The sequence below is a fragment of the Erythranthe guttata genome, chromosome 9 (genome assembly GCF_056151865.1).
Source record: "Erythranthe guttata isolate IM_541 chromosome 9, IM_541, whole genome shotgun sequence".
Lineage (NCBI taxonomy): Eukaryota > Viridiplantae > Streptophyta > Magnoliopsida > Lamiales > Phrymaceae > Erythranthe > Erythranthe guttata.
The window spans coordinates 3,561,112-3,667,673 of record NC_142541.1 but is presented as its reverse complement, the minus strand read 5'-3'; the positions used below and the strand labels follow the sequence as shown (position 1 = coordinate 3,667,673).

Here is a 106,562-nt window from a genome sequence, read left to right as displayed (position 1 = left end):
TAAAATAAGCTTAGTCAAACGAACCCTTAGACAACAGTCCCTACACTAATAAATCGATAGAAACAATGAGAGTCATATATACAAAGTGTCTACAGTCCAAAAGTGGCCTGTTAATTATATACTCCATCCGTTTCATATTAATTACCCTTTAGATTATTGTGATCGTAATTAATGGAGAAAAAAATATTAGAGAAATAAATAATAAGAAAGGGTAATTTAGTCGATGAAGTACATATTTCCTAAATTTTGTACGTATTTATTATTCCTTCGTTCCTTTAACTGACATTTTTCAGTTTTACGCAAATATTAAGGATTTTAATAAATATGACTTGATTTTAGAAATAAAAAAAACACATAAAAAAAACTAAAACAAAATTATTATTTAATGATGTGATAAAGAGAAAGTTGATACTTAGTAAAATTGAAGTAATAAGGATTTAAGAGAAGAAAAAAATCATTTAATGCAGTACTGAAACTCTAAAGTGACAGATGATGTGGAACAACAATATTTTTATAAAGTGAAATTATTATGACATCGGATATAGTAGTTTTATTAATACGTGTGACGCAATCATGAACGACGTACAATTAAATTTCTATAAATTAATACAGCCGAGACTAACAAAATCTATTAATTTGACGAAATATTAACTTATCGAACTAACTTAATACATATTTATCGAGTTAGGCCAGAAGAAACTATTAATTAAGCGAGTTTGTTAATTTATCAAGTATTAATATATAGAGACTCCACTGTATAATTGAACTGATGTAGTATATCAAAATGATAGCATATGATTTAAAAAAAAAAAAAATCTCTTTAGTAATATATGATAATATCTGAAATGAAATTACTCCCTTCATTCTGCATTTACTGCTGCCGTTTGCTGCATATGAAATTTAGAAAACGGTTTAAAAGAGAGAAAAAATGATTTTTGTACACTATTCACCTTAAAAGTTTGCCTAAGTGATAATATTGTTATATCCATATGTTAAACTAATAAGGCCCCGTTTGGTTGCCAAGATAAGCCATGATTAACTAAATAGTTGGACTTAATTTGATGTTTGGTATCCTCAATAACTTGCCGGGTCGACCCGCCAAAATTATATAATCATGGCTTATCTTGGCTTATCTTGCCTTTTAATGAGTTTTTTTTGTTGCACCTTTCAAGCTCCAATAAAATAATTGGGTCTCATTAGATTATTTAATCTTATCTTGGCTAATCTTATCTTGCCAACCAAACGAGGCCTAAGAAGAAAAACATTGACTTTAAAATCTAAGGTTTATTTTAAAATCTAAGGCCCCGTTTGGTTGGCAAGATAAGATTAAATAATCTAAAGAAACCCAATTATTTAATTGGAGCTTGAAACGTCAAACAAAAAAAAACTCATTAGAAGGCAAGATAAGCCAAGATAAGCCATGATTATATAATTTTGGCGGGTCGACCCGACAATTTATTGAGAATACCAAACATCAAATTAAGTCCAATTATTTAGTTAATTATAACTTATCTTGGCAACCAAACGTGGCCTAAAAAGAATAGAGCTTATAATTTTTTTTTTTGCTATATTAAAAACTGTTAAAAAAGATAGTTTTTACTACTGTGACAATTTGGGGAATACAATAAATGCTAGGACCATAGCCAAAAAATATTCGATACGATTGTTTGCTATAGTAAAACTTTTGTCACGCATGTATTCACTAAATTCATAGTAAAATTGTGGCAATTTTTTTTTACTACAAACTTAGTATCTCAAGCTACGAACTTATTTGATGGTAAAAACCCCTTGCACCTCTTGACAAAAAAAAAAAGAAAAAAAAAAAAGTCCTTGCACCTATGAGTCACTCGAATGGGAATGGATGAACTAGCTAAAAAAATTGTTGTTTGTTTTCCACCCGAATAAAATATTATTATTAATATTTCTTGTTTCAGTGGGAATGGAATAAGGATAATAATATAAATTTTGTGTTATGTAGTCACCATGTATAGTAATGCCAATAACTATTATTATTATTATTGCTTTTTTTTTTTAAGTATTAATTGATTAAGGGTTATTTTACATACCCTTAGCCACCAAATAAACTAGGGATTCCAAATCGTCATTTGACATTCCCCTGGAGAAACGAAACGACAATACAACTCTTATATGCAATTTTCGGTCAAACTGTATTCAGCATTTATGATCCTGCATTTATCATTTTCGCTGATTTATTTATTTATTATTATTATTATTATTATTATTATTATTATTATTATTATTATTTTTTTTTTTTCTTTTTTTCTAATAAACCTGTTTGTTAAATTAATATATATATATATATATATATATATATATATATATATATATATATATATATATATATATATATATATATATATATATATATATATATATATTAATTTTTTTTATTTTTTTTATTTTTTTTTAATTTTCAAAACAATATGTTTACTGTACTGAAAATAACTACATGTAAATATAATACCTACAGTAATTCGTAGTTATGTTCGTTTTTTTACCCCATATTTTTAGTCGATCAATTGTATATATACACACACGAATACTGGATTATACAAAAGAAATTCATAAACCCCAATAAAAATTTACAAATTTCAATATCTTTATTATAAATCACCTCAGATACAATAAAATACAAATCGAAAATACACAAATGTATGCATATGTAAATACATGTTACTATATGTATAGTAATGTATAGTGATGTATAGTAATGTATACAATTTGTTGAACACTATAACTTGAAGCAGATGTATCTTCAACCAAATTTTTGACACCTTCAAGGAGAGGATAAATGACTTTCATTAAGCAGTAATTGCAAAATCAAAACAAAAAAAATTATTTTAGTGCGAATCAACAAAATTTGAAGAAACATCAAAACACTCATAAATCGACAAACATTAAGAGATCGAGAGATAGATAGAAAGGTTATTGCTGGGAAATGCTATAGATTTTAAATCAAACAGACAGTGACTCCTTACCCCGCTCGCCTCCTATCAAAACCCTAGCCGCCGCTAATAACCACCCACGGTTCAGCGCGCCCATAAATGCAAAAAATATAAAATAAATCTGAAAATATAAAAATAAACGAAATTACCATCAAAATATAGATATCGACGAGAGGAATCCAACGGTGGGTAGCCCGTCAAATTTCGACTGGTGGAACACAAAATACACCTCCGGCAAAACCACCGTTGTCGAATGAAAAAAAATTGCAGAAACAGATCAGCGCTCCAAACTGAATGAAATCACCACCAAAATAAAGAGCTCGGCGAGAGTAAACCATCGAATTCCGACCACCGGAGAGAGAGTTATGACTCCGGGAAGCAATTTCGACCATTGAAGATATATGGAGCCGGGATTTTGAATTTGGGAGAAGAAGAGAGAGACGATTGTGAGTGGCTAGGGTTTAAAACTGATTTTAAAAGGGTATTATAGGGACTTCAGGGTGGCCGAGGAGGGTATGTCAAAATATTTTTGAAATGAGGGGGGTTTCACCTAAAGTGTAATCCACTTGATAGTTAGTTCTATATAATTTGAAAATGAGGAGGTCTACCAAGTAATCCCATTGATTAAATATTCCCTAGATGGAAATAAAAAAGAAAAAAGAGAAAAAAAAAAAAGAAAAAAAATTAAACCAAATAAAAGTGAACAATCATTTGTTTTATAGGTAACTTGAGAAAAATGATTAGCATGTTTACAAATTCGAGATGTGTGCAAATTGTGTAGGCAGCGTGCAACAATTCTCATTCTGGGGGCTGCCTTTTTCTATTTCTAAGCCACACACACTACGCTAATCCAATCACACAATGCCTCACAGCCTTTTCTCTTTTCTTCTTTTTCTTTTGGGAATTTGCCTCTAGTACCTCGTATTTAATTTCTTTAAGAACAAAAAAAAAAAAAATAATAATAATACGCCCATCGTTTATTTTGATAAAACAAAAAAACTCTCTCTCTCTCTCTCTCTCTCTAATGCATATTATTGAAATAAATATAAATGAATAAAATACATAATTAATAGCAACAAATCAACATCTCATATGTTTGTTAGTCTAATAACAATGAATAGATTAATTAGGAACTATGTTTTATTAGTTTAGGAACAAACGAAAACAAAATACAAATTCCATGAAACAATAATCCATTTCAAGTGAGAATTTCCATGATTGCAAAAAAAATGAATCAATTTGCTAATTAATTACAGTGCATATATAGTAACTGGCCAATTATTCCTACCCAATGATGAACTCATCATCATCCAATAAATAAACTAAGAGGTTACAATTAAAATTACAAGCCATAAATAAATATAATTACAATTTAACGTACAGCTATTAATTATAACGTAGCGTTCATTGGTGTCACTAAATCATGGGTTTTGTATTATTACCTCTTATTAAATACCCCACTCCATAAATTACAGATTTTCGTTACAGGACAACTCTCAGTTGTATAAGGGGCAATAAGTGATGGGCTTATTTTATAGGGGTAATATGCTATGAGCCTCTCAAACGAAACCTAATTTGAACTAAATGACAAGTTCAAATTCATTTTTTTTAATTAAATCCTTATTTTGAAATAATATATGAGCCACATTCCTAATTTTTTTTTAATCCATATCTTGCCCTTATACCCTAAATTATATAACCTACATATTCACGTTTCTCCAATTCAGATTTATTTCGTCTTTTGGTTTCTCTCATGTTCTCTCTCTCCCTCCCTCTCTCACACGTTCTCTTCTCTTTTTTCACTCTCGTTTTTTTCTTCATCTCTCTCATCTCTATATCTCCATACCTCTCTCTTGCTAATTAATTCAGTAATAGCCGAAGCCAAGGGTTGTGATGGAGGAGGAGGAGGAGGCGGCTGCGGGGGCTGTGGTGGAGGAGACGGCGGCGGCGGACTATGGTGGTTGAGATGGCGGCGAGGTGTTGTGGGCGGCGGCGGGGGCTGGGGTGAAGGAGGCGGCGGCGACGGGCTGTGGTGGTTGAGATGGGGGCGAGGTGTTGTGGGCGGCGGCGGGGCTGTGGTGGTTGAGATGGCGGCGAGGTGTTGTGGGCGAGCGCGATGTCACGGCCCGCAAGTTTTGACCCAACCCCTTGCCAATTTCCCTTGGGTTGGGGAGGTTAAAGAGTCCAAGATGTAGCCCAAATAGGGTTAGGCCCAAGTTGGCCCAATTGTATAGTGGTAGGTAGGGATTCTTTGGTAGGTAGAGGTAGGTGGTGGTAGGTAGAGACATTTTAGGGATTCTTTGAGTGCTCCACTCCCAACCGTTAGATCATATCGATCTCCACCGTCCATTGATGAGGTGGCCTTGTATAAATAGAGGTAGGGTCCTCATTTGTAATCATCCAATATTCCAACAAACACTCTAGCAATAAAGTACTTCTCCTACCAACTCTCTTGTCTTCTTACCTTCTTTCTTCGTTTCCATCACTTAAGTATTCGCAACACAATTTGGGAGAGACTGACTTAGCTATCGCGAGGGGCGAGAAGGAGCTAAGGCCGCACGGTTCTTTGTTAAGGGAACAAGTCCGTGACAAGTGGTATCAGAGCCCGGCTAAGGGCTTTGTGTTGATCGAATCCTCAACGATGGCGAACGTTGAAGATATTTCGTACGTAACCGAGGGACGTGGCAGGGAGGCCCACGTAAACAACAAGAAGAAGATGGACCACAACAAGGCTCGTGGGGAGAGTACCGTTAACGAGGCCGCGCTAACGGATCATGGCGAAAGACTCGAGAGGCTCGAGAATAACAGCGCCATAGCGGAGCTTAGCGAACGATTCGAGAAGCTCGAGCACGATATGGGAGTGTTGGAGAATCACGTCGCCGAGCAACTCGATTTTTCTAGAGACAATGAAGCGTTGCGGGAGGAACGGTTGGATCAATTGGAGGCCATCATCCAATCCCTCCAAGAGAGCATCGAGGGGATGCGCGACGACTTGGTCTTGTGCAAAAAGGCCGCCGCTAACGGTAGCGTTGGCGCTACTTCAAGTCCACGGGTGGACTGCCCGAAGCCAACGGGATTCAACGGCGTAAGGGACGCCAAGGAAGTTGAGAACTTCCTATGGAGGATGGAGCAATACTTCGAGGGTATCGGTCTAGTCGACGAGACGATCAAGGTAAGAACTTCTTCCCTTTATCTTTCCGATACGGCAATGTTGTGGTGGCGTAGAAAGCACGCCGATATCGAGAAAGGCATTTGCCGAATCGATACTTGGGAAGAGTTCAAGAGGGAACTCAAGCGACACTTCTACCCGGAGAACGTCGTCTATGAGGCTCGAAGGAAGTTGAGGGAACTCAAGCAACGAAGTTCAATCCGCGAGTACGTGAAGGAGTTCACCACCCTCACCCTTCAAATTCCCAATCTCTCCGAGGAGGACCTTCTTTTCCACTTCACCGATGGGTTACAAGGCTAGGCCAAGCAAGAACTCCACCGACGAGACATCAAATCCGTCGATGAAGCGATTGCCACCGCCGGGTCTTTAACCGAGTATCAACCGAGAGAGCCGTTGCGAAAAGAGAAGTGGAACCCGACTAAAGGCGGAGGAGAGAGATGGGACAATCATGGTCGGGACCATCGAGACAACCGAGACCCAAGGCGAGCGTCAACCTCGAGGGGAGGAGACAAGCCATCCTCACACCAACAACTTGAAGAGAAAAAGAGGTCGTTTGTGCCTAAGGGAGGATGCTTCGTGTGCAAGGGGCCGCATGCGATGAGTCAATGTCCCAAGATGGGGTCATTGTCGGCACTTTTACAACAAGAGGCCGAGCAAGACACAAACGATGGGCTAGGCAACATGGGATCGCTCCAACTTCTCAACGCCTTAAAGGCTAATCCGATGCCGGCAACATCAAGCAAGGGACTGATGTACGTGGAGGCCCGCATCAACGATACCCCAGCAAAGGTGATGGTGGACACGGGAGCGACCCACAACTTCATCACCGAAGACGAGGCCAAGAGGGTTGGCCTACGGTGGACTAGACGAGACGGTTGGCTCAAGGTCGTTAACGCTAACGCACAACCGGTCAACGGTGTAGCACGAGACGCGGAGCTACACTTAGGCACTTGGAAGGGCCAAGTGGATTTTTCGGTAGCACCGATGGATGATTTCAAAGTGGTGCTAGGCATGGACTTCTTCCGCAAGGTAATGGCTATCCCGATGCCTTGTTTTAATGCGGTTTGCATCTTAGAGAAAGGGACACCTTGCATGGTGCCGGCCATCAACGGCACCACTAAGGAAGAAAACACACAACCAAGGCAACTGTCGGCCATGCAAGTTGCCAAGGGAGTTCGACGGGGCGAGCCGACATTCTTAGCCACTTAAAAGGAGGAAAGCCCGCCCGTGAACAAAGAGGAGGACGCGCCACCGATCATCCAAACCGTCTTAGAGGCCAACCAAGACGTGATGCCACCAAATTTGCCCAACAAGCTTCCACCTAGGAGGGAGGTGGATCATGCCATCGAGTTGGAGCCGGGAGCCAAGCCACCCGCCATGGCTCCCTATCGCAAATCACCGCCGGAGCTCGAGGAACTCCGAAAGCAACTTAACGAGTTGGTCGAGACGGGGAAGACCCGACCATCGAAGGGAAGCGTTGTGGCCGACGCATTGAGTAGAAAGGCCGAACTCGCAGCCATTAGCTCGACAAGGGGGAACTTGGCCGACATGATCCGAGAAGGGCTCGAACATGATCCCATGGCCAAGGAGCTAATCCGACTCGTCAATGAGGGCAAGACGAGGCAATTTTGGGTAGAGAACGGTCTACTCTACACGAAGGGACAGTGACTCTTCGTTCCGAAGTGGGGCAGCTTGAGGAAGGACCTCATAAGGGAATGCCACGACACCAAGTGGGCGGGGCATCCGGGCCAAAGACGGACAATGGCGTTGCTCGAGACGGCCTACTTTTGGCCTCACATGCGGAACGGTGTCGATGCATGTGTGAAGACTTGTCTTGTTTGCCGACAAGACAAGGTGGAGAATAAACAGCCGGCTGGGTTACTAGAGCCTCATGGAAAGGATTACCCGAGTCCGAGGCAACATGGGAGACGAAGGAAGACTTGTGGCAATTTCGAGATCGTCTCCACTTGTTCGAGGCAACGAGGACGTCGGCGGGGGAGGATGTCATGGCCCGCGAGTTTTGACCCAACTCCTTGCCAATTTCCCTTGGGTTGGGGAGGTTAAATAGTCCAAGATGTAGCCCAAATAGGGTTAGGCCCAAGTTGGCCCAATTGTATAGTGGTAGGTAGGGATTCTTTGGTAGGTAGAGGTAGGTGGTGGTAGGTAGAGACATTTTAGGGATTCTTTGGAGTGTTCCACTCCCAACCGTTAGATCATATCGATCTCCACCGTCCATTGAGGAGGTGGTCTTGTATAAATAGAGGTAGGGTCCTCATTTGTAATCATCCAATATTCCAAAAAACACTCTAGCAATAAAGTATTTTTCCTACCAACTCTCTTGTCTTCTTACTTTCTTTCTTCGTTTCCATCACTTAAGTATTCGCAACACAATTTGGGAGAGGCTGGCTTAGCTATCGCGAGGGGCGAGAAGGAGCTAAGGCCGCACGGTTCTTTGTTAAGGGAACAAGTCCGTGACAGCGGGCTGTGTTGGTCGAGATGGCGGCCGGCTTTGGTGGTTGAGATGGCGGGGTGGATGTGGTTATGGTGGAGATTTGATCTTGATCTTCAAGAGATTTTGCTTGATTTGGGTTCAAAATCGTAAATCTAGGTTTTCCCAAAGTTGGTAGGTTACGGTTGCGACGGCTGCAGATGTTGGCTGCTAGGGTTTGACATTGACGGCTAGAGTTGGCGAGGGTTGTGTGTTGTTGGCGGCTAGGGTTTGGTAGTATACCGCAGTAGACATAGTGCACCGTAGTATACCATAGTCTACTATAGTATTACAACAAATAAAATATTAAAACGTAAAACGAAATCTGCTCCATAAGAAAACGAAATCTGCAGAATAAAATATTAAAACAAAAAACGAAATATTAACAAAAACGAAAAAACAAGTTTTGTTTTGTAATTTTTAATAATATTGTAGAAAAAAAATATTTTTTTAATAATAGTGTAAAAACGATAGTACACCATAGTATAACATAGTACACTATAGTATACCAATGAAATCTGCTGAATTATTTAACAAAAACAAGAAAAAAATCGTAATTTTCAGAAAAATGTTATAAATAAGAAAAAAAATGTTTATAATTATATAAAAAATGCAGAGTGTAAATTGAAAAAATAAAAATTAGTGAAAGGGCATTTTTGGAATGAATTTAATAAATGATGTGAAGCAAATGTTTAGTTGAACTTGTCATTTAGTTCTAATTAGTTTTGTCACTAGGGACCTATATCTTAAGACCCCTATTTTATATACATCACTGGTTACTAAATAAATTTTGCATAAACTCAAGTCAAAATCATCATTTGACATATTATACTGGAGAGGCAAAAATACTACACTACCCCTATATGTAATTTTCGGCCAAACTGCATTCAGCATTTCTGGTCCTGCATTTAGCATTGTCGCTGATTTATTATATTATTATTAATATTATTATTATTATTATTATTATTATTATTATTATTATTATTATTATTATTATTATTATTATTATTATTATTATTATTATTATTATTATTATTATTATTATTATTATTATTATTATTATTATTATTATTATTATTATTATTATTATTATTATTATTATTATTATTATTTAACCTGTTTGTTTAATTTATATATTTTTTTAATTATTATTTTTTTTTTATTTTTTTTAATCAATATGTTCACTGTACTGAAAATTACAACATGTAACTGTAGTAAACTATAGTCATTCGTAGTTATGTTCGTTTTTTTGACCCCATATTTTAGTCGACCAATTGTGTACAAACACAAATATTGGTTTATACAAATGGAATTCATAAATCCCAACAACAAAATTTTACAATTTCAATATTTATATTATAAATCACCTCATAACCAACAAATACAAATCGGAAATACACATGTATAGGCATATGTAACTACATTTACTATATGGAACTAGTAATGTATATGTATACAGTCTGGAAAACACTATAACTTGAAGCATATATAACTTCAACCAAATGTTTTGATACTTTCAAGTAGAGGATCAATGGCTTCCATTACGCTGCAATTGCAAAATCAAAATAAAAAGAAATATTTTAATTCAAATCACCAAAATTGAAGAAACATCAAAACACTAAAAAATCAACAACCACTAGAGAGAGAGAGAGAGAGAGAGAGAGAGAGAGAGAGAGAGAGAGAGAGAGAGAGAGAGAGAGAGAGAGAGAGAGAGAAAGAGAGGCCATAGCTACAAAATGCTACGAATTTTAGGTCAAACCGCCACTAGGGTGTAATCTCATTGGTGGTTAGTTATATATAATTTGTATATGAGGGGTTCTCTAAAATAATCCCATAAGATATAGCTCCTCGTACCGTTTTATTTTTCTTCAAATTATAAAAATGTTCAAATCCAATATTTTTCAATCCTTGGGCATTCCCCTTATTTCAACTATTCCAAAATTGCTTATATGCCCTTATAGTATTTTTGCAATCTGCATCTATGTAGCACATACACGAAAATGATGATACGACGAAACGGGGAAATGTCATGTCCCGTAAATAGGGAAATGAGAACTTGAGGGAAACGTGTAAATATTAAAAGTATAAGGGTATATCAATAAATATGATATAAACATATATAAAACTTTTATTTATATATAAACACTTTTTATATATTTTGATACATATGTAATCAAAATAAATTTTACTAACAACTATCAACTTGCAATAGATCATTATAAATAAATAGATCATTATAAATAATGTAAATAATTAGGGAAGCAACAAAAATACTTAAAATTTTGTTATTCACACATATTTCGAACTTGTTCTTCTGCACGTAGCACTTTTGATTATGTACTTAGCACTTAGAGCATCTCCGATCGGTCACTATATCGCCATTTTTTCATACAATTAGGTGTTTTAGCCTCCCACCAGAAATTCCTATATCACCATTACACCTAAAACTATAGAGATTTGGCTTTAGCCTCTCACTGTGGTCAACCCCCATATCACCGTATACCCAAACCCTATTTTTCCACCAAATGTTTTGGTTTAGAAATTTCATCTCCCACTCATCCACCATTTTCCTATTTTTTTTTTATCAAATCCTATTTTTCCTACCAAATATAGAGGTGAAAATAGGATTTAGTGTAATTAACACCATTTTATTAATTAATATATAGATGATGATTTTAACTAATTGCACCTGATTACCGACTTATTACATATTTATTGTAAATACATTAGTGTTAATTACTAAATTAGTTTCTAAAATATAAATACATTTTTTATTATAAATAAAAATATTAATTCCAATAATATAAATATGCCAATTTTTAATTAATTTGTATATTTTTTTGTTGTAAATGTTGATTAATTCATTTCTTTACTTAACTAATAATTTGAGTTCATGTTATTTCATGTTTTGATAGTTTTTCAAAATTGATAATATAATTTTTAAATTATATAGATAATTTTTTTTACTTATCTACAATTAATATTTAGGAAATGAAATATAATAAAATTACGATTAACATTAGATTTACAGTTTTGGGGCATATATGGTGAAATGCCATGGGAGATCAATCCAAATCCCATTTCCTATAAATGATGAAATATTATTATTATAATATTTGATCTAAATTTTGGTGAAATCCATTGTAGACCAAAAACACCGTTTTTCTACCAACAATGGTGGAAGGGTAAAATGGTATACTACCGGTGGGAGATGAACCCATTTTTTCTCCACAAAAAATAGAATTTGGTAAAAAACAGTGGTGATTTTTTCATCTAATTTAGGTGTTTTTAGCATTCCGCCTAAAATTTTTGTATCACCAATACACCTAAAATTATGGAGATTTTGTTTTAGCCTTCCACTGTGGTCAACCCCCATATGACCATATACCCAAATTCTATTTTTCCACCAATTTTTTTGGTGAAGAAATTTTCATCTCCCACTCATCCACCATTTTCTTATTTTTTCCACCAAATCCTATTTTTCCTAACAAATATAGAGGTGAAAATAAGATTTGGTGTAATTAACATCATTTTATTAGTTAGCATATAAAATGATGATTTTAACTAATTGCACATAATTATGGAATTATTAGCATGTTTATTGTAAACACACCAGTGTCAATTACTAAATTAGTTTCTAAAATATAAATAGATTTTTTTCTATTATTAATAAAAATATTAATTCTAATAATAGTATATTTGTTTTTATTAATATTGATTGATTCATTTCTTTACTTAACTAATAAGCTAATTGCTATTAATAAAATATAATAAGCAATAATAAAATATCCTGCCAGTTGAGTTTTTGAGAGATTTTAATAATGCGGCATATGTTAGTATTCTTGGTCGACATCGAAATATGATAAATCAACGAAAACACAATGAACTAAGAAAGAGACTGGTAGCACACTTGTAGGAAAAACGTGCTCAAATCCATGATGTTGAAGATTATGATGGTGATGATGATGATAGTAATGGTGAATGAGATATTTTTTTATGATTTTAAATTAATTTATATTGTAATATTTCTATTTATGCAATAATTTATGAGATTATTGTTTATGTATGCTTTTATTGTAAGATAAATAATTTGAGTTAATGTTATTTCATGTTTAAATATTTTTTTTAAAATTGGTAACATATTTTTTAAATTATATAGTTAAAAAAAATTATTATTTATAATTGGATCTATAATTAGTATTTACGAAATAAAATATACTAAGTTTACGATAAATATTAGATTTACAGTTTTGGGGCATATATAGTGAAATGCCATGGGAGACCAAATCAAATCTTTATTTCGTATAAGCGGTGAAATGGTGAAATATTGTTGTTTTAATATTTGGTCTAAATGGTGAAATACATGGGAGACCAAAAACACCATTTTTCCACCAAAAATGGTTGAAGGGTAAAATAGTGTGCTACCGATAAGAGATGAATCCATTTTTTCAACACAAAGAATGGGATTCGATGAAGAAAATGGTGAAACCGGTTGTAGATGCTCTTAGCTTTTTTGCTGATTTCTTTTTTAATTAATTAACTTTTTTATCGTCATACATGAAAATCTTATTTTTTAATAGAGGATTTTTTTTTTCCGCCGCCGTTGACCGGCAATCTAAGTAGGTTTCTGTTGGTGTTCTCTTTTTTTTTTGGATTTTATTTTTCTGTTTGTCGCGGACCGTTGACAATTATATTATTGAGTCAACCACATCAATATTATATTTTTTTGATATTTTTTTTATCTTGTTTGCTTTGTTGAAAGATCAACGACATACTATTACTGTTCCGAATCTTATATATAAAAGAAAGAAATGCTGGGCAACCCTAAAAAACCTTAATAGTAATTCTGTAATTATTTATTTGTAATATTTTTTTCTCTACAAATTTCTAACTATAATTTTCAACAATTATCAAAATTGAAAGTAAACTGTGAAGAATCCTACCCTAATGACACATCTATAATTATTTACTTTTTAATTTTTTTCTCTATCAGTCAATATTTTCAAAATTATCATTCTCCTATTTTTTATCAATATATAATAAATCTTAAGAGATAAAGATAGAAATTCGATGTGTTAAGTTTTAATTTATATATTCGGATTGTAAATCTTAATATGTAACTTTAAAATTAAAAACTATTGTAATATAAAATATGAATAATACTACATTATTATATTTTACTATGTTAGTGTACTATATTTTCTTATTATATATTAAATTGATTGTTTTTTTTTCACTTTTGAAATATGTTGGTTGGAATACCTACACGCAAGTGCACGTATAATACAAGTAATATAGTGGACAATTAAGTCCGGATATCGATCCCACGAGAAATATTCAACTATCTAATTCTAAGCGCTAGATTATCCCAATTATGTTCAAGCTCACCCTACACAGTCTAATTTGGAGAATATTACTAAATTAAACTAATATTAAACGCAAATTAAATAGCAAGAAAAATAAATAAACACGAAGATTATCAAGGTAAAAAGTCCTAGGATTTTATCTCCCCCTATGTGATTATTGATCCCCCAATTCCCTCAATTATGCTAGCAAATAATTCAGATTACTAACCTGAGATGCTTGCATTACCTCGAAGGCTTCTGCAAAAGGGATGTTGATTCGAATTTGTTTGATCTTTTCGATGAACTTTTTCAATTGATCCTTGAACTTCTTCTTCTTCTGTCTTTCTAGAAAATGAATAGGAGTTATCATAAGAGGAGGATTATCAGAAAAGGAGATGTTATTGGGCTTACTAGCCTCTTTTGTACTACTCCCTGAAATGGTGATTTCCGGCTCGACCGGGGTCGGTTGTACAGCTGGCCTTGGTGACTCGTCTGTCGGATAAGGAGGATCGGTCATTTGCAAACCACTTTGGGTGGTTATGGCTTGACAACTCTCTTTTGCCCTATTTGATTTTCCATGTTCTTCATTGTTGACTCAGGCCCTCCATCTCCTGTTATTATCGGTGAAGACGCTCGTCATAAGTCGGCCCTCATTGCTCTCTTTGATGGTTGAAATCGGAAGGTGGTTGTAGAGTATTCTTTGGATTGGCGTAGGAGAAGTTCTCGTGATTCCGAATTCCCGGATAGTAGTGAGTAGGGTTTTGGTTCTGATTATTGTTTTCCCGGAAATTGTTGAATCGATGGTTCATAAAGTGTGCATGTTCCCAATCGTCGTTTGTGGCTTGCGAAGTACTTGCTGCTGCTACTCTTTCAGTCTGTGGCACCCAGACTGATAGTTGGGCGACCTGATTCGATAGGGTCGCTAACTGTGCTGATACTGAGGCTAAAGGATCGAGTTGGTGGACTCCGGCCACCTTTTATATACCACTTCGTTCGGACTGCCAATGGTAATCATTCTCACATATTCGCTCGACAATGTCTCGAGTTTCTGTGGGAGTCTTGTTTTGCAATGGTCCACCTAAGGCAGCATCGACTAGAGATCGGGCAGGTTGATCGAGCCCATTGTAGAATAACTCCATTTGATCCCACGGGTTGATCCGTGTTGAGGGCATTGTCGTAATAAGTCCTTGAACCTCTCCCATGACTCGTGCATCGGCTCTTGGCTCATCTGTCTGAAGTTGCCTACATCTCTTCATAGTTGTGCGGTCTTCGAGGGTGGAAATAATCGTGCCAGAAAGGCTTGTGATAATTCTTCCCAATAGGTGAGTGATCCGGGATTAAGACTCAGAAGCCAACTCTTAGCTTTGTCTCTGACAGAAAATGAGAATAGCATCAACCGAATGGCATCATCAGAAACACCGTTAACTTTGATTTTGTCACAGATCTCCAAGAAATTGGCAAGATGGAGATTCGGATCTGCAGTGGCTGATCCGGAGAATTGGTTCGCCATAACCATATTGATGAGCCCCGTCTTTAGCTCAAAGTTGTTTGCGGCTATCGTTGGTTTCCTTATTCCAGAATAGTTCTCATTCACAGATGGCGTTCGGTATGCTCGCATTGTTTGCTCGGGTGGTAGGTTCGGTCTTGTTTGCTCTGGATTTCCTTGATCGTCGGCCATTGGTTCACTTTGTTGGTTGTGCGTGGCCCTTCGTCTTCGAAATGTCCTTTTAATCTCGGGATCGTAATGTATGATTTCCAAATTTCGACGCCTAGGCATAAACAAAGTGATCGGTTAGAATCAAGGTAAAAATTGAAAATAAAATAGGTAAATAGCTAAAGTAATAATCAGATAATTGGTAACACTATCAACAAAGATAAAATCAAATTGGTCCCAGGCAACGGTGCCAAAAACTTGATACGCGTTTTCCTCATGTATAAATTACCGCAAGTATACAGTATCGCATTTTGCAGAACAGCAGTTCCGGATATCGATCCACAGGGATCTTGCAGATTCACATGCTGAGTAGTGTAATTATATTGGCCTTATATTATCTAGCCGATCGTAAATAATTGGAATGGTGATAAAACCTAATTTAAAAGCATGCAAGATCGTAAACATGCAAATATAGAATGTACGTAAATAAAGTAGCGACAACTCAACACGGGAGGGCTTCAATTTAAAAGGGACTTCTAGGGCCAAATCCACATATGTATAATCAACAACGATCTACAAATCCGTTATCTAAAGTTACATTCCTATTCGTTAACCCAGACGCTAAAGTACTCTAATCCCCGTATCTAGTGTAGTTAGAGTCTACCCACAGGTCCGACGTCTCCGTTCAGAACTTGCTATTAGGAGAGCATTTAGGTCAAGTCCTTAAGGGCTACCCAAAGTGCATCACGTCTCCGTTTCAACACCCCAAGCTATATTTTCCTAACTTGAAACAAGAAATCCTCTCTCGAGTTCATTCCTATTTAATATCAATCCGAGAGCTGATCAACCAATCAAAAGCATTTAATACAGGAAAACATAAACGAAATCGAAACACGACAATTAGATAACAGAAATGACGATCGAAATCAATATATACAAGGTTTCATTACCCTAGAAGAAAATGTTCTTAATTCATAACAAACATAGTGTCAAAAGAATGTACACAATAAATAAAGAACAAAACGTAAAGAAATTGCGTAAGAAAAATCCAAGTCGAAACCCCCGTTGATGATTCCCGCGAAGAACTGTCGAAAACCGTTAAAATTCGAAGAAGAACGAAGAGTGAGGGTTTGCTTCTATTTATAGTAAATGCAAAGCTTCCTCAAGAAGCTTTGCATTTAAAATATTTGCCCTCGAAAATAGTGCCAGATCGCGATCCAATAAAGTCAGATCGCGATCTGGCTTCTCGTAAAAAAGTTGAACCGCCTTCCCAGATCGCGATCCAGGAAGTGCGGATCGCGATCTACCCAAAATTCTCAATGCTACTGGAATTTGCCACAGATCGCGATCCGACTTTCCTGGATCGCGATCTGGGTCTTAATTTGCTGCTCACTGGAATTTGCATCCAGATCGCGATCCGAAGTTCCTGGATCTCGATATGGGTCTTAATGGCCACTTTCTTGGCTTGAAAAACTGGTTTCGCTTCTAAATGGCTGCGACTCGGCAAAAATAGCTAACAAAATCTAAAAAAAGAAATAAAACAAGAAATGCACTATTATATACAAATAAAGCCAAAACTCGGACGAACGAAGACCAAAACTCGAAGATTCGATAAGAAAAAATCGTGCAAAACGAACACTTATCACTAGGCGAGATAAAAGGTGCAGTTGTTTTGCACATATTCGGGAAAAACGACGTTCCTCAGTTGGAGGCCTATCTGAAGAAGCACTTCAAGGAGTTTCACCATAGGTACTGTAATGTGGTCCAGAGGTATATTACTAAGTAATACATGTTTTATTATAATTAATTTCTAAATTTGTACTAATTTTGCATTTTTATGATTTGTGTGGTCCCAAAGGTATATTACTAAGTAATACATGTTTTATTATAATTAATTTCTAAATTTGTACTAATTTTGCATTGTTATGATATGTGCAGGTTATACATTCCATTACGCTGTGCGTTCGTTCGTTCTATTATATAGTGAATATTTTATTTTATTTTTTCCTGATTTCAGTATATCGTCGCTTGGTGCTTGTTTTGTTTGCTTTTGCTGTCTGCCACGCTTACGGTGTTCATTCTTTGTGTAAATGTCATGAATATAGAATTATTTACTTGGCGGAATTATGTTGATTTTTTTGGAACTCAACATAATTTTGAAAAAAATATTCTTTGTTCTGTATCTGTGAGTTTGCTCGAAAATAGTAATACAAAAAATAAAAATTCAAATTGTGTGTTGTAGTATGTGTCGTGTTACGTTGATCGTTCGACGTATACATTTGCTTGCTTAATACTGAATTTTCATCCTTTAGTATACGCTGTATATGTTTCCGAGTGTTTTATAGCAATTTATTCTTCCTAAATATGCTTGATTTATTTGTAATTTTGTGTTGAATGTGTTCTCTCTGTATAATTGATACTAATTCGATGTTTTGTATCTGTGAGTTCGCTCGAAAATAGTAATTGGAAAAAAAAATCAAATTGTGTGTTGTAGTATGTGTCGTGTTATGTTGACCGTTCGATCCTTTTTTTTTTTCAGTCACCTGAGGGGAGGATTAATGGGTGAAGAAGCAGAGGAGCTCCGCCCTAGTTCGGACTCCGCCGCCGAAGTTAAGGAAACAATCTCCGATGGCGGGAACTCCTGGCCGGCTGTTCAGTACGACGTCGCTCCGTATAGAACCTACCATTTCTTCCAGCAGTTTAGAACCGCCGATTCGAACCCTAACAACTTTCTGAAGGGCGTCAAATGGTACTTTTTATTTCCATCGAAATTACGTTTGAGTTATCTTCATTTTCAGAAGAGGATAAACAAATCATCTCATTTGCTTGTACCAATCTTACTAGTTTTCTCTCAACAGGTCGCCGGTTGGTTCGTGCTTCGTAACTTGTACTGATTTTGTATTATTGATCATGATGAATTCTTAGTTCTCGATTTTATTTAATTCCTTTTAATTTGTGTTTCTGATTGTGTATTATCGATGTGTTTATCATTAGGCCTTACAATGAGAGTGGCAGTTTAGATGGTTCTGCTTCCATGCCAGATTCTGGTAGCTTGATTTTTTGCAATAATTTGTATTTTTTTTCTTCGGGAAATGCCGCTTAATGTATTCAGCCTAATTGCAGATTCGTATGCAGTAAACGTTGTTGTGAGAGAGGGGGAATCTGTATATGACTATTGCTGGTACCCATACATGTCTGCTTCAAGTACATCTTCATGACATGGTTTTATTATTCCAAACTATGATATATCTTTTGAAAGTAGAATTTACTATGTTGCCTGTTTGATATTTCAGATCCAGATCTTTGTGTATTAGCGACGTCTACGAAAGACCATCCAATTCATCTATGGGATTCTAATTCTGGACAGGTTGGATACATGACAACTTGGTCTATCTGTGTATTACTTTGCGTATTATTTGATTTGAGTAATGAGTATATATGAATGTGGTAATTTCAGCTCCGCTGCACGTACCGTGCTTATGATGCCATGGATGAGATTACTGCTGCCTTCTCAATTGGCTTCAACCCTATGGAAACAAGTAAGCGGGCACCAATTTAATGACTTGTTATTTCTCCAATCCACGTTAAGACTTGGCGCTTGGGTGATGTATGTCATAGTTATGATATTGTTCATAGTTTCTAAATTGTACAATATTGAGTTCGGTGTTCATCGAGGGCATTATTGTGTTGTTACATTAGTGGAGACTTTCATTTCCTTGGAGAAGAGGAGATGGCCCCATTATTATGTTGTTTAACTAATAACACTTTCATTTCTCGCAAGGGTGTGCCATTAACTATTTCGGTGACTGTTATTTTTCCCAATTCAGGATTTTTGCTGGATATAATAAAACTATTAGAGTATTTGATGTCCATCGCCCGGGGAGAGATTTTGAACAATATTCAACTCTTTCGGGAAAAAAAGAAGGGCAAGCAGGTAATTCTATCAGATTTTTGCATTAGTGAAACTTTCAAATGCATAGTACCATATATGTGATATTTATTTCATTCCCCTTCAGTTTACTTTTTAATGTAATTTGTGTGATAGTAACTACATGTGATACTTGTTTTTTACTTGTCGTCAGGTATTATATCTTCAATTGCTTTCTCTCCCACTGATTCTGGGATGCTGGCTGCGGGTTCCTATAGCCAAACTACTGCTATATACAGAGAAGATAATATGGAGCTGTTGTATGTGTTGCATGGCCAAGAAGGTGGTGTTACCCAGGTAAGTTGGATGAATTACCATTCTTAGGGTTGATATTTTCCGAATTTTTTTTTAAGTGACTAATCATTCTTAAGCCATCTCTCAGGTTCAGTTTTCGAAAGATGGCAACCATTTGTACACTGGGGGGCGTAAGGTATAGTAAAAATGCACATATTTGAACGTTCTAGCATTGGTAATACAAAATTATTTAAGAGTCGATCACGAATATTTTCTCAAATATCATACAGGATCCATATGTGCTATGCTGGGATATTCGCAAAACTGTCGATATTGTCTACAAGTAAGTTTCCTGTTCCTCTAGGAACCTGATATAATAAATGGATATTTTATTTGAGGGAGATAGTAAGTAGCCCAAAATAATTGTTTATAATACTCATGCAATAAATGTAACTACGACCTTGTTGATCATGGATTGAAGTAACCTTAAATGGAATTCACGGAACCAACTAATATTCTTTCCCATGTCGAAATGAACATTTCAGAACGGTGGACTATTATTAGAATATAACTTCATAATTTAACTCACTGTTTTTTCCACATCTGGTTAGACTATATCGATCATCCGAAACTACCAATCAAAGGATACAATTTGATATTGAGCCTCTTGGTCGATATCTTGGAACTGGCGGTCAGGTACCAATTTTTAGCTTTTGTATTTTTGTTCATGCTGTCAATTCAACATCATTTGATTGCTTACTTTTGTTTAAATTCTTTTATCAAGGATGGTCTTGTGCATATCTATGATCTCCAGACAGGGGAATGGGTATCAAGCTTTCAAGCTGCGCTAGGTGCTTGCTAATGTTGTTTGTCGTTTTAAACAGTATCTTCAATCTATCTTTTATTTTGACCCTTGCATTTGTATTTCAGATACCGTAAATGGTTTTGCTTTCCACCCGTTTCTCCCGATGGCAGCAACTTCATCAGGACATAGACGATTTGCAGCATTATTGGATGACTCTCGAGAAAATAACCCTTTAAATGGTATGAAATCATCAGTCCTTCAATATATTATCCCCATTCATCATCATGTGTGCTTATAGTCTGCAATCAGTTTTTCAGTAACTATATTATACTTCTTAAAATTTACGTTTCTTTATAAGTTTTAGTCTAACTTTTAGTCAATGCCCCGTGAGGTCGTAAAGTAATCTGAGACGATCTCAACTTTATGTTAACTTGTGAGTTTAACGGTATCTTTTTTGTTTGTAAATTTTAGGTCATGAAAATTGTTTGTCTGCATGGAGCTTTTATTCTTCGACAGCGGATGATGCAGCCAACACTGATTTTGGAAATTGATATCTTGACTTTGGATCTGTACAATAGCTTATAACATTGGCCATATTCATGTTGTAGATTTCCAAATTTTGCATTGAAGATAAAAATTATGACCGAAATCTTGACTAATATGAACTCTGATGCATATGTTTTATTGTATTAATACAGGTTGATACTATTTCAAACAATTGCCATTTTAGCTTGATACAATTCAAAGTTATACTAGAATATGTAGATCTATATGAATATTAAAATATTCAAGTTTTTAATTACCTAATCTTATTTAGTGTCATCAAAATTAAATTAACCTATGCCATTACAACGTATTTTAGGCAGGCATGAAATACATATATATTTTTTCATATAATATCCGTTTTGGTAAGGCATAATTATAGATAAATCCCCAGTGCTAAACTCATAACGCGGTTCAGTCCCCATTGCCACCTGTTTTAGGGACTGAATTGCAAGTGAAACTCGGCCAGGGACTGAACCACATTTTTAGTTTGGCAATGGGGATGTATCTGTAATTATCCCATATGGTAATGCTATTATATTTTCCTATGATATGTCTAGTGTTTGTTGGATTCTTCAGTATCTGCTACTAAAATACTATATATATATATGGTAGTAGAGATGAAATCCTGTGACTTGGATTTGTTTTATCATATATAGGTAATTGGTTTTATCATTTTTTTTCTTGTAATAAAAAATGAGTGGATCATAATTTCCTGAAAATCTTATATTTGAAAAAACGGATAAATGCAATGCACACACAATAAATTTGAATATTACAAAATAAATAATAAATCCAATGGCTTAAATACTATAACGTTCCTTCGAACCCTACACTTTCGAGTAATTATCCGTAACACGTGTATTAATCGAAAGTTAAGTCGTAGTTAAAAAAACTAACAAAAAAGGACGCGTGTTACTTTTAGAAACTCGTGGTGATAATTACTCCGTGTAAGATCAAATAAACCAAACTAGCTCCAATATCGTAACTATCCGTTCGTAACGAACTAACCTTCCGTACAATTTTATTTGTCGCTTTAAGTTAATGATCAACGGTGAATATCGTAAACGAATAAACTAATTACTTGAATTCCTAAAATGACTAATAATATTTGGAAACAAAAAATACTTTTTTATTTTTATTTTGCTACAAACACAAATAAAATAAAATAAAATAAAATAGTCAGCACATTTATTTATTACAGTTTGTAGAATCGAAATTCAGATTTTTCCAATTTACAAAGGAGGAATTTTTTTAAATAGGAAACCAAATTAGCGTAAATTAGCCGACGAAGAAGATACTCACGCTGAGCTGGGATTTCATCGACATGGAGACCGTCACGTCAACTGCGAGCTCCACCTGCCGTTAAACTCAAACGGCCTCCGTCACCTGAAGGAGCTCACGCTCCGCAGCCGTTCTGGTGAAGGCGGTGCTTGCCAACTGCTCGTCGCTCACGACTTTCCGCCTGGTGCGGTGCAGCTGCATTTACAATCTGAGGATTCTGTGCGGACCGGATTTGAAACGGTTCAAAACCCTGGTTGTGCAGAATTGTTCGGATTACGATTCCGTCGCTATTATTAACGCTCCTTCTCTGTGTTCATTCCGTTACCGCGGAAAGATCTGTGAGTTTCGGATCCAGTGCCACATGGAGCCGGTTAAATGACGTGGCATTCGAGATCGAACATTCTAAAGATTTCCGGATGCTTCCTCACAAGAAGGAAATGGTGGTTGGTATTGCCTATGTTAGACATCTCACTATTAGCAGTGCTTTTCTTGAGGTATTTTTCATTTTAATTTTAAATTTTAAATTATTCGTCATTTAAAAAAAATATTATTTATCACTTTAGAATACCAATGCTGCATTTTGCTGCATAATATGAATTATTAATACTCGATAAGAGTAATTGAATCATTTTTAATACATATTAATTGATAATAAAAGAGAATTGTAACAAATATTAATACATGTTTATTGTTTTGAGAATTCTACTAGTATTAACTTCATTTCGATTTATTTTTGGTAAAAAAATAAAATGCAGGGGCTAACTGCGAAATTCGAGGAGATGAAATTCTACTTCTGGAGACTATTGAAATTACAGGTGACCGTGGCATCGGAAAGTTACATAAATCCTTCTGACATCGCCAACTTCCTCAAGAAGTGCCCGCGTATTGAGAATGTTTACATCGACGTAATTATTTTAAAAAAAAATCGTTTAAAAAGAAAACAAAAAATTCTAATTCAATTTTTCGATTTGTTTGAAACCCTAATTGTTTGATTTTTTTTTTGGCACATTGGGCTTAATGCATTTGGGAGTAGTCCTTATTGGATTATGAAAGGGAGGAAGGCTTCACTTTGAAGGAGCAATCTATTACAATGGCTAGATTCTTTCTCAAATGCAATTTACCTTAGAAATTTAACCCTTATTAAAGTCAAAAACTATAATTTTCCTCCAATATTTACCCTAAACTACCTTGTTTCGGGAATACGCTCTAATGCGAGAATCGAAATCATCGAGTATAACCGAGAATCGAGTACTACCTTGATACCTGTACATTAATTATGTGGGATGATTGATTACTACTCCCTCTGCTCATACGATATGTCTCTTTCTAGAGAGTTTATTTTGTTCCCAAATTATTTGTAACTTTATATTTTCAATGAAGCATTAACTGTACTTTTTTCAATTTGCCATTTATTAATTTTAATTAGTTAATTAGTAATTTCTATATTTTTTGGTATAATTTATGCATATTGATTGATTTTTCTTAATACGTGCACAACCACAAAAAATATATAATATGGGACGGAATGAGTAAATAGTAATATAACCATTTGAAGTTCTTTTTTTATAAAATTATATTTTGTAATTTTCAACAATTTACAATGAGGTAAACATTTGAATTTTGTGAGTATTATGAATTTGAGAAAAAAACATTGACTAGTATTTATTACTGTATTACCTTAGCATGTGAAGCAATAATGAATTACTACAATTATAATGTTCATTAATATTACCAAAATCAAAGGTGCTATTTTGTGGGATTTTGAAATTCCAAAGTAACTCTTTGTTTTCCATTCACATTTATTTAACCTGATTCTAATATTACAAAGATATATAGCAGGAACATTGAACTTGCACTACTAGAAAATCGAGATTTAGCTACGGACAAATCTGTAGCTAACTAGTCACAATCCGTTACTAATCTCCATTTAGTGGCAGATCGGACTCGTAACTAAATTCGTCGATACGCGTTGCTAATTTTTTACTATGACACCATATAAATCTGTTGCTAAATATAGCAACGGAAATATTCATTGAAAACTTCATCACTATATCTAACAACGAGTACGTCACCAAATATGTCGCAATATTCGTAGCAAACAGTCCATTGCCAATTCCGTCGCTAAGTTTGTAGAGGGATACCCATTGCTAAATTCGTCGCAAAAGTTGTAATTAATTAAAATTATATTTCAATGCTGTATTATTCTAATGATTTTTTTTTAATACACATATTCTAATGCTTTTCTTCATATACTTAATGCCAATAAAAGTAAAAGAACACACATTCTCCATAAACAAACAACACATTTCCCATTAACATAACATTCAATCAAAGTATCAAACACTTTAAATAAGAACTTTCCATTGATGAAATGAATCATTACAGTTACATAGAAGTTACATTTTTTATATTCTACCCTCGTTGTCCATTTCCAAATAAACAAAACCGCCTGGGCAATACGAAATCATCTACAAAATAACTGTAGAAAAATAAAGTTTTCACATCAGGGTTTTACACCTTCTCTTGCTGCAGCCTTAGGGATACAATTCTAGATAAGACTCGTACTCGCTTCCATCTAGTTGCACCACGATAAAGTATTGGCTTGTCCCTATTCAAACAGAGAAGAAACAAATCCCACAAGCACTAAACTACTAATATATATCATAATTTGAAATATTTTCACGAATGAATACCTTTTTATCACGCATAAGCTGGAGATTTAATAACAAACTTCGAACTTTTTGCCTGATAAACATTAGAAGGGAAAATACATCATTAAAAATATTTGGCCAATTAGTTTACTAAATGACAAATGGAGACTTATGAACTTTAACAAGATACGATATAGAATAACTCTAAAAAATAATATACAAGCAAGGTCACCATGCATTCTCCAAATTACCTTGGACAATCCTTTTGGAAATACAAAATTAGTAAAGTAATGCTAATTAGATGTTGACGAAACCTGTCAAATCCCATAAACTAAAACTAACTCAATGCAACATTCATAAATGGAGGTTAAAAAATAGTACCTGGTTAGACAAGCTCAAATATTTGCTGCAAGTTAAAAAAAGACAGCACATGTTCGAAAGCAGCCAACAACAAACGAAACACAAAGATCCGAAAGGCACTAGGAACTTCTGCAAGCACAATATAAAATATCAGAGCAATTTAAGAATATATTAAAAGAATAAGACCATCAATTTGTACTAATAACAATATGTATATAATTAACAAACACTCTCGGATATTAAGCATTCAAACTAGCCAAGTGCCTAGTATGTTGGAATCCAATATCTATACATGGCTAATCCTAAGCATTTGAACATATAAATAAAATTTCATTAGAACATAGAGACACAATCAAGGTAGGTAATCTCTTTTCACATTTTCATAATTTTCTTAATCAACTGGAGTAAACATCAGTTTTAATAATCTTTTGTTATATATGTATTTTCATAATTTTCATAGTTTTCTGAATCATGACATAATGAGCAGTATTATTATGAAATACTTGATAAAACGAAATAAAAAACAAAGTATTTTTCAAGTAACAACAAACAAGATTTAAACATAAATTATAATTCAAGATTGTGACATTTTCAATATACACATGCTAGCTAACAAATATACAAGTTCTTCATTATGATTCTTCTAACATCTGCTATCCATCTTCAAAGAGACTTGGTGTTCTTTCTATTTATATTAGAAGGATGTACAATACTAGATATCAGATTGTTGAATACAGTTTCTTACTCCGTTATTGTCGGGGAAAAATATTTGTGAAATATGCACATCGCCTTCCATTCAAATAATTTATTGAAATTTCAATACATTAAGCAAAACATATTTTAACTTTTCATGCCACTCTTTGGGTTTTCTATTTATCATATCATGGGGTCATACCTTTAGAGACATGAGGCTTCTCAATGCAAATTGTTGCATAAATGTGAATTAGCCAACTCTAAGAATGAAAATTTCGAATTGCTTGTAAGGTCAGTCGGGTCAACCCACTACTATTTCAAATCCGGGTGCAAATAAATTTGATATCCGTCGCAAATTTCCGTAGTTATATATGACTGAAGGGACAGATTTGTTGTACGTCGTTAAATCTATCGCTAATTGTTCATTTCGAAACAAATTTACTATCCGTCGCTAGTGTCCGCCGTTGCTATGTGGCGTTTTTCTAGTAGTGTTGGAATTCTGTAGCAAATCAAATTTGGCTAGTCAACCTAAAATATTTATAACATTTATTTAATAATATAAACACATCCACATTCAAATTGCTCAACATATTGACCGTTTACCTTTTATCTTCCTGTTGTATTTATTTTTCATCTACATACAATCACAAAAATATATGTACATATATGTTTAATTTAATATAAATTGCCAAAGATTAACATCTGATACATCTCACCATTACAAAATTTACGAAATTATTTATATTTAAGTAATAAGATTAGAACACTATTGGTAGTTTTTTGTTTATTTAAACATCTACAGTACAATCCAATATTTTAATTTTATTTTTCCATTTCATTTCTTAATAACATTATTCTCAACTACTCCACTCAAAATCTCCAACAAAACAATATCTTTTGAAAGCAATAGAAATAAATAAGTAAATAAAAATGATAAAGAATCATTGAAATAAAATTGTATAAAAATTATAATAACAAAAAACGGAAAAAATGACACTAACAAAATATCATCAGCCAACTTTTTTCTTCTTTCATTTCTTGCTTCTGGAGTCGGAGTGAGGTAAAGATGAAGATAAAAATGGGTGGACAATTTTGCTTTGAAGTTGGATGGAAAATGTGGTTTTATACTTGTATTGAGTATGATAATTAAGTTAAATATGTATAAATAAGGAAATAACATTTATTATATAATTAACATAAATGTTGATATTCAAATTTGTAAGAAAAGACTAATTAAGGAAAGAAGTTCACAAATAGAAGAGATGGAAAGATTTGGGATAAAAATTGAAGATGTCAAAACTTCAATTGTCTATTATCCCTTTATATTTTATATAGATTATGAAGTGATGTATAATATGAGTAATTAATTAGAAACTTGAAGAATATGATTATTAAAAAAATATCACTCATGATGATCCTTGATATTCAATCGGTACAGCTAAACCTCTTTAAATTAATACACTCGTGATGATGCTAATTACTTAGATCACCTGGGGTAGTATAGTAAATGAACTAGGAGAGCAAAGCGGATCAGTAGCATGAGAATTTGATGATCCTGAGGTTTGTGCGAAATTAACACACGTGACGGTACACGTGATGAAAACCAACACACGTGACGGAAACACGTGATGTAAATCCCTTCGACGCTCAAGTCAGATGTACGGATCGTAGAGATGGTAGAGAGAATATGTGCTCTAGAATACTTGCGAATAATAGAACGTCCCTTTAATAAATGAATTATATCGTTATTTATACTTTAGTTGAGATTGGTGGGCCCAAACCTTATTTGAAGGTGATTGGGCCTCGATGATAGTGGTCTTCAATATTGGGCTCGTGGTCCAGTAGGTAAATAAATTGTAAGCCCATTGTATTGGTCCAATTAGGCAACTCATTAACTCGAAACTAACAAACTTCTATTAATTTAGTGAAAATTTAAATTATTTAACTAATACTTTAATACATTTTTACCGAGTTGAAAATGAAAAAAAAATATTATTTAAACAAAGTTATTAATTTATCGAGGTTTTATTATATTCGTTAACTTAATATGGGTTTTAATTGGATCTGAGCTTATAATTGTCGACGCCCATTAAATTTATAGTTCATTGGGCTAGACCTATAAAAAATAAAAACAATTTTGTAAATAGTTGATTATTTTGGCAATTCGGGCCGTAATCAACACACAATTTTTATTTGTAAAATACAGAGTGGGTAGAAATGTAATTTTCGCGCACTCCGGATTAGTATAAAGATAAAACCTCATTTTAGGGTGTCTTCTTTTCCATTGTTGCACGTCGAACAATTTCTGCCGCCGCTGTAACTCTCTGTTTTCTCTGTTTTTTCGTTTCTCAGGTTCGTTCACACACCGCCATGCTTCTCCGATATGTATATATAATAACCATTTTCAGATCGCTACGCTGTTCATTCGTTCGTTCTATTATATAGTGAATATTTATTTTATATTTTCCTGATTTCAGTATATCGTCGCTTGGTGCTTGTTTTGTTTGATTTTGTTGTCTGCCACGCTTACAGCGTTTTATTCTGTGTTAATTTCACGAATATATAATTATTTACATGGCGGAATTATGTTGATTTTTATTAGAACTAAACCTAATTTAAAAAAAAAAAACATGCTTTGTTCTGTGTGAGTTTGCACGAAAATAATAATTGGAAAAAAAAAATCAAATTGTGTGTTATAGTATGTTTCGTGTTACGTTGATCGTTCGACGTATACAGTCCCTTGCTTAATACTGGATTTTCATCCTTTAGTATACGATGTATATGTTTCCGAGTGTTTTATATTCTTCCTAAATATGCTTGGTTTATTTGTAATTTTGTGTCGAATGTGTTCTCTCTGTGTATTGATACTAATTCGAAGTTCTGTATCTGTGAGTTCACTCGAAAGTAGTAATTGAAAAAAAAAAAAATCAAATTGTCTGTTGTAGTATGTGTTGTTATGTTGATCGTTCGACGCATACAGTCGCTTCTAGTATACGTAGGGGTGGAAATCGGAACAAAATTTTCGATTTCCGCCGATTCCGATCCGATTATTTCCGAAATTCCGATTTCCGAATTTTCCGAAAAAAATCAGATCGGAATCGGAATTTCCGAATTCCGATCAAAATTAATTCCGATTTTTTCCCGAAATTTTCCGATTTTTTTATATATTTTAAACTCAATATACATTTTTATATATTACATATTTTTAGGCAAAGTGTAATTTATTAATGTTGGGTTGGGCTTCAAATTTATTTGTTTAAAATGGTCCATGTAAATTGTCCCATTATACAAAATCACCTAACCTAATTCTTTGTTTACAATTCCCACTAGCTGCGCCTCTTCTTCTTCCCGAAAGAAAAAAAAACCTAATCCCTTTGCTCAGGCTTCTTCTCTTTCTCTGTTCTGTTCGGTTCGGTTGTTCCTCAACAAGGTATCTTGTTTCATTCATATTTTTTTGATTTTTTTTTTTGTTTTTTTTTTTTTTGTTATTTCAGTAGACATATGTAATTTTAGGAATTATTTATGTGTTACATGTCCATTTGTTCTGGTTATATGAAGATAATTGAAATTCTTGATCGTGTTGTACCGATTAACGCATAGTTTTTGTTGTTCTTTGGTATTTTCGATTTTTTTTCTCCCATTTCTTCCCTATTTCAGATAATTCCGAAAATTCCGAAAATTTCGGAATCGGAACTCATTTTCAGAGTCCGAATATTTCGGAATCGGAATCGGAAATGAGATCTTAGTTCCGAAAAAAATCGGAAATTTTCCGAATTTCCACCCCTAATTATATACGCTGTAGCAATTTATTATTCCTAAATATGCTTGATTTATTTGTAATTTTGTGTCGAATGTGTGTTGTCTGTATATTTATACTGATTCTGATTCGATGTTTCTTTTGGTGCAGAAATGGAGTCGCAAATTAAGCATGCTGTGGTTGTGAAGGTGATTGGAAGGACTGGGTCTCGTGGGCAAGTGACTCAGGTGAGGGTCAAATTTATCGACGATCAGAACCGTTTCATCATGAGGAATGTCAAAGGCCCCGTTAGGGAAGGAGATATTCTCACCTTGCTCGAGTCTGAACGAGAAGCTAGGAGGTTGAGATAATTGGTTCGTCTACTTAGTAGTTTGCGAATGTATTCGATTTTGTTCTGAATTGACATTGACTCTCGTGTTTACTTTTTGTTTTGGTTGAAACATCTATGCGTTTTTCTTCAGGCTATGAATTATTCCTTTTGAGTTAAAGATTGTTTATTCTTGGTTCCATTTTCTGGCCATAAGAGTATATTTAGTATATTATACATACATAAAATTTTGCTTCTTAGAGATGTGATTGATGATTCTTCTTTGCTTATGCAATGCCGATTCGATTTTGGTTTTGAGAAGATGAATGTGTTTTCTTCGTTTGATCTATGTTTTTTTACATTAAATATTAATTTATCGAGGTTATATTGTGTCTTGTTGCCTAACAAACAATGATATTGAGTGTGGTGTTAGGTTTGTTGAGTGTTAATTTTTTTCTAATAATATTCTATTGAAGTTGAGTATGGTGTGTTAGGCTTGTAGATTTTATTTATTTATTTATTTTATAGTTATTTAATTGTATTGACTCTTCTAAGTCTTCTTGTTTATGACTTGTGCTGGTGGAAAAAAATTGGTGCCAAAATCATGAAAACTCGAACATCGCTCGACTTTTGAGCCCACCTATGGGTGATTTGCTTCGAGAGTCGTGATTCCGACTTTCTTGAATTCACATCTGGATACAGACAGACCCCACTAAAACATCATAGATCTTGATGTTACCCGGTATTAATCAGTTTTCAAAGATTCTCGGAGGATACACCTTGTAATTTGTATATCATCTGAAAAAAGTTACATGGGTGGATAGATTATTGTATCGTATTTATTATATATGACTTATTGGCCAAGGATAAGTTATTATGCCGTAATACATACAACTTATTTAGCGGGTGATCAGTTGCCTTGGTTATCACACTTGCCCGCGCACAAGTTGTCGAAAGGTTAGAAATTTGCAGTTTATTTGTGAAAGAATCCATTTCAATTTTGACAAAGGATTTCAACCGCCAGGCTTTTCCGAACATTCGGACAAGGATCTCCAACTCCAAGTGTGGCTGTCGAAACAGGAATCGAACATCCTTGCTTCCCACCACACATCTGTACGATAAATCAAAAAAAAATTTAGTTGTGTTAATAGTTCACACATGTTTTTACCTCTTCCTCTTTAAGTCTTGAGCATGATTCGACAGAGATAACCTCGTTTTCCCGTTCATTATGGGTAATAACTGGCTTTATATTCTTATTAAAATACCTGCTCAACTGTTGATGAAACATTGGCATGACAAATTCCCGGATAAAACGATGCCCCACAATTCCCTCGAGGAGTACCAAAACTAGCAAAAAGAACCGAAGCAATACGCCATCCCGTTTCACATTTCAGCCCAAGTTGTGGTGTTGTGGACCCAAAACCGACACTCGGTTCCCAAGTATCAACCGGTGGAAGATCCGAATCTGACACATGGCTGCATATTCGTTGACCTTTTCGAGTGACAAAAGAGATTGTTGTGGGGTCCCCTCCAAGCTCTTCGTGGATGACAAGTAAGTTCTCACCGGGTTGTAACCAAGATCGCGGTACAAGATACCTAAATAGAATTTAATTTTCCATAAGCATTCATATATATATATATATATACCTAAAGCGGAATTAATGTATGCCTGCTTACAGTGTTTGAGCAGGCTGACCGCAATTTTTAAGACATTTTGATGCGTCATAGGTTCCTCTGTAGTCACAATCCTCAGAACAGCCACTTGATGGTGAGAGATAAGAAGACCAATATCGCCCTATACTCTGTCCGTTTACCCATGCTTCACCTTTCCCCATCCCGGAAAGATTCAACGACACGGGACCTTTTCCTTATGGTGCGAGGAATGCAGTCTGATCATAAGATCGAACCCATGTTGTTCAATATTTTATCAAACGATACACTTAGCAATAACTAAATATGATTTGAGGCGCCAAGACAATATACCTTGTACCATGTCAGAGTATGATTGATTGGTATAGCACTCCCCCGAGTCGATATCGAACTATTTGCAAGAGATTCTTTCTCAAGTCCTAGGAACTCACCTTCGACTCCAACCTGAATGTATATAATCATTTGTAGCACTATTAATGGTTCGTATTACTTATGCAATAACACAACGCCAATTATATTAATCGAAAGTATAAGCAGCAGGTACCTGATAGGTCCACTGCGCAGAAGAAAGGTCTTCTTTTGAATCTGTCAAACCCGTAAGAACGACGGAATACAGTCCCGCCCCTTGGACATCGAACCATGGTCCATAATTCTGAAAAAAAAAAATATGTTTTTAAAACGATACAAAATCGTAAATTGTTGATACAAAACAATAATAACCTGTAACCCAATCATCATACTCAGCACGTCTATTGTGTTGCTTCTGGCATCATCATGTATACCATAACCAAATCCTGATGTATGAAATGCAAGAAACAATAAGCAGAAATAAGAATAACTTTGTGTATAAAATTTGATGTAAGCTACGGAAATTAATTATCTATATAAGTACTGAAACTACTGGATAATCGCTTACCTACTAATCTCTTGTTCACAAAGATCAGAGCCGCGTGTCCCAAGCTTCCGACGAACAAACCTACTTCTTTCGTTTCATTTTTCATCCATGTTTATGCTGCCATAAATGATAAATTCAAAGCATAGAAATAAACATATGATTTGCTGCGAGGAATTGAAAATACTTGGGGAAAAATACGAAGTATGTAGATACAAAATATATATAAATCTGCTAAAAGATGTTTACCTCGTCGTATACCAGAGAAAATCACTTGTATCTCTTGTTGTGTTTATCTTGATGCGTCGAACGAGTTGTTGCCCCCAAACACCGACCTTTTCTTTATACCAACTCCAAGACGATGATGATGATGATGATGAATGATGATGATAGAGAATATCCTATCATAGTGATGCTCCGAGTAAAAGCACTATTATCATCAACAGTGACTTGCGAAGTAACCTTTGTCCGTGACGAATGCAAGGAAAAATCGATAAGATTTCCCTCTGAAAGTGACAGTTGCATCTGAAGAGGTATCATAATTGGCAAGAAAAGCTGCACATTCTTTCGAGGATTTGTAGTACACATGTGCCTGAAGGAAAATACGAGACTCCAACATGAAAATTTGTTGCCAAATGATTCCCGGTCCAATAAATAAGTTATTCAGATCACAGCACTGAGTAGTTCGAAAACAGGCGCTAAATAGTAACATACCTCGTGATTATCACCAAGAGATATCTGAGTTGAATTGGCATTGACCAAATGTTCCTCGCACTTTTTAATTGCGATATGAAGGTCTCGCAGATGGCCCCACTTTGGCTGATTGATTAAACCTGCATAAGTTGCTCTAATATAGTTCGGTTATTCTGCCAAGTAATGAAATAAACTGGTTCAGTGCATTCGAACAAAGTCCTACACTCAATAGTCACCCTTCAGCTATTCCATCTTTTAAGCCAAAAAATCAAAATTATAATCCGTCCAGAAAATTTACCGTATTCATTTATCGGGGCGTCGTAACCGTAACTAGTCGCAATCAAAGGTCCTCCGGCTGTTCTACCGAAGTTGGTTCCACCAAAATACTGCAATATAGAAAATGTTCTAGTAATCAGGTATATTGATTGCATCAACCATATTATAAGTTACATCTTTAAATCATCTGATGAAAGCTCACCATGTAATAGTTCTGGAAAGTGCCACCTGTTTCAAAAAAGCGTGCAACGGCAAAAGCTAGGTCTTCAACGGGTCGAAAAGGAACCGCATATCCAAAGGCAAGGAACCTGTAAACTGATTCATCAAGAAACTACTAAACGGAGAACATTCGAAAAACACCTTGAAAAGGCTATTTGTTGTTCGGAACTGTATTCCAGAAATAAAATGCAACCAAACAGGGAATCCCCTGTTCAGACAAGTTAACAAGAACACGGTCGAAAGGACTTCCAAGATTGTTTAGTTGACAAATGAGTTCTAGATTGTTTCTCTACGAAGCCAAAAGACAGAACCATAACATTCAGACACAAGAGTGTAACTATGTAATGGAGTAAGAAGACTGAAATGTACGACTAACCCATAGTTCCATTCAGCACAAGCATAGGGGCCGATTCTCAAATGCACAAACAGACCGGCTTCATGTACTTCCTTCACGAACCGCACGAGAGAGAGTTACTGGCTTAAATAATCTAATAAAAATCCAATTATTTTATCGTATTTGGTGTAAGATAAGGCAAGATAAAATCATTATAAAATAATATTTGCGAGTCGACCGACAAATTATTGAAGATGTTAAAGATCGAATAAAGTCCAATTATTTAGTTAATCTATCTTGTCGGACCAGCCCCGAGTATACTATTAAGCTGCAAAAGGCTGATAAGTGATATGAGTACCCTTAAATGTATAGTTTTTGTGTTAGTTAATCAACTACACTAAGAAAGTTGGAGTTATTATTCTTTTCATTATTGTATTTTAAATAAAATATCAATTTATGGATTATAAATCTTTGCTTTTACTAATTTTCTACATCAATTTGACTATTTGGCATCAACCCACCAAATATAAGGTTTTTTGCTGTTGTATTTAGCAATTTATTAATAAAGTGTAATTAAATAAAGTGCAAATTGTGCATGGGAATATTGCAGGTTATTTGAACTTTTTTCATTGCAATAGCACTAAAGAAAACAGTTGTGCTTTTGAGTTTTCACTACTCTATTATGTCTAATTTTCACAAAGAGTAAAGGGGGTTGTCGTTTTCTATTTTTATTTAGTTATTACTATTATTGTTGTCTTACCAACTCATTGTATATTTTTTTACGAATTAAAAAGAATTATCAATATTGGTAATAATTAGCTACTACACTCGAACATAAACGTTACACATTTTACACGCATCCAGAAACATTGCAAAAAAAGAATATTAAATAACTTTATTTAATTTACATCCCAAAGTAATAAGCTGGAAACCGAAAGTTGATTGAGGAAAGCCGGAACTTCATTTTTTTTGCCAAATACAAACACTATATAGTCTGTACTCTGTATATATACGGTAGTCTATACATGAAAACACATACATTATCAATTATTTGTGAACTTAAATACAAGCCACGCGATGCTTACCGTTGCGCAAAAATCCCGAAATCAACTCTGTTCTTTTAATAATGTTCAGAAAGAAGGGGGAAAATCAATCTCGAGGAATAGGTATTAGATCGGCCAAATCAAGACTAGATGCAAATAAAGTAGCCAATCCTTGATCGACTTTAATGAGTGGTTTGTCATAACTCATTAGTGTCTTTTCCTCGGATTTTGCCTGGTCATCAACTCTCGGGCCGGGCTGCAAAATGAATGCCTTCACCTGTTCATTTCAAGAGGTCAAGATTTTTCTTAGGCCTCGTTTGCTTGGTATAAGATGAGTACATGATTAGATGTTTGGTTAGTACGATACATTCAGGCAGGCCCGCAATCATGAAAAGACGAGCTCTTATTTTGGCTTATTATTAACCATATGTGCAATTATACAATTGGGCTATTATCTTGGCTAATTTATATCGTACGAACCAAACAAGGACTAAGATTTAAAAATGATCACGCACCTTCAGGTAAGATACATGTGGAGATTTAACATGGCTTCCATCGTTCAATCCATTCATCAACATTAGCAAGGATAACTTGGGACAGTCCTTTATCATGATCAGGTCCAAACAACCATCGGAAAACTGCATACCGAATAGAGCGAACGATGAGATTCTTATTCATAACTATTTTGGCTAGTTAATTACCTTATATTTGTCCAATAAAAAGTAAACACTTGGTAAAATCGAAAAATAGGAGATATAATAACCGAAAGACTAAATTTATGTACATGAATTGAACAAAAACCCGAGCATCAGGGGCTGCCATAGTATCTTCACCTCCCCATGGTACATTATGAAGCCAAATTGAAACAAAAGGTCCATTAATCTTGTGTCAGTTTAAACTCTTCATATCAACTTTAGGACCCTGGTAACCATAGTCCTGGTTTGTAACAGGTTCATCGTCAGATTTCGGTTTACTTTCTCCTTCAAAAATGACTTCCTTCTCTACATCTATTGGTTCTCCATAAGATTCAAAGCCAGATGCTGGCACAAAAATAATGCTGCCGTTATACTTCCTAAGACCAAATATCCGCTGAAGACCCTGAAATAATAGTAAGAATGTCCCAGGGCAAGATTTATGGGTATGGTTATAATTAATTCCTGGGAATCAACTGTACATGAAAACAATTAGAACAGAACACAACAAAAAACGGCAATTTAGAGACCTTTTCAAACTTTCACATCAATAGACACATTAACAACGTAAAACCACAAGAAATTGGAAGCAATCTCAAACAACTAAATCAAGAAACACCAAGGCTATGTTTGATAACATTAAGCACTGAATACTGAATGCTGAAAACAAAATTGAATGATTAAGATGAAAGTCTGATCACTGAATGTTGAACGTTTAAGTTTGTTTGATAACTGAAAAAGCTGTTGCATCTGAATAATATAATTTTACGATATTAGCCCTTATAATTGTTAAACATATATTTATTTACTAGCAAAATTATTAACTATGTCCATTGTAATTAATGTATTATATTTTATTTTTTTCACAAAATTTATCTAAATTATACATTTATTACATATAAAAAATAAAATTTTCAATTTTATTCTAAACCTTCATTGTAAAACTATATCTTTTAGAAAGTAACAATGGAAAATAAACAAATTCCAATATTTCAGTAGTGGAAGGACCAAACTGTGGCAAATTAGATTTTTATTATAAAATAATGAATCAAAAACAAATTACATAAACAAGCTTTGAAACATCTGACAAATTATTAAAAATACCACCACTTTCATTCCGAGTTATGTTGTATTCAAATGGTCCACTACTTTCAACAAATTAAGGGGATAATTTTGTAAACATTTTATTAATTTACATTCAGCCCACCACTGAACCAATAAGACTTGAATTTTCGGCTGAATCGGTCAGCTATAATTGGTTCCAATCAGAGGTATGTACCAAACAAACTTAATTGCTTCTATCTGACCGAATAAGAGTTTAAGTTGTATTAAGAGGTCATTAAGAGAAACAACTAAATCAAGAAACACCAAGTATCAAGTACAGCCTATCAGTTAATTACTTATAGAAAACCTCTTTGTTGGCTGATGTATGTTAATGAACTTTGGCACGTTGAATCACATTTCAGCTAGAAGGTGAATTGCATACAAGTAGGATCAGTAGGAATATACAGTGGCATATTGATAGACAAAATGATAGTCTACCTTTAGAAAAATGCATAACAAGTAATTTTTTTTTTTTTTTGAGTAAATTCAAGTCCATTACAAGGGGAAGTAGGGGAGGGGGGACTAGAACCCTAGACCTTTACCCTATTGGTAAGGCTAGGTACTAACTCTCCTAATGAGGGTTGGTTGCATAACAAGTAACTGAAAGATCTCAAAAAAAAAAAAAAAAAAAAAAAAAAAAAACTGGTAACAGGCAACATGGCAACATGAAGAAAAAGAAGAACTCAACATACCTCGAATAATAGACATAGTTGCATTAGATGCTGCACAAGGTTCACCACACGAATCTAGCAACGACTTCACCATGCCATTTCCAGTTCCTATTTTGCCTAGAGAAATGTCATTTCACATTTTGAAATCTCACAATCAGAAATATCTTTAAGTAAGAGATGTCACTTATTTAAATTGACTGCTACTGCTTTTCACTGAGACCGAACTCCGAACTAATACTATAAAGAAAGATGAGAACTGTCCAATGCCCACAGGAATGTGGAAGAGTAAATGTATCATTGTGGGACAAATTATGCACATATGATTTTAGCTAAGCAACAACTATTTTTGGAAACCAACAGTTGGTTTAAGTAACTCCCAAATGACAATGTACTGAATGTTAGTTAAAACCATTCCCAAAAGGAACTGCTAGAAATATGTCATGAAACCGGGGAGAAATGATTACATGGTACTGGATGAAAATCGAGCTCTTTTAGTGAAAATTTGACTTTCTTTTTATATGAATAAAGTGAACTTACTCAGATATATTATTTTGATAGTATTCGAGAAGAATCTAACCTGCAGGCACCACTCCAAGAGGTATTTTTATTGCATTTTCCCAGTCCTCCCCGATGAGCAGTCCATTTAGTACCTACTAAGAGCCGTAATATATTGAGAAACAATGAGGAGGTGAACAATATTTAGAAACAATGAGGAGGTGAACAATATTTTTACCTTTCAGAAATTACTTAACAATTATCAGTTACTTTTTGCAAGAGCTTATGAATTCACGAAAGGGTTGCTGTTCATATACTTCCATTTCCATCTGGAGAACAATAGGATGGTATATTAACCCCTAAAATCAAATATCCCGAAAACCTACATCAGTACCACGTTTGAGTCTGGAAAGCCCTCCAGTAAGCAATAGTACATGTTTCTCCGTGGCTAGATTATAAATCGATAGAGTGTTTTTCATCAACAAACATTAACTTCTCTTGATATCATTTCATGGTTTACCCTAGAGGTAGGTTGGTTACAGTTTTATTAATCATGTACACGGTGATATCCATATTTGGAATTATTGTGCATAATCTCAGTTTAGCTCCTACTACTTACAACAATACATGATATGGACTAGTTTGACAAATAACAAATAAACATAAGCCCAATATGATAGGCCCATAATGAAGAACCCATGATGCCTTAGCTCGGCCCTTTGAGCGAAGTCGTCGTATGGCGCGAACCTCGGAACTGCGTGGGAGTACCTTAACTCGCTAGCCCAATACCAAGACGAGGTAAGGCGAGCCCAAGACAATACAGGCCCAAGATACATGACTTGGGGGAAAAGAGAAACCCTAAAAAAGGAAAGCCTTGAAGGCCAAGCTTTCCTCATCTATAAATAAGAGAATCAACACACACACACACACGAGATTTTTACATTAATCACTGTTACATTGCATACACGTTTTTCCTCTATTCCGATCACTGACTTGATCGTCGGAGTTTTCCCGCCGGGAACCCCTCCCGGCGTTGTAGGTTTATCCACCGGAGTACGGACGGAGCTGGCTTGAGGAAGACGAAGACCTACAGACAAAATCAAGTGGCGCCGTCTGTGGGAAAGATCTAGAAATCTTGGGGATAACTTCCGGGAAAATATCAGATCTACCCCCCGGAAGTCCAGATCTGAGCTATCGACGTAGAGAACAATGGAAGAAGGAGATATCACTGCCCGGAATTTGCAGAAGGATTTGGATGCAGTAGCTCGCGGAACACCGGCTGATCCATCGTCCGTTCAGAAAGATAAGTCGGGGTGTAGCTTCCTTACACCCGAAAAGGAGGGTCGGATCCCTTTCACCCCAAGCAGCCCCTCTTTCGAGTTCCAGGATGGCGAAGCTGCTTCAAGAAGGCCAGCCGCAACCCCCGCTCAGGCTCCCAATGAGCGTACATATACCCGGGACGAGGTGGAAACCATGATTACCGCGGCCATCCGTAACTACACCCAAAATTTACCTCACGATAACCGACTCAGGAGAGATCCCAGACGTTCTCCGAACGAAGGACGAGCTGAGGACGAGGGCGATAGTTATTCGGAGAACCGAAGGGGTAATAGTCAGGGCGTTAGAACAGAAGTCGACAGTTTAAGACGCGATATAGATGAGTTGAAGGCCTTGCGAAGTGGGCCAGCGCGAGATCTCGTAAGATCTAGCCCTTTCGCTAGTTATCTCGATGGCGACCCTATACCGGCTAACTACCGACCGATTTTGTTTGAGTACAACGGCACGTCAGATCCAGCTGAACACTTAAGTCGGTTTAACAACACTGCCTCACTTCACCAGCTCACAGAAGGGGTGAAGTGCCGTGCCTTTGTCACCACTCTAGCAGGTCCGGCCCAAGCATGGTTCGGTCTGTTACCTGCCGGAACCATCCGATCTTTTGAACAACTTGCCAAAGCTTTCATGAACCAGTTCGCTAGCTCGAAGAAGTGTAAGAAGACCTCTCTGTCACTATTCAGCGTTCGTCAGAAGGAGAAAGAAAGCCTCAGGAGTTACATCAAACGGTTTACCTCGGCCACCCTAGAAGTCCCGACTACCAGTGACGAGGTGCTCATGGCGGCCCTTTCACAAGGGTTAAGAGATGATGAATTTTTCCGAGCTCTAGCGCTGGAGCCATCACCTGATTTCGATAATTTGTTAGAAAGGGCATCTAGGTTCATTAACTTAGAAGAAGCCCGCCAGCAGAAAGTAGAAGAATCTCACCAAGTCACAAGCGTGCGGGTCAGCGAAGTGAAAAGAGGCAAGGAGTCCATGTTACCTCGTAGGGATGTCAATGTTCCCAGTCGGAGCATCGCCCCGGATGCTAAAGGATCTCGATTTCAATCATACCAGCCCCTTACAGCTCCTCTATCCCAGGTACTGTACTCAATCGAGAAGAGAGCCGATCTTCGGTGGCCTCGAACCGCCCGCGGAGCCCCCCGACGAGACCCTACACTGGGAACCTTTTGTCGTTTCCATAATGAGTATGGACATACGACAGACGATTGTGCACATTTAAAAGACGAAGTGGAACGTCTCATCAGAGACAATAAGATCGGAGAATTTGTGAAGATAGACCCACCTCGTGGGCAAAAGCGTGAGGCCCAGTTCGGAAACCCGCCACGAGCACCGCCCCCACCGCCAGCACCGAAAAGAGGGTACATTCAGATGATTTCGGGAGGTCCTACGGGAGGGGATACTCACCGGGCTAGGAGACGCCATCTCGGTAGCCTAAAAAATAATCATGAAATTTGCCAAATCTCTACACCGAAGTATCGTCAATACCCCACTATCTCGTTTGGTCCTGAAGATGAAGCGGACCTAGATGATTTCTATTGTGACCCTCTCCTCATCACGATTAACGTTGGAGGGTACGACGTCGCTCGCGCCTTCGTTGATCCAGGAAGTTCGGTGGATGTCATATCCTACGAGTGTTTCCTGCAAATGGAGCTTGACCTCCCGATCTTCCCCGTCACCACGGCGATATTCGGATTCACGGGGGGATCCCTGACGCCGGTTGGACAAGTTAAAATCCCTGTCACTATAGGAACGCCACCTCGAACACGCACTCAAACTGTCAATTTCGTCATTGTCGAAGGATCACCAACCGCGTATAATATCGTGATAGGACGACCGATGTTACATACCTTTCGGGCGGTCCCTTCGACCATTCATCAAAAGCTTAAGTTTCCAATTGATGGAATGGTGGGAGAGGTCAGGGGCGATCAAGCCCAGTCGAGATCATGTTATGTTGAGATGGTTAAGATAGCAGAGAAGGGGCGACGTGACACTCTCACCAAAGAAGATTTGGGGGATGAGAAACGCCCCCGAATTGACCCCGAAGATAAGGTTAATCATGTACAACCTATGGACGAATTGATGATGATTGACCTCGTCCCCGGTATGATGAAACAAACCCGGATAAGCAAGGATTTAGAACCATCTCTCCGAGACGAGCTGATAGCGTTACTACGATCCAATGAAGACATCTTCGCATGGCAACCAAGTGACCTAACCGGTATCTCACCTCGTACTGTGGTGCACCGGCTCAATTTGCGACCTGAGTGTAGACCCGTCAAACAAAAACGACGGCACTTCGGTACCGAAAAGGACGAAATCATACACAAGGAGGTCCAGCGACTTCTGGACATCGGACATATCAGGGAAATCCAATTCCCCACATGGCTATCCAATGCAGTTTTAGTGCAAAAAGCCAACGGCCAGTGGCGAATGTGCATCGACTTCAGGGACTTAAACAAGGCTTGCCCAAAGGATGATTATCCCTTACCTCGCATAGATCAACTTGTAGATGCCACTGCCGGCTGCGAACTACTTAGTATGATGGATGCCTCGCAGGGATACCACCAAATTCCGCTAGACAAAAAGGACCAGCCAGCAGTAAGTTTTGTCACCGCCACGGGGACTTACTGTTACGTGGTGATGCCTTTCGGCCTAAAAAATGCAGGAGCCACGTATCAGCGATTAATGGATAGGATGTTTCGGGCCCAACTCGGACGCAACATTGAAGTTTATGTTGACGATATGTTAGTTAAAAGCAAGAAGCGCTCTACGCATCTCGCAGACCTAGCTGAAACCTTTGCAACTCTTCGTTTATATGGAATGAAGTTAAACCCTGCTAAGTGTGCGTTCGCGGTACAAGCGGGAAAGTTCCTGGGATACGTTGTTAATCGGGAAGGCATTAAGGTAAACCAAGATAAAGTTAAGGCCGTACTTCAGATGACACCTCCTCGTTCCATTAAGGAAGTCCAGTCCTTGGCAGGAAAAGTTGTAGCCCTAGCCCGGTTTATATCGCGAATGGTTGATAAGAGCCTGCCTTTCTTCAAAGTACTAAGGAAAACAGCCCAGTTCGAATGGACCACCGAATGCCAGCTCGCATTCGAAGCATTAAAACGATCCCTTACTTGCCTGCCGATTCTTAGCACCCCTGAAAAGGGCGAAACCCTGTTCGTATACTTGTCAGTAGGCGATGAGTCCATCAGTTCGGTTTTGTTTAAGGAAGTTAATAATCAGCAAAGACCGATCTACTATACTAGTAAGATCCTCACTACGTCGGAAAACCGATATTCTGAAGTCGAGAAAATAGCGTACGCATTGGTTCTCACTACGCGACGACTCCGGCCTTATTTCCTGTCGCATACCATGGTAATTCGCACAAGCTTACCCCTTCGGCAGACCCTAGGTCAACCTACCGCGTCAGGACGAATCGTTAAATGGGCCATCGAGTTAGGACAGTATGAGATTCAGTATCAACCCCGTACCTCGGTCAAAGGACAGGCGCTGGCAGATTTCATCCGAGAAACCACCAGGATACCCATCGAAAAGGAGTGGAAAATTTATGTGGATGGTTCATCTACAACCACAGGAGCAGGGGCAGGGATAATAGTTATTGATCCCACTGGAACGGAAGTCGAGTTTGCCGTTAGGTTACCTCGAGTTTCCAATAATGAAGCAGAGTATGAAGCCTTTATCCGAGGTATGGAGATCGCTCAAGAGCTCGGAGCGCGAGTGGTGCGAATATACTCCGACTCTCAATTGGTAATACACCAACTCGAAGGTGACTACGAAATAAAAAACGATAGAATGAAGAGTTATGTGAATAAAGCCCGAGCTGTGCAAGAAGCTTTTGAAGTCTGTACCATGCATCAAATTCCGAGAAATGACAACCAGCGAGCTGACTTCCTCGCTAAAGTCGGGTCGTCAGTCGTCGATTGTATTGAAAGAAAGATCACTATCCTTATCGCCCCTACCCCAACACCGGGCATAATGGTAATAGACGAAGAGCCTGACTGGAGAACACCTCTGTTCAAGTATTTCAAAGGAGAGCGAACTGGCACAAAAAGGGAACAAAATCGATTGGCGTATAAAGCGAGGCACTTTTACGTGCGGCACGAGGTGTTGTATAAAAGGAATTTCGCTACAATCGATGCGAGATGTTTGGGAAAGCAGGAGGCTGAACACGTCCTTGACGAAGCACACCGAGGTGGTTGCGGTGAGCACGGAGGAGCTCGAGCCCTCGTACAGAAGTTATATCGGGCAGGGTATTATTGGCCCGGTATGAAAGAAGACACACACCGATACGTTCAACACTGCGCACAATGCCAAAAATATGCCCCCCTTATCCATAAACCGGGGGAAGAGATGATTATCATGAGTGCCCCATGTCCCTTCGCTCAATGGGGGATTGACCTAGTGGGACCATTCCCTCAAACCACTGGCCGGAAAAAGTTCATCATCGTTGCGGTAGACTACTTCACTAAATGGGTCGAAGCTGAAGCCTTATCAAAAATATCAGAAGACGAGGTCATGCACTTCGTCTGGAAGAATATCTGTTGTCGGTTTGGTCTGCCTAGAAGCATCGTATCGGACAATGGCACTCAGTTCAACGGCAAGAAAATTCGTGCATGGTGCGAGGAAATGAAGATAACACAGAAATTCGTGGCAGTAGCACACCCCCAGGCTAATGGTCAAGTAGAATCCACAAACCGGACCATTGTCAACGGTTTGAAGAAGAGACTGGACGAGTTAGGGGGAAGTTGGGTAGACGAACTGCCCTCAGTCCTTTGGTCTTACCGGACAACAGTCAAAGCAGCTACTGGCGAGACGCCATTTCGGTTAACTTACGGAACCGATGCTGTTATCCCGGTCGAGGTGGCAATGGACACACTCCGCATCGCCACATTTGATGAAAGGACAAACGATGATGCCCTGAGGACACAGCTGGATGAGGTTTTTGACCTACGAGAAGCGGCGTATCTACACATGGAACGAAGTAAGAACCTGATCAAGGCTCGATACGATCAAGGGGTACGGTCTCGTTCATTCCAGATCGGTGATCTCGTCCTGCGACGAGCTGACGCACTAAAGCACACAGGAAAGTTGGAGGCCAATTGGGAAGGACCATACATGGTCACAAAATGTTTGGCTGGTGGAGGATATGAGCTGGCAGACGTAGAAGGGAAACCATTGCCACGAGCATGGAATGTCATCCATTTGAAACGCTTCTTCGCGTAAAAAAAAAAAAAAAAAAAAAAAAAAAAAAAAAAAAAAAAAAAAAAAAAAAGAGAGAAAGGAGATCGAGGCAATTAAGTCAGCGAAATCGAGACACACCTTGTACAGGCAAAACAACCATTAATAAACATCCATTTTCCGATCTGGGCTAGGCCCCGTGGTTTTTTCTCTCCTTATTTGGAGGGTTTCCACGTTAAAAAATCCTTGTGTTATTTATTTTTAAAGTTTTACTGTGGCGTTAACTCGCGTGTTTCATTGTGGCGTTAACTCGCGTGTTTTATTGTGGCGTTAACTCGCGTATTCTACTGTGGCGTTAACTCGCGTATTCTACTGTGGCGTTAACTCGCGTATTCTACTGTGGCGTTAACTCGCGTGTTTTATTGTGGCGTTAACTCGCGTGTTTCATTGTGGCGTTAACTCGCGTGTTTCATTGTGGCGTTAACTCGCGTGTTTCACTGTGGCGTTAACTCGCGTGTTTTATTGTGGCGTTAACTCGCGTGTTTCATTGTGGCGTTAACTCGCGTATTTTATTGTGGCGTTAACTCGCGTGTTTCATTGTGGCGTTAACTCGCGTGTTTCACTGTGGCGTTAACTCGCGTGTTTTATTGTGGCGTTAACTCGCGTGTTTCATTGTGGCGTTAACTCGCGTGTTTCATTGTGGCGTTAACTCGCGTGTTTCACTGTGGCGTTAACTCGCGTGTTTTATTGTGGCGTTAACTCGCGTGTTTCATTGTGGCGTTAACTCGCGTGTTTCATTGTGGCGTTAACTCGCGTATTCTACTGTGGCGTTAACTCGCGTATTCTATTGTGGAGTTAACTCGCGTGTTTCACTGTGGCGTTAACTCGCGTGTTTCACTGTGGCGTTAACTCGCGTGTTTTATTGTGGCGTTAACTCGCGTGTTCTACTGTGGCGTTAACTCGCGTGTTTCATTGTGGCGTTAACTCGCGTGTTCTATTGTGGCGTTAACTCGCGTGTTTCATTATTGCGTTAAATCGCGTGTTTTATTGTGGCGTTAAATCGCATGTTTTGTCAAAGGAAATAACAGCCGAAGACTAAGCTCAAAACACAAAGTAAACTATTGAAAACGAAAACAGTTTGCTGAGATCGGGTTAACTCAAGTTCAGAAAATACTCTGCCAAAATTACTAATCATCCTCGAAACACAAAGTAAAAGCGGCCCTGGCGCACAAGATAAACGAGATGGAGACAAGTAAAGCACTTTAATACATTGAAAACATTGACAAAACGAAGTAAATTGTTCAAAATATAGAAGGAAAATGCAAGTACATGGTACAAGGAATAAAATACAAGAATTCAAGTACAGGAACAAATGAAAAACGATTAAGTGTTTTTGGGAGATTCCACCCCAGCTTCGCCTTGATTCCCGGCAGACGGAGGAGGAGACGAGATGAAGCCCGACGGCGCTTTGTTGAGGCCTGCCATCGCATCAATAGTTTCAACGTCCCCAACTAAGTCAGTAATGATCACCGAAGAGCTCCCTTGGCGAGAGAAGTCTTCGACAAGCTCCCGGTGTACTTGCCTCCACCATTCTAAGTCAGGGTCTTCGTTCACGTCCCCTTCAAAACCCGGAATCACATCATCCGGTAGGTCTTCGGCAAGCTCATTTTCGACTAGCGGGAACTCGATGCCAGCACCCCTCAGTCGCTTCCGCACGGCTTTCACCGCCTCCGAGAAAAAGAAGCGAGCTAAACCGGAGGCTTGCCGGGTGAACGTCGTCGAACGCCACAGCCGATCGAAGAAACGACTGACAAACGCCTCCATAAACCGGAGACCTTCAGACGACCCCGGGAACAATCTGTGCCCTTCTTTCACTCCTTCGGTGAAATTGGCAGACGCCTGCACCCCAGCGGCAAAGAGCTCGTTCGAAAGTTGCTTCGCTTTTTCCTCCAAAGTAGCATTGTGGGATGCTAGGGAATTCTTCTCCGCCTGCGAAGTTTCCTCTTTCTCCTTCAGCTTCTTTACTTCGGCAAATAACCCCTCTTTTGCCGACTCAGCCACCGATAGACTCTCCTTTAAAGCCCGGACCTCTTTCCGGAGCTGGACAACCTCCTTCCTCTGGTTATCATACGCCTCACGAGAAACATCGTCCCATCCCAGAGGACCCGAAAAGGCAATGGCGAATTGCTGCACATACAAGAGACTTGAGTGAAATAGATTGGTTAAGAACGTAAAAATTAACTCATGTATGCGAGCTGAAACTAACCTGGGTTATGTTATGAAGAAGCAACTCAAGCCGATCACCCTTGCTCATTTGCCCGAAGTGGGCAACGTCGCGAGGTAGCGCCATAGCCCGGCAAGCAGCGATAGCGTTCTCTGCGTTTTGACAGAGATGGAGGGCGAAGTTAGGAGGCAGAGACGGCCCCACTTGCCCCGGAGCTGACCCAGTCTGCCCCGGAGTCGACCCGATCAGCCCAAGGGCCAGATCAGCCCTTCTCCTCTTCGTGGTGGGCTCTTTTTCCACCTGTTCTTCGGTCGAGGAAGGTGGTGGGGGAGGAACGGCAACTATGGCCGAAGATTGACGAGGGAGCTCGGGCTCCTCCACGCGCGGCTCACTTCGGGAACGCGAAGTCCCAACATTTTTCTTAGAAGACCTCTGTCTTAGGGCTCCCTCTTCGGGGGACTTTCTCTCAGAATCAGCAACCACGGGGCGCTGAAATTCAGACGCCCGAAATTCCGGCTCCGACTCGGACGGGCGAGTCGCCGGCTTCTCACCTCGAAACATTCTCTTCATCCTTAAATCTGTTAATGGGATCAAGGAGAGTGTGGTCAGCAAATATACAATACCTCGGCAAGCATAAAATACAGCCAAGTAAAAAGCCACAACCCAAAACGAGTGACGAACTATAGCAGAAAACTAGTATCATGCTTAAACCCACCTAAATCCTCTTGAGTTAAGGGATGAGTGCCGTTGTCATGGAAGCAGAAGTGGCGAAGTATCGGTGGAAAACTGGTAAGAGTCTCAGGCATACCATAGCTTGGTTGAAAGTGAACAATCATTTTCAAGAGCCACTCGTCTATCGCTAGGGGTTTCCCCCTCCGCTTGTCGGGTAAAGTGGCGAACCAAGGACACAGGTAAGGAGTATCAGCGGGGTTTTTCGCGAAGAAATAATGACCCTGCCACCCATCAGTTTTGTTGGGTGGCATTAATATTTTGAAACCCGGGCGAGCCGAGATAGAAATATGAAAAGGACTGGAATTTTTCAGAACCATCACACTCCGGAATCGAGCTGGAGTAGGGACCACACCGGACCAGACGCAAAGCATGCGAAACCCGGTCATGACGACTATGGCGTGCGGATGAAATTGATTGAGGGACACATTGCATAACTGAGCAATCTCGGAAAACCAAGGTGAGATGGGGAAAGTAAGACCGAAATAAAACTGTTCTGAGAACCAAGTGCTGAAACCCGGGGGTGGGTTTAGGGGACGCTGATCTCGCGAAGGCAACAATAGTTCTACGTCGGTAGGAAGGCCTATATCGCGAACTAAATTGTCTAAATCTACCTCGCTTAAAGTGCTGGGCCCCCACTGGTCGTCTAAATCGCGTCCCTCAGACAGCGAAGGAGAGCCGCTCCTTGCGGAAGACAAAACGTCATCTCTTCTTTTTCTCTTCGGTTTTTTCAGTAATTTACCCGAAGGGGAAAAATAGGGCCCTTCTTCCGATGAAGAAGAAAGAGTAAGGGTAGGGTGTTCATCTCCCTCTCTGGAGGGCATTTTTTGACCAAAAGGGTCGGGAGAATTGGAAGACATGGGCTAAGAATAGTAAAAAGTAGGGTGAAAAGGGGAGTACCTTTGTCGAAGAAGGAAACAAGCACGGATAGGAAAGAACTTGGTTCTCGAGAAGCAAAGTCGCCGGAGGAAAACAAGGATAGGGAGAGCGTAGAGGTGAAGAAGAGGAAAAAATTCTGAAAATTCGTGGAAGTCAGATACTTATAGGAGGAGGAAAAGTGGAAACTCTGATCACAACCGTTCATTCGGACGGGCGAGATTCAAAGTAGGTCGCCTCGAATTCGGCGCAAGAGGTGTCGATTGGACTCCCCTAGTAATGACCTAGGAAAGAGAAAAAATCAATCATAACCGCCCACCCGAACGGACAAGATTTAATGCAGATTACCTCGAACCTAGCGCGAAAAACGTTGATGGAAATCTTCTCATGATGACCTAGGGAACCTGAACCAACCACGCGGGGTGTCAGAACAATTAATGAAAGGGAAAGGACGAGAGGCTGTGTACGCCGACGTAAATCTAAATCGAAGTGCGAACTAATGCCTCATACTCCGTACTTATAAAACGAGGTAAAGAAAAAAACCGACTTGTTTTATAAATAAGGAGTAGGGGGGAGTAGTTGATATGGACTAGTTTGACAAATAACAAATAAACATAAGCCCAATATGATAGGCCCATAATGAAGAACCCATGATGCCTTAGCTCGGCCCTTTGAGCGAAGTCGTCGTATGGCGCGAACCTCGGAACTGCGTGGGAGTACCTTAACTCGCTAGCCCAATACCAAGACGAGGTAAGGCGAGCCCAAGACAATACAGGCCCAAGATACATGACTTGGGGGAAAAGAGAAACCCTAAAAAAGGAAAGCCTTGAAGGCCAAGCTTTCCTCATCTATAAATAAGAGAATCAACACACACACACACACGAGATTTTTACATTAATCACTGTTACATTGCATACACGTTTTTCCTCTATTCCGATCACTGACTTGATCGTCGGAGTTTTCCCGCCGGAAACCCCTCCCGGCGTTGTAGGTTTATCCACCGGAGTACGGACGGAGCTGGCTTGAGGAAGACGAAGACCTACAGACAAAATCAATACACATTAGGAAGTTCAGCCGATATAGCAGCTAAATAAAACAACTAGACACCAGAAAAGCCATAATTTAACTAAAATTTACCAGCAAAATGATTTCAAAGTTAGGAGGCATAACTTTAATAAATCACAGAGAACATCCATAAATATGTGACCACAAATAACCAACCTACCTCAACTAGAATTCCATCTCCGCTAACGCAAACAATTCCATCATAACTTCCTTCGCATGAAGCTGGTACTTAGTTTCTGGAAATATGAAAGTAGATTCAATACGCACATATATTTAAACACTATTGCAATTTGTGATTACACAAAATAAAACACTAGACGAAATAAAACAAAAACCGAGTATCGACCTTGTACAGTGTACTCAACATTGGCATCATCAAGTAAAGGCTTCACATCACATCACTCACAAAAATCGTCGACGCCGATTTCTTCCCTCACAAATACGAATAGTCTCTTCGGCCTACCTGAACCCAAAAACACAAAACTGAAAGATAAATAACAAACTGACTAGAGGATCTACGAAATCGGAATCGCAAATCACTCAAAGCAAAATCAAAATAACACGCAATAATCAATCACATCAAAAGGAGATACTCACGCAATCGTCGCCATGATCCAGCCGCAGCCTCCACAACAGCTCTAATCTTAATCTCGGATCCCTCGACAGAGAAGCCGAGGACCTGTTTCTTCACCCCAATTCTCCGCCGGAAGAAAGAGTTGCCGCCGTAATGCGGCCGTTAACGCGTACATGCTCCGAGAGTATGAATTCCCCCATTTCCGGTTGATCCATAACGAGATTTACTCACTTTTTTATCGGATCATAAATGTGAACGGGTTTTTGTGTTGGTTTTTTTTTTCCGTTTTGAACTTTTTAGTTGTCCCGTTGTCTAAGTATATTCTTATTTAATTTGTTTCCATTAATTAGTTCATTTATTTGATAAAATCAATGTTGAAAATAATCTATGAGCAATTAAGGTAAAATTTGAAGAGGTTAAAAAAAACTAATTAATGTTTGATTAAAATTATGAAGTGATGAATAATATCAGCAATTAATTAGAAACTTGAAGAATATGATTATTAATAAATATCACGGGTAAATTACAACCACCCCTATGGTCAAATTACGAAAATCCCATCTTGTTTGGATAATTACAATTATCCCCTCAATTCCTTAAATTTAGTGGAATATTCGAGATTATATGAAATATTATAACTTTTGCACCCGTTGTATCCCATTCGAACTCTCCATTTTGAAGCAAGATGATCATAATATGTGTTTTTTGGCTTGTATATGTCAGATTGTGGTGCATCAAAAAAACTGTATTTTTACACAAGACGAGTACAAACTAGAGCACATTCCACGAAATCTAGATGATTATATTGAAGTTAATACCATAAGGGTGGAGGTGTACGAAAAAATCATAGTTGAGAGGGTAGATGTGATTATCCAAACAAGATATTTTTTTTTTTATAAATCGACCATACGTGAGGAGGTGTTTGTAATTTACACTAAATATCACTCATGATTATCCTTGATATTCTATATGTACAGTTAAACCACTTTAAATTAATACACTCGAACTAACAAAATTTTATTAATTTAGTGCAAATTTAATTATCAAACTAATAATTTGATACGTGTTTACCGAGTTGGGAATAAAAAAAAGGGTTAATAAGATATAACCCCCTCATTAAGAAAAATATTAGGACTAAACACCTTACATTATTTTTAATGGGTCAAACCCCCTCTAAAATGTTAATTACTGAACTACCCCCACAATTTGTAATAGCAATGACCCCCCACCGTTTTCCCCAAAAACTGCATATCCTCAACCATTTTCTTCAATATAATTTCTCCCCCATTTTTCGGTGGTCTGCTATAATTATGCCACGAAAATCGCCCCAACACAAACTGTAATATATATCGGATCGTTTCTAATTTCCAACAATTGCCCTAGTTTGCTACATTTGTTAGAAGCAAAAAAAACCAGAAAACCATTATTATGGGAATCAAAAAGAAAACCAGAAAACCAAAAAAATAAACAATGGTGAAAGACGGCAAGAAGAAGACAGATAGTTTCCTATACACCCATCGCTCTCACCGACTTCTATTAACCTACTTTTGTGCATTTACCCCATGATTTCTCTTTTTGACAACATTCTCAGCGACTACGAAGGACAAATCGAAGTCTCCTACATCAACGGTATGCAACAATACGCAACGACCATATGCGACGGTTCGGAATTCTTCCATGGTTGATTACTAAAAAATGAATTTTGTAAACAAGCTTGTTTTTTAGATCTACAGATCTATGGTCGCACTATTTTTTGACTCATAAATATTTGTTTCCTATGAAATTTGTTTTATCACAGTCCACAACAAAGAAGAGATCATTGTTGTCGAAAAACATAAAATATTGTAATCGTCTACAGTCAGAATCAACTATAGAATTGGATAGTTCACTATACTTTTCCCAAAGTCAACTATAAAAATTAGATAGTCAACTATAATTTTTACGATGTCAACTATAAAAAATTGGTAGTTAACTATATTGTTGCCAGAGTCAACTACAAAAATGAGATAGTCAACTATAATTGTTCCGATGTCAACTATAAAACAATTGGTGGTCAACTATAATTTTTTCATTAATTCACTATATTATTTTTCAATTTAGGATACTATGGTGTTATAAAATCGAATACTCATGATAAAAATTTAATCTCCGGTGAAAACATGTGTTTCATAGAGTAGAAAATAAATTGATTTCAACGATAAAAAAATGAGATGTAGAAGAAAAGATGAAGTAGTGAGAACAAATAGAGAAAAATAAAGAGAAAAAATGAAAGAGAAACATACGAGAGCAGAGGAAATAAGGGAAGAGAGAAAAGAGAGAGAAGATGAGAGAGGAGAGAGAGAGAGAGAAGAAGAAGAAGAATAAAAGAACACGTCAAAGGTGAGGAAAAAAAGGAAGAGAGAGAATTTAATGGAGAATATTAAATGACGGATAATAGAAAAGTAAGGAGAAGAGAGAGAAAGTAGGAGAAAAATATTCACAAAAAATGGCATAATATGCATTAACATAAACTAAGGGGGGGGGGGGGGGGGGGGGGGGGGGGGTCACACAATTCAGAAAATATTAAATGGGTTTGTTTACAAATGGTGAATTATAAATTGAGGCCAAACTATATTATTTTACCTAATGAGGGGGTTATCCCTCATTTTCCCTAAAAAAAATATATTATTTAGACAAAATTATTAATTTATCGAATTTTTATATCCGTTAACTTAATATGGGCTTTAATTGGATCTGAGCTTATAATTGTCGACGCCCATTAAATTTATAGTTCATTGGGCTAGACCTGTAAAAAAAGAAACAATTTTGTAAATAGTTGATTATTTTGGCAATTCGGCCCGTAATCAACACACAATTTTTATTTGTAAAATACAGAGTGGGTAGAAATGTAATTTTCGCGCACCCCGGGTTAGTATAAAGATAAAACCTCCTTTTAGGGTTTATTCTTTTCCATTGTTGCACATCGAACAATTTCTGCCGCCGCTGCAACTCTCTGTTCTTTCGTTTCTCAGGTTCGTTCACACACCGCCATGCTTCTCTGATATGTATATATAATAACTATTTTCAGATCATACATGACGAATCATTCTACTTGGATGCAATGGAAAACGATAAAGAACTTAAGAAGATAAGAGAGCTTTGTTTGTATTGCTTGAATGTCTTGGATTTGTTGGATGATTACAAATGAATTCCTTACTCATATTTATACTAGGCCACTCCTTAGTGGACGGTGGAGATATATTTGATCTAATGGCTAGGAGTGGTTCACTAGAACACTCCAAAGAATTCCTACAAAATATCTACAAAGGAAGGGTTCTAGAGAGCTTTCTAGAATCCTACAAGGATCTCTACCAATTGTTGGTTGTAATACCTACACGCAAGTGCACGTATCGTACAAGTAATATAATGGACTAAAAGTCCGAGTATCGATCCCACAGAGAATATTTAATAATTTTATTTTAAACGCTAAATTCTACCAATTATGATCAAGCCCACCCTACACAGTCGAAAATTTAGCAATTATTCTAAATTAAATCAAAAGTAATTAAACAAGCAAAAGCACGAAAGCAATTAAAAACGAAGATTTATCAGAGAAAACAAGCCTAGAATTTTATTCTTCCCCTTATATGATTATTAATTCTCCAATTCCTTCAATTATGCAAGTCATTAAATCGGATAACTAACCTGAGATGCTAAATTAATCATAATCCGCTTCCGCGTGTATTACGATTCTAATACTCTAGATTCAATTATTGTATTCCTACGCAATTAAATCTAAAACACATCATGAAGCATAAATCTCAATAATGGCTACCTAAGAGATTAACTATATTCCTATGTAATATCACAAAGGCTCTTCTACAACAGTTCTAATTATTAACCCGATCTTCCGATTCATGCGATTAACAATAACATAAAAGTACATAAAGTGATCAAGTTCATGCACTTAATAAAATAAGAAGAAGAAATAATCTGGAATAAAAACTTGCATAAAATCATGGAAAAAGGTTCATAAAATCCCACATAGGGTTCGAAATAAAATCCTTGAATTAAAAGAGTTAGCTACTCATGATTAAAGTAAAAACGAAATTAAAATAAATCATGGAAGATAAATCTATGCTTGGAGTATTCGAACCCTTCGTCTTCGTTATTGCTTCTTTTCTCTTGAAATTGCGTAAAAAGATGGATCCCCAATTGTGTGCTTGAATTGATCTTTTATAGGGTGGAAACGTTGGAGAAAAATACAGTTTCCTTGTGCAATTAGAATTCATTTACCGCGCATCTACGTCTTCTCAGACGGCCGTTGTTGAGTGTAGATTTTACACTCAATACGTTTACTTTACGTGGATCTTTTGTTTAGATTTAATTATATTTGTGCTTTAATTGATTAATTTTGTGTTTTATAGGTGAAAAACGAGAATTAAGTGTCCATGAAGGAAAAAGATCAAAAAGAAAGGAAAAAGTTGCAAATAAGGAAATAAATCAAATTGGAAGAAGGAATCTCGCCACAGTTTTGGGAGTGTTCACCATTTCAAGCATATTTCTCTCATACAAACTCTGAATCAAGTGATTTTGGCGGCATTGGAAAGCTAATTTCAAGTTCTACAATTCTTATTTACACAACATTCCAAAATTCGGACTCCAACATGGCGAAAATTGAAGAAAAAATCATGATGGGGAAAGTGGCCGAAATTGGTTCCTATTAGGTTTCCACTACTTCCTTATCAAGAAAAGCCTATAAAAGCAACATGTCTCTACACCATAGGCATGGAATTTGACACCACAAGAGGCGAAGAACGAATATCGAAGACTCAAGCATATTTTTTCTTATTTCTTTTATTAATTCTATTTTGTTTATCATAAGAACTACGAGCAGCTAAATCTTTTATTTCTAGGATTTTATTTTGAACCCTGATATGCCTAATTGCCCCAACCCAATGGGCCTACAAATTATTTACCTACTGGGCCACGAGCCCAATATCGAAGACCATTATCACCAAGGCCCAATCACCTTCAAGTAAGGTTTGGGCCCGACAATCTCAACTAAGCTATAAATAAAGGTTTGAATTCATTCCTTAAGGTACGTCCTATTAACTGAGCAATACTACAATACGTATTCTCTGGACTATTTCTATGATCAGCACGTCTGACTTGAGCGTCGGAGGGGTTTCCGCCGGATCAACCCCCGGCGTAGTTCACATGTGTTCATTTCGCAGGTACCTCAGGATCATCAAGTTGTCAAGCTACTGATCTGCTTTGCTCTCCCAGTTCGTTTTCTACACTACCCCAGGTGATCTAAGTAATTAGCATCATCATTTTGGCGCCGTCTGTGGGAACGATGCAAACCAGATCACGTAGCCAACAAGATCCTCCTGAGGCGTCTGCTCGGAGAGAAAATGACACAGCTAACGACCTCCCACCTCGTGGAGGCTCTGGCTTGCCACCTCCTCCACATCCCATGGATCCACCTCGCGAGGTTCAGGTGATCCCCCTCGGGACCCACCACTCGCCGATCCACCACTCCCTGCTCCTCGAATGGTAAATAACCGAGGATGCGCTTCAACGCATGATAGCATAAGCTTCAACTCGCGCTGCCACAGAGGCCGTGACTCAATATATCGCCACGATGGGAGCAAATGCTCCCAACGCGATACCAGCACCTGCTCCACATGTGGAGCTACCTATGGCACCACCGCCATCGACTCCCTGGGGGCTTACATAGCCACCCATGCCACCACCGCCATCGACTCCCTGGGGGCTTACATCGCCCCCAAAATATTTCGTTCGCCAAGGGTTATCGACTCCCCGGGGGCTTACATCGCCCCCAAAATATTTCGTTCGCCAAGGGTTATCGACTCCCTAGGGGCTTACATCTGCTCCCAAAATATTTCGTTCGCCAAGGGTTATCGACTCCCTGGGGGTTCACATTGCCCCCAAAACATTTCATTCGTCATAGCAGGAGCCAACGCTCCTCCTCGTGAGGCCCCACTGGGTCCCCAACATGATCAATTTCTACTTACTTCTCGAACGGTTCAGATAACCGAAGAAGACCTTCAGCGTATGATCACGGAAGATTCAACTCGTGCTGCCACTTAATCAGTGGCACCATATATCGCCAAGGTGGGGCATCTCACCCCAGTGGTTCGTGATCGCCTCATCCTAAATGGGGGGCTATCCCATCCTAAAGTTGGGCATCTCATCTCAAGGGTGGTACATCCACTGACCTTTCATCCCCAAGGGGGTGCACATGCCATCTCAAGGAACGAGGATAATCTTCCCACTAAAAAAATAGAACATCCCCAAGGGGGTGCACATCCCATCTCAAGGAACGAGGATAATCTCCCTACTCAAAAAATAGAACATCCCCAAGGGGGCGCACATCCCATCTCAAGGAACGAGGATAATCTCCCTACTTAAAAAATAGAACATCCCCAAGAGGGGTGCACATCCCATCTCAAGGAACGAGGGTAATATCCCTATTCAAAAAATAAAACATCCCCAAGGGGGTGAATATCAACCAAATAAAAAAGAAAAAGAAGAAAGATGAAGAAGAAAGAAGAAGAAAAAAAGAAGATGAAGAAAAAAGAGAAGAAGAAAGAAGAAGAAAAAAAAAACAAGAAAAAGAAGAAGAAAAAAGAAGATGAAGAAAAAAAAAAACAAGAAAAAGAAGTAGAAGAGAAAAAAAGAAGAAGAAAAAAAGAAAGAAAAGAAGAAGAAAAAAAGAAAGAAAAGAAGAAGAAGTAGAAGAGAAAAAAGAAGAAGAAAAAAGAAGAAAAGAAGAAGAAAAAAAGAAGAAAAGAAAAAAAAACAAAAACAAAAAAACACAAGGAAGCGCGCGCACATCAGCACCGCGCGGTTGGCCCAGAATCCTCGGTCCGCGCGCGCGCGAAAAAAAAAAAAAAAAAAAAAAAATCGCCAGAACGCGCGTGCATGTCACGCGCCCAGCTGTACTGCGCATCTGCCTCTGCGCGCGTGCATCGCACGCGCCCGTTGTCTCTCACCGCGCGTGCGTTGCACGCGCCCGCACTCTCTCTCTCCCTCGCGCGTGCCTTGCACGCGCCAACGCCCTGTCTCCTCCGCGCGTGCACTGCACGCGCCCGCGCTCTCTCTCCTCCGCGCGTGCAGTGCACGCGCCCGCGTGACACCTACCGCGCGCCCCCCCCCTACCCCAGCCTCAAAGCGCGCGCTCCCCCCTTACCCCAACCTCAAAGCGCGCGCTCCCCACCTACCCAGCATCAAAGCGCGCGCCCACCTCCCGCTACTCACTTACTTGCGCGCAATTTGCACTATGCACCACCAAATCGCATGCCGTTTTCACCTCGCTTTACCAAATCGCGCGAGAATTTCAACGCGCTCCACCAGATTGCGCGAGCTCTTTAACGCACCTACCAAATTACGTTCAAAAAAAAAAAAAATTATCCACACCATGCTAGCGATTAACGCAAGACTACAACACCGATCTACTCTCAATACGATCCGGTACCCCTTTCTACTTGGCTCCCACATCGTCTCGAGAGTGGGGGGCTTGCGAGACAACTCCCACGAGGAGCCAACTCGCTCAATACTACCACCCGCAGCGAGACAACTCCCACGAGGAGACCACTCGCTCCATCCTACAACCCGCAGCGAGACAACTCCCACGAGGAGCCAACTCCCTCGGGTCTACGAAACCATAGCGAGATAATTCCCACGAGGAGACCACTCGCTCCGTCCTCTAACCCGTTGCGAGATAACTCCCACGAGGAGACAGCTCGCTCTATCCTACAACACATAGCGAGACAACTCCCACGAGGAGACCACTCGCTCCATCCTACAACCCGCAGCGAGACAACTCCCACGAGGAGCCAACTCCCTCGGGTCTACGAAACCATAGCGAGATAACTCCCACGAGGAGACCACTCGCTCCGTCCTCTAACCCGTTGCGAGATAACTCCCACGAGGAGCCAACTTGCGCAGTAATACAACCCACCGCGAGACAACTCCCACGAGGAGCAAAACTCGCTCGGTCCTACAACCCCTTACAAGGAAACTCCCACGAGGAGCCAACCCCCTCGGGTCTCAAAACCACAACGAGATAACTCCTACAAGGAGACCACTCGCTCCATCCTATGACCCGCAGCGAGATTACTCCCACGAGGAGCCAAGTCGCTCGGTACTACAACCTACAGCAAGATAACTCCCACGAGGAGACAACTCGATCGGTACCCCAACCCGCAGCGGGACAACTCCCACGAGGAGCCAACTCGCTCGATACTACAAATCCGTTGCAAGGCAACTCCCACGTGCAACCACCTCGCTCGATAATAAGACTCGCTGCGAAACAACTCCCACGAGGAGACAACTCGCTCAGAGCAACCTCAATCCAAACGCGCCTAAATCGCGCATCATCCAATGCTCCTACAACTTCGCTCAAGACAACTCTCTCGAAGAGCCAACTCGCTCGATACTACAACCTGCAGCGAGACAACTCCCATGAGGAGACAACTCGCCCGAAATTCACCATATAATCGCAAGCTCAAGTTAGCACGATTACAACCCTAGAAGCACTTAGAGATATTATGAGAATCTATATAGCCTGGCCAGCTTGATTACTCAAATTTATCTACTTGTTTTCGATGGGTCATTCATTAAAACGTGGCCACGGTCCAAACATACTTAAGACCCACGAGGTCTAACAAGGGGCACGACCCCCATATAAAAAAAAAAAAAAAATCTTGAGAGTCTGATCCCTTCCTCAAGTACATCATGCACAAGGCTATATGTAAACACATATAAGCAACGCGTCAAAACATTGACAATGTCGAAAAATAACAACTCCCACGAGGAGAATACTAGCTCCGTGCTACTACATTATCGTGAGACAACTTCCACGATGACATAACTCGATCAACTCTATTACCCCAGAGACAACTCCCACGAGGAGATTACTTGATCCGTGCTACTACATTATCGCGAGACAACTCCCACGAGGAGATAACTCGATCAACACTATTACCTCGCGACGAGACAACTCCCACGAGGAGATAATTCGCTACTACATCGTCGCGGGACAAAACCGACGACTCAAAATTAACTTACATCGCGACAACTTGGTCGCGCTACGCGCCAACGCGCATTTACGCCCCTCCGACACACGCTCCAACGCGTTATCACACACCATTGACTACTACAATATTTACTCTCGACACGATATGTCGCCCATTTCAACATGACCCCCACATCGACTCGAGAGTGGGGGGCTTAATGATATGCCTAATTGCCCCAACCCAATGGGCCTACAAATTATTTACCTACTGGGCCACGAGCCCAATATCGAAGACCATTATCACCAAGGCCCAATCACCTTCAAGTAAGGTTTGGGCCCGACAATCTCAACTAAGCTATAAATAAAGGTTTGAATTCATTCCTTAAGGTACGTCCTATTAACTGAGCAATACTACAATACGTATTCTCTGGACTATTTCTATGATCAGCACGTCTGACTTGAGCGTCGGAGGGGTTTCCGCCGGATCAACCCCCGGCGTAGTTCACATGTGTTCATTTCGCAGGTACCTCAGGATCATCAAGTTGTCAAGCTACTGATCTGCTTTGCTCTCCCAGTTCGTTTTCTACACTACCCCAGGTGATCTAAGTAATTAGCATCATCAAACCCTATGTGGGATTTATGAACCCTTTTTTTTTATGATTTTATGCAAGTTTTAATTCTGGATTATTTCTTCTACTTTTTTTATTAGGTTCATGAAACTGGCCGCTTTATGTGCTTTTATGTTTTTGTTAATCGCATGAATCAGAAGTTCGGGTTAATAATTAGAACTGTGGTAGAATAGCCTTTGTGGTATTAACATAGGAATATAGTTAATCTCTTAGGTAGCCATTATTGAGATTTGTGCTTAATGTTGTGTTCTAGAATTAATTGCGTAGGAATACAGTAATTAAATCTAGAGTATTAGAATTGTAATACACGCGGAAGCGGATTATGATTAATTTAGCATCTCAGGTTAATAATCCGGGTTAATTACTTGCATAATTGAAGGAATTGGAGGAGTAATAATCACATAGGGGGAAGAATAAAATCCTAGGCTTGCTTTCATTGATTAAATCTTCCCTTTTAATTGCTTTCTTGCCTTTGTCTTTTTAATTTGCTAAATTTAGTTTAGTTAATTTAGTTTATTAATCATCTTCCGACAGTGTAGGGTGGACTTGATAATAATTGCTAGGGTTTAGCGTCTAGAATTAAATAATTAAATATTCTCTGTGGGATCGATATCCGGACTTAATTGTCCACTTTATTACTTGTACGATATGTGCACTTGTGTGTAGGTATTACACCCAACAGCCGTCTCAATTTAGAGACTTTGTTCTTCCCAGGTAAATATTCGGACGGCCGTCCGAATTCAAGTGTATTTCTCGGACGGCCGTCTAGGCTCTTGTTCTTCAGATTTTTGACTTCTTCACTTTTCGCCCATATTGTCACCTAAATTGGAGTTTTGATCCTCTATTTATCCAATTCTTCAATTTGTACCTAAACAACAATAAGTCAACACTTTAAGCACCAATTATCAATAAAATACATCAAAAGATCTAATTAAATGATATGATTAAGTATAAAAATATATATTTAACAAAATAATATCACGTGCATACCACGGGGGAAAAATGCTAGTTATAACATTATTGTGGTTGATAGTCATATTACTCTCAACCTCACTAATATTACTCTAGAAGCTTATAAGGTGTATTATCGAAGTTTAACCAAACGGGCTCTTAATCATCGCACCACTCGTGAAGCTTTGTCTAAACTTTTTACTAAAATTATTTAATCGGTACATTATTCCAACCCCAACAATACTAGAACTCCACTTGCCATAACATTTATGACTTATTAACTATGCTGCACGGACACGGATACGTGGACACGGCAATACGCGGATACGGACACGGTGATACGGCATTTCCAAAAAACTAGGATACGGACACGCGGGGGATACGCGTAAATATAAAAAATATAGGGGTATATTTATAAATAATAAAAATATAGGGGTACATTTATAAATTATAAAAAATATGTATAAGTCGTCATCGCATAAGAAAACCGCTCACCCTTGTTACTCGTGTTCTTGGTCGCCGTCCATGCTAGACTTTTGGAGTTTTGGGTGGACTCACAAAGAAAACAAAGGAAATGTGTATTACATAGAGAAGAAAATCGCATTTTTTTTTATTAGGGCTCTTTCTTAAAACGTAAGAGAAGTGTCCCAACTTTTTTAAAATTGTGGACATTGCCCGACACGGGTGTCCTACTATTAGCGAAAGTACGACACGGCCCGACAAGAGTGTCCGAGAAGTATCCGGGTGTGTCCGAGTGTCTAGGTGTTGGATACGGGGACTTTTCACCTTCTAGAAGTGTCCGTGCAGCATAGCTTATTAAGTATTAAATCACTCACTAAAATTTAATTGTCTTCCATACTATATACTTCATATTAATTCAAGAAACGATACTTCAAAACTAAACCATGTGAGGAAGTAAAGAGAAAAGGAGAATTGGAAAAAAGAAAAGAAGGAAAAGAAAGAGAAATTGTATGTGTAAGAAATTTGAAAATTGAGGAGTTCAATTTTGGCAGTTATGAGTAATGCAAGAATTTAAAGGAAGAAGCAAAAGAAAAGCATAAAGGAAAGCACAAGAAACCAAGACTCTCATTTTTTAGTACATAGATAGAAGAGCATAACTATTCTAAAGTTGAGTTTAACATATATATATAAAGCAATAAAATGCTTGGTATTTTTGGGGGGGAAAATATATATATATATATGTATATATATTATTTTTATTTATTTATTTAATTTTTGTTTTCTTTTCTTTTAGAGGTAACCCCAACATACAACTTTATCTTGCTTTCTTGAAACTGTAGCAGCAACCTTAACTTTGGCTGGCTTGTGTCTCAATTCTTGCAAACAACTAAATATATCTTGTTTGTACATTCTTTAATTACCCTTTTTTTATTGGGACAAATTTAAGAACTTTATACCTGCTACAGTTTTTGTTCTTGTCAGTCATTGTCTATAATCTTATATGATATAGTTCAATTAGTTATTTAGTTAATTAGTAGTTATTTCAATTCATTTTCGGCTAATTCAAGAACTAATATCTAGTGCATTTTCATCGAATACGATTGTCCATGTAGACGTGCGTACATTGCCTCCCGTATCTAATTCTTTTAGCCCAAAACGACTAATAAAATGAGCTAGGCCGTTTTCTTTGTTCTAACACATGACATAAAAGTATATAAACAATTTTCTTCCAACTCTTATAGATGCAAATTTATAGCATATCCACTAAATCATCGCTCTTCTATTCTCTACTTGAAGTTGAAAGAAATCGTACGAATAATACGCATTCATTAGTAAAATTACCAAAATACCCCCGGGCCATATTTGGTGGGCCCTAAGCAGACGGCCACGCGTGTGTGTATTGCGACAAATCGTACGAATAATACGCATTCCTTACAAAAATTACCAAAATACCCCCGGCACATATTCGGTGGGGCCCCCTAAGGAGACGGCCACGCGTGTGTGTATTGCGACGAGACCGAAGGGGATTGGTCCAAAAGAGCAAAGATTCTTGGCTTCTGAAGAATGATGTATTCCAAACTAACTTTTGGTTCAAACATATGACAGAGTCTTCTAAAACAGCCTTAATTTTAGCTTCTGCTTATGATTGGGGAAGTGAATCTAACTTGTCTACATATTCTTTCTTCTCTTACCCTTTTTTTCTGCTTTATTGCTTTAATTTATCCCCACAAATTTTGCAAACAAAAGAGATGAAATTACACTAAACAAAAAAAATCAGCCATTTGCCTATTCTTCCATCATTGTCTTAAACACGAAAATGGGGTGCTTAAGTTATTATAGGATCGTCGTTCTTGCAGTCTTTTGCATCGGGTTTTTGTCCCTTCAACCGGAGAACGTTTCGGGCTCGAGAAATAGTTCTCGGTTCTTGAACGCCGCCTTTGTCTCTCAAGACTTGAATATCGCGCCTTCGCCTTCGAAAACTTTCAACCCCAACGAGTCGCAAAAGAGAAGAGTTCGTCGTGGATCCGACCCTATTCACAACAAGTGCTGATTCATCATACATATATATATATATATATATATATATATATATATATATATATTAATTATAGGTTAGTGTTCTTTTTTATTTTGGTTTGATTGTTTCATTTAATTTGTTGAAATCAGTACAATTTAGGTTCTTACATAGCACAAATACTGTTTACTTTAGAACAGAGAAAATAGTTCTTGATCTTTCTGATATATAAAATCCTCAGTGTGTGTGTGTGTGTGTGTGTGTGTGTGTGTGTTTTAAAAAAAGTAGTTACAGCCTCAACCGAAACTGCGATCTGGTGTACCTATTCTTACGGTGCACACTCAACCGATTCGGCACTTTCTTTCTAGAAACCGTCTGCCAAATCATATCAACAGCGTCGTTGTCTCTCGACGGAAATTCGTACTCAAAGCGTCCGCTAATCTCCTTCAACTTCTCCCACATTCTACTCCACCTCTCGTTCTTCACGCCTCGTAGAATACTCAAAAGATGCCCTTTTCGGACAGCATCTTTCGCTCGGACAAACACGCAGAACTCCGAGTAGTCGAGGATGTCTTCGAATGGAAGCTCGATCTCGTCGCTGATTATTACGGGAACGCAGTGAGTGGCGATTGCATCGAAGAGTCGATTCGAAGAAGGAGTGTCGCCTGCAATGTTTAGGCAGAATTTTGAGTTGGCCATACCTTTACCCGCCTCTCTTACACCGATCGATTGGTGCGCACTTCCGAATGTGAAATGGACGTCTTTTTCGTTTTTTAGAAGATAGTATAGCTCGTGACGGATCGCTCCACCCTATATATATGTATAATATATTAAACAAATTTATGTATTCGTATTATATTCACCGAATAAGATCAATCAATTAGTGCTCCAAATTTCAAGAACCCATACAAAACATTAATACAACATTATCACAAACGAAGGGGGGATAGATAATCACTTACATCTTTCCGATAAATTGCGCCTTGGAAATACGCCAAAATCGGCCGCTCATCGAACGAGGGCGAATTATTCGCCGCAATAGACCTCACCATATGCTTGTACGGAGCAATCACATCCTTCTTCAGGTTAGCTATTTTAGTCGAGTATCTCCCGAAATCCGATAGCACAAACATGCAAGAACCGAGTTTTCTCCTCGCAATCAACATGCTATTCGGGTGGTGTGCAACAATCAAATGATCTTTTCCCCTCGATCTTTTCCACTCTTTCGTTTTGACCAAAAAGTCAACCAATTCCTCCTGCAAAACTTTATCTCCACTACCTTTTCGATTTTGCCGGTGCTTCGAAAATCGGTTGTAACTCAAAGACGAGAAAAATGGCACGAAGATCACATCCGCTTCGCTCGAATTCTCTACTCTAATTGCAGTGCATGGCCTAACTATATCTTTATTACTTGATAAAAGATCGAGCGTTAGCCAATACTCTGTGCTATGCTGCAGATTTAGTCCTCCAGGGTAAGATGGTAATTTCACGCGGTCGGTTAAACTAGGCCACGTTTGGTTTGTGGGTGCATTCCATCCCAACAACCCAAAGTGGAATTTGGGCGGCAAGTCGTACATATATACCTTAAGACGAGCTTCGGTTTTGTCACATTTTCTCGTTATATGTTTTTCTTCCGGTTCATCGACACTAATAGTGTCTTGTTTATTATTTAAAGTGTCGTTCGGGAAAACGGGACTTTTGACAGGGCTTTCTAGTGCATCAACTACTTTGGCACTCGGGATTTGATAATTAACTGATGCGTTACTTACCAAATTCGGTATTAATTGAAGAACCGATTTGGGAACGAACGAATTTTCTTCGAACTCGATAAGGGATAACGAAGAGGAGATCAATAGAAACATCGAAAAGGCTATTAGGAAAGAAAGAAGCCTTGAGGATAGTATGCTCTTTTCGGAAATCGAAAACATTCTCGAAAATTCTGAACTAAAAATTCAATGTGTTTTGTTTTAAAAAACCCAATGACTTATTTCTACTTCTGTAAAAAAGAAAAGAGAAATAAATTCTTAAGCCCACATGCAAAACCCAAGAATCTGGCCTTTTTTGAAAGGTTTCTTGAAATTGTATACCCAATTCTTGATTACATATTACAGTGTACTACTAACCCTAACAATTGTACTAAACCCAGAACTTAATTATCCTTAAATTGACATAGAAAACACAATCAGTATGCCAGAATCCCAAAATCTCAACCTGCAGAGGTGGTAATAAATAGTAAAAAAAAATTAAAATTAAATTAAATTAAATTAAAGATTAGATTTTAATCAACAAGGAAAAAAAACCCAGAATCACAAATGTAAAACAAAATATATATATATGATCAAGAACCAATGTTTTAAACGTGGGAGATCAAGAATTCATCATATATATACTTTTAATATTCAGAAGAAAAGGAAAAAGGTGGCAAGAAAACAAAAATACCTTAAGCTTCGTTTCTGATCGAAAATTAAGAATAATTGTAATGAGATTCTTTTACGCTGATGATTAAATTAAAAGAGTTATTTGATTTACATTTTATATATAATATAAAAAAGAAATTAAGAAATACGAAATTGATTTGGGTAGAGTAGGTTGGACAGAGTTTTCTCGTGTCTGTTGTCCAAATGGCACTATGATGAATCTGCACGTAATGAATAACTTATTTATTTTTATTTTTATTTCTATTGGGAAATGAAAAACTTTGCGTGTAAGTGCATGGGGTTGTTTAGTTGACCAACGACTTTTTTTTTCTTTTTTTACGTGTATGTATTAGGTTCAACTGATTTAACTAATTCACCAAAGAAATAAAATAAAAAAATAAATTAAACAAATAATCTTTGCATATGCTTAATGTGGAATTAGGTGGTGTTTGCAAAAGCTTATTCAATAAATAGAAGTTAGTGATTTTAAGTTAAGTGAGTATTTTAAAAAAAAAAGTTAAGTAAGTATAAAGTTAGTAATTGTGACTTAAGTGACAATTTTATCCTTGCCCACTCTAACAACTCAAGTTTCAGGTGACATTTTGAGCCGGAAATTGCACTAGGGTGCACTTTGCCAAGAAAATATAAATTGAAGGGTGCATTCTCCTATTATTTTAATTTAAGGGTGCATGGTGTCAATGCGGTGTAATTAAAGGGTTCAAAATGTCAATTACCCCTTAAGTGAATATTGTTGGTGGTAATACCTACACGCAAGTGCACGTATCGTTGTTGGGATTTATTATTTAATATATTATTTAATTATTAGTTAGTTAGTATTTTATTATTAATTAATTAGCATAGTATAATTAGATTGAATATAGCCGTGAGTTAGTAGTGGTTAGGAGATTATTAGGTATTTAATTAGTATAGGTAATTATCTTTTCTAGTTAGATTAGGATTCTAGGGTTTTATTATCTTTAAATAGTCGTATTGTGCTAGGGTTTTATAATGAAGAGAAATAATAAACAAGAGTTTTCTTACGTTCAGTAAAGAAATCTTATGATACACAAGAGATCGCATCAATTGGTATCAGAGCGAAGTTGCGATAACACCAACGCTTCGTTAGCAAGGCAGAGATTATATCAAAGCTAAGCTGGAGCAAAGTTGAGATCACATCAAAACTTTGTGAAAATCATGATGTCAGAAACAAGACGGTTGGAGCGATTGGAAAAATCCGTAGAGAAATTACGGATTGATTTTCAGAAATTGCTCGAACAAAGTCAAGGACGACGTCAACACCAACACAAAAGCCGAAGGGATCGCCAACCATCACCGCCAACGCCACCGCCGTTGTTGCCGAGCCTATCGTCGGAGGGAGAGGAAGAGGACGACGATGATTTTTTCGAAGAGCCCCAAATTTTTGTGAGTTCGCCCAAAGAAGAAGAATCGAATTCCACTGAGATAAAGTGGGACGAAGAGCCGAAAGAAGAAGAATCGGAATCAATTGAGATAAAGTGGGACGAAGACGAGAAATTAACCAGAGAGGAGAGCGAAGAGCTACTATGGATATTGGGAGATTTCCATGGTGTTCAAAAGAAAGGAGACGAAGAACCGATGGTCAGTTTGGAGGAGACAAAATCTGAAAAGACGATTAAAAAAGTTTATCTATCGGGAAAAAAATTGAGTATTTTCGCAAAAGTAGCCTTTGGAATCTCTTGGGGTCAGCAAGAGCCATGTGTTAAAGAGTTTGGTCGTTCATCGTGTTTTTCGGAGTCAATCGGGAAGCAAGTCGATGAGGTCAAACATAGGTGGAAACACAAAGGAGATGGACCAAATTGATTCGAACCTTGAGGACAAGGTTCATTTCAAGCGGGGTGGAATGTTGGGATTTATTATTTAATATATTATTTAATTATTAGTTAGTTAGTATTTTATTATTAATTAATTAGCATAGTATAATTAGATTGAATATAGCCGTGAGTTAGTAGTGGTTAGGAGATTATTAGGTATTTAATTAGTATAGGTAATTATCTTTTCTAGTTAGATTAGGATTCTAGGGTTTTATTATCTTTAAATAGTCGTATTGTGCTAGGGTTTTATAATGAAGAGAAATAATAAACAAGAGTTTTCTTACGTTCAGTAAAGAAATCTTATGATACACAAGAGATCGCATCAATCGTACAAGTAATATAGTGGACAATAAAGTTCGAGGGCCTAGAAGAGTGGAGTAGGGGAATTTCTCCGAACCACTATAAATTTGGTGTCATTTACTTTACGCACTTTATTTTATCGTATTCAAATTTCCGCACTCATATATTGTCTATTGCTAAAACTTTATTCGGAATGAATTTGGAAGTTTGCAAAATATTTATTATCAAAGAAAAATATATTTTTCTAAAAATAATTTAATTCTGCAAAAATATTAAGAAGTTTTGAAAAGCCTAATTCACCCCCCTCTTAGGCATATTTATTCTCTCAGATCCAACCGTCGCGGAGGTCGCAACACTAACCGTCACCCCATGCAGCACTACGGCTACCATAGTGCTCGTGGCGCATCTCAACTCTGGCGCGCACCTTACCGACAACCGTCAATTCTGGGATCCGCTCCAAATACATCGGGCCACACATCCACTCCAGCGGCTCAAGCCTACTTTACTGGACCACCTGAACCCTACACAGGCCACTCGGCTCCTACTCAGGTTCATCCGCACCAGCAGCCATGCCACAGCTCTAACAGTTCCATCAACAGTTGCCACAGTTCCTGCAACAGTGCCAACGTGGTGGATCTAGCAAATCGTTTCAATACGGTGACACTTCAGCAGCCTACCGAGTCACAGTGGTTCATGGACAGCGGGGCGACCTCTCATATGGCACCACACTCAGGTAATTTCAATTTTGTTTTTAATCCTGGCAGTAATTTCCCCAAACATGTCGTCGTCGGTAATGGTTCCACCCTCCCCATAACCCACATAGGCCACACAATTCTTCCCACCACTCCTTTCCGGCTCACAAATGTCTATGTCACACCCAATATCGTCAAACACCTTATCTTTGTTTGAAAGTTCACCCGCGATAACTCATGTTCGGTTGAATTTGACCCGTTTGGTTATTCTGTGAAGGATATTCGGAGTCGAGTCGAGATTTTTCATCTCACACTCTTTGGCATCGGCGTCTAGGCCATCCCGGCAAACACGTCATGTCCCGTTTATTTTCTAGCACTTTTCTTTCCCATAATAAAGACCCTAGGGAGTCTCTTTGTAATGCCTGTCAATTAGGCAAACATTTTCGTTTACCATTTTTTTCTCAAAAATCTACTACTGTTGCTCCATTTCAAATTATTCATGTTGATTTATGGACTTCTCCTGTTTCTAGTCTTACGGGTTTCAAATATTATCTTGTGTTAGTTGATGATTTTACCCATTATTTATGGACTTTTCCTCTTCGAAAAAAATCTGACGTTTTTACAACCTTTGTCAATTTTCATACACTTCTCAAAACTCAATTCCAACATCCCCTGAAAGCCTTACAAAGTGATAATGGTCGTGAATTAAAAAATACGGATTTTCAAAACTACTTCACCAAACACGGCGTCCTAAATCGTTTTTCGTGTCCACACACCTCCCCTCAAAACGGACACGCAGAACGAATGATCCGCACTATAACTAACATGATTCGATCCCTCATCTTTCAAGCTCATCTTCCTCCTACTTATTGGGTCGAAGCCCTTCATATGGCCACTCACCTACTCAATATCTTACCTACCAAAACCACACAAAACCGGACCCCTCACGAAGCTCTTTACCTCATCAAACCTACATACTCTCATCTTCGAGTATTCGGCTGTCTCGGTTATCCCAACCTCACCGCCACCACGCCACATAAACTCGCCCCCCGTTCTGGTCACTCTTCCTCTCACAAAGGCTATCGTTGCCTTGATAGATCCACTGGCCGAATCATAATTTCTCGTCATGTTACCTTCGACGAAACTCACTTTTCTTTTGCTGAGTCAACTCCCCCAAAAAACACACTTCCTACCACTGCCTTGGACGAAAACACACCCTCCATGTTCCTCCTCCCCCAAACTTCGTCTAACTGTTGCAATAGTTCATCCAACTGTTCCAACAGTGAACACCATGTTCCAACAGTTCGTCCAACAGTCCTACAACACAGCCAACACCTGTTTCACCTGCAGCACCAGCTCTCGACCATGACCAGCTCACAACCCCTTCTCCTACTCCCACATCTCCTTCTCCTACTCCCACACCTCCCCCACCTCCCCCTGCTCACCCTATGGTGACTCGCAGTAAAGTGGGCATCCACAAACCCAAATTCCCTTTCTCTCTCGTTGTGTCCTCTACCTCTTCCATTCCCACCAACTATCACCAAGCTCTTCTTGACCAAAATTGGCGAAACGCCATGATTGAGGAATATACTGCTTTAAAAACAATACTTGGAATGTTGTGCCCCGCCCCCCGTTCACTAATGTTATTTCTGCTAAGTGGATATACAAACAGAAACTCAAGTCTGATGGCTCCCTTGAGCGATACAAAGCACGGTGGGTTGTTCGCGGGTTTCACCAGCAGGCTGGCATCGATTTTGACGAGACTTTTAGCCCAGTTGTCAAACCAGCCACTGTTCGAACAGTTCTCAGTATTTCTCTCTCACGATCATGGCCAATCCACCAGCTTGATGTGAAAAATGCCTTCTTACATGGCAATCTCTCTGAAACTGTCTACTGCGAGCAACCTCCCGGATTCGTCGATCCATCTCGCCCCACTCACGTGTGTCGCCTCAACAAAGCACTCTACGGTCTGAAGCAGGCACCACGTGCTTGGTACAAGCGTTTTGCATCTCACATTACTACCATGGGGTTCAGAGAATGCAAGTCCGACACTTCACTCTTTGTGTACTGTCGCAACAGTTCACGCGTTTGTCGCAACAGTTCATGCGCCTACCTTGTACTGTATGTCGATGACATTGTACTTACGGCCTCCACACCTGAATTGCTCCACTCTATCATCGCTGCCCTTAATCAAGAGTTCGCAATTAAGGATCTTGGCGATCTTCACTACTTTCTCGGCACCTCAGTTACTCGCTCGTCGAATGGGCTATTTCTCTCTCAACGCCAGTACGCCGACGAGATACTAGAGCGTGCACACATGGCTTCCTGCAACCCTTGTGTTACGTCGGCTGACACAAAGAGCAAGTTGTCTTCGACCACTGGACCCCCTGTTGCTGACCCTACTCTTTATCGCAGCCTTGCCGGTGCACTGCAATACCTCACGTTTACTCGTCCCGACATCTGCTATGTTGTGCAACAAATATGTCTATTCATGCATGATCCGAGGGAACCTCATATGGCTGCTCTCAAGCGTATCCTTCGCTATATTCGTGGCACTCTCGACCACGGCCTTCTCCTCTCCCCCAATCCGGACCTCTCTCTTATCGCTTACTCCGACGCCGATTGGGGTGGCTGTCCTGACACTCGTCGTTCGACATCGGGCTATTGCATTTTCCTCGGCAACAACCTCATCTATTGGTCCTCCAAACGACAGGTCACTACTTCTCGATCTAGTGCGGAGGCTGAATATCGAGCTGTCGCAAACGCCGTCGCCGAAACGACTTGGTTACGCAACCTACTTTCTGAGTTGCTCTGCCCACTTTCGAAAGACACTATTGTCTACTGTGACAACGTCAGTGCCGCCTACCTATCCAGCAATCCTATTCAACACTCTCGTACGAAACATGTGGAGATCGATATCCACTTTGTCCGAGACAAAGTTGCTTTGGGACACGTTCGAGTTCTTCACGTCCCATCCGCCTACCAGTTTGCCGATATCTTCACGAAAGGTCTCCCTACTCAACTGTTCCAACAGTTTGTCTCCAGTCTCCACGTCCTCTCCTTTCCCGTTTCGACTGCGGGGGTATATTAGCGTATATATTATATATATTACGTATATTATTATTATTATTATTTATTATAATTACCTTGTATAATAGGTTACCTTGTGTAATAGGTTAGGGTTTCCTACATGTAACTATATATATGATTAATATACGTGAGAGACACAATTCTCTCTTTTCTTCAATTCTATTTCTCCTATAATAAAGAACCAACCAGACAACCACTATTTTATTTCAAACAATTGGCGGAGAATTAACTAAACTCCATCTTGGGAGGAAATATTGACTACTTTTATTTAATCAATGAAATTTGTCTTTTAGTTTTTTGTGGCTTCTCTTTTCGAGTTCTCCACATGATATTATCCTCGATTATTAATGTACTGTTTGGAGATCCTCCGCCGTCTGGAGATTCGTAAAGAAGCCCCAAATTGAAATCTAAGATATTGATGCAACAATCATTCATCTAATTAATGTTGGGCTGAATTATGTAGTGGCACCAACATTTTATTTTTTGCGAATGCCATAACGAAAGTGCATCCTCAAATTATATATTCTACGTCAAATTAATAATGTTTGAAGTTATTTTTATTTTTTAATATTTTTTATCTGTAAGGAATTAAAGAATGGCAAATTTGTCATCGTTTCAAGTTTCCTAACAACTTGTCGATAAGTTTTTCAAGCCAAAATTGATTTGGGGTGCCCCAAATCAAATTGGCAAGAAATTTATATTTAAAGAGTGCAATCTGTCAATTTCACAATATAAGGGTGCAAAGTGCTAAAAAAATGTAATTCTAAGGTGCACCATGCCAAAAACCCGGTAAACATCGGGACATATTGGAGTTTTCGGTTAAAATACCTAAGATATAAAGCATATCGCATTTTTGTATGTGATATAAAATTAGAGGGTGGATTTTGCGAATTTAAAGGTGCACACCACCAATTAATAATGTATTATGGGGTTCAAATTGCAATGCACCCATTAATTAATGTGATCTTTGGCTTTTAGCCTATTTAATTGATTGCACGTCATATACGATCTTTTAAATGCTATACTCGATCAAATTAATAAATTTTATAGTTTTGCATCATATATATATACACAATCCTAGACACGTACATGTATAGTCTATAGATGTGTGTAAAAAAAATAGTTATATATATATATATATATATATATATATATATATATATATATGAGATTTAATCGGTAATTGACCAGATGTAACATCATTTACAAAACTGTCACATACACAAACCAGTAATAAATCAATTTTTTTTTGTTTAAACTTTTAGCCGATTGAGACGATAATTTTACGTTACATACATATTCATTTTATATATTAAAGTAAACTATAAATGGGGATTGAAAATCAAACCAAACTATTCGATACTTAAGTGATGTTTGCAAACAAAATTTAAAAGTGATTATGAGCTTATTTTGGCTCATTGTCAGCTTGTTAGTGTTTGTAAATGCAGGTTTTATTTTGTTTCTCTTAAAATAAGTTGTTTTAGGCCATAATTTCAAAAGTTTATTAATTGTAGATACATTATTAATTGGACATTTATGTCCTACTCCTAATTATTTATATATCAATCCAGTTTTTTAAGTATGTTTCAGACAATTTATCTAATAAGCTGCAACTTCAAATTTATTTTGCAAGCACGCTCTTAATGATATTTTTTTTAAAACACCCCCAACATATAGAAATAAACTTCTGCTTTTACATAATAAGCTTTTGTAAACACCCCCTTAACTTTAAATTATTTTATTAAAAGCTTGTTTGAGCTCGATTTCTTAATATAACAAAGTAACAAACCGAACTTGAATACATATTCCATTCATTACGCGCAAGCCGAGCTCAATGAGAAATAAAATGATAAAATATGTAAACAAAATTCAAACTACTCGAACTCGATTCATATTCAGCTTGAGTATAGCTAGTTTGAGCTCGACTTCATTGCCTATCAAATTAACCAAACTCAAACAACACCTCTAAAATCTCAATATATCAAACATGACTATCATGCATTCAACTCGACTCAATTCGTTTAAAATTTAAAATTAAAACTGATTTGATTTGTTCCACTTAATTATTGTGCAAATTAAATATTAAAAAGGTAGCTCCAATGACATAAGGGGAACATCATTTGTATTGTTTTCTTCACCCTAATGATCATTTTCTTAGTGTCTTTAAGAGAATATTTTATAATATTTTTTTAATTAAATTTTTTTAAATAACTTTTTTGAATATTTAAATATAAGAAGTGAGTCACAAGTCCCACTGCACAATATAATTAATCAAAGGAGATGAGGATCATATGATCAGTACTAGGACATGATTAAAATCTTTAGTCAACTTTATGTGATTAAACAAATTTGAAACCTGCATTATGGCCACAAAAACATGACTAGATATGTGGGCCTTATTTTGTTTATTAATATTAAAATTAAATAAATTAATAATAATCAAATTGAGCTTATAAAACAAATATGATTCATTTTCAAATTACAAAATTGCTGTCTTTCCAATTACTTTGCTAACAAATTAAAATAAAATAAATATATATTAATTAGTTGAACAGTTGGAATTCTTGCACATCTTGTCTTTTGGTTTCCTCACACTCCCAAAAAGCTCCAAAAACCACACAGCCTATTTTATTCTCCGGTCTAACTGGCCGGATTAATTCTATATATATATATATATATATATATATATATATATATATATATATATATATATATATATATATATATATATATATATGTGCTGCAGCATATGAGAACAGCTAATTTTGTTTTTCGAAAAATAAAATAAAAATGAAGCTAAGTTTGTGAAGGGGACAAACTACACCTGTATTTCCATGGCCATGAAATTCATAAAGATAAGCTTCGAAAACCGGTTTTCGAAACATAAACATTTTTTTTTCTATTGGCTGCTTTCTTTTTCCATGTACGAAAGGCGAAAAGAAATAAGTCGAAAAAAAAATGAGGTACTTGTTGTAACTAACTTTAATATTTACTGCTTTGAGATTTCAAGAATGAACTTCACAAATTTTCTTGAAAATAAATAAAATAAAATAAAAAATAAAAAATAACTTAAATGAATAATGTTTCAGCTTGGACTTGTATGAAGATCAGAAATCTATGTTATAAATAGACTCATAATATATATATATATATATATATATATATATATATATATATATATATATATATATATATATATATGATATTAGAGCAAACATATATAATAAGACTTGATCTTCCATTTAATCAATAAACTATGTAAAGATGATTTTTCCCCCTTCGATTTACATATCGAAAACCGGAGATAGGAACCGAAAGGCGATTAAGATTATATCTTAGAACAACACTTCAATGAGCTATAAATTACATTGTTTCTCTCGAAGTATCTCAAATCAAACATCCCTAGAATTTCGGTCGATCGGGTAATTTTATAATCATTTAATTTGTACAACACATACATTTTCTTGAAAATATTAAAAAGTAAAAAAAGAAAAAGAAAAAAAAGGGTACGGAAAATATATTTCTCAGAGGCAAATTAATTAAACAAACCTTTTTTTCATAAATTAGCACTTCTTGCTAAAACAATTACGCTTGCGGCTGCGGGCACCCGCGTATCAAGAAAGGGACGAGCTGTCGCAAACAACCTCAGTGTCAACCTCCCTCCGGTGGAAATTCCGGTGGCAGCCACAGGCGGCACAGCTGAGAGCGGCGGGAGTCCCATCTGCACCGCCAGCCATGAACTCCCGGCAACCGTCGACCGCATAACCTCCGATATTCGCTGCATGGTTCTTCTGGCATTCGGCGTACCTCACGGTTCGGATAACCTGCGCACTCGAGCTTCGATTAGATCCTTCTCTTCTGATAACTACTTGCCTTTTCTTCATACTTCAAACTCTCAAATAGCTCTAATTAATATATATATATGTATAACCCTAATTAATTCTCTTGCCTTGCAAATGAAAGTTTGTTACTATATATGTAATGAAAAAATCCGAGTCAGCAGAACAGTTTTTTTCTTTTGTTGAAAAAACTGAAATATTTGTTTGTAAGAAAAAAAAATGAAAGGGGAGATGTATAAGTTGGAGATAAAGGCTAAAAGCCAAAGACTGAGTGAGAGCACCTTAACCTAACCCTAGGCCAAGAGGGCATATTTATATTGCCCAACTTTCTATTCTCCCCACTTTCAAAAGTAATAAGTTTTGAATATTTTATTATTACTTTTCCCGTTTGTTCTTACGCTACGTTCGATGAATTTCACCCGGGTTATATGCTGGGGTGCCAGTCGCCCGTTCCCGGGAAAGTTAGATGCTACACATGGTTATTAATATTTGTTGAATTTGAACTGTAGATGTGATTAAATAACTCACTAAACACAGTGTAGATCTATGTTTCAAATTCAGCCAATGTAAATAATTAGGTGTAGCATCTAATTTCTCATCGTCCCCTGCAGAATATTTTATTATTATTATTATTATTTGTATAGTAATTTTGCACTATAGCCAACCCCCACCTCCCAATTTTATTTTACATACATCTATATATTTATATATATATATATATATATAAATCTTTGTGATTGTGTAAGTTAAAGTCTGGTGAATTTTACAAGTATAATATAAAATGTAGGCAATTAATTTGAGTTAATTATTTAGAGATTCTGCTGATTAAAAAAGTCAAAGCGACCAGTCTCCATTCCCCACTAAGAAAAAGCCAGAGTGGCATATATATATATATATATTTTTTTTTTTTTTTTTAAAACAGCTTGTCTACGTTTGGTCTACAAAATTCTCGTGTGCATTTCCACACCTAGAATATACAACAATTCTTCGTTTTATCTTTTTTTTTTTTTTTTTTTTTCTTGAATATTAAAAAACAATTATATATGAAGTTTTTATTGTTTAATAGAGTGTTGTCGGACGTGCACCATAAACATTGTGTTGCTCGTTGCACACTATCCGTGCATGGATCACTTGTATCCACGTGAGTATGTATTATTCAAAGGTCACAATTACAATATCAATGAAATAATATATCTTTTTTATTTACAAGGGACTATTCTTTTTTATTTAAATACATATTGAACATTGATTATTGATGAAAATAGTAAGAAATCGTAGGCATGAGAAATTTACAGTCTTGCAGCTGCTACATTCGATGAAATACAGACGATAGTTTTGTAAAATAGATCTATATTCGGTGAAATACAGACGATAGTTATATATATACAGGTGTATGGTAAAACATTATTAGGTAAGAAACCAAAATTTGACTAGAAGGGTCGAGACGAAAATGATTTTTCGAATTTCGATCGTGATCGAAAGGTGAAAAGATTGGCTTATTTCTTTTATTCAGAAAATCTTATTTGATGGGAAAGCATTAGCTTTAGTAGTGGCTAAAAAAGATTGGTTTAGCTCTAAATTATAGCATCTAATTCCACAATTTGTGGGTCCTTAATGATGTATGAAAGTGTGTAAGAACATGGGCATTCAAATCATGTCTTCACATTGTCTAATCTGCTAATATTATCCCAATTGACCTTAAAAATATTCCATATCACCTTGTCTAATTTAAGGAAATATGGCTCTAATTATGCCACAAGTCCAAAATTTAAGAAAATATTGTCGATTAAAATAAAATGTAAGAAATAATCGGTCACTAAGAAATAAAATATACTCTCTCCGTTTCTAGATATGTGTTGTTTTTCACATTTGCATAAATCTTGAGAAAACTAAATTAGTGTTTTGATTTTAGGAAAATATATATTGTTAGACAAAAATACTGTAAGTAATGCAGATAAAGTATTGAAGAGTTAATAAGGGCATAATTGAAAAAAAAAATGTATATTTAATACATCATTGAAATTCTAGAATGACAGATAATATGGAATAAAAAAATTCCTAAAAGTTGTTGATATTGTGCTCGGAATGGAGCATTATATTTGTAGAAAATTTGATTAACTAATGTAGTGACTATGGAAAAGGGTAAGTAATTAATAGAAGTTACTATTTTTTTTATGTTTAAAAGGCATAAATAAAACAAAGTTGAGGTTAGAATATTTGGATACAAAATATCTTAAAAATGAGTTTTTAATGGTTTTGTAGAACTAACACCAGGTGAAATACGTCTTGTAATTTTACACCATTGACCTACACATAATAATACATATATTGTATGTGTGTTTAGCGGATAGTTATTTATGTAGATCTATGGTTTCGAACTAATGATGTATTTCACCAGATTTAGGATCTCATAAATCAGTTTTAATCCTTACTAGTAAATGAATATGCTCTATTTTGATTTTTGAAGATAATAATATTGAAATAAAATATCTAATTATTTATTCAAAACATAGTAGAAGAACTTTTAGAGCATCTAAAAAACTAAAAAAATTACAATACATCCTTAAGTTAAAAATCAATGTATACATGGTACAATAGTTGTGGTTCATTTAGTAAATATGATTTTCGTGTTATTTATCACCTGGTCCACAAAAGTGGAGGATTGGAAAAATCTAAAATGCGAATTAAAGATATATTTTAAAATCATAAAACATTGATTTGAGAGGAGTTTCAGAGTAGATGTAGCTAGTGGTTGGAGTTTACCTACAAATAATGTTACAAAATTAAATGAAGAATTTAAATAATATGAATAAGGCATATTTTTCCTATAACATCTTAAAATTTTAATTGTTAGAATATTTGAAAAAAAAAAATATAATGGTAAATTTGATTGCTTATTATTCTTCATCAGTGGAGACATCTATTTATACACATAAAGGGAAAATAACTATGTATAATCTAATGAAATCTCCTAATTTATGTAAACTACATAATCAAATCCCTATAACTTATTCTACAAGAATGTACATCTATTTATAATCAACTCCCTTTAAACTCAAGGTGGGTGATAGACTAAATTGAGGTTAATCAATTCACAATGGCGTCAGGGTGTGGTATTTGGGGTTCGCAGCGCTTGAAGGCGTGTAAATTCTGACAATTTCGATGATCGTTTGGTTTCTGTCGGTTGAATAGATCTCGTGAGAGCATCTCCAGCCGGTTTTAAAAAAATTCACTGTATCCCATTTTTTGTGGTGAAAAAATGGGTTCATCTCCCTCCGGTAGCACACCATTTTACTCTTCCACTATTTTTGGTGGAAAAATAGTGTTTTCGGTCTTCAATGGGTTTCAACCAAATTGAGACCAAATATTAAAATAATAATATTTCACCATTTCACCACTTATATGAAATGGGATTTGGTTGGCTCCCCCATGGCATTTCACCATATATGCCCCAAAACTATATAACTCTAATGTTAATCGTAATTTTATTGTATTTTATTTCATAATTATTAATTATAGATCCAATGTTAAGTAATAAATTTTTATATCCACTGCGTTCTTCCTCAACTATCAGATTTATTGGTGAGCATTAAACAACAAACATGGATATGAAAGAAAGAAAATTAAAATGAAACGTTGTTGAACATGATATGGATATTATGAGTAAGGATTTCAGTAATCTCACATCCTATAGCAAACAATTCTGGAGTGATAAGAAACAATAAATCATTGACAATGTAAACAGGTCAAGAGCTTCTAGGAATTTAAATTTTAGTGCAGGGGGAAATGGAAGAATCGATGAAGGTGCTTATGTCCCATAATCTCCGAACGACAACAACGACTATGACAATAGAGACTATTAAGTACGTCATGAGAATTTAAATAAACAGTTTATGAGAATTTAAATGTATATAATTTGTGTTATAGATTATTATGTTTTGTTATCATGTCATGTTATTTGTTGTTTTATGAGCTATGTATTTCAATTTAAATGTCTCGTCCTGTATTTCATCAATTAAAGTGTGCTTCGTTAATCATTCTATTGTTGCTTATTATATTTTATCAAGCAATGAACGTATTAGTTAAGTAAAGAAATGAACTAATCAACATTGATATCAAACAAATATACAAATGAATTAAAATGAGCATATCTATATTATTAAAATTAATGTTTTTATTAATAATGATTAATGTGATAATATTTTAAAAACTAATTTAGTAATTAACACCAATGTATTTAAGATAAATATTGCTAATAAGTTGGTAACAGTTGCAATTAGTTAAAATCGTCATTTTATATGTTACTTAATAAAAGGTGTTAATTACACCAAATCTTATTTCCACCTTTATATTTGGTAGGATAAATAGGATTTGGTTGGAAAAAAAATAGGAAAATGGTGGACCGGTGGGAGATGAAAATTCCTTCAACAAAACATTTGGTGAAAAAATAGGATTTGAGTATGTGGTGATATGGGGGTTGACCACGGTGAGAGGCTAAAACCAAATCTCCATAATTTAGGTGTAATGGTGATACAAGAATTTCAGGTGGAAGACTAAAAATACCTAAATTATATGAAAAAATGGTGATATAGCGATCGGTCGGAGATGCTCTGACAATGATGTTAATGGACCTTCAGATTGTTGATTGGAGTGTTGTGCACGACGGTGATTGTAGGTCAACCGTGATTTATGGTGTTTTTGTTGGCGATCAAAGCGCAATGAATAAGAAGAAGCACAATAAAAATAGGGATTATTAGCAAGACCCCCCTCACCTAGGAAATGTAGTTAAGAAAACCCCCCCTTCCAAAAATAATTTGAGAAAACCCCCTTGGTTAGTATTCTACCAAATATTACTTTTATAATTCCAAATTTACCCTTAATTGTCAATATATTATTTTGAAACCCTAATTCAACATCAACATTAACCAAACAAGCCAAATAACACATTCCCGTGGCATGGCGCAAGAAGCGACGGGCTTGGGCGATTTTTCCGGAAGTTTCCGGCGATAGAAAGGCGGTCGTGGTAGCAGAACCTCGGGATATCAACGCCGGCGATCTCGCACGCCTGAAGCACCGTCATTCCTTTGGGGATTTTGACCGGGTACCCGTCGACGAACACCTCGATTGCGTCGTCCGGGTTGGGGAAGTGGACCCGGGCGCCGGCTACAGGTGTCCGCTTCGGGAGTTCTGGTTCGGGCTGGGATACCGCGGCGGCAGCTCCGGAGTTGTGGAGCTCCGGCTTGGAGACGATAGAGCGGCGGAGGAGGAGATCTGGTTCGGGCTGGGATACCGCGGCGGTAGTGATGGTGTGTGTGTGTGTGTGTGTGTGTGTGTGTGTGTGTGTGTGTTTTTACAGTGTATGTAATCGTCCCAGGTGGGGAGTGTGTACTCGGTGACCGGTGGTAGTGACGGACGATTATTGGGATTGTGTACTCTGTTCATGAGTGATGGTAATGATGGTTGTGGCGGCGGTTTTGAGTGGAGGATTGCGATGGATCTGTTGGTGGCGGCGGTTTTGGGTGGAGGATTGCGATGGGTCTGCTGGCGGCGGCGGTTTTGGGTGGAAGATTCCAATGGGTTTGCTGAATTCGCGCAGAAAAAGAAATTCGCGCAGGCAGGGCCTTAATCGACTACGTGTGTTTAATCGACTATGTTCAATAGTCGATTAAGGCTTAATCGACTATGTTCAGTAGTCGATTAAGGTTAACCGACTCCAGTTGTTATTTTTTTTTTTTGATTTTTTGTTTATTGATTCCAATGTATAAATCAATTACAATGTTTGTATATTTTTTTTAAATATAGTTGATTTTGCATTTTTTTTGTAATTATGATTTGTTATTTTTAATAGCTAAAATTTTAATCGACTATGCATTAATAAACCTGATAGAGAAAAAAATTAAAAAAACCAAAAAAAATTTAAAAACAAAATTAGAAACAAAAAAAAATTAAAAAATTAAAGATTTTCCTTAATCGACTATGAAGCATAGTCGAATTAAGACTAATCGACTATGCTTCATAGTCGATTAAAAAACGGAAAAAAAAAAAAAAAAAAAAAAATCCTGGAGCGCTGACCCAGTGATGAGGTGGCGGGCGGGGGTAAAGCTGGAAAATATAATAGCTGAAAATGGGTGTGGACTTTTCTCAAATGGACTAAAATATTTTGGGCCTCCCTCAATTAAAAAAAGTAGTGAGGGGGTTTTCTCAAAGAGCCCCATAAAAATAATACTGGTCTAGGCAAAAGTACATTCACCGGTAAAGAAATAAAGAAATACCAAAAATTAGAACATAAAGAAAAAATAAAAGAAATAATGTATGATGTTTTTGTTTGAGGTAAAAGCGCGAGAATTAAGAAGAAACATAAAAAAACTTATGATTTTTCTGTGAAACAAAAGTGCGAGGATTAAAAAAAACATTAAAAAAATAAAATTATTGAGAAGAATGAGAGTAATAATTATATTTTTATTTGCAGCGAAAGAACGTGGATTAATAAGAAACATAAAAAACAAGATTGCAAAGAAAAATAGGGCCGATAATTTATGATGTTTTTGTTTACAGTGGAAGCGCGAGAATTAGAAACATCAAAAATAGGATTGCAATGACAAATGAAAAATTAATTTATGGTATTTTTCATTGCGGACGATGCACAATAAAGAAGAAGAAACACAAAAACAAGAGTTATGGGTCTAATACCATGTTAGAATACTTGAAACAATATGATGTTAAATATGATTGTGAACTCTTCTTTGTTGGAGGCATTTATTTAGACGCGTAAATGGAAAGGTATATAATAAAAATAACTAATTACAATCTAATCAAATCTCCTAACTTGCGTAAATTACATAATCAAATCCCAATTTAATCTACAAGAATGTGCATTAACATAAATAATAGGTGGTGATGCTAGAGATAGATTTCCTAGATTAATTGTGATAGGATGAGCGGAAAGAGCAAGGAAGTTACTGGCTCACGAGCTAGATAATCCTGAGATACCTGCAATGAGAATACACGTAAACTAAGTCGAGGGTTGATCGGGCCCTTTGACGCTCAAGTCAGGGGTATGTATGGTAGATGTTGTCGAGAGAATACGAATAGTTGAATTGCCAGAATATAGAACGTACCTTTAACAAATGAATTAATCTTTATTTATACTTGTTGATAGGGCTGAAGCTAATTTGCCGAGCCCAAATCTTATTTGAAGGTGATTGGACTTTCGTAGTAGTGGTCTTCTAAATTGGATTCGTGGCCCATTAAATAAATAAATTGTAGGCCCATTGGGTTGACCCAATTAGACATATCAATATGAATAACACATATTTTCTTATAACATCCCAATTCCCAAGTGATTACAGATTGAAGTGAAAGTATATCTATTGTAATTGCACGATCCAAGTGGTCCCGTTTCTTGATCTTTGATAATTCATCCGCTTCGATGAGCGCAGTCTCTATGGATGCTCTGAATGCTCCATTCACTCTGGGTTGACGAGAAACCAAACGACTCTCGGCCACATATGAAGCGCCAGTCTAATTTGTCGCCTGAAAGTAACCCAATGTAGTGAAGAATTGGGATATGTAAGATCTCCTTATAAATAACTTTAGTAGAAAGAACCGAGATATCTTTTTATTTTTTATCATTTTCTCAAGTTTTCGACTCACCAATGAAAATATGATTAATATAGATTCGATGCAGAAACGCATGGAAGACCGAACAAATGAATCGTGGATAGGTAAATATGGACAACAACAACACTTCGATGCGAATCGAGTGCCTCTAGATTGACGTTTCAAAGCTAGTGAAAAATCGATTACGGATAAGACGCCAGATGAAGATAGAGATGGTAGGAACGAGGCAAAATCTCATTTGTTAACTAGCCGATCTTCACCTTACCATATTTTCTAGTGTGACTAGACGTCCACTCCGTAAAAACACTATATTCGAACGTCCTTATCGGCTAAAACAACAACTAAATACTTAACTAAACGATGCATATATCCTACTGAACCTCCATGGTTTACCCATTAATTCGAACCGTATAACATTCCTCCTCTCTTGAAACGAAATTCTCTATGTTTTCCAATAAATTCTCTCAAAAACATATTGTTTCAAGGTATACCAATCTGAATTGTAAACTTATTAATTTAATTATCTAAACAAGCTCAAACTAGTTTGCTATAATAAATTGTAAACTATAAGTTAAAATCCTTCAAAAGCCCAAATAATGTTTTGAAATAATTATAAGCTTTTAATCAGAAAATACTAATAATTTGACTTATAAGTTGTTTTGAACCTTGGTCATAGGGCCAAACAGGTTGAGTAAAACCAGGAAATTTCACCCAAAAGTCAGAACAAAGCTACTATTTAATACATGATTTCTCCATGATTGGCACTTTCAAACATAAATTCACTGCATTTTAGTAGGCCATTTTGATTTGTACTTTGGTGGTACAAAAGAACACATTCAGTGTGTTCACGTGTGGTTTCTTTTTTTCCTTCTTTTTTTTCTTTTTTGGGAAGGATAAATTTGTAGATAATATTTAACATGTTTATCAGAATTACAAAATTATATATTTTTTAGGAAAAATTAGGGCAGGTAAGGTCAAATTATGAGAAAAATAATCTCTATTGTTCGGATAATTATAACCACTCATCAACTATGTGTTATCTTACGAAAAAACTATTCTTTCAGTAGATAGATTTGATATTGTATGGATGGATGTGTAAAAAAAAATACATAGTTGAGGGGTGATTGTAATTACCCAAATATGAGAGGTTTCTTCGTAATTTGATCTTACCTCAGGGGGTGACAGTAATTTGCACAATTTTTTTTTATTGGCCCAATTTGCTAAACACCCCTAGGCACTAATATTCTTTCACATCAGGACATTCATATTTTCATTTTGCTACAGGTCCCTCGAACAGCTTAGTTGGAGAGCTTAGACTAGAAATACACACTTTAGACTGAAAATACCTTATTCGTCAACACCCACTCCCAAAAATGACATTTCTTCCACTCTTCCGCCTATCCCTACCAAGCCGTCTAATTTTTCGCCAACCACATAATTGAAAACAAGTTTTTTCATTGATTTTCAGTCTAAAATATTTATTTTTCATCTAAATTCTCCAACTAAAATGGACAGTCCACCTTTAGTCAAAATTGTTTATTTTTAGTTTGAACTCTCCAACTAAGCTGACTATTTTAAATCTGAGATGTCTATTTTCAGTTTGAGTTGTCCAACTTAAGCTGCCTGATGGACTTACAACAAATTCAAATTTTCTGACCACCCTATTAGCTATACAAAATATTTTTTAGATAATTTTAGCTCATTTCCCTCAATTTATTCTGTAAATTGGCTTCGTTTCAAATTTAGCGTGGAGAAGTGTATGTAAACCTTGTATGCAGTAATTGCCTCTTTATTTCAATCAAACACCACCTACAAACAATGACACTGAAGTTACATTTTAATTTGACCACCACAAAGAGTAAAATCGATTTTATACAATGTAAATACATTTCACTTATGTCAAATAGATATAATTTTCATTTCATTTTAGGAAAACCTGCAAAATTAATATGTGGGAAACAAGAAGTTATCTTTTTGTTCTCCGTGAAGTTAAAAAAGAGAAAAAAAAAACATTAAAACTATATATTAAGGTGGTGGTTGATATGTAGAAGCTCTTAGAAACAACTTCTGAACTTCACAATCTGTTTTTTGTATCTGCAAAATTAAATTTTGTTTTTGCTTCTCTTAAAATAAGTTGATTTAAGTTATTCTTTTATAAGCAACCCTATACCTGCTTTTTCTTTTTAGAATAATTTTCCATTATATTTTCAAACATCTCCAACTTTTAAAAATAACCACATACCACACAATCACTATAACCTAAGATGGTGTTTGCAAAAGCCTTTTGCAAAAGCAGAAGTTAATGATTTTGTATTAAATGAGTATAAGTGTTTATTTTTAGAAACCGAGGATGTTTACAAATTTGCTGGAAAATCAACTTCAATAAACGAAAAACAGGTCTATATGTTTGCAAAACACCACCTAAATTTCAATAGCATGAATCTATATGCAAGGTAAATGAAATTAAAAAAGTTGATAGAGACTTGAGACAAGAATGATTGGAGCTTAGAGAAAATTATCAAAAGACTCCATATTTTGTTTCTCAACAACCGCACCTATATTATCCCAACTCTCCATACTATGAAACCCTAAGACAAAAAAGGCTATGGCTTAAAAGTTTGATTATTTTTTTCTATTTGATGCATATGGTTGAGTTCTTGAATTTTTCTATTTGGTACCTTTCTAATATTTTATTGCAAATTAAATATGATTCAATAACATAAAGTTTATTCTACCCTTTATTTTGGGTGTCGATATTCAAGTAGCTAGTCCAAAATGATGAAGCAATGAACTTTTTTTCTTTTAATTTATTTTCTTTTCAATCAATGCATAAAAAGCAAATAGATGTGTTTAGTTTGTTATTGGAAAATCCAATAACAATTTGTTATGGAAAAAGCAAAATGATCATTCATTGTATCACGGAAATGAGATGTTACACCTAGTTATTTACACTAGGAGGATTTGAATCGTGAATTTGATTAAATAACCAAAAACACGGGTGCAGACCTAGGGTCACTTGTTTGAGGGGGCAAGATTTTGGGGCAGAAGCCTCGAAATGTTTTTGGAGTATTTTGAATAAACAACAATTATTGAATATATTGCAATATAATAATACATAAATGAAAATTAATAAAAGAAAGAGGGTTTTTTTTTCCTGCATGATTACGCCCCTGCAAACACACATACGTATGTGCAATTAGATCTACGATTCAAATCGATCCAATATAAATAACCCAATAGTGAATGATGATTTTGAATTTACAGTCGTCCATTAACTTTCGTTTTTCAAATTTATACTAAAAGTAAGTTTGAAAAATTTCAAAAGTAATATTTAAAACACTATAAAATTGATATACTTTGCTAATTAATTAATTAATGAGATATTTTATAGGTAGGGTGAAATCTTATTGACCAAAAATGCATGCAAAGTATATAGAGTGGCAGACCAATTGTTGGCACTTAGGAGCAATTCGTGCAAAAGTAATTAGTTGTGTTGACTATGGAATAGACACACATTACTTTGATTGGGAATTGAAATTAATGTCTGAATAATTAGTAGCATCACACAAAATATGGAATTAACAACTTCAAATCATCTTTCTTGCCTACCATTTCGTATTGTCCGAACAATTTCCCGTGTCACGCGGTTGAAGTACCAAAATTGTATTTGAAACTTTATTTGTTTTATGTTAGTGTAATTTACGAGATTTAGACAACGCGTGTTATAAGCATCACTTCAAGTTATTCGAGACTATAGAAGATTGTTGTTGCACAAATTCGGGGTTTACTGAATCCCCACGAGCGCGTTAGTGATAAATTTCTAAAAAACATTACTTACTCGCAAGGGCGGACCCAGGAGTTTTTTGTTTGGGGCTAGATTATGGGGTCATTTAAGAAAGAAAGAAAAAAGTTTTTTTTGGGACTAAAAGTGGATAAAAATAAAGTTTTGGGGGACAAAAGTCTATAAATTAATAGATATATACCAAATTAAAATAAAAAATAATAAAGTGTTATTTTTTTTTTTCTACATGGGCCGGGGCCATCCCCATTCTCTTACTGGGTCCGCCCCTCCTTACTGGTTTAAAAAAAAATTTAACCATGTGTTCATAATTTTTTTAGTAAATTACAAGCACCCTTGAGGTATGGTGAAATTACGAAAACACCCCTTCTATTTGGGTAATTACAACCATCCTCCTCAACTATAAATTTTTTTACACTTCCACCCTTGTTGTTTTAAATTTAGTGCAATCTTCTGGATTATATGGAATATTCTCAATTTGGACACGTTTTATCCCATTCGAGCTCTACATTTTGAAGTTAGATGATCATAAGATGTGTTTTTTGGCTTGTGTATATCAGATTGTGGTGCATCAAAAACTGTATTTTTGAACAAAACGAGTGCAAACTAAAGAACATTCCAAGGAATCTAGATGATTATGTTGAATTTGACACCATAAGGGTGGATATGTAAGAAGATTCATAGTAGAGTGGGGTAGATGTAACTATCCAAATATGAGGGATTTTTTTCGTAATTTAACCATATTTGAGGGGTGATTGTAATTTACCTTAAATTATTTGATGATTGTGGAATTGAAAAGTAAAATATAGAACTACACAAAGTTTGAAATGATTCCAAACATCGTCTTCAATTTCAGCAAGGCAAGAAACAAGAAAAAATCGGCCCGCTCTTTCCGTATATCCCGTTGATCAAATTTTATTCTTTTATTAATTAGATTATCGATTGGGCTGCAATAGGGACTACATGAGAAAATATGGGTCGTGTTTCTAATAATCAAATTAAATTTTAATTTTGTAAAGAATTAATTTAATTATACATAATTATTGACTCAACTAAAAAATAACTATTGCACTAGCGTCCATACTCAAATATCACATTTGAGCTTCGGTTATTGAATTAGTTGTATTTCTTCTCGCATTTGAGCTTCTGTTATTGAATTACTTGTATAGTTGTATTTCTTCTCGCCTTGAGATATTATGCAAGGATTTTTATTGTATTATAATTTTATTTTATTAAACTTTTATTATGTGATTAAGATATATAAATGATGGGGATAGAACAATGTTTAAATATCTTTTTATATTTGTTTTGAGCTATTACAAATAATATTTAGATATATTATATTAAATTTGAAAATCTGCTTTATTTTTAATTTATCGTCAATGCCGATTGATCATCATCGCGCCGATTAATCGTGGGGCATTGCCTAATCGCCTCCGACTAGACTCCCACTTTTTACAACTTTGTGAACTTCTACTGGGAGCTTGTGCATTGGCGTTGCTAAGAATTCATTTGCTCATATAGATGAAGATATCCTATGTTCCAATCAGTGTACAACCGACAGAGTATTCGGCGAAGCGAATATATGGGGTTATTGGAGAAAAAGGTTTCTCCAGATCACACACTAAGGAATATTCTACTTTAAGAAGAAAACATATATGTTAGATCGATTAAAAATGTATCGATTAACCAATACCTTTGATCTAGTTGGGATTTATAAAATTAAGAGGCCGTACGTACATTAACTGTAATTGAAGGTTCTTGTAGGCGCTATCAATTGAATCTAAAGGATCGTGATACAAATTAATTGTACATCTATTTTGGTTCGTTGGGCGTTGGACCAAAATGATTTTGACAATCGTAATTGAGAGGGTTCAATCACAATTAAGACATTAAGAATCGTCCATATAAGAACAATTGTTGTTCGAATCACATAGAGTAGTGAACCTACAACTGGGATACACAAAATATTGAAGAACAATATGTAGTCTAGCACTTCAAAATCGTTAAAAGAAAAAAGAAAAAAAAAAAAAAAATGATCTATGCTGGCTCTGCCACTGAACTCAGCAGCTTGGGCATAAAAAACGGGTGGAAACTCTATGTCAATTTTTCTTTCTTTTTGAGTTTACATATTTTTATTTAAAATACTAATTATTTTGATAATTCTTTGTTGATATTTGCAAGTTTCAAATTTGACTCTTTTGAAATAATTTCATTTTTAGGACGGCGATTTACCTGCTTACAAACAACTAGGCGGTCAGCCTCCGCACCCTTTTAGTTGGAAAGTAAAATTATATTTTAATAAAATTTTATTATTATAGTCGACTGATTGATAATTATCGGTTAACCGACTTTTGATCATATTAGGAGTCATCAATCGACTCGTGATAAATGGGTGGGTTGGAGTTTCTGGCTCAATCCAATGAGTCGATTAAGATTTATTATCTACCTAAAAACACGAGTTAGTAATGGGTCGGTTCTTGCATAAAACCAACCCAGTCTCTGGTGGCTTCATAATAAATCGTTGATTAATTAAATTTAAATATGATTTGGTTAGCAAGTTACATTTGTATGCTAATTATTAATTATTGAATTGAAAAATATCTCAATTTTTGCTTAGATTAAGTTTTGACTATTTATAAGAGATTTGGGTCCACACATCTAAAACAAAAACTCGGGCCCAAAAGACTAATTAGTCATATAAAGCCTTCTTTGGGACAAATAAACTTTTGTTTATGGGTTTATGTGATGGGCTATGGCCCATTCTTCTAAAACAAATTGTTTTTATCCCCAATTTTGAGGTTTAGCAAAACATCCACCCCACTAATACTACTTCCTTTGTCTTATTAATTAACTGCAACATGTGGGTAGGCCCTTTGTATCCTATTCAGTTTCGGTTCGGTTTCGGTTTCGGTTTCGGTTTCGGTTTCGGTTTCGGTTTCGGCTTCAGTTTCGGTTTAGGTTTCGATTTCGGTTTCGGTTCTGGTTTGGTTTCGGTTTCGGATTTCGGTTTCGGTCTATACTTCGGTCTTTCTATTGATCAAGAGTTAATAATTTTTTTATCATGCATAGAATTTTATTTCTCTGTCTTTTTTAAAAGTTTCATTTATTTTATAGGGGTTCTTTGACATAATTCCCTCAAACATTTCATTAATAGAGAAATGCCCAAACCATAATTCACTCAAGGATAAACTCATACTTCTTTCGAGGAGAGAGGAGTAAAAGGTCGAGGTGGGCGACGGGGCGGAGCGGTTGGCGTGCTCCAGGACATACCACTTATTGCAGACGAGGGCGGCGGATTTACAGCCGCGGACGTCGAGCACGACGACGATTATGTTTTCTCGCGAATTGAAATAAAATTAGATGCTAATCGACTATGTTGTTTGCATAGTCGATTAATAAATCAACTATGTTATTTTATAGCCGATTTATTATTTTTAGTTCTAATATACGTTTTAATATTTTAATCAACTATAGTCGATTAATAAATCGACTATGCAAACAGTATAATTGATTAGCGTCCAATTTAATCTAAATTTCGCGAAAAAACGTAAGGTAAAGTAGAAAATCACAAAAAAACGATAAGATGAGGGTTTTCGCAAATTATTTTTTTGAGCGTATTCTACCTCACATGATTTTTTTTAAATGAAAGGAGTCTCGCTAATTTTTTTTTTTTTTTTTTTACTTTTTTGTTTGTACTTGAAACTATGCATGCCCATTTTTTTAATACTTAAGAGAATCATTGGCTACTCCACCAATTATTCTCAAATTTAATATTTATTAGATATCATACTTTACCTTAAGAAAATTACACTCTTGACATCATGGATGAGGGCATTTTTTTGTATTATATTATACTTTGTGGTTCAATATCAAAATCACTTTAGAGATGTCTTTTCAAATGTCCACAATATTTGTGTCAATAAAATATATTTCAATTGTGCATCACACATGATGCACATGATATATAACTTTTATAATCATCATATTGTGATTTGTTTTTATTAACCCAATCATACTTGGCATGTGCATTCCATGTAGAGGAAGAGGGATAGAAAGAGGGCCATGTGAGATTGTGGTTTGTTCTATATTACATTTTGGTGAAGTTTATTCAAATAATTAAATGAAAGAAAAAAAAAAAGCCGTCATAATTCAATTTTCTGATTTTGTTACATTTGGCCTTTCATGCAATATAAAACCTAATAGAACCTCTTCTGACACAAAAAATGGCAAGTAAACAGTAAACAAAAAAGGGTTTAATATTTAAAATGATAAAAAACAATTTACAAACCTTACAATTAGACCACTAGGGGTATTCTCGTCATTACAAAATGGATATTCCATGGAATCTATTTGATTCCGTTAGTGTTAACTTCGTGAGGGCAAATTCGTCTGACAGAGAATACATCAAGGAGGTGTTCGTAACTATGCAAACTGGAATGATTTTTTCATAATTAAACCTTACCTCAGGGAATTCCTCGTACTTATGCAGTCTGCACACATATTTTACACACATTCATCTATATATGTGTGAGATAGTGTATAGGTTAAATATTAAAAATCCATAGTGATAGTAGGCTTTGTGTGAAGCAAACTATTGAATTGAACTTCACAAGATGTCCAGATTCATAAAACAAGACCCATATAGTTCAATTAATAGGCCCACGTTTTTTATTGGATTTTGATCTAAGTTAGGTATTTTGATTAATTTAGTACAATTGCAACATCGGATCCAGTTGTGACTGGGATTAAATACAGCTTAACTGTGCAATAACATATAATTAATCGGTTTCTCCAATTTATATATAGTAGTACACTTTAGATTAATCCCGCGGTATATACCGCGATACGGTATGGTTTCAATCAAAACTTAATAGACAATTTATCGCTTATTAATAATACAGCTAAATATCCCGAGATATTGTATCGTATTGTACCGTCGTTTCACGATTTGATACGATATTTACGGTATTTTATCCACAATTAAAAAAGGGTTTTTTGTACATAAGTCTCTGACCAACCATCTTTATTATTCTATATTTAGGGGCTATATCTCTTTAGCCAACAAACGTATATCTTTAATATTTATTATAAAAAACAAAAAAAATTAATGTATATGGCAAAATTACCACCAACCATTTACACTTAATTCTTAATTGTAACTCAAGTTAAACAATTCTGACCACAAAAATCCAATTTTAACCCTTTTTTTTTTAAACTTATTTTTTTTCAAAAATTATTTTTTTGCCGCCAGATTCCGGGTTGACTTTTTTTAGTGATTTTTTTTTCCTCATAAAATGTGTATCTGTTTTTTTACGCTCGCCGCTAAACGCTGACCGTAATTGTACTGTCATTAACAGTAATTTTACTATCACTGACAGTACATTAACGTAATTATACTGTCGTTGATAGTACATTAATGTAATTGTACTCTCGTTAGCTGTACATTTATGTAATTGTACTGTCGTTAAGTAAAATTAGATATTATTATATTTTTTAAGTATTTTCTTTTCATTTTGTTTGATTGTTGACTAGTCAACATAATTATATTATTGTCGTTGATAGTAAAATAACTGTAAACACAATAATATTACTGTCAACCACATCAATATTATTATTTATTTATGTTTTTTGTTTTGTTTGAGTTATTGACGGAGTAACGTAATAATATTACTGTCTATTATTGTAATATTACTGTCAACCACAATAATATTAATTATTTTAGCTTTTTATTATGTATCAAAGAAACCCCTAAATTACAAAACGTACCAAAATGACCCATCTATTTCCAATAATTTATTGGTGTGTTGATGTGGATATTTGACTTTCTCATATTATTTTTTTTTTGACATTTTTACCCCTTCATTTTTTATATCTATATGTATATGTATAAATATATATATTCCCAATTTATTTTATGGGTAAAGATCAATAAATATACATAATTTTATATTTTCTTAACCTATTAATATAGTAAAATATTTAATTTATATTTTGATTTTGTTAATAAAATTGGTCTCACGTACTCATCATCATCTCCATTTTTTTGTCCAAAATTAAGATTTATCTTATAGTCAATTTATTGCCTAAAATTGGAATTTTGTTTACTCATCATGAGTTTGTTTTGTCTTTTGAATTTGTTTTGTCTTTTGAAGAACTCAGTTTTGAAGGAAGAGAGATGTGCAAAGAAGAACTTATGGTGGGGCAAAGAAAAAAGAAAAAAGTAAATAATAACATATGTAACAATAATAAGGATAAAAGGGGTAATTGAAAACACCCCCCCCCCCCCCCCCCCCCCCCCCAAAAAAAATACTAGTAGAGTGAATTTTTTAAGGTTTGACTAGAAAATGTAGAGGGCTATTTGGTACGTTTTATAATTCAGAGGGGGGATTTGATACATATACATACCCCATAATTTAGAGGCGCAAACTGAATTTATAAAAAAATAAAAAATAAAATAATAATAAATTAAGAAAACGCAATATACTCAGCTGCCTTGAAAAGCGAATTTGAACAAATTTCTTCAATATCCCAGTCTTTATTCACACTTTTCCCTTCAATTTCTTCACTTATCCTCCCAATATCGCAACCCTAGTTCAGTTTCTATAGATTCTTATGATTTTTTTTTTATTCACGGCATTTTTTACTATGTGTTGCGATTGATGAAAATGAAGATGAAGGCAAACATTTGAAATTGGTGGATGAGGACGATGTATGTGATATTGATCTTCAAAATTATGAGTGATAGATTATTTCTAGAAATTAGGGATTCGAATCCGAACTTAGATGATGTTATTTGATGAACAATTATGATTTTTTTTCCTAATTTATAATGTGATGTTGAAACTTGACTTTAGATCTATTTTGAAATGAGTAATTTGACTTTAAAATACTAAATCTCACATGTTTATAATATTCGTATTATGTATATATATATATATATATATATATATATATATATATATATATATATATATATATATATATATATATATATATATATAACTTTTTTAATAGTTAGTTAAATATCTTACAATTACGGTACAATAAACGATACGTACGGTATGAGAACTGGAGCAAAACGATACCTTGTTGGGTGCTAAATACCAACACGCAAGTGCACGTATCGCAAACAAGTAGTAAAGTAGACTCGTGAGAGTCGGATGTCGATCCCACAGGGAATACGCAAATTATTTAATCATAAGTACCAAATTTTAACAATTACGATTTTTATCCAGCCTACGCAAGTTTGTCAAATTAATTAACTAAATAAATTAAACTAATTAAGAAAGCAATTAAACACGAGAAAATATCAATATAAAACGGATCTAGCTAGGATTTTATCTTCCCCCTATGCGATAATTCTTCACCCAATTAATTCCCTATCATGCAAGTTATGATTCCCGATTATTAACCCAAGACACGAAATTACTCATAACCAGCTGTCGCTGTATTATAAGTCTATTATTCATAAAAGATTCACTATATGTCTATGCAAACCTAGTATAAATAAAGCATTAAATAACAAGTCTCGTAAACGGCTACCTAAGGTATTATCTATATGTCTACGATAATACATGCAATTGACACACTCATCCGGTGAAAACTACTCGAAGGCTCTTCTATCCCTGTTCTAATTATTAAAACGATCTGTCAATCAATTCTAACAATAACCAATAGCAACATAAATTAGCTACGTTCATGCGCTAAATAAGATCAAAATAGAAGAAATAATCGAAGAATTAAACTTGCATAAAAGTAGAAAAAGAGGTTCGAATTACCACATAGGGTTCAAATAAAATCCTATATTAAAAACTTAGCTACTCATGTTCGTAACGAAAAGCATAATAAAAATACTAAAGTTCATAAAAATCTAGAAATAAAAATAAAGGAAGAACTATGATGAAGATTCGTCAAGTCTTCGTCTTCGTTCTGTTGATCGCGTGTAGAAAAATAAAGATTAAGATAAAAGGTCCCAGATCCTCTAATTGTGTGCTTTTGGCCTTTAAATAGGGTGCAAAAATATAATAGGGCGGGTTTCCTTGTGTAATTAAACTTCCTTCACTGCGCCCCTACGTCAATCCGGACGGCCGTGTGAAATATAAGCTTAAAACCCGCACGGCCGCGCGGTCTTCAAATCTTCTGAATTCTGATTATTTCACTTTTGGTCCACTTTTTCTCCGAATTTGCAGTTTTCACCCCAAAAGTTGCCAATTCTTCAATTTGCACCTAAAATACAAATAATAACCATATTAAGCACCAATTATCGTAAAAACACATCAAAAGCTCCAATTAAAAGGTACAATTAAGTGTATAAATATACACTTAACAATACCCGATATAATTCATATCCGATAACCATGCTTTAGAACACTAATCTTGCACCGATTAAATTGTTTTTTTTTTCTTCTCATATTTGCGTGTACTAGGTAGATGCACACTAATTACCAAAATCATTAAAAAAAATAGTCTTTCTTTGTCGGTGAAAAAAAAAGTCTTATTTGACTAAACTATCCATTTATGGATTTTCATCTTCTCATTCTCATTTCATTAACTTACCATTAACGTTGGAATAAAGTTGAATACAAATAATTAATTGCGTCTTAAAACTTCAAATTCACACTTAATATTATAAATTAATACAGTCGAAATTAGAAAAATTCTATTAATTTAGCGAAATATTAAATTATCGAGTTATTAATTTAACACATTTACACCGAATCGGAACCAAGATAAATTATTATTTAGACGAGGTTATTAATTTATCGAGGTTCTACTGTATATGAATAAAGTTACATTAATATAAATGTTAAAATGAAATTAAAAAGGTTGGTATATATGTAGCTGTCTGATTTTAATTAAAAATACAATTAATCCCACATATATCTATCTAGTAGAGAACATGGGGTCTCATGACACATGCACCATGCCAGCCTAACTACACCATGCATTATATGATCCATCACTATCATAAATGTTATTACCAACTCTTCAATATAAAGAATAAGGAAACTTCCTTTGAATATAATTCAAACTGGTAACTTTTTATTTAAAAAAAACATTCTTTTTCTCCATTGTTATTTAATTCCATCATCGATAATGTTAATATTCATGTGGTACTTTTATCCCTTTACAGTGATTTCTTTATTTTATTTAGAGTAAATTACGAAAACCCCCTGAACTTACTCTAAATAACGAAAAACACTCCCACCTATCTGTAATTACCAAAAAACCCCTCAGGCTTGTTTCCGTCTTACACCAATCCCCTTACAGTGTGGCTTTTCACGGATTTTTTTTTTAAATTCCAGGGAATAGACTTTATACAATTACATATGTTTTCTTTTATTTCTCTCCTATTTAACAAAAGGTATAATCAGTGGCGGAGCCAGGAATTCAAGACAGGGTGGGCTTAACATTAACGGGGGTTCGGGGGGCCAGCACCCTCGATTTTTGTTTTGATTCATTCACATAAAAATATAGCACAAAATAACTACAAATTTATAAATTTAAACTAATATAAGCTATACTAAATTACATGGGTGGGTGGGCTTAACATTGACGGGGGTTCGGGGGCAGCGCCCCCGATTTTTTTTTTATTCATTAACATAAAATAGCATAAAATAACTACAAATTATAAACTTCAACTAATATAACATAATTTTTTTGGTAAATAAGCTAGACTAAATTATTTGGGTGGGCTAAATTAAACTATTGGGGGGCTAATAATATATAGATATAATATATAGTATAAATTTTTAAAAAATGAGAGTGGGCTGGAGCCCACCCTTGCCAAAGGGTGGCTCCGCCACTAGGTATAATAGACTGTACACATTTTTTTATTAAAAAACTCGAACAACAGATTTAAACATATGGCGATATTGGTTATTACAGATAGGTGGGTGTTTTTTTTTTAATTCCAGGGAATAGACTTTACACAATTACATATATTTTCTTTTATTTCTCACCTATTTAACAGAAGGTATAATAGATTGTACATATTATTAAAAAACTCGATCAACAGTTAATCAGATGACGATATTGGTAATTACAGATAGGTGGGTATGTTTTGTTATTTATCCTAAGTTTAGGGAATTTTTGTAATTTAATTGTTTTTTTATTTTTTGATGTGTGGTGTGGGTTGAAGATCAACATTGAAACCGCAGGAAAGTCCACTTGCAAGAAATGGGCAAAAGTCAAATCACTTTACATGTGCATTTAAGAATACCATGTTTAATTGCATTATTTTTTATTTATTTTCCAATGCAGATTTTGTTATTTGACTTATGAATGAGTTGATGATATGGTCTGAAAAAAAATCCTATGTGATTTCATGACCGTTGACTAATTCACTCCTTAAAAGATGGTTCAATCCTTTACCTATGTTTAAGAAATCTGTCATATGTTGAAAACAAAGGTCAACCATTGAAACTATTGTATGAATTGATGTGACCACAATATAGTATAATTGACTTTTGAATTATTCAAAATATTTAAATAGTAATAACTCTTGATTTTTGAGTTTTGTGCTAACAATTCTCCCACCGGATTAGCATTGCAAAAAAAGAAAGAAAATTTTAAATATATAATAGTAAAATTGTATTACAAAAATAAATTAGTGGTGGTTTTGTTTTACTCTTCTGATAATTAAAGTGAAAAAAATCACATTTGTCATTGATAAAGAAAATGAAATAACAACAAAAAAAAGAAATAGAAAAAAAAGGTAAGAAAAAATAAATTGCATTAGAAAAGAAAGAAAAAAGTAATAATACAAAATTAGTAGAGAAAAAAAAAAGTAATTACAAAGATGACATTAACATTACCCCTAGAGCGCCATTTGCAAACTTGATTTGCTCTGAAAGTCATTAAAGAAAAAACCAGAAAAATAGGAGAGGAAAAAAAATTACAAATATACCACTAGGATTTCTTAGCGTTTTTTTTTTTTACTTTTATATATAAATATTTATATATGAATATATATTTGTATTTTTCTCACTATCGAATTCTTGTTAAATTACGTGATTAGTTTTGAAACTTATATCGAAAGTACCCTTCAACCTTATATTCATTAAATTTTCGGTATGATGAAATTCATCAATGACGTACAAAATTTTTGGTACACTCGAGTTTTTGTATTGTTCGTGTGTATGTGTGAGAAAGTCTAATTATTAAGAACTACTCATATATTATTAATATCGAATCAAGATAAAAACAAGATTCATGACATAAATGCTTATATATATTTATTTTATTTATTCTGAATAAAACGCAATGATATAATAATGATAAAATATATCATTGTCTAGAATAGTTTGCTATGGTCTGAAACGAAAATAAATTATTGTTTTCATATTTGTGAATTGAGATTTTACTTGGAGGATTTAGAATCAAAACTAGAAAGTGAGATTTTGAGGTAAATTATAGAAGACATTTAATAAGCTTTTTTCTTTTTCTTTTTTATTATTCTTGTTTATAGTTTAACATTATTAAGCTATCATTAGGATTATACATATTATTATTTTTCTGGTAAATTTTATTTTAAGACTTTTCTGTCGATCAATTCAATGTTATGATAATAATAATAAGGACCAAAATGTCCTCATGCCCAAAAATAGACCGGAATTGTGTCGACACCAAACTGAAGACGACAAGGCCCGTCCTAAGGCTTAGGGTTCCTTAGTGTACGTTAGCCCCTAGTTAGTCGATGACATCGGCTATGACTTGAGTGTGGCGGAGTCGGGTTGTCACAAGACAGCCACACGTCGTCCACTGGGTGGTTGAGTATTGGGCAGACATTAGGGGTGCGTGCTTGTCCACGAAATCATCGAAGGATTCTCGGCGGTGGGGCACTGGTGTGGCTTGACAACTGGCACGAGCAGTGGATGGGTAAGACTTAGGGCTATCAAGAGTGAGTCTTAGCAGCTCGGCACAAGATTGTGGGCAAGGCTAGCACAGATGAGTCTCGACAGACCGATACGGGTAACCCTAATCCTTTCTTCCTCTTTATTTATCCACATTTTATATCTTCACTATATATATTTTTGAGGAGTACTATTGAGCTGATTTGAGGAGAATTTTTTACAGGATCAAATTTTCGAAGTTGGATTTAAATCATTCAAAGTATACTAAGGAAAATCTAAGAAATCAAATAACAGAGTTACAAAAAAATAAAGTCAAAGTGAAGTCACACACTCACACTAGATCAAATAATACCAGGGAGTACATTTATTTAAAAAAAAAAAATAAAAAAAAAAATAAGTGAATAATCTTGGCATTAATTAACTAAGTTCAATTCCAAGGCCAATTTAATTAAGCCGCCAAACATAGTCTTAATTTTGTTCTGTATTCCAAGGCATTAAAAAGTCAAACCCTAATCCTGATTTCTCAAAAAAGTTCAAACAAGATAAGAAAGAAAAAGCTTATTCATATCCACAAAATATGCAAATTAAATTAAAATATAAACTAATTATATATAGATATATAAACTACAAAGACATTTACACTTTCTGATCTCACAATCACAAAGGGAAAGAGATCATCTTTTCTGTCTGATCCTCAGCTGGCTAAATAGTAAATACACATGTAGCATAAATTCTATCCTCAGTTCACAACAAAAGCCTAAAAACAAATACAAAATTAAACCACAAATTAAATAAAATTAAAATAAAATAAACCCTATAATTAATTAATTAATTAAAACTTCTTAGTTGTTCTAGAGAGAATTAAGAAATATAATCATATCTTCTTCAGAACAAATCAGCAGTTCCAACCAGGTCCATGTCCATGAAATCCCCATCTTGCCCCTGTGCAGCAGCATCATCAAGAAGCCATTTCTCCAACAAACTGAAGGGCATTTGTGTCTCTAAAATATTATCCTTACTCCCATCTCGGAATATCCCGTTTTCGAATTTGCCCTCGTACTCCGATTGAGTGAAATCGGAGTTTGTCGAATTGAAGCTGGGAAATGTTGTGCTTATCGCCCCCTCGCTCGGACTCGAAATCAACCCCACCGAAGCGTTTTTATTATTATTATTATTATTATTTATAATATTATTATTGAAGGAAGTGCTCGGAGTAGTGCTCTCGGACGAGGCAGATTGAGAAGAATCGGTTGAGGGTTTCTTGATCCATTTCTCGAGCAAACGGGCTATGTTTTCGGTGCTCGATGCATATGTAGATGTTTGCACTTGAGGTACGACATTGAAGAGCTTCGTGTCGATCGGGGAGATTGTGGGGCCCGATTTGTCGAGGGAGAGGGCATCGCAAAGGGCTTGTTTGGCCGTGTGAATGTCCGTTTGAAGCCTTCTTTCCCATTGACCTTTTGAATTTGATTTCGAATGTTCGGATGACGACGAGGATGATGATGAGTTGTTATGATTCCCATTTTGAGTATGGTGATTTTGTTTTTCGAGCTTCTTTTTCAAGTGAGTGTTCCAATAGTTCTTGATGTCGTTGTCGGTTCTCTCGGGAAGGTATGAAGCTATGGCAGCCCATCTGCAAAATTAAAAAAATTAAAATAAAAATTAAAAACAAAATTGTAATTGAAAAAAAAAACCACTCACACACACACACACACACACAAAATGTAATTAAAGCCCTACCAATTTTAAATATCTATATCTAATACATAACAAAATTCAAAAGATTATTGATTATGAGATCCAACCCTAGTTTTGAAGGGGGGAAATTGTAATAAAAAAAAAGTACACTAAAATTAATTAAACCCTGATAAAAAAAATTTCAAAATATAATTTTTTTTTTTTTAAATAAATACACTACACAATTCAAAGAATCTTGATTATTAGATCAAAACCCTAGTTTTGAAGAAAAATGTTGAGATCTTCTTGCATGGCTTGATTTCAGAGTGTTTTTTTTTAATATGGAATTTAGACACACACACACACACACACACACACACGTGTATGTATATACATACCGATTGCCAAGAAGAGCTTGGAGGTGGATAATCATCTTCTCCTCGTGCTCGGTGAAGTTTCCGCGCTTGATTCCCGGCCGGAGATAATTCGTCCACCGGAGCCGGCAACTCTTGCTGCATCTAAGCAACCCTATTTATTCAAACCAACAAAAACAAAAAAAAAATTAAATTCATAGCCCATCAATAAATAAATAAAAAAGCTTTCAAAAAATTAACAAGACAGTAGTAGTGGTGCTGGTGCAGATAGTATATTTATTACAGCCTTAAATGTTCCTAACCAACCCACCTAAAATTAAATTTAAAAAAAAAACATACATATATATAAAAATAAAATGGAAATTAAAGATTCCTTAAATATAATTTTAATATTATTTTTTAAATAAAAAAATTAAAAATACCTGTATTAGTAGGAACAGCTCTCCAATTACCAGGACCATGTTCTTGAATGTAAGAAACCAAGATTATATCTTCTTCTGGCGTCCATGGCCCTTTCTTCACTCCAATCTTATCACAGCATGGTGGTCTTCCCATTTTTATTATTATTATATATATGTGTGTGTGTGTGTGTGTGTAATTCTTTTTTCTTTTTTCTTTTTTTTCTTGTTGTAGAATTTAGGAGAAGAAAGAAAATGGAGAGAGAAGAGTGTTGAGCAAAAAAAGGGGTGTGTAGGGGGAATATATATATAGATAAAGAAAAGACCAGAGTTGATGTTTAGGGTGAGACTATAATTATTTTATTATTATAATTATAGAACAAGTCAAAACAGCACAGCAAATAGCATTTAATTTACTCTTTTAGTTTTTGCAAAAAGTCAGCTCTTTTTTTTTTTTTTTTTTTTTTTTTTTTGCTTACTCACAATTTAAAACCCTACTTCTCTCTCTTGTTTCTCTCTCTATCTCTCTGTGCAATATTGCGAAAACGCGTGACCATCAATGTAATGTTAATTGATATAGGAGAAAAGGTTTGATGAGAAAAAGAAAAAAAAAAAAACATTGGTTTGTTTCACGATATAGACAATTCATTATTTGTGCCTGCCGCCCTGCTTAATTAATTATAAGCTAGCTATTTAGTTAATATATAGATGATTTATTATTATAATTTTTGCATAATATTGCAGTTTAAAATCTTGATATTTTATTATTTTTTTAAGGGTTTAGTAAAAAGAATTAATTATTTCCTGAAACACAACCGAATTTGTAACTACGTACGAATTAATACCTTCTTGAGGATCGTTAATTTTTCGTGTTTTCATCTTCGTTTTAAACTCCAAAACCATTCATCCAATAGTAATTTTGAGATTCTACAGGATAATTTGCTTCATTTTAATTTCTTCAATTTAATTTTAGGTCACCAAATTACTATTTCAAGGGTCGGAATTAACCTCTATAAATTAATATAATCGGGACAAGAGAAATTCTATTAACTTAACGAAATAGTTTTTAGCACATTATCCTACAATCAAGATCGGGGAATATTTATTATTTAAACGAGATTATTGATTTTATCGAGGTTCTAGTACTGTATTAATTCAATTATTTATATTAAAATTTTCATTTATGTGGACTTAGAGAAGACCCATAGCCAGTGTATATGGGTGGGAAAGAAGACTTATTGGATACTCCAGAAATTAATTTAATTGGATGATATACTAAAACAGGGACTTGTCCACCTAAGTCAGATTTTCAATATTTTTCAATGCTACCTAATTAAGTCACATTTAATTCCTTAGAGATGACACATTGTTATAATTAATTGATTACATTATAATATATTTCTTATAATATAAGGCAATTGAGTAAAAAATATTGCAAATTGCATCCCATCATTAAATTTTTGAGGGAGAAAGGAGTGGACAGTATATAATCTAGTATTTGTTTTTATTTATTTATTTTAATTTCAAGTTCCAATAGTCTTAAAAAAGAAAACTTTCTGAAAATTGGAGTTTCTATTTCATGTGAAGTTAATTATATTCTCATGTGCTGATCATGTGAATAGTGTAATGGATCCAATGTAGCTAGTATACATGATATGGGCATCGAATTATCATATAAATGCTTTCTTTCCTTTTTTTTATATATCTATATGTATATGTTTTTTTAGCAAAACTGAGAAAATTTCTAATTTCTGCAAAAAAAATCTCATTTATTCCAGTCGAATTAAGACCGGTAAACGGGAAAATTAAAAATAAAAGAACATATGTTGGGAGGATATAAAGAATGTCTGAAATGAAATAAAGGATTGATTAATTACAATCTGCTGTAGCAGTATTATAAATTAGGGGTAACAATTGGAGCGGAATTCTCGATTCCGCCGATTCTGATCTGTAATTTTGTGATTTTTTTTTTATTTCGAAACAATATTTTTCAATCCGAATTCCAAAATTCTGAGTTCCAATTTTTCCGAAATTATTTGGATGGAATTGGAATATATATGACTTATGAGATTCCGATTTCCGATCCAATTTTAAGTTCGGAAAATAATCCAAAAATTCCGAATTTTTTTTTTCAAATATTATACTTAAAATACCAATTATTTTGTATTTTATATTTTCGGCGACCGAAATTTTTCGATTTTGGAACAAGTTTTTTAATTCTAATTTCCGAAATTCCGATTCCGTTTTTTTCAATATTTTTTTAGAATGGAATTGGAACTAGTTTTTAACTTCCGTAAAAAATCAGAATTTTTCTGAAAGGGCTATTTTCGATCCAATCAGTCCAATTTACACCCCTAATTATAATTCTATGACTTGAAAAAAATATAATTTTATAAAATTATTTCTAGTAGTTCAATTTCTTCTACCGTTAATTATTAGAAGATATGTTTTAGCAAAAAAGTTCGAATAAAGTTTCACTTTGGTAGTCGAAGCAAGAACAAACTTGTTTTTGTACCCTTGCTCATGACTCCATGAAAATTGTTCCTAAGAGCAACTCCAATGGAGAGATATCAAAATGGAGCATTAAACATTCATTTGATACTTGATATAATACTCTGATACTTCTAGAAAAAAAAATTCACTCTAACTACAAGTATCAAATAGATTATCAAATTTTAAATATATGAATAATTATATTTTTTAATTCCACATGTCAAATAGTGAGAGGTTAATGAGGTGGTTATATTTTTGATACCTTGTTTTCCATGGAGTATTTTTGCACCTCGGGGTGGTTGAGTATCAAAATAATTCTCACTTTAATGCCTCCATTGGAGGAGGATTTTTTTAATTTTGGAGTATCAAAGGGGTGGTTTTTTTGTTTGATGCTTCATTTAGTTCCTCCATTGGAGTTGCTCTAAGATACATCGACTATTTAATATTAGAGATAGTAGAATAGTAAGACCTCGTTTGGTTGGAAATATTAGTCATTATTAATAATTTACCAGGTTGATCCATAAATTTTATGTTACCATGACTTATCTTGTCTTTTAGGGAGTATTTTTGTTGGACGTCACATGATCCGAAAAAATAATTGGGATTTCATTAGATTATTTAATTTTATCTTGAGTAATCTTATCTTAGCAACCAAACGAGGCCTAAAAGTTTTAGGATCGTTCATAATTTATCAATATAACATTAATCATCTTTTTAAGGGTTTAATTCCTGCGTTCAATAACAACACAATAGGGTGTTTGGCTAAGCTTATAAGATGTTAAAAGGAGTTTATAAGATGTTTTAGAGCTTATAAGCTCTTCCAAAGTGTTTGGTAAATTTTTAAGAAAAGATCTTAATTTTTTTTTAAATAAGCTGTTGGAGAACAAATAAGATCTTTTTAAATAAGTACCTCTACCACACATTTTTATTTAAGATCTTTTAATGAGTAAAAATAGGAAATAAACCCATTATCCAAACACTCTAAAAATTAATTCTAAAAATAATATGTAACAGCTTATCAGCTCTTAAAACATCTTATCAGACGTAAGAGCTTATCAGCTGTTTAAAATAAGTTTAGCCAAACACCCTCTAAGGCGAGCGTGAAGCAGTACTTGTTTGATGAATTATGTCAGATGATATACACAATAATGTTATATTTAAGGGCATTATTTTTATTCTTTTGATAAGTTGATTTCAACTCACTCTCATTATAATTTTATTCATCTTTTTTTTTGAAAATTTATAACAATATTTTGCATAGGTTTTATATTGCCTATGAAAAAAATAAAATACGGGAAGTTTAATTTACAAATTAAAATGAAAAGAATTTAGTGTGAAATTTCGTTAACATTCGTTAGGTTATATGTTATCTTTCCATTCGGTTTGCTATTTTCGTCGTTTACTATGTGCCTTTGACTGATATAACCTTTCAAAAAGAAATATGTTGTTCGATTTTTTTTTTTAATACTAATTCACCTTATAACATGATTTCACAATACACGATCACCAGATTTTGCTTGAATCTTCTACCAAATATTACTATGAAAGAGGCTCCAAAACTATTAGATATTTGTTTTCTAGAACCATATTCATAATACTAGTTTTTTCTCCGTAAGATGATCGTGATAGCATTTCAAAATTAAAAAAATTAATAACAAAAAAGAAAGATTAAAAAAAAATTTAAGATGCGGCCATTAACAAAGAAAACATACACTACAAGAAAATGTGAAATAGGCAACGATTTTTATATCGACGAAATTAGTTTCGTTGCCAATGGTTATATTTTAGCAACGAAATATAGTATTTGTGGCTAAAGATTAACATTTTTGCAACAAGATATTTTTGTTGCCTTTGAATTTCATAGGCAACAAAATATATTGTTGTGAATAGTATTATATATATTTCACAACGAATTTCATGTAAGACAACAACTTGTTTTATTGCAAAAGAGTATTTCTTTTTGCTACGATATAAAATTGTAGTAAATACATTTACAACGGCAACAAACTTATTTTGTCACTAGTATGTGACGAAAGACAACAAAATGTTTTGTTGTAAATGCTCCAAGAGATTTGAAAACAAAATATAATCGTTGCCAATTAAAAAACCAACTCTTTTTTCTTGATTTTATTTTATGGTATATGTTATTAAATCAATACATTTATATACATATTATATATATGAAAATATTATAAGAAAAATCTTATTTGTTTATATTATAACTCATGCATTTTTTATATTTAATTAAATCAATTGCTTATATATTTTAAAAATTTATTATATACACATTTATTAATAAGGGAGAATTGAAAATAGATGTTATATTAAGAATTGAATTTTATCGTAATTCTTTTTTAACATAAAATACATATTGTATTATTTATTTATATAATTTATTTGACATTATTTATATAACTATTTTAATCATTTTACCTTGTATATTTAGTTTTTATAACTTTATTTGAAATCTATTAACATAAATGTATTGTTGCCCTAGCGGTTGGAGGGCTCTCTAACTTGAAATCAACCCAAGTTTGAATCCTTCTATTGTCGTCGGGTTGATGGATGTGGGTCGTCGGCCTTCGATACAAAACCGCTGGTATATTGTGTTGTCTATTTATATATCTTTTGCAATGAAATAGATTCGTTGGCTATAATAATGTATGCACAACGATTTTTGATTTTCGTTGCCATGAACTTTCAGTAACGCGGAATTGGCAACGAACATGACAACAAACAAAATTCGTTGCGAATTATATTGGCAACGAAATTTTGCCCTTCCAATAACAAAATATTTCGTTGTCAAATATAAAATTTCTTGTAGTAATAAA

The 106,562-nt window shown here is 35.8% G+C and overlaps 6 protein-coding genes and 2 pseudogenes across 9 annotated transcripts; 2 read left to right on the top strand and 6 right to left on the bottom strand.

Moving 5' to 3' along the window:
• Nucleotides 1–15,220: 15,220 nt before the first annotated feature.
• On the bottom strand, nt 15,221–15,646 carry LOC148767897 (uncharacterized). The gene has a single exon (XM_088822678.1). It carries the CDS (start codon nt 15,644–15,646, stop codon nt 15,221–15,223), a length of 426 nt encoding a protein of 141 aa, XP_088678804.1.
• Nucleotides 15,647–18,180: 2,534 nt separating this feature from the next.
• LOC148767896 (uncharacterized) lies at nt 18,181–21,307 on the top strand (annotated as a pseudogene). The gene is made up of 13 exons (XR_016033376.1): nt 18,181–18,371; nt 18,617–18,669; nt 18,746–18,826; nt 18,916–18,989; nt 19,080–19,161; nt 19,450–19,556; nt 19,705–19,847; nt 19,933–19,980; nt 20,075–20,127; nt 20,396–20,480; nt 20,569–20,635; nt 20,715–20,828; nt 21,061–21,307. The product of XR_016033376.1 is annotated as an uncharacterized LOC148767896 (transcript).
• A 7,152-nt stretch (nt 21,308–28,459) lies between these two features.
• LOC105959768 (small ribosomal subunit protein eS28x) lies at nt 28,460–30,386 on the top strand. Of its 2 annotated transcripts, none has more exons than XM_088823556.1 (2): nt 28,460–28,472; nt 30,028–30,386. In XM_088823556.1, the coding sequence occupies exon 2, from the start codon at nt 30,030–30,032 to the stop codon at nt 30,225–30,227; it is 198 nt and encodes a 65-aa protein (XP_088679682.1). In that variant the 5' UTR covers nt 28,460–28,472; nt 30,028–30,029; the 3' UTR covers nt 30,228–30,386. The 2 variants fall into 2 exon arrangements, with proteins under 2 accessions (XP_088679682.1, XP_012839368.1); XM_012983914.2 differs by lacking the exon at nt 28,460–28,472 and adding an exon at nt 29,389–29,550.
• A 621-nt stretch (nt 30,387–31,007) lies between these two features.
• Nucleotides 31,008–34,302, bottom strand: LOC105959767 (beta-galactosidase 8-like; annotated as a pseudogene). The gene is made up of 13 exons (XR_016033375.1): nt 34,291–34,302; nt 34,113–34,203; nt 33,898–34,010; nt 33,718–33,805; nt 33,441–33,559; nt 32,976–33,318; nt 32,751–32,846; nt 32,555–32,628; nt 32,379–32,486; nt 32,168–32,278; nt 31,862–32,073; nt 31,450–31,780; nt 31,008–31,295 (listed from the first exon to the last, which is right to left on the bottom strand). The product of XR_016033375.1 is annotated as a beta-galactosidase 8-like (transcript).
• An 822-nt stretch (nt 34,303–35,124) lies between these two features.
• On the bottom strand, nt 35,125–50,067 carry LOC105959671 (sphingosine kinase 1; the record flags this gene model as incomplete). The annotated part of the gene is given in 8 exon segments (XM_088822677.1): nt 35,125–35,568; nt 35,807–35,929; nt 36,093–36,522; nt 37,776–37,866; nt 38,336–38,408; nt 49,830–49,876; nt 49,879–49,905; nt 50,016–50,067. Coding segments are annotated over 8 exon segments (1,014 nt in total), but the record flags the coding sequence as incomplete, so codon positions are not given.
• A 13,003-nt stretch (nt 50,068–63,070) lies between these two features.
• Nucleotides 63,071–65,938, bottom strand: LOC105959712 (putative arabinosyltransferase ARAD1). Its single transcript, XM_012983848.2, has 4 exons — nt 65,764–65,938; nt 64,287–65,535; nt 63,647–64,134; nt 63,071–63,340 (listed from the first exon to the last, which is right to left on the bottom strand). Exons 2-4 carry the CDS (start codon nt 65,250–65,252, stop codon nt 63,136–63,138), a joined length of 1,659 nt encoding a protein of 552 aa, XP_012839302.2. The 5' UTR covers nt 65,253–65,535; nt 65,764–65,938; the 3' UTR covers nt 63,071–63,135.
• A 9,012-nt stretch (nt 65,939–74,950) lies between these two features.
• On the bottom strand, nt 74,951–75,818 carry LOC148767895 (mini zinc finger protein 2-like). Its single transcript, XM_088823269.1, has one exon. The coding sequence runs from the start codon at nt 75,555–75,557 to the stop codon at nt 75,288–75,290; it is 270 nt and encodes an 89-aa protein (XP_088679395.1). The 5' UTR covers nt 75,558–75,818; the 3' UTR covers nt 74,951–75,287.
• Nucleotides 75,819–99,365: 23,547 nt separating this feature from the next.
• LOC105959769 (myb-related protein 306) lies at nt 99,366–101,516 on the bottom strand. Its single transcript, XM_012983915.2, has 3 exons — nt 101,263–101,516; nt 100,865–100,994; nt 99,366–100,422 (listed from the first exon to the last, which is right to left on the bottom strand). Exons 1-3 carry the CDS (start codon nt 101,393–101,395, stop codon nt 99,675–99,677), a joined length of 1,011 nt encoding a protein of 336 aa, XP_012839369.2. The 5' UTR covers nt 101,396–101,516; the 3' UTR covers nt 99,366–99,674.
• Nucleotides 101,517–106,562: the final 5,046 nt, after the last annotated feature.

Bases quoted from the DNA above. Each gene is read 5' to 3' on its own strand.
- LOC148767897 (XM_088822678.1), bottom strand. From the start codon at position 15,646: ATGGCCGACGATCAAGGAAATCCAGAGCAAACAAGACCGAACCTACCA.
- LOC105959768 (XM_088823556.1), top strand. From the start codon at position 30,030: ATGGAGTCGCAAATTAAGCATGCTGTGGTTGTGAAGGTGATTGGAAGG.
- LOC105959712 (XM_012983848.2), bottom strand. From the start codon at position 65,252: ATGTTTTCGATTTCCGAAAAGAGCATACTATCCTCAAGGCTTCTTTCT. The intron at 64,135-64,286 runs GTAAGTGATTAT...ACATATATATAG, and splicing joins GCGCAATTTATCGGAAAGAT to GGTGGAGCGATCCGTCACGA. The intron at 63,341-63,646 runs GTACACCAGATC...TGTTGTGAATAG, and splicing joins AGTGTGCACCGTAAGAATAG to GGTCGGATCCACGACGAACT.
- LOC148767895 (XM_088823269.1), bottom strand. From the start codon at position 75,557: ATGAAGAAAAGGCAAGTAGTTATCAGAAGAGAAGGATCTAATCGAAGC.
- LOC105959769 (XM_012983915.2), bottom strand. From the start codon at position 101,395: ATGGGAAGACCACCATGCTGTGATAAGATTGGAGTGAAGAAAGGGCCA. The intron at 100,995-101,262 runs GTATTTTTAATT...TTGAATAAATAG, and splicing joins AGCTGTTCCTACTAATACAG to GGTTGCTTAGATGCAGCAAG. The intron at 100,423-100,864 runs GTATGTATATAC...TTAATTTTGCAG, and splicing joins CAAGCTCTTCTTGGCAATCG to ATGGGCTGCCATAGCTTCAT.